Source organism: Engystomops pustulosus, chromosome 4, assembly GCF_040894005.1.
Source record: "Engystomops pustulosus chromosome 4, aEngPut4.maternal, whole genome shotgun sequence".
NCBI classification, from domain to species: domain Eukaryota; kingdom Metazoa; phylum Chordata; class Amphibia; order Anura; family Leptodactylidae; genus Engystomops; species Engystomops pustulosus.
In genome coordinates, this window is record NC_092414.1 from 219,930,561 (window position 1) to 220,074,739 (window position 144,179).

At 43.9% G+C, this 144,179-nt stretch overlaps 4 protein-coding genes and 1 pseudogene across 4 annotated transcripts; 4 read left to right on the forward strand and 1 right to left on the reverse strand.

Moving 5' to 3' along the window:
- Nucleotides 1-22,617: 22,617 nt before the first annotated feature.
- Nucleotides 22,618-24,908, reverse strand: LOC140128658 (olfactory receptor 6N1-like). Its single transcript, XM_072150356.1, has 2 exons — nt 24,879-24,908; nt 22,618-23,556 (listed from the first exon to the last, which is right to left on the reverse strand). The coding sequence occupies exons 1-2, from the start codon at nt 24,906-24,908 to the stop codon at nt 22,618-22,620; spliced, it is 969 nt and encodes a 322-aa protein (XP_072006457.1).
- A 39,353-nt stretch (nt 24,909-64,261) lies between these two features.
- On the forward strand, nt 64,262-65,188 carry LOC140128659 (olfactory receptor 10C1-like). Its single transcript, XM_072150358.1, has one exon. It carries the CDS (start codon nt 64,262-64,264, stop codon nt 65,186-65,188), a length of 927 nt encoding a protein of 308 aa, XP_072006459.1.
- A 1,895-nt stretch (nt 65,189-67,083) lies between these two features.
- On the forward strand, nt 67,084-69,205 carry LOC140128660 (olfactory receptor 1468-like). The gene is made up of 2 exons (XM_072150359.1): nt 67,084-67,390; nt 68,232-69,205. Exons 1-2 carry the CDS (start codon nt 67,084-67,086, stop codon nt 69,203-69,205), a joined length of 1,281 nt encoding a protein of 426 aa, XP_072006460.1.
- Nucleotides 69,206-95,964: 26,759 nt separating this feature from the next.
- Nucleotides 95,965-96,897, forward strand: LOC140128661 (olfactory receptor 5V1-like). The gene has a single exon (XM_072150360.1). The coding sequence runs from the start codon at nt 95,965-95,967 to the stop codon at nt 96,895-96,897; it is 933 nt and encodes a 310-aa protein (XP_072006461.1).
- A 16,937-nt stretch (nt 96,898-113,834) lies between these two features.
- Nucleotides 113,835-138,103, forward strand: LOC140128662 (olfactory receptor 10A7-like; annotated as a pseudogene).
- Nucleotides 138,104-144,179: the final 6,076 nt, after the last annotated feature.

Sequence of the window (144,179 nt, forward strand, 5' to 3'; positions counted from 1 at the left end):
AGGTGGTTCTACCATTGCCATATATAGAGTAATATCCTCTATACCTAGAAGGAGGGTGGTCCTAGAATTACCATAGACAGGAGACATCCTCTGCAAACAGAGGCATGATTCTACCATGTAAATAGACAGGGGGAATCCTCTATACCAGTGATGGCAAACCTTTTAGATGCCGAGTGCCTAAACTATATCCAAAACCCACATATTTTTCGCAAAGTGCCGATGTGACAATTTAAGCAGAAACTTATTACTCCCTGCTCTGTCACAGGTTAAAATTGTAGAAGCACCTTGTGAGGGGAATGAGTGTTAAAACGATCCACTCTCGATCTGTGAGAGTGACCTTTAGAATTGTAATGTATTCCTATTGTTTGTTGGAAAAACAATAAAAAGATTAAAACAAAAAAATTGTAGAGGCACCTGAGGACACCAATACAGTAGAAAGAAGGAGAATAAGTTTTGATTATGAATGTAGCTGGGCTGCCTGGGAATGCAAGAGGCCTTGAGTCCTGTCTGGTGAACTCTGCAGTGGCGTGATGGTGCAGGTGCCTGTAGAGAGGGCTCTGAGTGCCACTTCTGGCACTTGTGCCATAGGTTTGCCACCACTGCTCTATACCTAGAAGAGAGGCAGTTCTATCATCACCATAGACAGATTGTATCCTCTACACCTAGAGGAGAGAAGGCTCTACCATCACCATAGACAGGGGACATCCTCTACACCTAGAGAAGAGGAGGTTCTACCATCACCATAGACAGGGGGCATCCTCTACACCTAGAGGAGAGGAGGTTCTACCATCACCATAGACAGGGGGCATCCTCTACACCTAGAGGACAGGAGATTCTACCATCTCCATAGACAGGGGCATCCTCTACACCTAGAGGAGAGGCGGTTTTACCATCACCATAGACAGGGGACATCCTCTACAACTAGAGGATAAGGCGGTTCAACCATTACAATAGACATTACCATAGGAGCATTCTCTACACCTAGAGAAGAGGTGGTTCTACCAATGCCATAAATAGGGTAATATCCTCTATACCTAGAAGAAAGGTGGTCCTAGAATTACCATAGACAGGAGACATCCTCTACAAACAGAGGCATGATTCTACCATGTAAATAGACAGGGGGAATCCTCTATACCAGTGATGGCAAACCTTTTAGATGCCGAGTGCCTAAACTACATCCAAAACCCACATATTTTTGGCAAAGTGCCGATGTGACAATGTAAGCAGAAACTTATTACTCCCTGCTCTGTCACAGGTTTAAATTGTAGAGGCACCTGAGGACACCAATACAGTAGAAAGAAGGAGAATAAGTTTTGATTATAAATGTAGCTTCCTAGGGTCCTGGGCTGCCGGGGACTGCAAGAGGCCTTGAGTCCTGTCTGGTGAACTCTGCAGTGGCGTGATGGTACAGGTGCCTGTAGAGAGGGCTCTGAGTGCCACTTCTGGCACCTGTGCCATAGGTTTGCCACCACTGCTCTATACCTAGAAGAGGGGCAGTTCTACCATCACCATAGACAGATTGTATCATCTACACCTAGAGGAGAGAAGGTTCTACCATCACCATAGACAGGGGACATCCTCTGCACCTAGAGGAGAGGTGGTTCTACTATCACCATAGACAGCGGGCATCTGCTACACCTAGAGGAGAAGTGGTTCTACCATCACCATAGACAGTGGACATCCTCTACACCTAGAGGAGAGGAGGTTCTACCATCACCATAGACAGGGGGTATCCTCTACACCTAGTGGAGAGGAGATTCTACCATCACCATAGACAGGGGGCATCCTTTACACCTAGAGGAGAGGAGGTTCTACCATCACCATAGACAGGGGGCATCCTCTACACCTAGAGGAGAGGAGGTTCTACCATCACCATAGACAGGGGGCATCCTCTACACCTAGAGGAGAGGAGGTTCTACCATCACCATAGACAGGGGGCATCCTCTACACCTAGAGGAGAGGAGGTTCTACCATCACCATAGACAGGGGGCATCCTCTACACCTAGAGGAGAGGAGGTTTTACCATCAACATAGGTGGGTGCATTCTCTGCACCTAGAGGAGAGGAGGTTTTATCGTGACCAGGGATTCTGGGCATCCTCTACACCTAGAGGAGAGGCGGTTCTACCATCACCATAGATGGGGGCATTCTCTACACCTAGAGGAGAGGTGATTCTACCATCACCATAGACAGGGGCATCCTCTACACCTAGAGGAGAGGCGGTTCTACCATCACCATAGATGGGGGCATTCTCTACACCTGGAAGAGAGGAGGATCTACCATCACCATGGACTCTGGGCATCTTCTACAACTAGAGGAGATGCAGCTCTACCATCACCCTAGATGGGGGCATCCTCTACACCTAGAGGAGAGGTGGTTCAACCATCACCATAGAAGGAGGGCATCCTATAGACCTGGGGTCAGGACCTTTTTGGCTGAGAGAGCATTAAGCCCCACATATTTTAAAATGTAATTCTGCAAGAGCCGTACGATGTGTTTCAAGGAACACTGACGGAAAAAATGTTACAGCAGTCGTTAGTACAGCATATACGTATACAGCAGGCAAGACGGGCAAGCAGGACACAGGCAGGACCGGTGGGCGGGACACAGGCGAGAAGGGTGTGTGGGACACAGGCAAGATAGGCGGAACATAGGTGAGATAGACAGGCAAGTGAGACTGATGGGCAGGCGGGACACAGGCGAAATGGGCAGATAAATGGCCCACCACATACAAGGTGTGCAGGCAGGTGGGCCGAGATAATGTTTGTGGACGGGCAGGGCCCCTACTATTGACATGCTGGGCACAGCCCCCATTAATGCTGTGTTGAGTGCCACTGTCAACAAGGAGGGAAAGACAATAATAAAAATTTGGTTTGACAGGAGCCCTGTCTGCGAGCCAGATGCGGCCATCAAAAGAGCCACATCTGTCTCTCGAGCCATAGTATCCCGACCCCTGCTCTAGACCAAGACAAGTGGCAGTTCTACCATCAGTATAGAAAGTGCACCTCTTGCCCCAATCTCTGAGAGAGGCGATCATTATTCTTATTTTAAAGGAGGGGAAGTGTCCATTAGAACCGGATTCATACCGACCGATCTCCCTGCTAAACACCAATTACAAACTATTAGCCAAAGTTCTTGCAACTAGATTGCAAAAAGTAATATGATTGGTGGTCCATGAGGACCAGTCGGGGTTTATGCCGGGGAGATCGGTCAGAGATAATATTGTACGTATGTGGTGGTACCTGCAGTCTCCTTGTGAGGCAGTGGGGATGAGAGCTGTGGTCTCCCTCGACGCGGTTAAGGCTTTTGACCGCGTCGAGTGGAACTACATCTGGAGTCTCCTGGAAAGTATGGGATTCGGACCACTGTACATAAAATGGGTGAAGTTGCTATACAATAGGGCCTCAGCCAGGATTAATGTAAATGGCAGAGCCTCAGCAGCATGGCAGTTATACAGGGGTACCAGGCAGGGTTGTTAAGAGGGGTTAAGAGGGTTTGTGTGGGGACAAAGAGGGTAAGACTTTTACTATATGCCGATGATATGCTGCTGTTTCTATATAACTCAGAGCCAGAGATAAAGGTGGTAGTCAAGCTGATAAAAGACTTTGGTAAATCCTCGGGCATTAAGATAAATTGGGGGAAATTGCGGCATATCCTTCAGGTAAATTGATGGTGGTGGAGAAGATGCGCTATCTAGGAATAACTGTGAGTAAGGAACCCCGAGATTATGTTGAACTTAATGTGAAGCCTCTTTTACATAAAATCAGGGGAAAAAAATGTACTTACCAATAGCAGCAAGAATAGTATTTTTCAAAATGATGCTGTTACCTCAGATCCTATTTGTCTTCCAAAATAGCCCAGTGATCTTCCCTAAGAAATTTATTTTCGGTCTTGGAGTCTATGTTAAGGGATTTTATATGGAATGGGAAAATGGCACGTATAAAACTAGAGAGTTTGTATCCACCGATAGAGAAGGGAGGATTAGCCATCCCTGATCTTTTTTGTTATTTTCTAGCTACACAATGGCAGAACATTAGGGACTGTGATAGAGATATGTTGCACTTTATAATAGGTAGAAAGCATGAGTTCTTGACAAAATATGATATATGGAGCCTGTTGGAAACAGGAGTATTCACAAAAACGAATTTAAAGCACAATTATATATATGTAAAATTATATAACTATATGTACATTAATGCAGTGGGTTTGGGACATGACCAGCAATAAATTAGGGTGTAAAGGATATTTTGGGATATTGGCACTATGGGGATTTAAAAAATGGACGATGGCCCCGACGGGTTACACGAGGGATTGTCAGGATAAAGGGATCTTATTTATCAACCAGGTAGTGGAAGATAGAAAATTGAGATCGTACAAAGAACTGGCTGGCAATTTTCAGCTGAAGACGAGAGACTGGTTATTTTATGCTCAGCTTAGGAGTGCCTTTAGTGCCCACCAATTAGAGGAGGATTTCAGGGAAATGGTGCACCCATTGGAGGTTTTTTTTTCGATGCAAAAGCATGTAAGAAAAGAACTATGTCTAGGGTTTATAAGATTGCTAAAGACCCTTTTAACAAATGGCTGTGGAAGGCTGTGAAGGCTGTGGAAAATTTAACCGAGGAAGAGATTATGTTGAACTTAATTTGAAGCCTCTTATACATAAAATTAGGGGAAAATAATGTACTTACCAATAGCAGCAAGAATAGTAATTTTCAAAATGATGCTGTTACCTCAGATCCTATTTGTCTTTCAAAATAGCCTCGCTATGGACTCGCTTAACATGATAAAGAAAACTACCATATCTTATCTTATATGTCATATATTGTAACCCAAATATTCATAGTGCACAGGGTGGACTTTACACCCAAACGTTTAAATATTTTTTGGAAAAAGGAAGAGGAAAAATGCCCAAGGTGCAACCTAATAGACGCTGATGTGATACATATGTTGTGGAGATGCGCGAAATTACATCGCTATTGGGCGGAGGTAGTGGATAGATCACAATTAGTATTTGAATCCAACATACAAACGAGTGCACAAGTGTGTGTTTTGGGAACAAAATTAGGCATAGAGGGAACTATAAACAATATTATATGCATATTGAAAGGACTTTTGGCAGCCAGGAAACTAATTCTATACCTTTGATAGGGAGCCACAAAAGTTACAGGAATGGGAGAAGAGGCTGGATCTTATATGTCACACAGACAGGCAGGAGGCTTTAGAAAGAGGGGATAAATCAGAGACGATCTGGAAGTCTTGGTTAAATAGATCATATCGGTAATATGATACATTGGACTTGAAATTATTGGTGGGAATTTTAGGCAGCCGTCAACCGCAGGTGGGAGGTTGGGGAGGGTTAAGGGGGAAAATGGAAAATAAAGGACTAATATATATATTTTAATAGCAGGTGGTAAATTGTGAAAATATGTGACACATTGTAAAACATGTTAATGGACTGAAAACAAAAAAAGTACACCTCTTCTACACCTAGAGGAGAATCAATACCATAGACAGGGGGCATCCTCTACAACTAGAGGAGTGGTGGTTCTATCATCACCATAGACAGGGGGCATCCTCTACAACTAGAGGTGTGGTGGTTCTATCATCACCATAGACAGGGGACATCCTCTACACCCAGAGCAAAGGCGGTTTTAATATCACCAGAGACAGGGGGTCTATTCTACACAGCGAGATGAGGTTGTTCTAAAATCCCTATAGAGGAGAGGTGGTTCTAGCATTGTCACAGACAGGGGACATCATCTATACCTAGAGGAGAGGCTGTTCTACCATTATCACAGACAGGGTGCATTCTATACACCTAGAGGGGAGGAGGTTATACCCTCACCATAGACAGGGGGCATCCTCTGCATCTAGAGGGGAGGAGGTTCTACCATCACCATAGACAGGGGGAATCCTCTACAACTAGAGGAGAGGAGGTTCTACCATCACCATAGACAGGGGGCATCCTCTACACCTAGAGGAGATGAGGTTCTACCATCACCATAGTCAGGGGGCATCTCTACATCTAGAGGAGAGGAGGTTCTACCATCACCATAGACAGGGGGCTTCCTATACACCTAGAGGAGAAGAGGTTCTACCATCACCATAGACAGGGGACATCCTCTACACCTAGAGGAGAGGAGGTTCTACCATCACCATAGACAGCGGGCATCATCTGCATCTAGAGGGGAGGAGGTTCTACATGGGTCATAGACAGGGGCATATCCTCTTTACCTAGAGGAGAGATGGTCCGAGAATTTCCATAGACAGGAGAAATGCTATACAACCAGAGGAATGGAGCTTTGACCATAAACATAGACAGGGCAATACTATACACCTATGAGAGAGGAGGATCCACCATCAGCATAGACAGGGGGCATCTACACCTAGAAGAGTGGCAGTTCTACCATCACCATAGACAGGGGCATCCTATACACCAAGAGGAGAGGCGGTTCTACCATCACCATAGAAAGGGTTTGTTTACTTAAACATAGGACTCTCTGCCACAACATGTTGTAATGGCCGATGAAGGACAGATCTATTTTTCTGACCTTATTTACTGTGATTACAATACAAAACAAAGAGATTTTCTATATTGTATCTTAAAAATATCATATTGTGTAAATCTATTTTCAGTTTTACTTGTTTATTCAGTGAATTCTCGTGAGATTCATTATATGCAGACACTGGAGGACTCTACTGGGACCTTTATAATCCCCCAACATTTCCATCTTCCATGCTGGTGCTGTACTTGTGCATCGTAACAGTGTATAAATGTGCGGTCTAATAATTCACTGTGATTTATATGCAAGTCGCTGCCGCATTTATTAGTCACAACCGCCTTGTAATCCTACAGGGCTGATGGGTGTCAAAGGATTGAGGAAAGAGGAAAGAGAAACCAACAGCAGGAACCATCAGTGAAGGGGAGGTTGTGTAAATGATTCCAGAGGTGAGGGTTTTATTAAGAATGATTGTCACAAAGATGTCCTCTATTTCTTGGTTAGCTCATATATACATTTTTAGAAAAAAAACTAACAAAAATCTCTTGGTACATTTTTTTCCTTTCATCCTTATTATTTTAAATGTCCCAGTTCTCTATGCTGAAAAACAGCCCCACACCATGTTTCCAGTTCCAATCTTTACCATTGCTATGGTGTTCTAGGCTGATAGTCAGTGCCATTTGGCTACCAAATGTGTATATTGCATGTTTCACCAAGCATTTTGACCAAACTATATTTGTTACATCTATGCCTGTATCCATACAGTATGACTGATGTTGTGCTGATAGTTTCAGTTTGTCATTTGAGAGTTAACAACAAGATAGACCTTCTATTTCATTGTCCGTTTACAAAAATAACGTTAAAAAAAATGACCCGATTGTCCAAAAGTCAGGACTGTCCTTCTAAGGTTCTGTAAAAACATTGATCACAATTCTGAGCTTCCTAACCAGGTCCATATTCTCTCACAATGTCCAGATAAAGCTGCTTTAACAGTTCTTGGGGTTCAACATGAGTTATGCTCAATGATGCTCTCAGATCATTTCTCAATTAACCACGAGAAATGTGAAACATTTAGGGAGTCATGTTTACTGTATTTGAAGGTGAACCCACCAAAGCCCAGATGATAGGGGTAGTTCTCTCCCTTTTGCAAGGAGATTCCAGGTCTTTGGGCCTTATAGGGGTTTACTCATGAAAGAAAGTTCCCAAATTTTAACCACCTAGTTATGTTTACATGATAAACATCATTTTACCCCCTTACTTTACAATTTTACTCAGTGATGGTCAGTGTAAAATTCCAGAGTGTAAGCGGGGTCTCTCTGAGCAGACACTTCATAATTAGAGATGAGCGAGCACTAAAATGCTCGAGTGCTCGTTATTCGAGACGAACTTTTCCAGATGCTCGAGTGCTCGTCTCGAATAACGAGCCCCATTGAAGTCAATGGGAGACTCGAGCATTTTTCAAAGGGACCATGGTTCGGGAATAAAATGTGTTAATTAATTGAAAAAGAATGTCTTCTGATAAGTTAGCAGATGTATGCAAACATCTGCAATCTATTCTTCACTGTTCCGCGCGTATATTATCTCCCGACAAGTTAACAGATGTGAAGAACAGTGAAGAATAGAATAAAAACAGTGAACACAGGATCATTTAAGTGAAAAACACAGTGAAGAATAGATTGCAGATGTTCTGCACATCTGCTTACTTGTCGGGAGATACGCTGTCCCGGGATCCGCTGCTCTTCTTCCACTGAAGTCTCCCCGATGTCTCCGTGCCCCTCGATGTCTCCGTGCCCCTCGATGTCTCCGTGCCCCTCGATGTCTCCGTGCCCCTCGATGTCTCCGTGCCCCTCGATGTCTCCCCGTGCCCCTCGATGTCTCCGTGCCCCTCGATGTCTCCGTGCCCCTCGATGTCTCCGTGCCCCTCGATGTCTCCGTGCCCCTCGATGTCTCCGTGCCCCTCGATGTCTCCGTGCCCCTCGATGTCTCCGTGCCCCTCGATGTCTCCCCGTGCCCCTCGATGTCTCCGTGCCCCTCGATGTCTCCGTGCCCCTCGATGTCTCCGTGCCCCTCGATGTCTCCGTGCCCCTCGATGTCTCCGTGCCCCTCGATGTCTCCGTGCCCCTCGATGTCTCCCCGTGCCCCTCGATGTCTCCCCGTGCCCCTCGATGTCTCCGTGCCCCTCGATGTCTCCGTGCCCCTCGATGTCTCCGTGCCCCTCGATGTCTCCGTGCCCCTCGATGTCTCCGTGCCCCTCGATGTCTCCGTGCCCCTCGATGTCTCCCCGTGCCCCTCGATGTCTCCGTGCTGCCGCTGCCCCATGTCTCTGTGCTGCTCACCGTGTTCTTCACACATATATATTGTTCTTCACATACTATTTTGTTCGCACCGTTCCGCGCGTATCTTCCGACAAGTAAACAGATGTGCCGAACATCTGTAATCTATTCTTCACTGTGTTCTTCACTGTGTTTTTCACTTAAATGATCCTGTGTTCACTGTGTTCACTGTTTTTATTCTATTCTTCATTGTTCTTCACTGTGTTTTTTTAATTAAATGCTCGATCTCGAGCAGGGGAAATACTCGTCCGAGCAACGAGCCGTCTCGAGTACCTTAATACTCGAACGAGCATCAAGCTCGGACGAGTATACTCGCTCATCTCTATTCATAATCCCTCCGTGCTGCGAGATGCTGTGTGCTGACAATGTGCTTAGATTATCAAGGTACAGGGTTTATCTACACTTCAATTTAGCTTCTGAACATTCACTAGTATCTGACACAGACAAAAAGAGAGATGAGAAAGATCAGAGATGACACATGATGAGATTCATGAGATGCATATAACACACAATGACACTCTCCAGCACTGCTAATTTAGCTAAATCACACACACACACATTCAGCTATGCAACATGCTTCCTTCCCTTGATATAAAGTTCTTATCTTGCCTGTAGCTTGAAGATTTACTTTCCTAACGCTACTGTCTGCCGGAAGTGTGATAATCTCAGTAGAATTATATTAAATTTATTTCCCCCAGGCTATGCAAGAATGCAATAGAGACAGCCTTTAGAAGGGGGCATCTACTAATCTGACTTTACCTTGTGGGCAGGATGGTGGTCTTAGATCATGTATAAATTACTGTGAACTTAATAACATTATAGTCAAAAAACTGCATCCTCTTCCATTGATTCTGGATTTTTTCAGGTAATAGGTGCCCTTTGTTCTCTAAAATTGACCACCACAGGGCATACAATCTTATCTGGATCACATAATGGTGTAACTGGAAATCTGGATTTAGTACTCTTTGGAGGACACTTTGAATGTATATATAACATTATTTTTGAACTCCAAAGTAAAACTGAGAAAGCCCTATTAGTCTTACAGTCCTTAAATATTTGGGGGGGCTTTTCTAAATACTACTGCAAATGTTTCTGTTGTGGCTGAGCCTTTGAGGGATATTATTTAAAAAGCTGCTGAGGTAACAAATTGGACATCGGAAGATGAACAAGTGTTTGCACGGCTTAAGAAATGCTTTGTGAAATTGGAAGACCTATTTCAACCTGATGTGAATTGTGTGTTTGTAGTGAAGGTTGATTCTCCTGAAGTAGAGGTAGGAACTATTTTGTCTCAGGGTCAACCTGAGGCCTTCTTCTCAAGAAAATTCTTCCCCTCTGAATGCAACTATGACATGGACAGTCATCAACCTAGTGGGCGTTCTAGGAATGGAGACACTACTTTGGTGGAGCTAAACACGTGATCACTGATCACAAGAACTTAGATAATCCTAAGTGATTTACGCCAAGACAAGTTTGCTTGGCATTGTTCTTTACTAGTTTCAATTTCACACTTACTGACCTTTTACTAAAAATGTCATGGACTACCCTCTCGTAGTTCTTCTACCAATACCCCAGAGGTTGCTCCTGAAAAAATCTTGTCTTGGTTTAGTGACTGCTGTCTTTGATCAAAATCTTACAACTTTGATTGCTATTTCTCAAGAACTAGCACCTAGAAACAATCCTGTGGATAAATTGTTATAACCCCCAATCTCTGCCTCCGAGCACTAGAAAAGATGCATTGCTCTACATTAGCATGATATCCTTGTATTGCTGGAATCAAATATCTCTTGGCTGTCCAACATCTTTTACAGCATCTTGTGAATTATGTGTAGGACAAAAGTGTCATGAAAATTACCAGAAAGGCTCATCCACCCTATCCCTCTCTTGGAAAAAGTCATGTACTCTGGATATTATGAATGATCTGCCTTATTCCCAGGGAAAAGCTTTTGTCTAAGTGGTTTGTGATTATCTAATAATTGTCATTTGGTTCTCCTCAAGAAACTTCCTAGTTAGAGATGAGCGAGCACTAAAATGTTCGAGTGCTCGTTATTCGAGACAAACTTTTCCCGATGCTCGAGTGCTCGTCTTGAATAACGAGCCCCATTGAAGTCAATGGGAGACTCGAGCATTTTTCACTGAAAGAACAGATTGAAATACTCGTCCGAGCAACGAGCCGTTCCAAGTACTCTAATACTCGAACGAGCATCAAGCTCGGACGAGTATACTCGCTCATCTCTATTCTTAGTGCTAAACTCTTAGCATCCGTGTTCATTAATCACAAACATTACTCATTGTTTTCTTTGAAACAATTGCACCTTCTTATTCCAGGTCTTTCTTTAGCTCTTTACAGATGTTTTTTGGCTCTCGGGCAACTCCTGTGGTCAGTGCCTTGTGGAATTATTAACTTTCTACTCCCAGATTATAGCCCTAAAATTGCTTACAGGAAACTTTGTGTCGATTTCTTCAGAAACCAATGACACAAAGATAAAATTGACTGTATCTAAAAGGAAATCATTTCCCAACCCAATAACTTCATTAATCCCCTTCCCTCCGGTACCGCACCTTGTTCACTCTCTTCCTTTGAGCCAGTCATAGAGGAAGAAGTGTCCAGGATCCTTTACTCTGCTCACCCCACTACCTGCATCAGTGACCCCATCCCCTCAAATCTCATACAGTCCCTTCCTCAGATGTCACTTCTCACCTCACTAAAATCTTCAACCTCTCTCTCTCTTCTGGTGTTGTTCCTTTTTCTTTCAATCATTCTGTTATTACCCCATTAGTAAAGAAACCTTCCCTGGACCCATCTAGTGCTGTTAACTACTGACCAGTCTCTAAACCTTTTATCTCAAAATTTCTGGAACACCTGATCCATTCTTGACTAACCCGCTATCTCACAGCTTACTTTTTCCTTGACCCCCTGCAATCTGGTTTCCCCATTTTTCACTCTACTAAAACTGCTCTTTCTCAGTCTCCAATGATCTCCTCACTGCTGAATCCAAAGGTGACTATTCTCTTCGCATTCTCCTGGATCTCTCAGCAGTGTATGATACTGTGGACCACCAGCTCCTTGTCAGAATGCTTTGCTCCATTGGCCTAAAGGACACTGCACTCTCTTGGTTTTCTTCCAATCCCTCTGACCGCACTTTCAGTGTCTCCTTTTCAGAATCACTCTCTCCCCTTCTTTCTCTCTCTGTTGGGGTTCCTTGGGGCTCCGTCTTAGGTCCTCTTCTCTTTTCCACCTATAATGCCCCCATTGGAAAAACCATCAGCAGATTTGGTTTCCAGTATCACCTCTTTGTGGATGATACCCAGCTGTATACTTCTGGATGTAGCATTACTGCCCTACTACAGAACACTAGTGATTGTCTGTCTGCTTCTTCTTGCCATCACATCATCTAGTAACCAAATCACTGATCAACCTGGTCTGTGGGGTTACCATAAACCCGAGGCAACAGACACGCTGTCTTAAGGTTGTGCTATATACAAAGTCCGAAGAGAGTAGCAGGACGGATGATGCCTGCTGAATGCTCCTGTTTAGGGCAGAAGATTTTACTTCTGATTTTCTGCCAGTCATTGCACTGCTTGCCCGTCTCTTTACGAAAATATTTTAAATAATAACCCTCATAATGCTACACCCGCTACTTCTCCTCTCTTATGTCAGTCTATCGTCCAAACCTCTTTAATGTGCCAATAAACTTAGATAATTCTTAACCATAGTTTGAACCTCTCATTTACGTCTCCAGGACTTCTCATGGGCTGCTCCAATTGTCTGGAATGCCCTTTCCCGGACTCTCAGACTAATACACAACCTCCAAAGTTTCAAACATGCTCTTAAAACCCATCTCTTTAGGCAGATCTATCACTCGCTAACTGCATGAACTTTCAATTCTCTCTTTACTAACAAAATCTGTGTCCTCTGTTATCCTGCAAACACCAGGTACTGTACCAAGCTCTAGGATTCTCTGCAGTCCCATTGAGCAGGGCCCTCACTCCAATAGTTCTATATGACTGTTTGTACTCTCTAATGTCTTCTTTTATTTGTGTATGCCCCCTATGACTTGTAAAGCTATGTAAATATGATGGTGCTATATAAATAAAGATTACTATTATTATTAAGGTTTGAGGCTCAGTAGGTTTAACCTTCATGAGATGTTTCATGTAAGGCAATTGGTAATGAGTAGAGATGAGCGAGTATACTGCTTGGTGGAGTATTAGCATACTCGGACCGGCTCGTTACTCGGACGAGTATTTCCCCTGCTCGCGATCGAGCATTAAATTAAGTGAAGAACAGTGTTTTTATTGTTTAATAAAATATTCCAGATGTTTCCTGATGTTTTGCTTGTAAGAACACATTGAAATAACACTATTCTTCACTTTGCAGGTGTGCGCGCGTGTCTCCCGCTAGGTTCGGAGATAATCGGAACATCTGGAATGTGAAGAATATTGTTCTTTCAATGTGTTCTGCACTTAAATGCTCCTGTATTCACTGTTTTAATGTTTTAATTCTATTCTTCACATTGCAGGTGTTCGTGCTTGTCTTCCGATAGGTTCGGAGATACGTGCACACATCTGCAAAGTGAAGAATAGAATTAAAACATTAAAAACAGTGAACACAGGACCATTTACGTGCAGAACACATTGAAAGAACAGTATTCTTCACATTCCAGATGTTCCGAACATCTCCGAACCTAGCGGTAGACACGCGCGCACACCTGCAAAGTGAAGAATAGTGTGTTCTAATAAGCAAAACATCAGGAAACATCTGGAATATGTAATTAAGCACTGTGTTCTTTTACTGTTCTGTTTTAGCAAAAAAATGCTTGGGTCTCCCATTGACTTCAATGGGGCTCGTTATTCGAGACGAGCACTCGAGCATCTGGAAAAGTTTGTCTCGAATAACAAGCACCTGAGCATTTTAGTGCTCGCTCATCTCTAGTAATGAGATACCTTCATATTTGCCAACAGTCGAACCAGCTGACATAATTTGAGTGACAGGATTGCATTCTAATTGCTGATAGATTTCAGCATGTGTCATGACTTTCTGCTCTTCTCTTTCATGTTTTCGATCCTTGTGTCATTTCTCATTATTGTTTATACTTAATTTATTGTCTTCTATGGGTTTATTTATTTCACATTGTGGATTAACTGGGTTGTTAAAAAACTTCTGATGATCATTTCCTGTCATTAGCTCCTTTGGAAATATATATTCTTAGAGAGTTGGTTTTGGGTCTTATACTTTATTTACCATCTGTATCTATAATTTATTCATGGGCACATGGATCTTGTGTGATAATGTTTCCTTGATGAAGTTGTATATTTAGTAGTCATTGCATTGTCTTCACTGAATTGAACTGTCTTGCTGACTTGTTCTCCACTATCTTTGGAACTGACAATGATCCCCCCAAAAATCTCATGATGTTGTAATTCTGATTTTCATTTCTTTACCTGTATCCATGGATCAGCAGATCAGGGACACATTTCTTTTGTGTTTGAGGTTTATATCTATAATTTCTTACCGTAACTCAATCTCATAATATTTTTTCACTTTCATTAGGTTCAATTTCAAAGTAACACAAGTGAGATTTCCTCAGTGATTCTCCTGGGATTTTCTAACATTGGAAGCTTTAGATGGATTCTTTTCACTCTGCTCTTATTGATCAACTGTGGGGCAATATGTGGGAACCTCCTGATCATCGCCCTGGTGTCCACCAGCCAGAACCTCCACACTCCCATGTACTTCTTCCTCACCCATCTTTCTATCTCTGACATCATGTTGATCACAGACATTGCCCCTTATGCCCTTTATGGCTTACTGGTTGAGGTAGGGATCATGTGTTTCAGATGCTGTTTTGCTTAATATTTCTTTTTTGGTGTTCCATTATGTTTTGAATGTCTTCTTCTTGCCGTCATGTCTTTTGATCGATATTTGGCCATTTGTAGTCCACTTCGTTATACGCCTATCATGACCATGGTATTTTGTCGGAGTGTGGCCTGTGTGTCATGGATTCTGAGCTTGATTGAAGTTTGGCTGGAAATAATGACTTTGAGCAAGCTGGACTTCTGTGGACCCAATGTTATTGATCATTTTCTATGTGATATGTCTCCCCTTCTCCAACTGTCCTGTTCCGATACCTCGATGGTGGAACTAGAGATCACCTTACTTTGCATTCCTGTGCTGTTTCTGCCTTTCATTTTCATAATTTCCACATATATTTGTATTATCTCTTCCATCTTAAGGATCAAGTCAGTTACACGGAGGCAGAAAGCTTTCTCCACCTGCAGCTCCCACCTGACTGTGGTCTCCATATTTTATGGAACATTATCCAGCACGTATGTTCTTCCTGCCAGAGGAGAAACCATGCAATTAAGTGAAGCTCTGTCTCTTCTATACACTGTGGGGACCCCATTGTTGAACCCTATTATATATAGTCTAAGGAATAAAGATATCAAGCAGGCGTTTACCAAATTTATTAAGAAATTATCTGTCAGTACAGCGGACTAATTCCTGGAAATATAAACCGACCATAATTTAAGGGGGATCTATATATTTTAAGGCCACATCTAGCAATTTCTTCATTATTTGGAGTTATCGCTGCCTTTGTCTGTTCTTTGTATACTTTTAATTTTCATTATAAATAATAAAATATTGTATATTGTAATTTTTCACAGCATCATAGGGCACATATTTCCCAAAAAAATCTCATGGGCTATGACACTGCCAATATGCAAAGTTACACATACAAAGGAAACAGGTGTGACACAGGGGTTGATTGTGTTTGTATAGTGGTTTAGCAATCTGAGCAAGGGCTAAACCACAAAGCTATGGTCAGTCCATCATTCATGGATGATGTGGCTGGCTGGATATCCCTGTATTTACAGAGTGTTGAGGACATCACTCTATACCTCTTAGTGATGAATGATGCAAGAAGTCTCTTTATGCAAAGAAACAGAAAAATAAACGTCTAGCACACAATCATAAATACAAGATTGGGTGCATGAGGCCTTGTGGTGATACCCCTGATGGAAATTTAATATGTCAGGGTTTGGCTGGTAAGTAGATGGTCGAAAAATAAGAATTTCAGTCTTAAAAAGATAAAGCTGCCGCTAGAGAAAGGACATGATAACACAATTCTCTAGTAAGGCAGGGATTATATTAAATGTTGCAGCATGTATAGTTTTGTATCATCAGCATAAAGATGATACTCAAAAAAACAAATCTGCTCATCGTTTGTCAACGGAGAAGCATAAAGGAAAAGAAAGAAGAACCTAGGACTGAATGCTGAGGAACCCACGACACTGAGGGGAAGATGAGAAGAGAAGGATCCAGAGAAAAAGACACAGTGGGGCAAATTTACTTACCTGATCCTGTTGTGATCCCCGATTCGGATGGTCCGACGAAGATGAAGTCCGGCGCTATTCACGTAGCTTGTGTACCCAAGTTCCTGCATCCGTTGCTTCCATTGGGTTGTCCGACGGCCCGCCCCCCGATTTGTGTCGTGTGCAAGCCGGCGCCGATGTGCCAAAATCCGATTGCGTGTGCCAAAATGCGGCGCAAGATAGAACCTCCGCTCCTGTAAGTGTAGAGGATGCCCCCTGTCTATGGCGATGGTAGAACCTCCTCTCCTCTAGGTGTAGAGGATGCCCCCTGTCTATGGTGATGGTAGAACCTCCTCTCCTCTAGGTGTAGAGGATGCCCCCTGTCTATGGTGATGGTAGAAGCTCCTCTCCTCTAGGTGTAGAGGATGCACCCTGTCTATGGAGATGGTAGAGCTGCCTCTCCTCTAGCTGTAGATGACAACCCCTGTGTGAGGTAATGGTAGAACCTCTGCTCCGGTAAGTGTAGAGGATGCCCCCTGTCTATGGCGATGGTAGAACCTCCTCTCCTCTAGGTGTAAAGGATGCCCTCTGTCTACGGTGATGGTAGAACCTCCTCTCCTCTAGGTGTAGAGGATGCCCCCTGTCTATCGTGATGGTAGAACCTCCTGTCATCTAGGTGTAGAGGATGTCCCCTGTCTATGGTGATGGTAGAACCACCTCTCCTCTAGGTGTAGAGGATGTCCCCTGTCTATGGTGATAGTAGAATCCACTCTCCTCTAGGTGTAAAGGATGCCCTCTGACTATGTTGATGGTAGAACCTCCTCTCCTCTAGGTGTAGAGGAAGCCCCTGTCTATGGTGATGGTAGAGCCTTCTCTCCTCTAGGTGTAGAGGATGCCCCCTGTCTATGGTGATGGTAGGACCTCATCTCCTCTAGGTGTAGAGGATGCCCCCTGTCTATGGTGATGGTAGAACTGTCTCATCTCTAGGTGTAGAGGATGCCCCCTCTATGTGGCAATGGTAGAACCTCCTCTCCTCTAAGTGTAGAGGATGCCCCCTATCTATGGTGATGGTAAAACCTCCTCTCCTCTAAGTGTAGAGGATGCCCCCTGTCTATGCTAATGATAGAGCTGCCTCTCCTCTAGCTGTAGATGATACCCCCTTTGTAAGGTGATGGTAGAACCTCCTTTCCTGTAAGTGTAGAGGATGCCTCCTGTCTATGGTGATGATAGAACCTCCTCTCCTCTAGGTGTAGAGGATGCCCCTGTCTATGGTGATGGCAGAATCGCCTCTCCTCTAGGTGTAGAGGATGCCCCTGTCTATGGTGATGGTAGAACCTCCTCTCCTCTAGTTGTAGAGGATTCCCCCTGTCTATGGTGATGGTAGAACCTCCTCTCCTCTAGGTGTAAAGGATGCCCTCTGTCTACGGTGATGGTAGAACCTCCTTTCCTCTAGGTGTAGAGGATGCCCCCTGTCTATCGTGATGGTAGAACCTCCTGTTCTCTAGGTGTAGAGGATGTCCCCTGTCTATGGTGATGGTAGAACCACCTCTCCTCTAGGTGTAGAGGATGTCCCCTTTCTATGGTGATAGTAGAATCCCCTCTCCTCTAGGTGTAAAGGATGCCCTCTGACTATGGTGATGGTAGAACCTCCTCTCCTCTAGGTGTAAAGGATGCCCTCTGACTATAGTGATGGTAGAACCTCCTCTCCTCTAGGTGTAGAGGAAGCCCCTGTCTATTGTGGTGGTAGAGCCTTCTCTCCTCTAGGTGTAGAGGATGCCCCCTGTCTATGGTGATGGTAGGACCTCCTCTCCTCTAGGTGTAGAGGATGCCCCCTGTCTATGGTGATGGTAGAACTGTCTCATCTCTAGGTGTAGAGGATGCTCCCTCTATGTGGCAATGGTAGAACCTCCTCTCCTCTAAGTGTAGAGGATGCCCCCTATCTATGGTGATGGTAAAACCTCCTCTCCTCTAGGTGTAGAGGATTCCCCCTGTCTATGGTGATGGTAGAACCGCCGCTTCTCCAGGTGTAAAGGATGCCCCCTGTCTATGTGGAAGGGTATAACTGACTCTCTTTTAAGCGTAGAAGATGCCCCCTGTCTATGGTGATGGTAGAACCTCCTCTCCTCTAGGTATAGATGCCACACTGTCTATGGTGATGGTAGAACCTGCTCTCTTGTAAGTGTAGAGGATGTCTACTGTCTATTGTGATTGTAGAACCTCCTCTCCTCTAGGTGTACAGGATTCCCCCTGTCTCTGATGATAGAAGAACTGCCTCTTCTCCAGGTGTAAAGGATGCCACCTGTCTATGGTGATGGTAGAACTGACTCTCTTTTAAGCATTGAAGATGCCCCCTGTCCATGGTGATGATAGAACCTCCTCTTCTCTAGGTGTAGATGATGCCCGGTGTCTATGGTGATGATAGAACCTCCTCTCTTCTAGGTGTAGAGGATGCCCCCCGTCTATGGTGATGGTAGAACCTCCTCTCCCCTAGGTGTAGAGGATGCCCCTGGTCTATGGTGATGGTAGAACCGACTCTTCTCTAGGTGTATAGGATGCCCCTGTCTCTGTGGAAGGTAGAACTGACTATCTTTTAAGCGTAGAAGATGCCCCCTGTCTATGGTGATGGTAGAACCTCTTCTCCTGTAGGCAGATAGCCTGTTGCTTATAAAAGTAACAAAATCAATGTATCATGAATGGTTGTGTTAGTCAAGAATGGCCTTCACCTTAAGGAAAATGATTCCGTTTATAAAATTATCAAATTACACACAGTGGGGCACATTTACTAAGGGTCCATCGCACGCATTTTCGTATGGGTTTCAGGTTTTTTTTCCGTTTTGCTCTGAATTGCCCCAGGTTTTAGGCGCACGTGATTGGATTGTGGCACATCGGCACCGGCTTGCATGCAACACAAATCGGGGGGCGTGGACGTTGGACAACCCGACTGATTTGGACAAACCGGATTTAAAAAGCAAATTGTGTTGCAAGATCAACACTTACATGCACTGGGAAGAAGAAGGTGAAATCCGGCAGACTTCAGCGGGGAAGCAATAGATACAATGGCATATATGTAAATAGTCATGATAAAGGGTAAATCACTGAAGAATGGGGCACCCTGCATGGATGATTCGGATATTCCTACTGCATCTCTATCTAATATTCAAAGCATATTCTCTGTCTGGTGTCAGCCTAAAGATGTAGTGAGATACATGGGCCAAATATTTAGAGTAAATTGGGTGGGGGGATGAGGGATGAATGATATAACTGTAGAAGTTGAGCATGGAATAAAAAGTATGAGATTGGTAACTGCACTGCCATGGCTTTCAATGATATTGGCATCCTGAGGAGGGGAAATTTTGATTACCATTGCAGCCTCCTTTAAGGGTCCACCTAAACTGGAAGAATCACAGGACCTGGATCAGGGGCTCCAATAGCTCCATTGATATTCCAAACCAACCCCCATCATCTTGTGATGTCCGCAGCAAATCCTGGGCCGCCTATATGCCATGATCATCTCTCTACCTAACACATACTTATTCTATATTATTTGTTTTCCTATCTGGGTATAGGTTGTCAATGGTCAGAGAGTGACCAAAACGGTATACAGGCTGCTTTATGATGTTATTCTTCAATATATACAATTTATTATGAACAATGACTAATAGTAATAATTAATAGTAATTCCTTTATTTATAAATAGCAGACATATTTCATAGCGCTGCACAGAGGTTTCCAAATCAGTACCTGTCCCCAATGGGGCTCACAATCGAATCAACCTACCAGTATATTTTGGAGTGTGGGAGGAAACAAGAGGACCCAGAGTGATCCCATGTAAACACAGAGAGAACATACAAACTCATTGCAGATGGTGACCTGGATGGGACTTGAATCCATGACCCAAGTGCTGCATCACTGAGCCACTGTGCTGCCTTAAAAAAACTCAGACGTAGCTTTCACACAGCTCATTTCTTACACAATGGGGCACATTTACTTACCTATCCCGTCGTGATCACCGCTGTCCGTTGTCCAACGAGGCTTCGGGTCTGCCCCGATGCACTAAGGTCATGCGTCCAATTTCCTGCATGTGCCGCTTCTCCCGCTGAGGTCCGCCGGAGTTCACCTTCTTCTTCCCGGTGCATGTGAGTGCTGATCTTGCGACACTATTTCGTTTTTAAATTCCGCGGTTTGTCCAAATCAGTCAGGTTGTCCGACGTCAACGTCCCCAGATTTGTCACATGCAAGCCGGAGCCGATGCTCCAGAATCTGATCGTGTGCGCCAAAAACCCGGGGCAATTCCGGGCAAAACGATAAAAAGTCGGGAAACCTGATGAAAATGGGCTATTTGGACCCTTAGTAAATGTGCCCCATAGAGTTTGCTACACAGTTTTTTTCAATTGACATACAAATTATTACTAGTGATGAGCGAGTATACTCGTCCGAGCTTGATGCTCGGTCGAGTATTAGCATACTTGGACCGGCTCGTTGCTCGGACGAGTATTTGCCCTGCTCGATAATGAGCATTTAATTTAAAAAAAAAAGTGAAGAACAGTAAAAAGATACAATTAAAACATTTAATTTAATTGTTTAATTGAAGAAAACAGTGAAAGAACACAGTGCAGAACAGATTGCAGATGTTCGGGAACATCTGCAATCTGTTCCGGAGACACGCGTGCAGAACGGTGTTCTCCGCAATAGTATTTGAAGAACAATATGTGTGAAGAACAACTTGCAGATGTTGCCAAACATCTGTAATGTGTTCTTCACACATATTGTTCTTCAAATACTATTGCGGAGAACACCGTTCTGCACGCGTGTCTCCGGAACAGATCGCAGATGTTCCCGAACATCTGCAATCTGTTCTGCACTGTGTTCTTTCACTGTGCTCGTTAAGTTTATCATTTTACTGAAAAATGCTCGGGAAATGTTCGGCTCGAGTAACGAGCACCCGAGCATTTTAGTGCTCGCTCATCTCTAATTATTACTTCTCCCACGCAAGAAAGCTGCACCACGAAGTCCTTTCAGCTGACAACCTGGGAGTCAGCCGTTCTCTATATGGATTAAGACGGACTGAGAATCCCACATCGAGCAAACCCCCCCCCCCCCAACGGTGTGCAGTCATTATTGTTCTATGTGTCAACCATCCTGGGAATCCATGGAGGAACCTAAAGTAGGGAGAGGAATCTTCTGTTTTCTAGTCACTCAAGAGTCCCCTCTTTTCAAAATAGTCCTTTACATACACTCACCGGCCACTTTATTAGGTACACCATGCGAGTAACGGGTTGGACCCCCTTTTGCCTTCAGAACTGCCTCAATTCTTCGTGGCATAGATTCAACAAGGTGCTGGAAGCATTCCTCAGAGATTTTGGTCCATATTGACATGATGGCATCACACAGTTGCCGCAGATTTGCCGGCTGCACATCCATGATGCGAATCTCCCATTCCACCACATCCCAAAGATGCTCTATTGGATTGAGATCTGGTGACTGTGGAGGCCATTTGAGTACAGTGAACTCATTGTCATGTTCAAGAAACCAGTCTGAGATGATTCCAGCTTTATGACATGGCGCATTATCCTGCTGAAAGTAGCCATCAGATGTTACAGGGTACATTGTGGTCATAAAGGGATGGACATGGTCAGCAACAATACTCAGGTAGGCTGTGGCGTTGCAACAATGCTCAATTGGTACCAAGGGGCCAAAAAGAGTGCCAAAAAAATATTCCCCACACCATGACACCACCACCACCAGCCTGAACCGTTGATACAAGGCAGGATGGATCCATGCTTTCATGTTGTTGACGCCAAATTCTGACCCTACCATCCGAATGTCGCAGCAGAAATCGAGACTCATCAGACCAGGCAATCTTCTACTGTCCAATTTCGATGAGCTTGTGCAAATTGAAGCCTCAGTTTCCTGTTCTTAGCTGAAAGGAGTGGCACCCGGTGTGGTCTTCTGCTGCTGTAGCCCATCTGCCTCAAAGTTCGATGTACTGTGCATTCAGAGATGCTCTTCTGCCTACCTTGGTTGTAACGGGTGGTGATTTGAGTCACTGTTGCCTTTCTATCAGCTCGAACCAGTCTGCCCATTCTCCTCTGACCTCTGGCATCAACAAAGCATTTCCGCCCACAGAACTGCCGCTCACTGGATGTTTTTTCTTTTTCGGACCATTCTCTGTAAACCCTAGAGATGGTTGTGCGTGAAAATCCCAGTAGATCAGCAGTTTCTGAAATACTCAGACCAGCCCTTCTGGCACCAACAACCATGCCACGTTCAAAGGCCTCAAATCACCTTTCTTCCCCATACTGATGCTCGGTTTGGACTGCAGGAGATTATCTTGACCATGTCTACATGCCTAAATGCACTGAGTTGCCGCCATGTGATTGGCTGATTAGAAATTAAGTGTTAACGAGCAGTTGGACAGGTGTACCTAATAAAGTGGCCGGTGAGTGTATATTTTTAATACTTTTCAGTATTTTATAGGTTGTGACAAAGTATATGTATAAGCAATGTCTCCTGTACAGCTTTCCAGATGTCTTTATTTCTCAGACTGTATATAATGGGGTTGATGAAGGGAGTAAACACAGTATAGAGCAGGGACAGGATCTTACTCATAGTTAGAGTTTGGCCTTTTGTTGGAAACACATAAACACTGAATAAAGTCCAGTAGAAAATGGAGACCACAGTGAGGTGGGAGCTACAGGTGGAGAAGGCTTTCTGTCTACTGATGTTAGTTGGGATCTTTAATATAGTGAATACAATTTTGGCATACGATGGAATAATTATCATCATAGGCATGATAACTGAGGGAATACTTAGTAACATGACTTCTAATTTAGCAATAAAATTATTGGAACAGGAAAGTTCCAGTAAAGGAAGAAGATCACAGAACAAATGGTCCATTACATGTGGTCCGCAAAAATTTAACTTGGACACTGTAAAAACGTTGATCAATATTATGGAAAAACCAACCAACCAGCAGGTGATGGACAACTTCACACAATAGTCACTAGTCATGATAGAAGAATACCTGAGAGGGTTACAGATGGCCACATATCTGTCGTAAGACATCACCGTGAGGAGGAAACATTCAGATGCCACTGAGGTGCTAAAGAAATAAAATTGAGTCATACAACCAATAAAAGTGATGGTACCCCCGTTATTGAGTAGGATCCACAGCAGGTTAGGGACGATATTGGTGGTCAACAAGATGTCACTGAAGGACAGTTGCGAGATGAATAAGTACATGGGGGTGTGCAGGTTCCTGCTGGAGGACACCAGGGCGATGATCAGGAGGTTCCCACATATTGTCCCACAATAAATGATCAATAGCAAACAGAACAGGAAAAATCGTATGTGATGATTACATTGAAATGCCAGGAGGAAAAAGGTTGTGCGCACAGTCAGGTTGTTCTCCTGTATAAAAAGTAATCAAAAGAGGAATGTTGTTTATTTTTATTCTATAATTCATAAATGTAACATTTCCTGCAATGTTTTTGCCCTTTAACCTTCTATAGGATCCAAGACTTTCCTGTAGGTCACCTCTCGTCTGATACCAACCAAGCCATGGGTTTGGTTGGTATTGGTCACAGCTTGTTGTCTCCGAATAGCCAAGTGGGTTCAGAGATAAACAGGCACAGGTAAGGACAGGGAACAAGACAAGAGCTTTTGCCCACAAGGTTTTTGGCCAACCAGACAGCTTTGGAAGAAAAGAGTCAAGATTTAAGAAATGGGCAAAAGGTAAAATGGTCCAAGATCAAAAGTCAAAGTTGGCCTCAGAAAAAGAGCCTTGGGACTTCCACAATATCCTTAACTACAAGAACTTTCCTAAGACCTTGATGAGCAAAGGCAGAGGTGGTGGATTTGAAGCATTGGTGTCCACTTGGCCAATCGCAGTTCTGCCTAATTGCTCGGGGTGTAAAGCTACCTGATTGGCTGCTCTGTAGCAATGTGTCCTGGCTAGGCAGAGCTGATGAACAGAGGATGATGAACCTAAAGTGAACCACTCATCTCTAATTAGGCTTTATTAGGCTTGTTACCAACCCATGACCCAAACGTATCAGATATAAAAATGCTACCTACTAAACTTTACTCTTCTGACCCCTAAAATGATGTCTCATAGCATATTTCAGAAGGATTTTGTGGGGCATTGATGGGTGGGGTTTAGATCATTGTTTTAATATTTGACTTTGGAAACAATAAAGAATCGGAACTGAAGATTTTCTCGGTGCTGGAGTGAATTACATTTTCCAGAAAATATTTTATAGCTGGATTGCTGCCTTTATCAAGGCATGTGAAGAGTAATTGTAAGTGTAAATACTGTATATACTCAAGTATAAGACGACCCAAGTACAATTTTACCACAAAAACATGGGAAAACCTATTGACTCGAATATAAACCGAGGGTGGGAAATGCATTGGTCACAGCCTCCCCATTATATAGCCATTATATAGCCTGCCGGACCCTGGCCCATAGGATATAGCCAGCTCTTGCCCACCAATATATAGCCTGCCAGCCCATATCCCCCAGTGTATAGCCAGCCAATTTCTCCCATCAGTTAACTAAATAAAGCCTTAAGTAGTATAAACACCACACAGACTCAACTGTATGATAAAATAACACTGAAACAACATATAAAAACATGACTCTTTGCCGTAGATTAGAACGAAGCTATGGGCAGGGATTGGTGGAAGCTTAACGATTTAACGCCGTGCCCTGTCCAGATCCTTGCACTTACATTGGACACTTCTTTAGCCTCATCAATCATTTTCATGATTTATTTTCCTGGTGTTTCCCTCAGTTCTGTTCTCGGAGTCCCAGAGGCGATTGATGATAATATAAGACAGGGGCATCCTCAGCGCCACCGCCTCTAGACACAAGAACATGAGCTCCACCGGTGGATATTTATGTACAACATGAAAACCAGACGGCAGGTGGGATATCTCCCGGGAGACGTCTCCATGTTACTAATTGAGTCTTTGTTGTTCTTCTAAAAGAGGAAACATTAAAATTAAACCAATTAGTTCTGAATAACAATTCATGGCATCATTGAAGGGGTCAAAAAATCACATCAAGAAGAAAAAAAACACATATATTTTATAAATTCTCAGAAGTTATTTATCTTTTAGCAGTTCCAACCTTGCAACATCATGGGGACCCTTAACTCTGAGATGTACCCAACTATTTGTACATGGCAACAAAGTAAAATTTTTAGCAAATTCTAGGAGGGAAAAAAATAATTTCCATTTCTCTCGAAAAATCCAAGACAAAACAACTTAACCCCCTCCCGCCGCAGCCCTTTTTCGTTATCATTTTTCACTCCCCACCTTCAAAAATCCATAACTTTTTTATTTTCCCATGTACTGCGCTGTGTGAGGGCTAGTTTTCTGTGTAACAAATTACACTTCATAGTAATGGTATTTAATATTCCATGCTGTGTACTGGGAAGCGGGAAAAAAATTCCAAATGCAGTGAAATTGGTGAAAAACCGCATTTGTGACGTATTCTAGTGGGCTCAGATTTTACAAATTTTACTCTATGCCCCAAATGACATGTCTAGTTTATCCATTGGGTCGGTACAATCATGAGGATACCAAACTTGTACAAGTTTTATAATGTTTTCTTAAATTTAAAAAAATGTAAACCTCCTGTACACAATTTTTTTTATTTTTATTTTGCTATATTCCTTTTCATACTTCGGTGTACGAAGCTGTGGGTGGTGTCATTTTTTGCATCTTATGATGACGTTTCCAAGGCTACTATTTGTAGGACTGCGTGACCTGCACTTTTTATTGAATTATATATGTTTTTCAAAATGGCAAAAAAGTGCCATTTTCGACTTTGGGCGCTATTTTCCAATGCAGGGTTGAACACAGTGAAAAAATGTTAGCATATTTTGATAGATTGGGCATTTTCGGACGTGGCCATACCTAATGGGTGTATGATTTCTACAGTTTATTTTTATATCAGTTCTAGGGAAAGGGGGGTGATATGAATTATTATGTTTTTTTATTATAATTTTTTTTTTTACTTTTTTTATCTTTACTATTTTCCACACATTCCCTAGGGTATTTTAACCCTAGGTTGTCTGATTGATCCTACCATATACTGCCATACTGCAGTATGGCATTATATGGGGATTTTCCTCCTCATTCATTAGAAAGTTCTGATAGCACATTGTAATGAAAGGGTTAAAACGAGACAGCCTCGGGTCTTCGGAAGGTGCCGGCAGTTTTGCCAGCAACGATCAGCACCTTCCACCGGTGTTATGGTAAGCCTTTTCTGCATTATGCAGCAAAGACTTACCGGCTATGGAGAGGGCTCAGCCCATGAGCCCATTCTATGCACCCGCACCTGGCATTTGACGTTCTATTACGACAATTGTTGGTAAGGGGTTAAAAGGAACCTATCATCAGCAAGGTTATTTTCACATGGAGACAGCCTCCAAGAGCTGGAAAGAGTCAGATAATGTTAAAGAAACTATTCAAAAGCAGTGGAATTATTTGGATGCTTGACAAAGCTATGTTTATATAAACATGCCAGAGGCTATTGGACCTAGTCATGATGTAAATATGACCTTCCTGATGACAGTTTCACTTTAATAAATGGTCCAGTGCTTGACTGATACTCTCTTTCTGCCCATTAGTCTCTGGATGGGATGCAGATGAGAAGGACAAAAAGATCCCTAATTGCCCCCAAAAATCTCACCAAAACCTAGAGATAAAATGCACCCACCAGTAAGAGACAATATTTTCAGGGACGCCATGAAGGTAGGGGATGTGGGTAGAGATGGGTGAAGTTTTCAAAAATTAAATTTGTAGAGTTTGTCAAATTTTCCGACAAAATTTGATTCGACCAGAATGGAATCATGACGAAACACATTAAAAAACAGGCATTTCCTGGCTGCAGAGAGCCTGTAGGATGTTGTAGAATGTTGCGCCATGCTTAAATATGCACAGGGAGCATGGTTTTGTCTTCAAACAATGCTGTGTTTTAGTATGACATGCACATGACAGCCGACACTTTTAGAATCGCTTCACTCTTCAATTCCATGGGCACTTACAGAGGCCAACTACACCAAATAAGCAAAGCAGGAACGCAGCCTGACAAGGTAACGTCTGTGCCAGCTCGAAAGGACCAAGCTGAGGGCCAAGATCCCACTATAACATCACAGAGTGCACTCTTTTTACACTGACATCAGATGATTCCATAGATTACGACAGAACCTGTTCTGTTACATGCGGATACATGCATAAACCCCCCAAAAGAGTGCAGAGAGTGTAGGCAGTAATTTTGCATTGACGTCACTAATCATTTTGCCCTTATTTTTATCCGTCAGTGTCAGCTTTCAATCGTTCAATAATCCATCAGTATCGCTAAAGCCAAAAACAAACAGGAGTTGATCCAAAACAGAGATGACCAATAAATGGGATATTTTCATGTCCTCTATGTTCTGTATCAACTCCTGCTTTTGTTTATAAATCCTGAAGCTTTTCATTCCTTCTGACAGATGAACTGAAAAAGAAAACCAAACATAGTGGCAACGTCATAGAGTGGTGGAGGGTGAAAAACAGCATGGAAATCACATGGTATTTCAAGGAAACAGCGGTCAGTTGGAACCAGCATGAGTAGGCCACAGAGTGGCACAATGAAAAATTATGGAGGTGTCAGCAACATGGTAGGCCACAGTGTGGCACAATGACATAGTTGGAGGTGGTTGCAGCAGCAGGAGGTCAGATTTTGGCACAATGAAAAATTCTGGAGGAGGCAGCAACATGGTAGGCCGCAGAGTGGCACAACGACAGAGTGTGGAGGTGGCAGCAGCAGAAGGAGGTCAATTACAAATTCTGGAGATGGCGGCAGCATGGTAGTCCATAGAGTGGGACAATTACAGAGTATGGAGGTGGCAGCAACATGGTAGGGCAAAGAGTGGCAAAATGACGTAGTATGGAGGTGGCAGCAGCAGCAGGAAGTCAAAGAGTGGCACAATGACAAATTCTGGAGGTGGTGCCAACATGGTAGGCCACAGAGTGGATACAATGACAAATTATGGAGGTGGCAGAAACATGGAAGGCCACAGAGTGGCACAATGACAGCGTGGAGGTGGCGGCAGCAGCAGTAGGAGGTCAGTGTGTGGCACAGTGATAGAGTTTGGAGATGGTAGCAACATTGTAGGCCACACAGTGGCACAATGACAGAGTATGGAGGTGGAAGAAATATGGTAGACCACAGAGTGGCACAATGAAAGATTGTGGATGTGGCTGTAGCAGCAGCTGCAGGTGGTCAGAGATTGGCACATTCACAAATTCGGAGATGGCAGCAATAAGGAAGGCCACAGTGTGGCACAATGATAGAGTGTGGAGATGCCGGCAGCAACAGCAGGGGGTCAGAAAGTGGCACAATGACAGAGTGTGGAGGTGGGTGACAATTCCAGTCCCTGGTAAAGATGATAGGAGGCAGATGGAGCAACTGGCAGTAGATGTGTGCCATCAGGCGGGTGGCAAAATCAGAATAGAGGCTGAGGCAGGAAGTTCGAATCAAGAGTCATTTCTCAACTTATGGGTAGGCTTCTTGGCTGATCTAATCTGATGCAATAGGCATTAATGTGTCCAAATCCTGGCCGATCCAAGCCTGATTTATCTTGACAAAGGTCAGTCTCTCCACATTACGGGTGGACAAGGGGGTTCTCCTTGGGGTAACGATGCCCCCCCCCCCCTGTATTCAACACCCACTCTGATGCCACCCTACTGGCCAGGCATGACAGCTTCTCTGCGGCAAACTCCGCAAGTTGCAGCCATACATCAAGTTTGGCTGCCCAGTAGTCCAGGGGATCCTCTACCTGGGGTGATAGAGTTCTGTCCAATCGAGAACCTTTGGGTTGTTCATCAACACACTGCCGCTAAATGACACCGGCAGTTCTGGCCTCACAGAATAACCCCTGCTGTGACATTCCCTTACTGGGCTGCGACCCGTGCCTGCTCCACCTGTTATCTTTCTGTCTGACATATTGGTTAATCAACAATGTTGATTTGACACAGTTTTCTTAAAATCTACTTTATCAACAAAAAACACTTGAAATTTGGGCTATACATAACCCTAAAAACTGACACACTGGACTTTGAGAAAAAATCACTACAGCAACTATGTGGATTTGATATGGATATTTTGATATCTACTTTATCAACAAAACATCACGCAATGGAAATCGGGGGGCGTGGCCATCGGAAAACCCGTCGGATTCAGAGAAACCGCCGTATTTAAAAGAAAAAAGTGTCACTTGACACGAGCTTACCTGCATCCAGCTTGGCTGAACTTCAGTGGGAACTACCTTAGTGAATCGCCAGAAGACTTGAATCCTCCACACAGAACGCGCCACTGGGTCACGAATGGACCGGGTAAGTAAATCTGCCCCATTGTGCTCACGGCCATTTTGCTAATAAAGGGGGGAAACTAAAACTTTGTTACCACGAATCACCGTAAAATTCAGAATCGTGACAAATCAAAGTTTTCCTAAAATTCATCTTAAAGCAAGGTGGGTAAAATCTAACTTTTATTCAATTTACTCTAAAAACTTATTTTAATAACATATTCGAGATTTACATAAGTTGCCAGAAACAACAATGTGTTGCTAAACATCGACCTAGCATTCACGCATATAATAATTAACAGTACAACGTGATTCCTACCGAATGTGAGGTGTCCGTTTGTACTTATCAGGAGGATAGCAATGTGTAATATAGTCCAAAGACACTATCCTATATCACATGGAGACCCATCTGGACCTTGTGTGGTATCCAAACATATATACCGGAAGAGCTGGAGCTATAAAGTTTTGTTTGTGTCAAGCTTACCATTCAGTCATCAAACTTATTATGTGATAGACACCCGTCATATGAGCGCAATATGAATACAGTATTGATATATATACAAATATTAAACACTATATCAATATGGTATGTTCTTACCAACTGCCACTCCAAGCAAGGAAGATTAGAGAAAGAGTAAAGGGTAGTCTTACCAGTCCTGCAGATCTCAGGTCATCCGGTACTTCCCTTCATATGGAGACCCTAAGTCACCCTTAGCTCACCAATCTCCTATAAGCGCCCAGACTCCCGTCCTCACAAGGACGGTCCACAGCTGTCCCTGTTGGATACCTTGCCCTCTCTCATATGGTCTCCAGATAATAAAAAAATCTTTCAATCCCAACGCGTTTCCTCTGTAATAATGCAGATTCATCAGGGGACAAACAATCCAGTTGGACTAATCCTCTACTGAAGAGAAGAAAAAAGTGTGAAGCTCATTCTAAAAACAACAGAGCAGTGGCCCCATTGAATGTGCACCCCGGCATAATGAGTACCGGATGCGTGGCTGGCGTGTGCAGGACTTCTCTGCGCGTGTCCGGCTGTATATACAGCTCGTGGCGCGCTCAGTCTGCTTGTTTCCGCCTATCCACACGTGACCTGGTCATGTGATCGGTCACCTGATTGAGTGAGGCGGATCCCTGGGATCGTGACGTGAGGCCCGGAGTCGTAAGTACACGCCCCGCTTCTACCCCGCTGTCATCAGCCCCAGCGATAAAACCAAAACTATACAGAAACGTATAAGTTCTTACAAGTTACGCTCATTCAGTTAATGATAGTTCTGGTAGCAATTGTAAGTACATAGTATGATATTTCCGGCAGTAATATCGCCTCGGATAATTAAGCCACTATTGGAGGCGTATATATTAATAACTTATACGGGCAAAACAATACAGCAGCTAGACTAAGGCCATAAGGAAAAGGTTCGGTCAGGAATAAGGTGTTACTGAAATAAAAGATACCAATTCAAGCAAAGAGTATCATTAGTAATTAGTTACAAGGTCAAATATCAAATGCATAATAGCCGTATCAGAACATTTTATGCAAGGTCAGTGGGGGACATCCTATGTATCTATAAATGCAGCAAAGCTCAATGTTTCGTTAAGCCCTGCTGGAGCTACAGTTCCCAGTCTGAAAATCCACCTCGTTTCCATCTGAAGGATCTTTTTGTCCCAAAGGAAGAGGCACACAAAGAGGGAGAGGAACAAGGACTGATTTTTTAGACCAACCTTACCAGACCAGAGCAAGGAGCAAACCACCTGCAAATCAGACAGTGACTCCCAAGTCCTAAATTTGTCAGATAGGACTCTCTCCACAACAGAAATACAACTTTTGGTGAAGGGTTTGAATTTTGTCCCCTCCAGTAAAGCAGATATTTTTGAGACAGTGAAAGACTTACACCTCTTTACGAGGAAACTCAAGTGGAGGAAACAGTTTACAAGGAGAGATAAGAAAATGTGTAGGGAATTAGATATCCCCAGCGATCTCCTACAAGATGTCAGACTGCTATATGGCCTGGAGGAGTCTAGCCCCCAAATAGAGGGGAAGGGACCATTCACTGATTTACATAGAAAAAGTGCTAGATTCCCTCCCTTTACAGAGGTCTCCCCCATTGATGTTTTTCTAAGGGATGTGACAAATGACTTAAAAAATATGGAAATGCCCTTTGTACCCTTTAATTGTACCAAATTGGAAATACAAGCCCTTGAACAATTGGAAAGAGATAAAAGTATAATAATAAAATCATCGGACAAGGGCGGGAATATTGTGATTATGGACTCCGAAAAATACAAGATGATGTGTCTCAATCTGTTGTCTGACAAGTCAGCGTATGAGGTGTTGAGAACCAACCCGACAGTTAAATATAAAGAGGAATTGATGTGTATTCTCAATGATGCATTGAGTCACTGCCTTATTGACCAAAAAGAATTTCACTTTATGGAACCTGTCACCCCAATGGTGGCAACGTTTTATAGTTTACCAAAAGTGCATAAAGGGCTTGATCCCCTGAAAGGGAGGCCAATTGTCTCCGGGATCAATAATATCACCCAAAATATAGGGATCTATTTAGACAGAATATTGAGACCCTATGTGGAGTCTCTTCATTCTTACACTCGAGATTCACTAGATCTGTTGAGAAGACTTGATGGGGTTTCGGTAGAGGAGGATTGGCTTCTTGCGTCAATTGACGTGGAAGCCCTCTATTCCTCAATTCCCCACGATAAAGGGCTGTCTGCAGTCTCCTACTTTCTTAGGTCAAGAGGGACGCAATTCAGACAGCATGATGACTTCGTGCTAAGATCTTTGTTGTTCTGTCTTACGCATAATTATTTTCTATTTGATGGCAAATTCTACCACCAGCTCAGGGGCACGGCTATGGGTTGGCCTTGTGCGCCAACCTATGCCAACTTGCTCCTGGGCTGGTGGGAGGATACCATCATCTTTGCACAAGAGAACCAGTTTTTTCAATATGTTGAAATTTGGTTAAGATATATCGACGACGTCCTGGTGATCTGGAAGGGACCCAAATCTCTCTTCATAGAGTTTGTAGAAAGTCTCAATGCCAATGACATTGGTCTGAAATTTACATTTGACTTGAGTCATGACAAATTGCCATTTCTGGACGTACTACTTACCAAAGGTCATGACGGCACTGTACATACTGAGGTATTCAGAAAAGCGACGGCTACTAATTCTCTCTTGAGGTGGGAAAGTAGCCATCCTGTACCCCTCAAGAGAGGAATACCACGAGGACAATACCTCAGATTACGTAGAAACTGCTCAGATATGAACACGTTTCTAAAACAAGCAGATGACCTGAGAATAAGGTTTCTTCAAAAAGGGTACCCTGATAGGATCCTGAGGAATGCCTTCCAAAACGCTCTGAAGAGCGACCGGGAAGCTCTGTTAGTTCCAACCACTAAAGATGACTCCGATGGTATTACCAGATTTATTACCACATTCAGCAACGGATCTGAGAAGATAAGGGAGATAATCTCCAAACATTGGGATACCCTTCGGATGGACCCAGATATCTCAGATGCCATTGGTGAATCACCGTCTATCACCTATAGAAAAGGACGTTCCCTTAAAGACAGGCTAGTTCATAGCCATTTTTCTAGCACAAATAGAGTGACGTGGCTTGATGAGGCAAGACCGAGGGGTTCCCACAGATGTAGTGGATGTGCAGTATGTCCCTTTATTTTAGTGACCAAAGATTTCAAGGCAAACGTGACTGGAGAACGGATCTTTATCAAAACCTTCATTAACTGTAAAACGAAAGGTGTGATATATAGAGTGATATGTAAATGTGGGTTGGAATATATTGGGAAAACTTTCCGTGAGTTGAGGAGGAGAATCGGGGAACATCTTGCCGATATTAGACATTCAAGAGATACCTCCATTGCTAAACATGTCCGTGACTGTCATCAGGGTGACATGAATGTACTAAGATTTCATGGGTTTATCCATATACCACGCAACGTAAGAGGAGGAAATTGGGACAAAAAGATCCTTCAGATGGAAACGAGGTGGATTTTCAGACTGGGAACTGTAGCTCCAGCAGGGCTTAACGAAACATTGAGCTTTGCTGCATTTATAGATACATAGGATGTCCCCCACTGACCTTGCATAAAATGTTCTGATACGGCTATTATGCATTTGATATTTGACCTTGTAACTAATTACTAATGACACTCTTTGCTTGAATTGGTATCTTTTATTTCAGTAACACCTTATTCCTGACCGAACCTTTTCCTTATGGCCTTAGTCTAGCTGCTGTATTGTTTTGCCCGTATAAGTTATTAATATATACGCCTCCAATAGTGGCTTAATTATCCGAGGCGATATTACTGCCGGAAATATCATACTATGTACTTACAATTGCTACCAGAACTATCATTAACTGAATGAGCGTAACTTGTAAGAACTTATACGTTTCTGTATAGTTTTGGTTTTATCGCTGGGGCTGATGACAGCGGGGTAGAAGCGGGGCGTGTACTTACGACTCCGGGCCTCGCGTCACGATCCCAGGGATCCGCCTCACTCAATCAGGTGACCGATCACATGACCAGGTCACGTGTGGATAGGCGGAAACAAGCAGACTGAGCGCGCCACGAGCTGTATATACAGCCGGACACGCGCAGAGAAGTCCTGCACACGCCAGCCACGCATCCGGTACTCATTATGCCGGGGTGCACATTCAATGGGGCCACTGCTCTGTTGTTTTTAGAATGAGCTTCACACTTTTTTCTTCTCTTCAGTAGAGGATTAGTCCAACTGGATTGTTTGTCCCCTGATGAATCTGCATTATTACAGAGGAAACGCGTTGGGATTGAAAGATTTTTTTATTATCTGGAGACCATATGAGAGAGGGCAAGGTATCCAACAGGGACAGCTGTGGACCGTCCTTGTGAGGACGGGAGTCTGGGCGCTTATAGGAGATTGGTGAGCTAAGGGTGACTTAGGGTCTCCATATGAAGGGAAGTACCGGATGACCTGAGATCTGCAGGACTGGTAAGACTACCCTTTACTCTTTCTCTAATCTTCCTTGCTTGGAGTGGCAGTTGGTAAGAACATACCATATTGATATAGTGTTTAATATTTGTATATATATCAATACTGTATTCATATTGCGCTCATATGACGGGTGTCTATCACATAATAAGTTTGATGACTGAATGGTAAGCTTGACACAAACAAAACTTTATAGCTCCAGCTCTTCCGGTATATATGTTTGGATACCACACAAGGTCCAGATGGGTCTCCATGTGATATAGGATAGTGTCTTTGGACTATATTACACATTGCTATCCTCCTGATAAGTACAAACGGACACCTCACATTCGGTAGGAATCACGTTGTACTGTTAATTATTATATGCGTGAATGCTAGGTCGATGTTTAGCAACACATTGTTGTTTCTGGCAACTTATGTAAATCTCGAATATGTTATTAAAATAAGTTTTTAGAGTAAATTGAATAAAAGTTAGATTTTACCCACCTTGCTTTAAGATATATTCCTCCTTAGGTGGTAGGTACAGCCGATTACTCGGACTCACTCACACGGTGACTGTGATAAATTGGTTAATTTGGTATAATTTCCTGAAATTCAGAATGAATGCCGATTCGTTAGAATCGATTTGCCCATCTCTAATCATGTCCTCTCTCTACCTGCAGCTTTATATTTTTAAGACTGAAATTCTTGTCTTTCGACCATCTACTTACCAGCCAAAAGAAATTGTTCTCACAAATCACAAAAACTTTGGATTTGTGCAGAACCGAAGTTTACCTGAAATTCAAAAGAAATTCCGATTCATTAGAATCAATTCGCCCATCTCTAACTATACCCTCCAAAAAATAAAAGTGTAAAGAACACGTAAAGTTCTAATAAAAAGGACAAAAAATAAAAACAATTCAAGAGTTGTCTGTAGGATTCGGGGTGTCCTTCTTCAAGTGAGGCTTAGTGCTCAGTGGAGACAATTGAGGTCCAGTAGAAACACATCTCCTGGAACCAATGTGTGCGATCTGGACCTGTGTGCAGAAGTTCTTCCATCAGGTCAATTTCATTAATCCTATTCAACCAATGAAATAGGGTAATAGTCAGTTCATTGCCATTGCCCAGGTATGTAAGCCTTTGTGGTGTTCAACAGATGGTGAATAAGTGACTGCTAACAGTTGCTAAAAATTTTCATGATGGTATTGTGGATCATCTTCCAACTATCTGTCAGTCAAGATCATTGAAAGATGACTTTCTCCTGAACCACCTTCCAAAAGCGCCAAAGAATCATATAGTCCCAGAATATGTGGAGTAGCATCCTGACCTCAGTCCCACATCTCCAACACATGGAGGATACAACAAGATAAGTTTTATGAAAGACATGGGGGGAACCTTAACCACCTGCATCAATTTGCAGTTAGTCTCCTTATAGGAGGTGTCACGAGATAATTTATGTGCCAGGATCAGACATTTTTTCTGTTTGTGTTGAAGTTAAAGTGATATTCAAGGTTGATATTATGTTGCTGTATCTATACAGTGGGCTTGTGCCATAACTGTATCTATATACAAAGCTGGGTTCTGTATGGATACTATCAAGCGTTTGGCCAACAGTTTTCTAAAGTGTGTGGGTGGAGGCAATTATGGCATGAATAGGGGCCATAAGAATCTTAAGGGGTTTGGGCAGCATCAACATTTGCCACTAGCCCCCCTCCCCCCCCCCCCCCCCAGCGGGCTACCCAAGGCACTGGACCCTCGGTGTTTAGTGGCAAAGACAAAGGCCATAGCTTGAGCTTTCTATACTGTTTCCCTATGCAGAAGTTACATTTCTTTAATAAAGTTTTACTTTTTTATTAAAGAAATAATCTTGGCAATGATTGTTAGAACACAAGAGACACACGAGGTAATTGCAGAATCTTTCGCAATTAATAAAGTTTTACCGTTTACTGTAGAGATTTCCTTCCATCTCCGGGCAATTATTTGGCTCCTCTGTAGGTCAGACCACAGGAGACACACGAGGTAATGGCACAATCTCTATGTGTCCTTATATTATCCCCCTCTGCCCGACCTCTTCACACAAGATTCTTCCATTGACAGCACCTGTATAGGAGTAGTTTTATTAGTTTTTTTTTTATTTTGATTTACATTGAATGAAGGGGAAAGGAAGAATCATTACAGAAGAATCAGAAGAGAAATTTTGTGGGAGAGAAATGGAAACATCTGATGTAAGTCATTGTGGATTATTAGCATTATAAAAATGTTAGTTACACTTTTTGTAGCTTTTATTTTTATAGTTTTTATTTATACAAACGTCATTCATTAACATTTATAAATTCCTTTTTGAGATAATGTGGAAAATATCAATTCCATCAAATTAGATTATTTTCTTTTTTTCATGATTTCTAACATGCATCTTAGAGAACGTCAGGTGGCACAATGAAAGACAATAAAATACTAAAAAAGGGCTGACAGCTTATGTCTCCTGTACTGTAGCATTTAATTGTATATGTGTCCTGTGGATGAAATAAATAACCCCTAAAAATCTGAGGAACCTTCCCATCACTGAAGGCTCCTCTCCCTGTTGAGCAGCATAATCATATTCTAAGGGTCTGTATTGCTTAAACAATGTTGTTTTCATTTTGATGTTTCAAAATATGCTCATAGCATACTACAGCCAGGGAGAGCAAAAACACTCACTGCTCAGAGCTGTGTAAAGAAACAGAGAGGAGAGAGAGGTCTTCCGCCTAGTAAACAGAATTGCCTTCTTGGCAGAAGTAAAGTCTTACTGAGGGGCACTTGGCAGCCTGTTTTTATACAAACTAAGCAGAATTTCTTTTTGAAGCAGATAAGAAAAATATTGACAACACATTCCCGCCGCCTATCAAAAATTATTGTACCTACATATAAATTTGAATAATGAGAGCTCGGGAATACAAATTCATGAGTGATAGAACCATACAATTATACTTTCAGCAGTTAGGGTCTAAAGAAGTTATCAAAAAGTTAACAATTTAAGTAAATGAGGAACTACTAAAATGTACTAAAATGTATTTTTCATTGCTGTCGGTAATGGGTACAGCTATCTTATAGCAACTTGTACAGTCATCGTCATCTTCATTCCAAAGGCATATATATATAATTTTATTTTTATATATGTGCATCATTTTATTTGTTCTTTTGTATTTTATTGCATTTTGTTTTGTAAAAATAGAATCTCTATGTGTCCTTTTTGCATTGTGCTTTCATTTCGGGTGATATTGGGATTTAGCATCTAAGAATCCACAACAGATGCACAACTTTTGTTCAAACTTGTCAATTTGCCATTTGTTTACTGATTTGTTGATTGATTTGGGGAAAAGTTTTTTTTTACTTGTTAGATGTAAATGTTTTACATTGTCATGCCTGATTGACCTAATAATTTATTAATATATTTATTACATCCTCCCGATCTAACTCCGGACAAACTCTTTTGGTAAAGGAGTTGAGAATAGACATGGCCACATCTGTTCTAGAGAGATTACAGAATGTGAACTGGCCCTCAAAGGGTAAATCAGCTGACATGTTACAGACATGGGCTAACCTGGGAATGGCTATAGTCATGGCAAGAGTTACAGTATTTACATATATCATCTCTTCGAATATCCATCAATCCACGATGACATAAACCTTCTGTAAATGGAGATAACTGACCTTTGCGCCTCGTCCTGGATTGGTGGCAATACCAAAGAGATGGTTCCCAAAGGTCACAGCGAAAAACTCACAGAAGAATCTAAAAACTACTGACTCTCCTGTCCATGTATAAAAGAAACACCTGATCACAAACATGTGATCCCATGTCCTGGGCTTGTTGATGTCTTATAAGCGCAATTGTAACCTGGTCTTGAAATTAGTAGAGTGATGGGCTACACAAATCACACATCTCCATAGAGGAACATCTTTACCTTATTGGACCTTCAGTTTTATATCTAGATGAGTTTGTTTTACTTTCCTGTTCTACTTACAGAAAAATCTGACCGTCGTCACAGAGTTCTTCCTCTTAGGATTTCAAGGAAGTCGCACTTTCAGAAATGTTCTTTTCCTTCTATTTCTTGTCGTTTTTAGTGCAACGATATGTGGGAACCTCCTGATAATTTTATTAGTGACCACCAGCAAGATCCTCCACACTCCCATGTACTTCTTCATCTCACAACTGTCCATCAGTGACATCTTATTAACCACAGATATTGTCCCCAAGATGCTCCAAATCCTGGTGAATAATGGGGGAGTCATTACTTTTGCTGATTGTTTCGCTCAGTTTTATTTCTTCTGCGCCTCAGAGGAATTTGAATGTTTTCTCCTGGCTGTGATGTCCTATGACAGATATGTGGCCATCTGTAATCCTCTTCGTTACTCCTCCATTGTAACAAATCAATTGTGTGTGAAATTGGCTGCTATGTGCTGGATATTGGGTTTTCTTACTTCGTTTGTTTTGACCTTCTCACCATCACTGTTACATTTTAAAGTCAGTATCATAGACCATTTCTTCTGTGACCTTGTCCCCTTATTAGAACTTGCCTCCTCAGACACGTTCATAGTCCACATGGAGATGTACATTATTGGTTCTCCAACTATAATCATCCCAACCACAATCATTGTTGTGTCTTACACTTACATTGTCATAACAGTATTACGGATTCCATCCAGGATCGGGAGACAGAAAGCCTTCTCCACCTGTAGCTCTCATCTTGTTGTGGTCTCCATATTCTACTGGACTATATTCAGTGTTTATGTTTTTCCAACAAAAGGACAAACTTCCGCCATGAGTAAAATGATCTCTCTGCTTTATACTGTGTTTACTCCTCTGATCAACCCCATTATATACAGCTTAAGGAATAAGGACATTAAGAAGGCAATACAAGATATATTTCATAGACACTGAGTGTTTTATACATTTTGAAATGAGATGCTTAATACATATCGGACATAGATATTGTGAGGGACCCCTCATTTTCAGGTCACATCACAGGCTGCACCTAAACTAAGGAGCTGCTCATTGATTCACATAAAACCCAAACCACCAATCCCAGGTATAACCACTGCCACCACTAATACTGTACTAAGGCAATAGTGGCCTGTATTACACTAATTCCTAAGACTATATGGTAACCCAGAATGAAAATAAACCAATTAGCTGTAAGATTCCCTTAACTACTACTAATAACATTATCTTCATGGAAACTTAAATTCTTTAAGAATACAAGTAGAGACTTGTTATGATTTTAAAAATGTGAACACAAATGTGCAGTGCAAACATAAAATCAATTGTCAGATATAAAAATAATTACAAAGAAATTTACATATACATTACAAATACAGTTAAATGTTATGAAATTAAAAGGATAAAAAACAGATATGCCTGGAATTGTGGAATTATGAATGCTGGAGGGACAGCAGTAATTAATCAGGCAGCCCTTCAGATGTAAATAGAATCCTCCATAGATGACTGTGCATCCAAAACTCCATCTATTTAAGCTCAGTGGGCTTTCCCTCCTACCCCCTAGCTTATGAAGTCACCCAATGGGGGTTGGTGTTATGATAATGCAGGTTGCCCCTCCTTTCAGTCAGGTATAGTTTTGTGTATCTATTAAACTCCATAACTCTTGACGATGTTAGAATTATGAAATTACCTCCACCCAACTGCATCTGCTGTTACCTACTACAACATACTCAACACGATAATGATAGGTCCACCATTGGGGGTGCTATGCAGGGTACTTATCAGCTTATCCCCCTCATCCTAGCATGCAACTTCTGCTCATGCTGAAGCTCAAAGTGTGCACCACGTTTTAGTACTTAGTACTTTTAGGCTGCAAAAATCACAATCTTGGGGGATAGTACAAAATCATTGGTTATTCTAATGTCTCAGCAATAAAAATTGGGAGGGCTATTGCACAGTATGCTACAGTACCGGGGAGAAGTTGTGATTCTTCTGTGTAACTGGGAGGAGAGCCTTGTGTCTGTGCAGAATTCTTTTTTTTTTCCAAAGAATGGAGATGGTAGGATTCCATATCAGTCCCTCCGTCCCAATGTCTGTCAAGGTTTGGGGTCAGTGAACCCCCTGAACTCCCGGGAGATGGAACTAGCCGACACCTGGGACAGGAGTCTAAGTGGCACCTGTTCTTCACCAAAGCCTACCACAAAGTGGGATGGTCTTGCTGCAGCAGGGTGCCACCAGGTCTTTCCACAGATGGGACTAGCCCACGGTGGCAGCCAAGGTCGAGGTACAGAATCAGCTTTCAGGCTCTCGGTCAGGTACATGCACGTAGTCAGGGCTGGCGGCAGAGATGCAGGCTCACAGATCAGGTCCAAGGTCCCAACAGGAATTCAGGGAGGGCAGGAAATGGGAACAAGGACTTGGAACACAGGAACACACAGGGGAGCTTTCTCTAGGGCTAATGGGTGCAATAATGGGCGGGGAATAATGGGAGTAGCCAGTCTTTATGGAAACCTGGAAGTGGCCAGCACCAATCAGTGGTGTGTTGGCCCTTTAAATCTCTGATTGCCGGCGCACACGGCATAGGGAGCGAGGATGCACACACGGCCTAGCCAGGATGGGAGCCATATTGTGGAGAGTTAAGTGAGGGTCGGTGGTGCCTCGCCACCATGGAGAGGCATGGATCACAGGGACACCCATGACAATGATGAAATGTAAAAATGTATTCAAAATTATTACACCAAAGGCATCAAAACTATGAATTAACGTGGAATTATATACTTAACAAAAAAGTGTGAAACAACTGAAAATATGTCTAGGTTTTTGTTGCTTTGATTACTGCTTTGCACACTCTTGGCTTCTCTTGATGAGTTCCAAGAATTGAACGTGTTCCCAGAGATGCTTAGCACTTGTTGGCCCTTTTGCCTTCACTCTGCAGTCCAGCTAAACCCAAACCATCTTGATTGGGTAAGGTCTGGTGACTGTGGAGGCTGGGTCATCTGGCGTAGCCCCCATCACTATCCTTCTTGGTTATATAGCCTTTACACAGCCTGAAGGTGTTTGGGGTCATTGTCCTGTTATAAAATAAATGATGGTCCAACTAAACACTAACTGGATGGAATAGCAGCGGCTGCAAGATGCTGTGGTAACCCTGCTGGTTCAGTATAAATCCTCAACAGTGTCACAAGCAAAGCCCCCCACACCATCACACCCAACAGTGTCACCAGCACAGCCCCCCCACACCATCACACTCAACAGTGTCACCAGCAAAGCCCTTCCACACCATCACACTCAACAGTGTCACCAGCAAAGCCACCACACCATCACAACCAAGAGTGTCACCAGCAAAGCCCCCCACACCATCACACCCTACAGTGTCACCAGCAAAGCCCCCGACACCATCACACCCAACAGTGTCACCAGCAAAGCCCGTCCACACCATTACACCCAACAGTGTCACCAGCAAAGCCCCCCACACCATCACACCCAAAAGTGTCACCAGCAAATCCCCCCAGACCATCACATCCTACAGTGTCACCAGCAGAGCCCCCCACACCATCACACCCAACAATCTCACCAGCAGAGACCCCCACACCATCACACCCAACAGTGTCACCAGCAAAGCCCCCCACACCATCACACCCAACAGTGTCACCAGCAAAGCCCCCCACACCATCACACCCTACAGTGTCACCAGATAAGCCCCCATACCATCACATCCAACAGTGTCACCAGCAAAGTCCCCCGACACCAGTGATGGCAAACCTATGGCACTGGTGCCAGAGGTGGCACTCGGAGCCCTTTCTGTGGGCACTCAGGCCATCACCAGAGATGACTCCAGGTATCTTCCTGCAGTCCCAGGCAGCCCAGGACTTGCTGTGCACAGAGCTATTTTAAAGTGACAGCGCTACCTGGGATTATTTTCTGCTTTATTAGTGTCCTCAGGGGCTGGTATCAATGAAAACTGTGACAGAGAAGGGAGTATAAATCACAAATTACATTTCTGTGTTGGCACTTTGCGATAAATAAGCGGGTCTTTGTTGTAGTTTCTGCACTCTGCCTCTAAAAGGTTCGCCATCACTGCCCTACACCATCACACCTCCTCCTCCAGGCTTCACGGTGGTAACGAGGCATGTAGAGTCCCTTCCTTCACTTTTTTTGTATCACACGCTGACTAGAGATGAGCGAACATACTCGTCCGAGCTTGATGCTCGATCGAGCATTAGCGTACTCGTAACTGCTCGTTGCTCGGACGAGTATTTCGCCCGCTCGAGAAAATGGCAGCTCCCGCCGTTTTGCTTTTTGGCGGCCAGAAACAGAGCCAATCACAAGCCAGGAGACTCTGCACTCCACCCAGCATGACGTGGTACCCTTACACGTAGATAGCAGTGGTTGGCTGGCCAGATCAGGTGACCCTGGGATAGACTAGCCGCTGCCCGCGCTGCTCGGATCATTCTCTGTCTGGATGCCGCTAGGGAGAGAGCTGCTGCTGCTCAGGGAAAGCGTTAGGGTGTTCTATTAGCTTACTGTTAGGCAGGAGTGATTCTTAAAGAACCCAACGGCCCTTCTTAGGGCTACAATAACGTTATACTTTTTTTTTTTTTTATTTGCAGCTAGTACCATATTGTGAGGAATTAGCAGGGGGACTTGCTACCGTTGTGTTTAGCTCTTAGTGACACACATATCCACCTCAAACACCAAAGTGGGAAAATTTATTAGGGGTTTGAGTAGAATTAGGCAGAGTCTGCCAGTTTCTTTTAATTTTACGTTTATTTTTTTCATAACTCAGCGTCATCTCATCTGGCATAGTAGTGTGCTGTAATACTTGGCTAGAAAATAGCCATAGGAGAATACAAACGTCTTAATTACGCCTACAGTATCGTTATATATATTTGATTTCTGGTTGATCTGCTGGTGGCTGTACTTGCTGCAGTGCATCTACTATCAAATTGGGAGCAATTTGGAGTCAGACTTGCGACCACTGTGTTTTAGTGACGCACATATCCATCGCAAAGACCGAAGTGGGAAAATTTATTAGGGCCCGGGGTTGTATTTCAATTAGGCAGAGTCTGCCAGTTTCTTTTTATTTTACGTTTATTTTTTTCATAACTCAGCGTCATCTCATCTGGCATAGTAGTGTGCTGTAATACTTGGCTAGAAAATAGCCATAGGAGAATACAAACGTCTTAATTACGCCTACAGTAGCGTTAGATATATTTGATTTCTGGTTGATCTGCTGGTGGCTGTACTTGCTGCAGTGCATCTACTATCAAATTGGGAGCAATTTGGAGTCAGACTTGCGACCACTGTGTTTTAGTGACGCACATATCCATCGCAAAGACCGAAGTGGGAAAATTTATTAGGGCCCGGGGTTGTATTTCAATTAGGCAGAGTCTGCCAGTTTCTTTTTATTTTACGTTTATTTTTTTCATAACTCAGCGTCATCTCATCTGGCATAGTAGTGTGCTGTAATACTCGGCTAGAAAATAGCCATAGGAGAATACAAACGTCTTAATTACGCCTACAGTAGCGTTAGATATATTTGATTTCTGGTTGATCTGCTGGTGGCTGTACTTGCTGCAGTGCATCTACTATCAAATTGGGAGCAATTTGGAGTCAGACTTGCGACCACTGTGTTTTAGTGACGCACATATCCATCGCAAAGACCGAAGTGGGAAAATTTATTAGGGCCCGGGGTTGTATTTCAATTAGGCAGAGTCTGCCAGTTTCTTTTTATTTTACGTTTATTTTTTTCATAACTCAGCGTCATCTCATCTGGCATAGTAGTGTGCTGTAATACTTGGCTAGAAAATAGCCATAGGAGAATACAAACGTCTTAATTACGCCTACAGTAGCGTTAGATATATTTGATTTCTGGTTGATCTGCTGGTGGCTGTACTTGCTGCAGTGCATCTACTATCAAATTGGGAGCAATTTGGAGTCAGACTTGCGACCACTGTGTTTTAGTGACGCACATATCCATCGCAAAGACCGAAGTGGGAAAATTTATTAGGGCCCGGGGTTGTATTTCAATTAGGCAGAGTCTGCCAGTTTCTTTTAATTTTACGTTTATTTTTTTCATAACTCAGCGTCATCTCATCTGGCATAGTAGTGTGCTGTAATACTTGGCTAGAAAATAGCCATAGGAGAATACAAACGTCTTAATTACGCCTACAGTAGCGTTATATATATTTGATTTCTGGTTGATCTGCTGGTGGCTGTACTTGCTGCAGTGCATCTACTATCAAATTGGGAGCAATTTGGAGTCAGACTTGCGACCACTGTGTTTTAGTGACGCACATATCCATCGCAAAGACCGAAGTGGGAAAATTTATTAGGGCCCGGGGTTGTATTTCAATTAGGCACAGTCTGCCAGTTTCTTTTTATTTTACGTTTATTTTTTTCATAACTCAGCGTCATCTCATCTGGCATAGTAGTGTGCTGTAATACTTGGCTAGAAAATAGCCATAGGAGAATACAAACGTCTTAATTACGCCTACAGTAGTGTTAGATATATTTGATTTCTGGTTGATCTGCTGGTGGCTGTACTTGCTGCAGTGCATCTACTATCAAATTGGGAGCAATTTGGAGTCAGACTTGCGACCACTGTGTTTTAGTGACGCACATATCCATCGCAAAGACCGAAGTGGGAAAATTTATTAGGGCCCGGGGTTGTATTTCAATTAGGCACAGTCTGCCAGTTTCTTTTTATTTTACGTTTATTTTTTTCATAACTCAGCGTCATCTCATCTGGCATAGTAGTGTGCTGTAATACTTGGCTAGAAAATAGCCATAGGAGAATACAAACGTCTTAATTACGCCTACAGTAGCGTTAGATATATTTGATTTCTGGTTGATCTGCTGGTGGCTGTACTTGCTGCAGTGCATCTACTATCAAATTGGGAGCAATTTGGAGTCAGACTTGCGACCACTGTGTTTTAGTGACGCACATATCCATCGCAAAGACCGAAGTGGGAAAATTTATTAGGGCCCGGGGTTGTATTTCAATTAGGCAGAGTCTGCCAGTTTCTTTTTATTTTACGTTTATTTTTTTCATAACTCAGCGTCATCTCATCTGGCATAGTAGTGTGCTGTAATACTTGGCTAGAAAATAGCCATAGGAGAATACAAACGTCTTAATTACGCCTACAGTAGCGTTAGATATATTTGATTTCTGGTTGATCTGCTGGTGGCTGTACTTGCTGCAGTGCATCTACTATCAAATTGGGAGCAATTTGGAGTCAGACTTGCGACCACTGTGTTTTAGTGACGCACATATCCATCGCAAAGACCGAAGTGGGAAAATTTATTAGGGCCCGGGGTTGTATTTCAATTAGGCACAGTCTGCCAGTTTCTTTTTATTTTACGTTTATTTTTTTCATAACTCAGCGTCATCTCATCTGGCATAGTAGTGTGCTGTAATACTTGGCTAGAAAATAGCCATAGGAGAATACAAACGTCTTAATTACGCCTACAGTAGTGTTAGATATATTTGATTTCTGGTTGATCTGCTGGTGGCTGTACTTGCTGCAGTGCATCTACTATCAAATTGGGAGCAATTTGGAGTCAGACTTGCGACCACTGTGTTTTAGTGACGCACATATCCATCGCAAAGACCGAAGTGGGAAAATTTATTAGGGCCCGGGGTTGTATTTCAATTAGGCAGAGTCTGCCAGTTTCTTTTTATTTTACGTTTATTTTTTTCATAACTCAGCGTCATCTCATCTGGCATAGTAGTGTGCTGTAATACTTGGCTAGAAAATAGCCATAGGAGAATACAAACGTCTTAATTACGCCTACAGTAGCGTTAGATATATTTGATTTCTGGTTGATCTGCTGGTGGCTGTACTTGCTGCAGTGCATCTACTATCAAATTGGGAGCAATTTGGAGTCAGACTTGCGACCACTGTGTTTTAGTGACGCACATATCCATCGCAAAGACCGAAGTGGGAAAATTTATTAGGGCCCGGGGTTGTATTTCAATTAGGCACAGTCTGCCAGTTTCTTTTTATTTTACGTTTATTTTTTTCATAACTCAGCGTCATCTCATCTGGCATAGTAGTGTGCTGTAATACTTGGCTAGAAAATAGCCATAGGAGAATACAAACGTCTTAATTACGCCTACAGTAGCGTTAGATATATTTGATTTCTGGTTGATCTGCTGGTGGCTGTACTTGCTGCAGTGCATCTACTATCAAATTGGGAGCAATTTGGAGTCAGACTTGCGACCACTGTGTTTTAGTGACGCACATATCCATCGCAAAGACCGAAGTGGGAAAATTTATTAGGGCCCGGGGTTGTATTTCAATTAGGCACAGTCTGCCAGTTTCTTTTTATTTTACATTTATTTTTTTCATAACTCAGCGTCATCTCATCTGGCATAGTAGTGTGCTGTAATACTTGGCTAGAAAATAGCCATAGGAGAATACAAACGTCTTAATTACGCCTACAGTAGCGTTAGATATATTTGATTTCTGGTTGATCTGCTGGTGGCTGTACTTGCTGCAGTGCATCTACTATCAAATTGGGAGCAATTTGGAGTCAGACTTGCGACCACTGTGTTTTAGTGACGCACATATCCATCGCAAAGACCGAAGTGGGAAAATTTATTAGGGCCCGGGGTTGTATTTCAATTAGGCACAGTCTGCCAGTTTCTTTTTATTTTACGTTTATTTTTTTCATAACTCAGCGTCATCTCATCTGGCATAGTAGTGTGCTGTAATACTTGGCTAGAAAATAGCCATAGGAGAATACAAACGTCTTAATTACGCCTACAGTAGCGTTAGATATATTTGATTTCTGGTTGATCTGCTGGTGGCTGTACTTGCTGCAGTGCATCTACTATCAAATTGGGAGCAATTTGGAGTCAGACTTGCGACCACTGTGTTTTAGTGACGCACATATCCATCGCAAAGACCGAAGTGGGAAAATTTATTAGGGCCCGGGGTTGTATTTCAACTAGGCACAGTCTGCCATTTCCTTTTTTATTTTACGTTTATTTTTTTCATAACTCAGCGTCATCTCATCTGGCATAGTAGTGTGCTGTAATACTTGCCTAGAAAATAGCCATAGCAATAGGATAGCATCGTTTGGTTTTAAAAACTAAAAAACACAAAAAAACAAAAAAACAAAAAAAAAAAAAAGTTAAAAAAAAAATACAAGTTATAACTCTCATTTTCAAAATGTTTAACCCGAGGGCTAGGGGTAGAGGACGAGGGCGGGGACGTGGGCGTCCAACTACTGCAGGGGTCAGAGGCCGTGGTCCTGGGCGGGGTGAGACACCACCTGCTTATGAGGGAGCAGGGGAACGCCGCAGAGCTACACTCCCTAGGTTCATGTCTGAAGTTACTGGGACTCGTGGTAGAGCACTGTTGAGGCCAGAACAGTGTGAACAGGTGATGTCGTGGATTGCCGACAATGCTTCGAGCAATTTGTCCACCAGTCAGTCTTCCACGCAGTCCACCCATGTCACCGAAATCGGCACTCCTCCAGCTCCTGCACCTCAGCCTCCTCCCCCCCAGTCTGCCCCCTCCCAGCAAAATTTGCCATTTGAACCGGCATACTCTGAGGAACTGTTTTCTGGACCCTTCCCACAGTCACAAACCACTTGTCCGGTTGCTGATGAGCAATTTTCCGATGCCCAGGTTTTCCACCAGTCGCAGTCTGTGGGTGATGATGACCTTGTTGACGTAGTGGAAGAAGTGTGTAAAGAGGTGTCCGACGATGAGGAGACACGGTTGTCAGACAGTGGGGAAGTTGTTGTCAGGGCAGGAAGTCCGAGGGGGGAGCAGACTGAGGGATCGGAGGATGATGAGGTGACAGACCCAAGCTGGGTTGAGAGGCCGGGTGAACACAGTGCTTCTGAGACGGAGGAGAGTCCTCGACCAGAACAGGTTGGAAGAGGCAGTGGTGGGGCCAGACGGAGAGGCAGGGCCAGAGCTGGTGCATCAGCGCCAAATGTGTCAACTAGTGAAGCTCCCGTGGCGAGGGCTCCTGCGGCGAGGGCTAGATTTTCAGAAGTCTGGAGGTTCTTTAAGGAAACACCGGATGACCGACGGACTGTGGTGTGCCACATTTGCCAAACCAGGATCAGCAGGGGTTCCACCACTACTAGCTTAACTACCACCAGTATGCGCAGGCATATGAATGCTAAACACCCCACTCAGTGGCAACAAGCGCGTTCACCTCCGGCCGTGCACACCACTGCTCCTTCCCCTGTGTCAGCTGATAGTCAGCCCCCTGCCCAGGACCCTGCCACAAAAACCCCATCGTCACCTCCACGATCCTCCACAGCATCCACCAGCGTTCAGCTCTCCATACCCCAGACGCTGGAGCGGAAACGCAAATATAGTGCAACCCACCCGCATGCCCAAGCCCTTAATGTGCACATTTCCAGATTGCTAAGCCTGGAGATGCTGCCCTATAGGCTAGTAGAGACCGAGGCCTTTCGCAGCCTCATGGCGGCGGCCGCCCCTCGGTATTCGGTCCCCAGCCGCCACTACTTTTCCCGATGTGCCGTCCCAGCCCTGCACCAGCACGTGTCAGACAACATAATCCGTGCCCTGACCAACGCCGTTTCTGACAAGGTCCACCTGACCACGGACACGTGGACGAGTGCTGCCGGGCAGGGCCACTATATATCTCTGACGGCACATTGGGTTAACTTGGTGGAGGCTGGGACCGAGTGTGACCCTGCGGCTGGTCATATACTGCCGACGCCGAGGATTGCGGGGCCTACCTCGGTCCAGGTGTTTGAGGCCTACTATGCCTCCTCCTCCTCCCACCCCTCCTCCACCTCCTCCTCCGAACGACTATCCGTGGGCATGGCGCCATCAGTCGGTAGCTCTAGGCACAGCAGCAGTGCCGTCGCTAAGCGACAGCAGGCGGTGCTCAAACTGCTGAGCCTAGGCGATAAAAGGCACACCGCCCAAGAACTATTACAGGGCATCACGGCGCAGACTGATCTGTGGCTGGCACCGCTGAACCTGAAGCCAGGCATGGTTGTGTGTGACAACGGCCGTAACCTGGTGGCGGCTCTGCAACTCGGCAGACTGACACATGGGCCATGCCTGGCCCATGTGTTAAATCTGATAGTTCAGCGTTTCCTCAAGACATACCCCAATCTGTCTGATTTGCTCACGAAGGTGCGCCGCATCTGTGCGCATTTCAGGAAGTCCAGCACAGATGCTGCCACTCTCAGGGCAGCGCAGCGCCGCCTCCAACTGCCCGCTCACCGACTGTTGTGCGACGTGCCCACGAGGTGGAATTCAACACTGACCATGTTATCCAGAGTTTACCAGCAGCGCCGAGCGATTGTAGACTGCCAGATGTCAACTTCCACCAGAACTGGTAGTCAGGTCAGTCAGCTTCCTCAAGTCTACAATGAGGAGTGGACGTGGATGTCTGATATCTGTCAGGTGCTGAGTAACTTTGAGGAGTCAACACAGATGGTCAGTGGCGATGCCGCCATCATCAGCCTCACCATCCCGCTGCTTGGCCTGTTGAAAAACTCTCTGGTCAGCATGAAGTCGGAAGCTTTGCGCTCCTCACAAGAGACAGGGGAAGAAGATTCCCTTGTTGATAGCCAAAGCACCCTTAGGTCTGTTTCTCAGCGCATATCAGAGGAGGTGGAGGTGGAGGAGGATGAGGAGGAAGAGGAGGAGAATGTTGGCGAGACACAAGAGGGGACCATTGTTGAGTCCTACACTGTTGAGCGTGTATGGGCAGAAGAAGAGGAGTTGGAGGAGTTGGAGGAGGAGGAAATGGACAGTCAGGCCAGTGAGGGGAGTGAATTCTTACGCGTTGGTACTCTGGCGCATATGGCAGATTTCATGCTAGGCTGCCTATCCCGTGACCCTCGCGTTCAAAGAATTTATTCCAGCACCGATTACTGGGTGTTCACTCTCCTGGACCCACGGTACAAGCAAAATCTTTCCACTCTCATCCCTGGAGAGGAAAGGAGTGTGAGAATGCATGAATACCAGCAGGCCCTGGTGCACAAGCTGAAACAGTATTTCCCTTCTGACAGCGCTAGCGGCAGAGTGCGTAGTTCTGCGAGACAAGTAGCGAGGGAGAGTAGGCGAGCAGGCAGCTTGTCCAGCACTGGCAAGGGTACGCTTTACAAGGCTTTTGCCAGCTTTATGTCACCCCAGCAAGACACTGTCACCTGTCCCCAGTCTCGGCAGAGTAGGGCTGATCTTTACAGAAAGATGGTGAGGGAGTACGTAGCTGACCATACCATCGTCCTAAATGATCACACAGCTCCCTACAACTACTGGGTTTCAAAGCTGGACATGTGGCACGAACTGGCGCTCTACGCCTTGGAGGTTCTTGCCTGCCCTGCCGCTAGCGTCTTGTCAGAGCGGGTTTTCGGTGCAGCTGGTGGCATCATCACCGATAAGCGTACACGCCTGTCGACTGACAGCGCTGACAGGCTGACGCTTATCAAGATGAATAAAGCATGGATTTCTCCTAATTTCAAATCTCCAGCAGGTGAAGGAAGCTCAACCTGAAAAATTTATCCACTCCTCCTCCTCCTCATTTTCCTCCTTCTCCTCCTCTTTCTACAGTAAAGCAGAGGAAACTGGCTGTTTTTTGACAGGGCCCACTGGCTCTAGGTATAGTACTTTATGCATTTAATTTTTCTGGAGGGCCACCGACACGGTCCTCTGTTTTAAACAATTTTTTGGACTGCCACATACAGGCACTCAATCTATTCCATTTTTCTGGAGGGCCACCTACCTGCTCCTCTGGTTTGAAAAATTTTTTGGACTGCCACATACAGGCACTATCCAAATTGAATTGTCTCCATAGCAGCCTCCACACGTTGTCTCCATTGCTACCTCCAAAAGTCGTCCATATAGCTGCCTCCATACATCGTCCCTTTATCAAACGAGGTTTGTCAGGCCGAAATTTGGGTTGTTTTCATGGATTCCACATCAAAGTTGTTAACTTTGTCGCCACCCTGCTGTGTTATCCACAAAATACACTGGCAAACTTTTACCATTTACGGATATTATTTCAGCGCTTCTTGCGCATCTGTTTACATTCCCCTCACCCGCCATATCCTAAACTTATAAGAACGCTACTACACTTGATCTTATACAAAAGGTTCTTAGAAGTGCTGTTTGGGGAGTAGCCTAGAGACAGGGGCTTGGATTGGCGAAAGCTCGCCTAGCAGCGGAGCGCCAGCTCCATGCGCATCATGCGCTTCTTGCGCATCTGTTTACATTCCCCTCACCCGCCATATCCTAAACTTATAAGAACGCTACTACACTTGATCTTATACAAAAGGTTCTTAGAAGTGCTGTTTGGGGAGTAGCCTAGAGACAGGGGCTTGGATTGGCGAAAGCTCGCCTAGCAGCGGAGCGCCAGCTCCATGCGCATCATGCGCTTCTTGCGCATCTGTTTACATTCCCCTCACCCGCCATATCCTAAACTTATAAGAACGCTACTACACTTGATCTTATACAAAAGGTTCTTAGAAGTGCTGTTTGGGGAGTAGCCTAGAGACAGGGGCTTGGATTGGCGAAAGCTCGCCTAGCAGCGGAGCGCCAGCTCCATGCGCATCATGCGCTTCTTGCGCATCTGTTTACATTCCCCTCACCCACCATATCCTAAACTTATAAGAACGCTACTACACTTAACTTGGTGCAGGCTGGGACCGAGTCTGACCCTGGGGCTGGTCATATACTGCCGACGCAGAGGATTGCGGGGCCTACCTCGGTCCAGGTCTCAAAGGCCTACTATACCTCCAAATCCTCCCACCCCTCCTCCACCTCCTCCTCCTCCGAATTACCATCCGTGGGCATGGCGCCATCAGTCGGTAGCTCTAGGCACAGCAGCAGTGCCGTCGCTAAGCGACAGCAGGCGGTGCTCAAACTGCTGAGCCTAGGCGATAAAAGGCACACCGCCCAAGAGCTATTACAGGGCATTCCACATCAAACTTGTTAACTTTGTCGCCACCCTGCTGTGTAAGCCACAAAATATACTGGCAAACTTTTTTCATTTACGGATATTATTTCAGCGCTTCTTGCGCAGATGTTTACATTCCCCTCACCCGCCATATCCCAAACTTATAAGAACGCTACTACACTTGATCTTATCCGAAAGGTTCTTAGAAGTGCTGTTTGGGGAGTAGCCTAGAGACAGGGGCTTGGATAGGCGAAAGCTCGCCTGGCAGCGGAGCGCCAGCTCCATGCCAAGAACCAACTAACATAGTTTTAACTGCAGCACCTTTAATCTACTACTAGTTCACTGCCTCCATACATCGTCCCCTTATCAAACGAGCTGTGTCAGGCAGAATTTTGGATTGTTTTCATGGCTTCCATGTTAACTTTGTCGCCACCCTGCTGTGTAATCCACAAAATATACTGGCAAACTTTTATCATGTACCAATATTATTTGAGCGCTTCTTGCTCACCTCCTTTGGTTCCTCTCTGCTACCCATTGGTTTGAAGCCTGAGTCCATTTAGGGTATGTCGCCATGCCACTCTCTAGCCTTCCGCTGCTGCCGCTGCCTCTGCATGCCGTCCCCTATAGTGTCAGGGTCAATTATTGGATGTTTTAGATGCTATCTAGCTTCATTCTGTCACTCTGTCATGGCCATGCTGTTGCCCATAATTTTGGCATAATGGTGCATTTAAGCAGCCTCAGAGGCATCCGTGCATGCTGCCCCTGCTGTTTCCTGTCCATTTCCGTGGTGTTTCCATCCTTTTCTGAGGTTCCCAGGTGTTTGGCCAAGCTTCCCTGTGCAGAGCCTTGGTCCCCTTGAAAAATGCTCGAGTCTCCCATTGACTTCAATGGGGCTCGTTACTCGAAACGAGCACTCGAGCATCTGGAAAAGTTCGTCTCGAATAACGAGTACCCGAGCATTTTAGTGCTCGCTCATCTCTAACGCTGACACCATGGTTGGAAGCAAAGATCTCAAATTTGGACTCATGAGACCAAAGCCCAGGTATCCCCTTATCCATTCCTTGTGTCTCTTGTGCTTGGTGCTGGTCCTTAGCAGAGGTTTCCTAGCAGCGATGTTACCATGAATCTGCTGCACACAGTCTCCTCTTACCAGTTGTTGTAGAGATGTGTCTGCTGCTAGACCTCTGTGCGGCAGTGATCTGCTCTCTAATCTGAGCTGCTGTTACCTGCGATTCCTGAGGCTGGTAACTAGGATGAACTTATCCTCCGCAACAAAGGTGACTCTTGGTCTTTCTCTCGCGGGGCGCTCCTCATGTGAATCAGTTTCTTTGTATTGCTTGATGGTTTTTGTTACTGCACTTGGGGACACTTTCAAAGTTTTCCCAATTTTTCGGACTGACTGACCTTCACTTTTTAAAGCAATGATGGCCACTCATTTTTTCTTTACTTAGCTTCTTTTATCTAGCCATAATATACATTCTACCAGTCTATTCAGGTGGACGATCAGCCGTGTATCCACATGACTTCTGAACAACACAACTGATGGTCCCAACCCATTTTTAAGGCAAGAGTTCCCACTTATTACCCCTGACAAGGCACCTGTGATGTGAGAACCTTTTCTGGTGACTACCTCTTGTATATCATCAAGTTTGAATCTACAATTTTTGTAGGCATGAAAATACAGAAAACTCTTTGAGAAGGTCTGTCCAAACTTTTGGTCTGTACTATATTTTGGTCTGACCGATGTGTATACTTAACAATCAATTAGGAACATATTAGGAATATATTCCACTTGATTCTTTTGTCAGGCTGCCAATTGGACTCCAGCTGCACTCTGTTCTAGATTACTATGATATGCTTTAACAATTTTAATTTTTACTTGAAATCTTGTGCATCTCTCATTTCTTTCCTAAGGATTGTCCATGATTGTCGAAATATACCGAGGGATGATGTCAGCATAAGCCCAAACTAACTCTCAAACTACCTCAGTCTGGTGGCACTGTCCCTAAAAATCAACTTGCAGGTGACTGACAGTAGCTTCTATCCTAAATCAGGATACAGTGGACCTCAATCCCACTGCCCAAAATCTGCTCATCCTCTATAAAAGGCAGAAGAAAGTCAGTTCCAGCAGCCAGTAACCACGAAAAGTGGTTTGCATTGGTTCGTCACAAAACCACTCCAGTCCCCTCTAGACGTAGGAAATTATTCACAATCAATGGCACAGAAATCAGATCAAGCGGTCGGAGCCACTGTGATAAATCGGACATGCAGGGGAGCTCATAGTTCTGACTCCTGCCTATTAATAAATCTCTCCCATTGACCCAGAAGACTGTGAAAGATATGTCCGATAATTGCTGCTGTTGATTGACATAATTAACATTATTGTAACATAATTGATGTTGTTCTCTACATCTACTCCAAGGAGTGGTCCACTTTTGCCACCGTTTGGAAAAATAGTGGTGGCTATCCGGAGGCTGAGCACATGCCGCTGTATGAGTTGCCTTAAGGAAGTGATACCATGTGTCTGGTCCAGTAGCACTTGTACTGCTCATTAGATGCATATTGTTATTAATGGACAACACATTCTGCAATTGATATTTGACATTGATAAAGAGCTGGACTACTAGAAGCAGGCGATGTTGATAAACACAATGGGCGTTATTTATCGTACGCAAGCGCTCGTGCCTGTGCAGCACTTATCTCTATGCCAGGCCCTGCGTGGCCTAGAAATAAACGCAACCGGCGACTTTTCACATGTGAAAATTCTCCGCCTGCAGGGAGTGCGCTGAAGGTATCAGAGGAGTCTGGAGAAGACTCGCATTGTATCATTATGTGTATGGACAGTTGTATTTCACGTCCCCCACATTCTTTCCAGAAGATATTTCTAGCAGCTTTGATAACTTTCTTTGATGTTGTTTCATCAAGTTTTACTATTTACTCATGAAACTTGTTGCTCTCCAGAGATTATCTAACCAAAAGTTTCCTTCTCAGTGAGATGGACACAGGAGACACATGAGCTCATGCCAGGAACTTTCTATAAAGATTGTTTTTTTCTGTAGAAGTCAAACTTAATTAACAAAGTTCTTCTTTTTTACACAGGAGACACATGAAGTAATGGCAGGAACTTTCTATAGAGTTGTCACCTGCTCCCCCCCCCATCACTGTGTATCTACATCTATATATACAGCTGTGTATGTGCTCTATGTCATGGTCTACAGCCATCACCCCAGGCCTCCGCGCTGTGTCCCTGCTCTGCTCTATTTCTTTATACATTGATTAATAAAAGGAAAGGGTTACATTTTTTTCCCAAGGAAACAGAAGACAAGTTATTTTGTCCTGAAAAATGGAAAAATTTGATGTAAGTACAGAGTTATTATTTTGGAATGTGATATTAAAAAAAAATAAATTAAAAAATATATTTTATAAAATAAATTTTGTAGTATTGTGTAAAAATATTAGGCGGATGTGGAGTAACTGCTTAACAACTTCTAAATAAAGTTTAATTATTTAAACTACATTGAAAACAACAAGAATAAACAATGAGAAACCTAAATCTGATCAATGCTTGATGGGGCCTATCGTGGTTCTTCTAGCTACATGCCTACACAGTTATCTTAAGAAATTCAGCTTGGATGTTGTTATTTTTTCTGTCATAAGATATTTTTTTCCGAAGTGAGTTGTTTTTTGCAGATTGAGTTATTCGTATTATTTGTTCCATTTTTTTCTGAATACAATTTTTAATTTTTTGGAGGTAGATGCCGTTACCTATTCTGCAATGATTGATTTGGGCAGGTTGTCGCAGTGGCACTTGATACATGTAGTGTTTTTATTTGTTTATAAAATGTGTTTTATATAGAAAAAACATTTAATTTCTGTTTTTTTTTACTTTTTGTAACATTTTACACACCCTAGAGCAGTGGTGGCGAACCTATTGCACGGGTGCCAGAGGTGGCACTCAGAGCCCTTTCTGTGGGCACCCGGGCCATCACCCAAGCACATCAGACAGGACATCAGACAAGAATCTTCCTGCAGTTCCAAGCAAGTTAAAAGATGCGGCTTTCAGTCATATATTTAATTATACTTACTTTGCGACTTAGGTTTGTAGGAAGAGGGAGAATGAGTAGACAGGGCCGGATTATCTTTGGAGGACCTCCTGCCGGCCCCATGATTCTCTGTGTACAGAGGGACACTGGAAAGAAGCTTAAATGATGCAAATTTCCCATTTGTCCTCAGGAGGCCAATGTGGTTGAACGTTGTTGAAGAACCGGAAGCAATAACTTACTGCTTTAATTTTTGGTTGGCACCTCGCCATAAATAAGGGGGGTTTTGGGTTGCAGTTTGGTCACTTGGGCGCTAAAAGGTTCACCATCACTGCCCTAGAGGCATGAAAGGTGCATTTTCAGATGCAGGACCCTGGGCTCAGGGGACACAGGAAGTGATAGAGAGTGACCCACAGAACTTCCTGCCTGACACAACACCCACTTACAACCCTAAAAGGCAGATAACCCATAGGACTGCCACCAGCTTCTTGTTGGCTCTAATCCCGGGATTATACCACAATCCAGCCCTGACACAATATGATGTTATACAGAGAACATGAATGTGTGGATTTGTGTATAACAGAAACTCCTACATCTTCAGTTCAGACTTTTCTTTTCCCTCTCGTTGATCTTTTTTCTTCTTGTTGCCTGGAAAACAAAATAATCATCTGTTTATAAATCTTAGAGTGATGTCATTGCCCATTATCCATTTTTATTTTTTTTCATATTTGGTTTGGTTTTATTCTGTTTATAACCATCCTAAACATTCTTTTTTTAAAGGTCCTCATGCTATAAAATACAAAGCAGAAATTTTATGTAGATTGTGGGGAAAATGTAGCATCATAAGGAAAATGTGTTGTGTTCAGAATCAATAAAGATCTCAATAAAGACTGACTGCATACAAATGGGAACACATGCCTTTAAGGTGGCCTTAATTGGCAATCTCTCCATAAGGAGAACACCTACTGTCTGACCCTGGTCAATAGCCTCTCACACAGCCAAACCAGTTCCCTAGGCTGTACTAAGGAGACCCAATCAGGTCAAAACATTGTTGTCTACAGCTAGGAGTCTGTTCCTTATGGAATAGATATACTGGTTTGGCTTAATCCATGTTTTTAGACTTCTTGTAGGTCATGCTTGGTGTTAAGGGGGCTGCCTTTTAAGGTAGCAAAAGGAGGCATTGTTTTCCATTTAACACCTTGGAAAACATTTTTGCAAACTTCCCAGAATTCCCTAGTGGAGCATCTATGGCTTTAAGTCTCCACATCCCTTTAAGGTGGCCTTAATTGGCAATCTCTCCATAAGGAGAACACCTATTGTTTGACCCTACAAATGGGAATGACACTGTTACAGTTGTTGCTGTTCTGCCTCGTGTAGTGTGTCTTTGCATCATATGTCTCTATGATGCAGGGACTCCTATCCATTGAACCGTGCTTGGTCTATGGGATCGGACCAGCACACGGCCTGTTCCTAAGAACCAAGTACATTTGTTTGCATGTGGCCTAAGATTCAATGCACTCGGCGAACGCCTTTGTTGTATTCTATGGAACCTGCTTGTATTGAATTGGTCTTAGATCTATTGCATCGAATCATTGGTGGCTGTTACTTCTGAATATAAACATTTACTCTACGTCTTTATTCTCTTTTACTTACAGAGAAATCAGACTGTGGTCACAGAGATTTTCCTTGTAGGATTTCAAGGCAGCCAACTTTTCAGAAATGTTCTGTTCCTTCTGTTCCTTGTAATTTTTTGTGTAACAATATGTGGGAACCTCCTGATCATCACCCTGGTGTCCACCAGCCGGAGCCTCCACACTCCCATGTACTTCTTCATCTCACAACTGACCATCAGTGACATCTTACTAACCTTAGATATTGTCCCAAACCTGCTCTACCTCCTACTGAATAATGGGGCGACCATCAGGTTTGCTGATTGCCTAACTCAGTTTTTTTTCTTCTGTGCCTCAGATACATTTGAGTGTTTCCTCCTCACGGTGATGTCTTATGACAGGTATGTGGCCATCTGTAACCCCCTCCGGTACTCCACTATCATGACCAGTACAAATTGTTTGAAACTACTCTCGATTTGTTTAATTGTTGTTGTTAGTATATCCTTCATTATGACCATAACACCGACAACGCTACATTTTTGTGGAACCAATATTGACCATTTTTTCTGTGAACTTGTCCCCTTGCTGGAACTTGCCTGTTCTGTTACCTTGATTTTTTATTTCGAGATTTATGGTTTGGGAATTCCAATTGTATTAACCACAACTACAATCATTGTTGTGTCTTATACTTTTATAGTATTAGCAGTCCTACGGATCCCATCTAGTACCGGGAGGCAGAAAGCCTTCTCCACCTGTAGCTCCCACCTCATTGTGGTCTTCATATTCTACTGGACCATATTTGCTGTTTATGCCGTTCCAGCAAAAGTACAGTTTTCATTCACCAGTAAAGTTGGTCCTCTGCTCTACACTGTGTTCACCCCTTTCATTAATCCCATTATCTACAGTTTCAGAAATATGGATATTAAAAAAGCCGCAAGGAAGAGGTTCCACTTAGATGACTGACTTTTATCTTAATCCCTTAACTCCTTAACCCCTTTAGGATGCAAATAGTTTGTATTTTAAGGCTCAGCCTTTTTTTGCGGAAATCTGACACGTTTCTCTTTTTGGGGTAATAACTTTTAAACACTGTAATTTATCTGTTCATAAGTGATTTTTTAAATTTTTTTCTCGTGGTACATTTTAGTTTATGGTAAAAGAATCATTTCAGGGATCAGGTGATACTTTTGGGGGTAAAAATTTAGCAATTTAGTAAAAAAAAATACCACTTTTTAGACAAAAACCCTAGTACAATTTTTTGGGGGGTAGAAAACTTTTGCCATTTGTCTCCTTTTCCTTTCTGTCATTTTTTTATTTGGTTATTTTTTTTTATAGATGTTCGAATGTTTATAGCTTTAGCAGCAAAGTTAGTTGTAAAAAGCTATATTTTTGGTGGCCAGTTTAATTTGAAACAGGCGTTTTGACTATACACAGCCTCAAGCAACACCGTTTTGGGAATTTAAAGGAAACCTACCATGTCGGATCTACCTATTAAGGGGATGAAGATATGTTGATGTTTATAGAAGGTTATTAATGTTAAATATTTAAAGTTTCATTTAAAACAGTAATTATCCCCAAAATAGTCAAAAGTGCTATTCGATTTGTAAGCCGTGTGACATCAAAATTAATTATCCAGACATTTAAAAAAAATGATGAAAATATAAAGCAGACATATGGGAAATGTTATTCAGCAGGTGGTAAATTTATCCTGAAAATGCAAAGATTTGGAATTTTTAAAATGGCAAATTTTTGGAAAAATTCATTATTTTTTCTTTTTTTTTAAATAAATAAACGCAAAACTTATCAGCCAAAATTTACCACTAAAATGAAGTACAACATGTGGGGAAAAAACATTTTGATTATCACTTTGATAAGTAACAGTGTTACAACCATGTAAAGTGACGCAATTTAGAATACAAAAATTTGGGCTGAGCCTTAAGCTACAAACGGGCTGCGTCCTTAGGGGGTTAAGGACCAGTGCAATAGAAAACCTCCAAAGATGACACCATATTGGAAACCCCCCAAAAGGTAGTAGTATGCATTTAATATGCTGGCCTTAATTGAATACAAATTGAAAAGTCCAGAGTAAAAATTGCACTTTTTTTCAAAGTATTCCATTTTAATGACAATTATATTTTGCCCAACTCCTGGCATTGGAGACAAAAACCCCAAAAATAATTATGCGATTTGCTTGTCTATAGTAATACCCCACAAGTGGCAATAATTCAGACTAAATCTGAGTGGTCAGGCGCTTCAATAGCTCATGTATGGCAACCGATGGAGGAGTGCTGGGGTGGTCGGATCCAAGGATCACTACATTTCTGGAATATTATCTTCTCACAGATTAATTATTTTTAAGAACATGCTATTGAAGAAATGTCTAAGTATGTCAGATGAATTAAATAAAAATTCCCAGATGAGAATTCTCATTTAAGACTAAAGACTTTTTTATGCTGTATTTTAAAAGTGAAATGTATTTTAGTCTAACTCTTAGTATTGGTTCTTTATCCAAAACATATTGGGCTTTAGAATTGTTTTTATGTGAATAAATTTTCTGTTATTTTTCAAAATATCTCATACATAAATTTGGGCAAAAAGAGGAAATGAGAACAATGAATACTTTGTTATGTTTTGTTTAAAAGTAGTTTTCATAATTTTGTTTGCCCCAAAAAATAAGAGCTATAATTGTGCAATGAATTCTGTAGGATTGGGAAATATACGGACATTGTATTATGTCTGAGTTTAAATTCTGAAAACATAAAATTTTGTTCTTTTTTTCTATTTGCATTTCCATTATTTGCATTTCCATTTTTACTCACGACTTTCAATATATATCTTTTTTATATTTACATGTGCAGGGCTGTGCAAGGGATGGTTTCTGAGTAACAAATTTCTTCTATTTAGGGACAGTACTTAATATTCCATGCCATGTACTGGGAAGTTGGAAAAAAATACTAAATGGTACTAAATGGTAGAAATGAAAAACGAAAAAATACATTTGCACCATTTTCTTTTGAGCCCTATTTTTACGGCTTTTGCTGTGCATTCTCATTTGGGATTACTTTGCATTATGGGGTTCCCCACGGGGTTCATTGGGGGGTTTCCCATTTTATATTTTTATAGTGCATTTTGGAAAGATATAATGCCTTATATATTTATGATAAAATTTTGTTATTTCTATGTCAGTTCTAAGGAAAGGTACATTATAACAAATTGTGCTGAATGACAAGCCTGGGAGTCTCTGATAGACTCTGGTAGTCAAAGCAACCTCCCCATGATGTCACATGGAGCTACAATTCAGTTCAACATGGTGTTGCCCATGCACCTTCAGCATTTAAATGCCACTGGTGGCTTTGCTAGGGGCATTGAAATGGTTAACACCTGTGATTGGGTGTTAGCCAGGGACGTAACTTGGCCCATTGGAAAGGAGGGGGCCTTAGCTGCCAGGTTGCTTTCGCCCCCTTTGCCAGTGTCTGTGGCAGAACGGGGAGTAACACACTCCCTGTTACGCCACTATGCAGGAGCACCAGCATCTCAGCCCCGGCGCCACAATGACATCATTGCATTGCCAGCACTGAGGACCTAACTGCATGGCTGCCATCAGAAGAGGAGAGCCACTCACCAGGAACGCATCAAGGGAAAGGAGGTGAGTATATATATATATATATATATATATTTTTTTTTTTAATTTTTAAACTTGCACAAACTTGCAATGAGCGGGGGCATAATGAGGGAAGGATAAATGACCAGGGGGCATAATGAAAAGGAGCATAATGGGTAGAAGGCATAATGACCGGGAGGCATAATGAAAAGGGACATAATGATCAGGGGCAGAATGAAAAGGGGCAGAATTACTGGAGGGCAGAATGAAAAGAGGTAGAATGAATGGGGGAAGGATGAGAAGGGTCCGGATGACCAGGGGTATAATGAGAGGGGGTGGGGGGCAGAATAAGATGGGGATATAATGAGAGGGTGCAAAATGAGTCAGGACGTAAGGAGGAAAAAGAGAGGGCATAAATAAAGGACGGGGGTAAATAGGTAGCATTAATTAAGAATAATCAAAGAAGGAAATTTTAAACCCCTTAACAGCTTGTGATGTATTAGTACCCCACAAGTGGATTAAGGGAGTATGGAAAGGGTTCATGGGCTGATCCCTCTTCACAGAAGTCGAGGTTTGCGGCAGATTGCAGAAAACACCCAGTGGCAACATCCGTGTTTTCTCAACTGTTTCACCGCATTTGAAATTTCTCCCACCAGCAAATGCTCACCATGTATGTAGAGGGCTCAGCCCTTGAGCCCTCTCCATACCACCCCACGCAGCCAGCATGTAACATTGTAGTACGTCACATGTTGATAAGGGGTTAAACAAGTTTCTAAGAAGGAGACTACAACTTTTATCTCTTATCCAAGGATGGAAGAACATTTGATTAATGAAACCTTTATTTGACCCTGGTGGTGAGACTGGAGGACTTCAAAGCAAAGATGTTGGAGAAAACTTCTCAGCTGGAAGCATCTTACTTTGGCCCCTTGTAGAGACCGGAGCATATGGAGTATATGGTTTGGCGGTGTCTGGTTTCTGTGACATCTCAATTGAAAACCCACAACGCCCCAGGACGCAGATTTATAAACTTATTCTTGTTATTTTATTGCACCTAAGCTCAGAATTTTGCAGCAAATATCAATCTCGCTCTATGTATCTATAGGGTCAAGCTAAAAATAATATAGTCATAACATTTCTACATTACACTAATTAGAATTTATTTTTTATATTTTAATTTCCCTACAGATGATATCTCAGGTTACATTACATGTGTACACAGGGGAGGCTGGTGGAGTCCATATACAGATCTCTCCTGTATATAATGTTACTATTTATCTCTCTATGATGGTCCCTGCACAGATATTATGTTGGATTTATTGCTCTGATCTCATTATTAGCTCATACATTCTAGACCATTCACTAACTTTATTCAATGTTTGTCTTCAGCAGTTTATTTCACCAAGTGTTGTGTTAGATAGTGAGAATGACTATCAGTGCTTACACAGCATCTTCTACAGGCTGAATCGTACCAGTAATCACCATTCTCAAACTCACTTGAATTTTGTTAACCTTTATGGTTGAGATCACTTCTTCATTCACATTTTTATAAAAATAGTTCTAAAAGAAAACACTACTCGTTACAGCTCACCCCTTCCTTCCTGAAAACAATTCATTCAAGTAAGTTGATTTTTCGCTATTCAGCAGAGGAGTCCGTCCGGGGGCAGGAGGTTATTCAGCAAAGGAAGATCAATCCCGGTCTGTGTGGTTTTAAGTTTATATTCTTCATTTCTAAATGTTAAAAACTTTTCTGAAAAGGGAGTCACTGACGCATTTCGGGCACAGAATGTCCTTAGTCTTAGCTGAATAGAGTGTGGTGCAAGATGGTCCTAAATATTTTAAGGTGTCCAATCACTGTGGTCTAAATCGGGATGTGAAGGAGATACCTGTGCATTCTGTACAAATGTGGACCTGACGGAAAGCTGATAGCACAGTGGGTTTACTTAGGGGTTATCTTTCAGGTCTGATTTTAAACTCATCGTGATATCAGTTTTCCTATAGATTCACATTTGTACCAAATGGTTTTCTTACCAATTTACTTGATAATATGATGTGACCTGACAGAATTTCTCCCCTGAAACGCGTTGTCAAATAAAGAATCTGTTATACAAGAAAAGCACGACCTATGACTCGTACCAGAGCGCCATCCAATAAGAAAACATTTTACTTTTACTATGACACATTACGTATCATCAGCTCCTTGAGATGTCTGTAAAGGGTGTTGGTCTTTAGTACAGTATATACAGTAGAAAGTTTTTGAGAAGTTCCGATTCTCAGTTACATCCTGTATACAGCCAGCCAGTATGAAGCCAGCCATGGCTTGGCCGGCACACTCTGTGATGTCAGCAGCAGCTGACATCAAAGTTATCCGCCAGCCGGGCCCTGCTAAAGGAGATGTCGCAGTCCTGGCGCCGGCCTGAGCTGTCGCGGACCTGCCGGGAACATGAAGATGGAAGATGAGCTGTCTGGGCCTTCGGAATGGTGAGTACTGAGTTTATTTTTTTATATACCCAATTATAAGCCGAGTGGGGAATTTTCAGCACAAAAATTGTGCTGAAAAACACGGCTTATACTTGAGTAAATATAAGAAAAATAAAATAGTATATCATTAACATTTATTAAATATATTCTGCAGATGACAAGTAATATCACCTCCATCTTCCTCCTGGGATTTCCTAATCTTCAGAACTTCACATTCCTCTTCTTCTCCCTTCTGGTTCTTATCTTCTGTGGGACAATATCAGGAAACCTTCTTATCATGGTCTTGTATCTAGTGAGTAAGACCCTTCAGTCCCCCATGTACTTCTTCATTACGCAGCTGTCATTGTGTGACCTCCTGCTGACCACAGACATTGTCCCCGTCCTTCTTCACACTGTCCTGTATGGAGGAAGTTCTATCACTCTCATCGGATGCATCATCCAGTTTTCTTTCTTTGGTACCTCCGAGTGCTCGGAATGTCTTCTCCTGTCGGTGATGTCCTATGACCGGTATGTGGCCATCTGTAACCCCCTCCGTTATCACACCATCATGAATCATATGTTTTGTGTGACTTTAGTAGACATCATTTGGCTTGTGGGTTTTATGGTGACCTTGGCTGACGTATTTTCTATGAATAGATTATATTTCTGTGGACCACACATCATTGACCATTTCTACTGTGACTTAGAACCAATCCTGAAGCTATCTTGCTCAGATACCTCCATGATTCATATCCAGAGTATTTCACTGGGGTTTTTGGTTACAGTTGTTCCTTTTGCTATAATCTTGATGTCCTATGTGAACATTGTCATGACTATCCTGAAGATCCCATGCGATACCGGAAGACACAAAGCCTTCTCCACCTGTAGCTCCCACCTCATTGTCGTCTCCATATTTTATGGGACATTAATAACTATTTATCTTTTTCCGACAAGAGGACAATCCTTGGCCATGAGTAAGGTCTTGTCTCTGATGTATACTGTGGTGACCCCACTGCTTAACCCCATCATATACACCCTGAGGAACAAAGACTTTAAAGATGCCTTTCTTAAATTGCAGCATATTCTAAAAGGGGTGAAGTAATCACTCAGAATTATTGGGCAAAACCCCTGGAACTAGACTTGTCCAATAGTACAAATCGCTATAGGTCATACCTATAGCTGAGGATCGAAATTCTCTTCTTGATAGTATATTTAGCTGATCAATCAATTCAATATAATTAGATAAAGAATTATGTTAGTATTATGCAAATGATCGTCAGAGGCTACTAGGGTGTGCAGTAGCCATGTCATGCACTCATACACAAAGTAGTAGTTCTGCGGATTCAAGACCGTGCAGCTGTCTATACCGATTGCACATGCACAGCTGTGTAGCCTCAGGTATGAAGCTGGAGCTACTGCGCATGCACAAAACACACAAAGTATATGCTGCCACGTACACAGTGTAGGCGGCATTACAATTGGTTCGGATTGCATATTATTTATTTGTCATGCATGAGGTGAACATACTGCTCCTCTAAATTAATTTACATGCTTTACAAAATTTAGGACTACATTTGTGGCAACCTGGGAGACTTAACTATGTTTGTCCTGTATTATTTCCTACTAAACACGCCAGGGGCAACAGAGGTTTCCGATTGTGGTAGATCTCTTGGCTACGAATCTCAGCCCATTTAAAAGAATGTCCAGTAGGTCATCATCTTGGAACAGATTTGGTAGATATTTACTTATTAAATGCTTAATAGCCCCAAACTGTGCACTGAAGGTAACGGCAAATGTAATAGTGTTGGATACATTATTAGTCTGGTTTTGTTATTAACTGTTTGTATTGCCTTAGAGATACATTCACTACTTTTCTCACGCTCCATGGCATGGCATCTCATCACCCCCGTGGCCTCTGACAATTCTTTCCATAATACTCAGATAAGGTTTCTATCTAATTATATTGAATTGATCGGTTTTTAACTACTATTGGGTACAACTGGCATCTGAAAAATGATAAAGATTTAGCACCAATGGCGGATGGAGGCCCACCTATTAGTTTCTGGAGAGGAAAAACCATAAGATCTGAGCTGGTTAAAAGCTCCTTTGGCACTAGAAAAAAGAATTGGCCGCCTAAGGGGAATTTTAGATGTGGGCAATGTAAATGTCGCCCACACAATTTAGACGTAAGTCGGTTACATTCGGGGGCTTGAAGGTAGAATAACTTTATTAATTGCAAAACTAGTTTTGTAGTATACTTGCCAATGTGTGACTGTCGCACAGTAAAACTATTAGAAGTCTATATCTGAGAATAAAGGAACACCAATAAAGTCCATCGAAACCGAGGTAGGGGCTCCTCGGTTAGACACACGCAGGAAACATAGGAGTTTGAAATTTGTATAAATTGTACAAATTGAGGGGATAGACAGCGCCTGTTGTTACAGTGGATTCTCCGTTCAAATGCTATGTGGCCAGTTGGCCTAAATGCCAAAATAGACTTTGGTATTTTCTTATAGTATCCAACAAAGTGTATCCAAGTAAGTGCCTGAGAATTGTAAATATAATAAGCAATCACGTAAGCATTGTAAAAAATTAGTGATTTTCATAAGGTCTATACATTCTTTACCTTTTGTTGTTTTTATACTGATGAGGACTTATATACACAAATCGAAAAATTGCTAACCTATATATCACTCACGCATAGTGCCTGATACCCATCTTCCATGTAGAATAGGCTTCGTATCGCCCTTATAGTTCGAATAATCTGACCCCTGCCTAATAGTTTCCTTGCTATCCGCTGCCTCTGTGATGCAATGATGCTCAGTCCGTTGCCACAGCAATGCATCACATGGTCGAGGAGAACTAACATCATTGCCATTTGTAAGCATAGTCAGGATTGGTGAGTTGTTGCGCAATTAATAATGTTAAATAAGATGCAAACATCTGAAAGCTGGAGACATACAAAGACAAATTAGATGCAAATTAGGAAATTGCTATATGGCGAAATCTGGAGAAACTGTTGCACGTCGTAGACTGGAGAACTGCTGCATGGCGTATTCTGGAGAACTGCCGCATGGCGTACTCTGGAGAACTGCCGCATGGCGTACTCTGGAGAACTGCCGCATTGCGTACTCTGGAGAACTGCCGCATGGCGTACTCTGGAGAACTGCCGCATGGCATACTCTGGAGAACTGCCGCATGGCGTACTCTGGAGAACTGCCGCATGGCGTACTCTGGAGAACTGCTGCACGGCGTACTCTGGAGAACTGCTGCACGGCGTACTCTGGAGAACTGCTGAAAAAAGGTACAAAAAATTGCACAATACCCCAACGTGCTAAAAAAGGCACTAAAATACAACCAGAAAAGGTGCATCAGACTCAGATATTTCTGCCTCTATGTCTTGTAATAAAACAATTAATTTACAGACCTGACCCAGATCCTGCAGGTGCCCAAAATTAAATTAATAATTAATACAATAAGAAAGAGTAACAGTGAATTTATTACTAAGCATTGCATGTGTTAATAGTAGTGTTAAAGGACCTCCTATTTTCCTGCACACTGTCGGTGGGTTGTAGATACAGCATTTGATAAGCCGATATGACTAAGATGTAATGTCAGCCGTATCCTATTGGCACAATATTTAGGTTAGAAATATTTTTTTTTAAATTGTGTACATTTTTGTTGCATTATTTAATTTCTTAAATAATTGCCCTGGAAGATCTTGGGAACACTCGACTAATTGTCAATAATTTGCCTCCAGTTGAGATCACAGGAGACACGAGGCACAGATTATTCTCCATAGAGTTTCTCCATGGCCTCTGGTGCTGTTACTGTGTATATATGGAGGTGTGAGGAGTCAGACCAGGACACACACTGCAGGACATGTCCAGGGGTCTGGTCATTACACATCATCACATCATTCCTTCTACATGGTAACTATAGAGAGATAAGATCCATGTCCAGGTGTTACTGCACATCATCACACAGACACTACACACAGAGGATTCCTCCTTTATGGTAATTATATAGAGATAAGATCCATGTCCAGGAGTCGCTACACACTCTGACACAGATTTAAAAAAAATTAACAATTGAGTGTTAGGCAGTTTCTCCCTACAAATGGGTTTGTATTCATCAATATTCAGACTCCTGTGAATCCTTCGTTATCTTCTTAATGCAGGAGAATCAGACTGCGGTCACAAAGTTCTTTCTGTTGGGATTTCACGGAAGCAAATATTTAAGATTGTTTCTGTTTTGTGTTTTCCTGGTGGTTTACTGTGGGACAATATGTGGGAACCTTCTGATCATCACCCTGGTGTCCACCAGCAGGAACCTCCACACTCCCATGTACTTCTTCATCTCACAACTGTCCACCTGTGATATTTTGTTAACTACTACTGTTGTCCCCAACATGTTACTTATCTTACTGAATAATGGGGGGACCATTACTCTTGTAGGTTGTTTGACTCAGTTTTATTTCTTCTGTGCTTCAGAAGGATCTGAGTGTTTCCTCCTCACGGTGATGTCCTATGACAGATATGTGGCCATCTGTAACCCCCTCCGTTATAATTCTGTTATGACAAGTACATGTTGTGTGATTCTGATCATCTCCTGTTGGGTGTTGGGGTTTTTTGCTTCATTTATAGACACTCTAATGGCAACGATGTTAGATTTTTGTGGTCCAAACATCATTGACCATTATTTCTGTGACCTTGACCCATTGCTAAAAATTGCCTGTTCTGACACTTATCCAATTCAACTTGAGGTCTCCTTACAAGGTGTAGTAGCTCTCATCATACCAACCATAATAATCATTACTTCTTATGCTAGAATTGCTTCTATTATACTAAAGATCCCATCCAGTACCGGAAGACAGAAAGCCTTCTCCACCTGCAGCTCCCACCTCATTGTGGTCTCCATATTCTACTGGACTCTCTTCTCTGTTTATGTTGTTCCATCAAAAGGAAAAACATCGACCATCAGTAAGATCCTCTCCCTGCTCTATACTGTGTTTACTCCACTCATCAACCCCATTATATACAGTCTGAGGAATACAGACATTGGGAAAGCCGTACACGAAATATCAAACAAATATCTTGTATGTGCTAATTGTCCATAAATCAAAGTGTTTCTGTTGGATCAACAGAATCAATGGTCTCAGGCTAAATAAATATGACATAAAATATTATAGCTATAAAACACTTCTAAGTGCTAATTGAAAAAGGAGCTAATCGATGCAAACAATTAAAATGTTTCCTTTTATTTGTTATCTTGAAAGTCCTTTACAGGTAATAGAACATAGCAGTTAGGCCATTGTGTTTCATCCAACTGGAATTAATTGTGATCATGTACAACGTCAGAAGAGCAATCATGTAACACCACCCACTAATTGATTATGTGGGCAGGTCTTCATCACATGCAATCCCTTATATCATATGAAACATGTAACATGGTCAAGCTCTCGATCACGTGATACTTCACCATATCTCATGCCAAAAACATAAAAACATGTTCAAATCTCCCAGTTTTCTTTCTTTGGGACCTCAGAGTGTGTGGAATGTCTTCTCCTGTCGGTGATGTCCTGTGACCGGTATGTGGCCATCTGTAACCCCCTCCGTTATCACTCCATCATGAGTCATACATTTTGTGTAACATAAGTAGATATCATTTGGCTTGTGGGTTTCATGGGGACATTGATTCATGTGTTTTCCATGAATAGATTATATTTCTGTGGACCACACGTCATTGACCATTTCTTCTGTGATGTAGAACCAATCCTGCAGCTCTCCTGCTCTGATACATCCATGATTGATATGTAGAGTGTTATAATGAGATATTTGGTTACAGTTGTCCCTTTTGTTGTAAACTTGACGTCCTATGTGTACATTGTCATCACCATCCTGAAGATCCCATCCAGTATCAGAAAATATAAAGCCTTCTCCACCTGAAGCTCCCACCTCATCGCTGTCCCCATATATTATAACCCTGAGTAAGGTCTTGTCCCTGATGTACACTGTACTGACCCAACTGCGGTACCCCATCATATACACCCTGAGGAACAAACACTTTAAAGACACCTTTCTTGAATTACAGAATATTCTAAAAGGGGTGAACTAATCACTCCAAATTATTGGAATCCCTGGAAGAGAACTTGTCTTTCCCTATCAGAAAACCATTAAAACATTTCAAGAATCTCAAGAAGGTGACAATTATTTGACCAATCAAAAGCAACCTGTTTGCCTTGTACGTTTATATGTGAATTTAAAACTAACAGTCAAAAACCACATTACCAAAAGAGGACGTTTTTTAAGCCCCTCGGTTATTATGTGCTTTATTTAAACTTTCGGTGCCATGTCGATTAACCTATTTGATTGTACTTCAACATTCTGTTATTGGTGATTTAAATTCAAGCTAAAATATGTCTAAAATGTGTTTCCTTCTCATATATCCTATGAAAGGTTTCCCAGTACATACAGCAATGGACACAGATAGCTATACATCCTTTGCTTTTTGGCATTTTTAGTGCTGTAAATCTGACATCATCCCTTCACTTTGCTCTCGTTGGGCACAAGTACAGACCTTCAGTTGTTGCAGTCCACCTGTCATATGTATCTGTGCTGAATTTCCACATGTATGTTCATTGATGGAGGCTGAGGATGGTGCCTGGCTTCCGCCATTGAAGTCTGGAGAGATATGGCAACCTCACAGACAAGTTTGGCTTTCATTGATCCCACTGGAACATTATCTGGCTAACTATAGGGCTTGATAAATTAAGTCTAATAATATCTTATCTTAATCCTTTCAAAGTCTGGTGAATTAAACACTTTATGGATAAAGATGGGGTAGGCCTTTTTGTCCACCAGCACAACTGTTACCTACAGCACAGTGCAAGGTCAATAACCTTAATGTAGCTTAAATACTTAGGACTCAAGTTGCAATAAAGATATTTATCAGGACAGAGGAAAAACTTTCCTATGAACTATGTTCCCGCCTAATTGCCTGGACCTGCGCTAACCCACCGGCAGCAAGTGATCCTTGACTTTAATATGAGTATATGCTTAGAACAGATTAAAACAAACTGAGACACAGACAGACATACAAGCAAAGCCAGGATAACTGGGTCTAAACCAAGATGGTGCCAGGTACAAAATCATTAGGGCAAATAATCATTAAGAATGTAGCAGGAGTCGGAATACACAGCAGTATCAATAGCAGAAAATAACACAAATAATAAGATACCAGTATGTCCAGTAACTGAGTGAAGTGAGGAATATGTATATGAGGAGATCATAGACATCACCCAAGAGCTGATTGGTTCAGCCATCCATCGCTCAAACCACACCTCACACCAAACACAGCTTTCCACTGGGCATATACCCAGGTCAGCCATAGGAACTAGACACATAGAGAAAAAAGAGAACAACAAGAGGATGGCGTCTCGTGTAATACCGTCACAGTAGTGCTGTGGAACGTAAGCAATACTGCTCACCTGTTTACCACTTGGTGGTATGCAATGTATAATTGTGAGGCATAGGCTTTTCAATGCACAACCAGACTTTGCTTGATGAAAATAATCCAAAGGAGTTTATTTTGAAAAGTCCATATATAACATAACAGGTTCAATAAACACCAGGCTCTTGTAGCTACACAGACCAGCAAGAGGCAAAACACAAATCTCCACAATCATAATCCCCCAGATTGCTGGTCAGTGACACCTTTTATACAATTGACATACCCACAATTCTCTGCAGCTTCCCCTATAAAACACCAGAGCTGCTGCTGGCCTGCCTCTTATAAGGTCATGCTGCAGGTAAGTAGAACATAACATTTATTACATAATTTTACATTGTAACAGCACATTCCCTGGTTTTGGTACACAGCTCCCAGGTGGTGATACTAGACAGAAGAGAATAGAGCATTAGGTGGCCCGCCTAATGAGAGAAGTAGAATAAGAAATCATTCACACAGAAGTTACCAACCAGGAAACTAATGTACCACAACCAGAGTTACAGAAAACCAGTTTTTAATACTATAAAAAAAACCATGCGTCTTCTTCACATACCTCCCACCTCAAGAGGAAGCTTGTCCTTCCTGAGACATCTTCACTTCAGCACCAAACCTTGATAAATGATCTGCATTTTGGTGCCTCTTCCCTGATCGATGTTCTATCTTAAACTTAAAACGGCTGCAATGCTAAATACCACCTTGTTATTCTAGCATTTTTGTCTTTCATTGTGTGGATCCAGGTTAGCGGATGATGATCAGTTACTAAAGTAAATTCTCTCCCTAGTAAATAATAGCGTAATGCTTCCAAAGCCCATTTAATCGCTAGCCCTTCTTTCTCAATAGTTGAGTACCTTTGTTCTCGTGGAAAGAGTTTTCTACTTAAATAGAGAATTGGGTGCTCCTCGCCAATTAATCTCTTGGCTTAGGACTGCACCAAGTCCAACCTCTGATGCATCTGTCTGTACAGTGAATGGTTTGGCAAAGTCTGGGCTCTGCAAGACTGGCTCTTTACACAAAATGTCCTTTATTTGCGTAAAAGCCCGGTCACACTCTTCTGTCCACACTACTGCCTCTCTCTTGTTCTTTTTGGTCAAATCTGTTAAAGGAGCAACTATGGAAGCAAATTCGGGAATAAACCGTCTATAATAACCGGCAAGACCTATAAAGGATCTGACTTCTTTTTTAGTGGTTGGTACACTAGCTGATTGAATGGCTTGGACTTTTGAGATTTCAGCCTGTACCTTCCCATTACCCACAATAAACCCAAGGTAATTTGTTTCCTGAAAACCCAAAGAACATTTACGTGGATTAATTGTGAAGCCTGCATTCTTAATTTCAGCTATGACCTTTCCTAAGTGACACAAATGGTCTTTCCATGATCTACTGAATATGACAACATCGTCCAGATATGCTGCACTGTATTCCACATGATCCCTCAAAAGAATGTCCATAGCTCTCTGAAATGTGGCAGGAGCACCATGGAGACCAAATGGCATGGTTTTGAATTGGTACAAACCACTAGGCATCGCAAAAGCGGAATTTGTCATCAAGTGGAATTTGCCAATAACCCTTGCATAAATCTAAGGTGGAAATATATTTAGCATTTCCCAGTTTTTGAAGCAGATCATCAACGTGAGGCATTGGGTAGCTGTCAAAAGTAGATATAGTATTAATTTTGCGAAAATCTATGCAAAACCTTATTGTTCCATCTTTTTTCCCAACCATCACTACAGGTGAAGACCAAGGACTTTTGGATGGTTCAATAACTCCTTGTTTTAGCATTTCCTGCACTTCATTTTCTGCTTTGCACTTTAATTTTTCTGGTAGCCGGTAAGGCTTCTGTCTGACTGGAGCATGGTCCCCAGTGTTTATTTCATGATGAACAAAGGACACACAGCCTGGCTTACTTCCAAACGCATGTGAACTTGACCTAATAAGGTTTCTCAAGCCACATTGTTGCTCCTTAGATAACTCTGGATTCAAAGTTACCTCTGACCAATCTGCACAATTTTTAAACCAATCATATACCTCTTCAGACATATTCTGTGAGGACTCGGTGACAATGTTACAAGCAGTGTTAGCTTCTGGTCCATTCTCTGGTTCTAGCCACTGTTTCAGTAAGTTGATATGGTAAACCTTGCTGCTATGTTTTTTATCTGGGGTTTCAATTTCAAAGTCAACTGGACCTGTCTGTCTGATGACTCTGTAAGGCCCTTGCCATCGTGCCAACAACTTATTTTCACTGCTAGGAAGCAAAAGAAGAACCTTATCACCAACCCTAATCGACTTATTTCTGGAATGTTGATCATACCATTTCTTTTGATAGCTTTTGGCTTTGTGTACATTATCATGGGCTACCTTCATCAATTGTTGCAGTCTCTCTCTCATTTGTAAAACATATTCAATAAATTTTTTCTGATAACCATGGTTACCTTCCCAAACCTCTTTGATAACATCCAAGAGTCCCCTTGGTCGTCTCCCATATAACAATTCAAATGGGCTAAACCCAGTGGACTCTTGTGGTACTTCACGATAGGCAAATAACAGAAAAGGTAACCATCTATCCCATTGTTTTGGGTCATTGTGTACAAATTTCCTAAGCATTTTCTTCAAGGTTTGGTTATACCGCTCAGTCAGCCCATCTGTCTGTGGGTGGTAAGGAGTAGTTCTGAGAGGCTGAATACCAAGAAGTTGATATACTTCAGACAGCAAAGAAGAGGTAAAATTACTACCCTGATCAGTCAAAATACACTTAGGTAAACCAACCCTGCTAAAGACATTCAGAATTTCTTCAGCAACCCTCTTAGCAGTTACTGTACGCATAGGAATGGCTTCAGGGTACTTGGTACTGTAATCTACAATGGTAAGAATAAAGCGGTTACCTTTGGAACTCTTCTCTAATGGACCAATAATATCCATGCCAACTGTATGAAATGGTTCATCAACTACTGGCAAGGGTATAAGCTGTGCTTTGGGAGGTACAGAAGCAGTGTATTGGCATACAGGGCACTTACAACAGTAATCGGTTATTGCATCATAAACACCAGGCCAATAAAATCGATACAGTACCCTGGCCAATGTCTTCTTATAACCCAAGTGACCAGCAGTAGGAACGTTATGTGCCAGGTTCAAAATATGTGATCTGAATCTTTCTGGCACAACCAACTGTTTGACTTGTTCTCCTGTCTTTGGGTGATTACACACTCTATACAGAATATTATTTTCAACTAGAAAAAAGGGTGTAGCAGGCTGTTTACCACTTTTTTCAACCTCTTTACAGTTTTTTAAACCTAGCTCATATAGCGGCTTAATGCCAGTGTCCTGTTTCTGCCGCAATGCAATATCAGTGTCCCAGAGTTCAACATTTTTATACTTGCCATCCTGGGAAAGTCTCTTCCTGAAGACCTGTTCTGGAACACGCTGACGTTTTAATGATGGTGGCTCCATGATGTCCTCATGAAACGGGAAGATGTCCTCCAAAGTCTCTGCTCTGTCTTGCACCTTTGCTTGAGCTCTAGTAGTCACAGCAGACAAATGATGTTCTCCTAATAGCAAGTCATCAAATCCAGGTGTAATTCTATCAAGGATCACCGGAACTTGTAGTTTAGGAACAACAACTGCTGGCATAGAGAAACATTTTCCATCCACCTGTAGTTCAACATTCGATGTTGAGTAATTTTTTGTATCTCCATGAACACAGGTAATCGGTACTTTGGGAAAGTCCATCTTACTGGTTATCAAATTCTCTTTTACCAGGCTTAACTTACTTCCAGAATCCAGCAAGGCATCCACAGCCTGTCCGTTAATTTGAACTGGCCGGATAAAGTCACTGAAGGCGGAAAAAGATGTAGATGCTTGGCTTTTAATGCTCTTCCTTGGGCAAAATTTGGCTACATGACCCTTACCCTGACAGATATAGCACATTCTGTCACTGGAAGCAGTTTTCATTGGTGTGCTAGCTTCTTGTCCTCCACCTCCAGAGATCATATGGGACTTTCTGGATTGCCCAATTGCAGATTTCTGTATGTCTCTTTTTGCAAGTAGAAAGTCATCTGCCAATGAAATAGCTTTTTTTGCATCTTTGGGTCTATGTTTTTGAACCCAGGCATGAACATCAGCTGGAAGAATGTGTAGAAACTGTTCAAGTACAATAACTTCACTGATCTGTTGAACAGTTCTGGTTTCTGGCTTCATCCATTTTGAGTATAGGTCTTGCAGGCGGGTGAAGACTTCTCTTGGACTATCAGTGAGACAATACTTGAGCTCTCTGAACCTCTGTCTGTAGGTTTCCTCACTGACGTCATATCGCCTCAAAATAGTCTCTTTAACCAGGTCATAGTTATTAGCATCACGTATGTCCATGTGGCTATACGCCAGCTGGGCTTGTCCAGTAAGATATGGGGCTAATCTTACCACCCACTGTTCCTTAGGCCACTGACATGTGCTTGCAATCCTTTCGAATGTCGTCAAATATGCCTCAATATCATCTTGTGGAGTAAGTTTTGTCATATGAGGGTCTTTCCAAGGAGACACGGTCACATGTGCAGGATGAGGAGGTGAAACAGCTTGCCGTTCCAATGTTAATGCCTGCAACAGTTCCCTCCAGCGTTCATCCTGACGTTGCAATTCTTCACGGTTTCTCCTGATCTCCTCCATTTGCCTTTTTTCTGCTTCAATCTGCTGCACAGTTAACCATTTCATCAGGTCAGCAATGTTCTCAGGTAAAGACTTTTCAGGAGGTTTGGTCACACCTGGAGTTAATGAAGCAGCAGCAGCTCCCTGGACCTCTGATTCCTCCTCTTTCTCTGCAGACGGCCTGATTTTAGATCTAGCACCTGGATTTTCCATCTTGCTGGACTTACTTGCAGAAACTCGCTTTACAGGCACAGTTTCTTTTGGTTTAATGCGCCAGGAACGAGTCTTGTACATAACACCTCTGTTTCTTTAAATAGGAGTACTTGGAGCAATACTCAAATGGGATCCCACTTCTGACACCATATGTGAGGCATAGGCTTTTCAATGCACAACCAGGCTTTGCTTGATGAAAATAATCCAAAGGAGTTTATTTTGAAAAGTCCATATATAACATAACAGGTTCAATAAACACCAGGCTCTTGTAGCTCCACAGACCAGCAGGAGGCAAAACACAAATCTCCACAATCATAATCCCCCAGATTGCTGGTCAGTGACACCTTTTATACAATTGACATACCCACAATTCTCTGCAGCTTCCCCTATAAAACACCAGAGCTGCTGCTGGCCTGCCTCTTATAAGGTCAGAGCAGACCCACCATGCTGCAGGTAAGTAGAACATAACATTTATTACATAATTTTACATTGTAACAGCACATTCCCTGGTTTTGGTACACAGCTCCCAGGTGGTGATACTAGACAGAAGAGAATAGAGCATTAGGTGGCCGGCCTAATGAGAGAAGTAGAATAAGAAATCATTCACACAGAAGTTACCAACCAGGAAACTAATGTACCACAACCAGAGTTACAGAAAACCAGTTTTTAATACTATAAAAAAAACCATGCGTCTTCTTCACAATAATCCAAAGAGAAGGTCCTCAATGTCCAAAACGTTCCTGCAGCTCCGAAGCTCCCAAAGTAGCCGGTATCATCAGAGATGGACCAGTAATGGATGAGTATTCAAAAAATGTAGAAAAAAAGGAGGGAGGCTAACCTTAATGGGCGCTGGAAGGCCTTAAACGGTGGAGTGTCTACACCAGTGGAAGAGTAACTGATTCTGCTCACACCAGTTTATCAGGCAATGGACATTTATTGAGGATAAAACTAAATAAAAATTGTTAAAACAGTAAAACATAAATGTAATAATATAGATACTTATTGTCCAAAAAAGTGACGTGTTTCGGGAGAGTTCCCTTCTTCTGGCTAGTTCATGCTCTAGTCAGAAGAAGGGAACTCTCCCGAAACGTCATTGCCACCATCTTAAGGATTCAATCTAATAGTGGAAGACAGAAAGCCTTCTCTACCTGTAGCTTCCACCGTATTTTTGTCTTCATAATTTACTACACTCTGGTGTTTATGTTTTCCCGATAAAAGACTATAAAAAAGATCCTATCCCTCTGATATATTGTCCTTTTATTAACCCGTTATACACAGTCTAAGGAATAACAAAATGCCAAAATAAAAATCAGACTAACTTGTATCACCTTTAACAAAGTAACTGATGCGAAGACCTACCTCCAGACCCCTTTCGCTATACAGCTCAGTAGGTGTCCCAACCTAGTCATGGCTTCCTCCTTGGGACATAGTAAACCTTGCCACTACATTCTCAACATTTTTTTCCATGACTTACGAAAATGTTCTCCATACGCTACTAATTCAATTTAATGATAGTAATAAAAAATAAATAAATAAACTTCACATCATTTTTGTTAAATATTTTTGATTTTGAAAACTAGCAAACAGAGTAAAATTTTACAATAATTCACATAAACAATGATATTATTCCTGCAACTTCTTTACATATCACATATGAGACATAACTTGCTTCTCTCTAATAAAAGAATAAAGTTTGCGATATATTTATTTATTGATTTATTTAACCCCCCCTTCCCTCCCTCAGCGACAGGTAATCCAACCACTTTCAGGACAATATAAACTATACCTATATATGAATATCCTTGGGCTATAGAAGCATGCCTCTCTTAGCACCTCCCCCCACCATCACCACCCCTTCCTACATCATAGTATTCACCTAGTGCCATACTGTCCATCTTGTTTCCTTATTCCCGAATCCTTGGTGCATTCCTGTTCTTCCAGTTATGTAGAATTACCTTTCTCACCATCAGAAAACCTTTCAGAGAGAATAAAACTTCATCTCCTCACTCCATTTTTGTACCCAAAATGCAGATCTTTTGATCACATGGAATAATCCATTCACACGACAGCTACAAACTCGCCAATACAACCGCCCAAAAATGAAATAACTTTGGGCTCCACCATATCAGATGCATAAAGATCCACAGCCAGATGAAATCTTCAACATTTCTCCTCTTTCTCTCTCTTGAATACTTAAAGAGTCTATGCAGCAGAAATACATACGATAGATTTCTCGTAGTGCATTTGATCATTCTTAGAGAGTCCACCCAATCTTCCATTTTTAATAACAGTACAAAGCCGGACTAGATGACTTCCCAATAACTGATATAATCTTAACATCAGGCCTTTTCATGTGGGGCAGTGTCACGGGTGGTCCCGCGACCCACATCTTGGGTCGCAAGCCCACGCATGCGCCTCTGTGTGCCCCCACTCCATGTAGCCGCTACTCACCCAACCTCACTCCTGCTTCCCGGTCCTCGGCCATTCATGTGCATCCGCATCTACTATTGCTTCAGAAGATTTAAACGCCCAGCGCGCCGTTAATTGCCGCTGGCCCTACCCAGAATTATATTTAATCCTGCCTCTCGCTGCACACCCTGCCGGATCTTCATGCCTTGTGTTTAGAGAGCAAAGAGTTTGTATGTTCTCTCCGTGTCTGCGTTGGTTTCCTCCGTGTCCTCTGGTTTCCTCCGTGTCCTCTGGTTTCCTCCGGGTCCTCTGGTTTCCAAAAAATACTGGTAGGTTGTTTAGATAGTGAGCCCCATGGGGACAGGGACCAATTTGGTATGCTTTGTGCAGTGCTGTGTAATCTGTAGGCGCTATATAAAAAATAAAGAATTATTATTATTAATTAGAGAAAGCTTTGTATGATGCCTTGCGCTGTTATTGTGATTTCCTGTTGTGACACCGGTTCCATTCCTGACTACGCTCCTCAGCTGCCTGCCCGGACCTCTTGCTTCGTCTCTGACTTTGAACCTCAGCTGCCTGCATCGACCTTTTGCCTGTCCTCGACCAAGAGATTGCCTGCCGACTTTGTACATCGACCTTGGCTGTCACAGCGGACAAGTCACGCCTGTGGAACGACCTTGTTGGAGTTTCTGGTAGGAAGCCTTTCCTGTGGATGCCACATCGGGTAGTTCTCTCAATTAAAACATAAATTTTTTTCCAAAAATTTAAAATATGCTCCACAAAAAATTCAAATGCTGAGTCGGGTAGTATACCTTATAAAACATCCAAAGTGAATATCATATCAAAATTGAACCTTAATGACCGATCTCCTAGTCATCAGTTCTGGTGAGACAAACTATGTGCAGACAATGTAAGTAAATTTACAGATCAAAAAGCAGTGATAAAGGAGCCAAAGACGGAGACGGAGCACTAGAAGAAAGAAGAGGACCTGCGGGGGCCGTCAGAAAGGTTAGTACACAGTTTTTATAGACTCAAGAATAAGTGAGTTAGTTTTTTAAGCACTTTTTAAAATTATACATGGTAAATGTAATGCCACCCTTACAATCTTGACAGATATGAGGTTATTTAGGTTGGATATATTTTTCAACTTTCTATTATTTTATTGACTTGTAATTTTTTTGGTATTTTCAGTATTTATAAAAGAATTGCCCTGTGAGATCGTAGGAACATGAGACTAATTGTCGAATATTTAGTATTGAGATGAGATCACAGGAGACACGAGGCACAGATTATTCTCCATAAAGTTTCCCCATAGCCTCTGGTGCTGTTACTGTGTATATATGGAGGTGTGAGGAGTCAGACCAGGACACAGACTGCAGGACATGACCAGGGGTCTGGTCACTACACATCATCTCTCAGAGGATTCTTCCTTCATGGTGATTACATAGAAGTAAGGTACATGTCCAGGAGTCACTACACATAATGACAATGATTCTATATTCTAAATGCAAGAGAATCAGACTGCGGTCCCAGAGTTCTTTCTGTTGGGATTTCATGGAAGCAAATTTTTAAGATTGCTTCTGCTCTGTGTTTTCCTGGTGGTTTACTGTGGGACAATATGCGGGAACCTTCTGATCATTGTCCTGGTGTCCGCCAGCAGGAACCTCCACACTCCCATGTACTTCTTCATCTCACAACTGTCCACTTGTGATGTTTTGTTAACTACTACTGTTGTCCCCAACATGTTACTTATCTTACTGAATAATGGGGGGACCATTACTCTTGTAGGTTGTTTCACTCAGTTTTATTTCTTCTGTGCCTCAGAAGGATCTGAATGTTTCCTCCTCACGGTGATGTCCTATGACAGATATGTGGCCATCTGTAACCCTCTCCGTTATCACTCTCTTATGACAAGTACATGTTGTGTGATTCTGATCATCTCCTGTTGGGTGTTGGGGTTTTTTGCTTCATTTATAGACACTCTAATGGCGCAGATGTTAGATTTTTGTGGTCCAAACATCATTGACCATTATTACTAGGAATACCAGCACTCATTATACCGACCATAATAATTATTACTTCTTATGCTAGAATTGCTTCTATTATACTAAAGATCCCATCCAGTACCGGGAGACAGAAAGCCTTCTCCACCTGTAGCTCCCACCTCATTGTGGTCTCCATATTCTACTGGACTCTCTTCAGTGTTTATTTTGTTCCAACAAGAGGAAAATCTTCAACCATCAGTAAGATCCTCTCCCTGCTTTATACTGTGTTTACTCCATTAATCAACCTCATTATCTACAGTCTGAGGAATACGGACATTAGGAAAGCCGTACAGGAAATATTAAGCAAATATTTCCCATATGCTAATTGTCCATAAATAAAAAAAATACAGCAATAACAGCCATGTGCTGCACACCGCTCTCGTGGAGCTACAAACATTCAAGGGTTGATCACGTAAACCCAAATTGTAAAATATAGAAAATAAGTTCTGACCGGAGCTCCCGATTCTCTGGCTTCCGTGTGTCCTTCTTCTTCCAATAAGTCAATCACAAAATAGAGCAGTTCACACTCCTCCAGCACAAATTCCTGAATCCCCCGATAAGAATATACCGCTATACAGACCAACACTCCTGCGTTTTTCCTGTGACTTCCTAAGGTTATCAGTGTATTGTATATTTCTGTATTCTTCACATAGGTTGGAAATTTTAACAGTGCAGTGGAGCCGTGTTCTCTGCCCTTGTGTATAAGGGAGAGATGAAGGCCCAATAGAATTAAACTATGGCAGTGCGGTGGAGTTGTATTCTCTACCCCTGTACATTAGGGAGAGAGGAAAGCCCAACAGGATTAGATGTACTATCGTATGGGTACAATAACATTTGGATACATGAATCCTTTTAATACATCTTTGTAATGATAAAATATGATGCAAACAAAATCGGACACACTGTCGGATTGATACACAGGCATCAAGTCCCAAATTATAACATGGAAATTTAGGCGCGGTAAGTGTCACAGACAAGTGAGTTGATAGGTGTGTCGCCTGCGGGGCTGGGGATTGGATGGTGTAATATCACCGCCTGGGAATAGGATTGGCTAGTATGGAAAATGGTGCATTGTGGTCTATGAATGAAATGAATAGAGTGGATAAACAACATACGGTTGAGGAATTGGTTTTATAAAGATTAATGTACAAAAAATTACAGTGAGATTAAATATGTATAGGAACGAATACGTTGTAAATAGATATTTATAAATGTTTCTCAATCTAAGTTAAACCATTAGAGTATATGTTGGGTTTAAAGAGTAATTGGGACTGGACACTAGCAACGCCCCAGAAGAAGCCATACAGGGCGAAACCCAGGGTCGGGCGAGAACGTGCAGCTGGCGTCCCAATTGGAGTTTTATATGCACATTTTTATCGCTCTTTTGTGAGTAAATAAATTCTGAGTGTTAGATTGTACTACGCTATCTGCGGGTGAATTTCTTCCAGCGATCTACCTCAACATATGTTGCATACGGAGGAAGTCACAGGAAAAACGCAGCAGTGTTGGTCTGAACAGCGGTATATTCTTATCGGAGGATTCAGGAATTTGTGCTGGAGGAATGTGAACTGCTCTATTTTGTGAGTGACATATTGGAAGATGAAGGACACATGGAAGCCAGAGAATTGGAAGCTCCGGTCAGAACTTATTTTCTAAATTGTCCATAAATCAATGTGTTTCTGTTGGATCAACAGAATCAATGGTTCATATGTTATGAATTATTATAGATATAAAAGAATGTAAGTCCATTCACAGGAAGCAATTAAAATGTATCCTTTATTTGTTATCTTTGTGGGCCATCGAGTCCATCGCGGGCAATTGAAAATAGCATTTAGACTGACAGGTTTTGTCCCAAATGATAAATTAGAAATACAAACATTTTAAAACGCCCCCTTATTAATTGTGTGGTCATGTCTCAATCCCATGATTCATTACATGATATCATGGCATGTCTCTGGAATCACCTACCCCGGTCTAATACCTATCAGACTAATACCCAACCCCAAAGGTTCAAACTGGCTTTTAAAACCCATTTATTTAGGCAAATGCTCACTAACTGCAAGCATCATTAACTCTATCTCTATTAAACAATTTTGGGTACACCCCCCCGTCTATTATCCAGAAAATGCCAGGTACCCAGCTCCAGGCTTCTCTGCCATCCCACTGACCTTGGACTTTGCATATAACATGGCAGCTGATCACGGGTTCAACAGCAGAATTTTTATTTTTGAAATAATTTTTATTCTGTTCACTTATAAAATGGCTGGACAATTACACAAGCTATTATACAGCTCATGTCACCTTCTCATCCTCATAGACTGTAAGCTCTTGTGTCACCTTCTCATCCTCATAGACTGTAAGCTCTTGTGTCACCCCCTCATCCTCATAGACTGAAAGCTCTTGTGTCACCCCCTCATCCTCATAGACTGTAAGCTCTTGTGTCACCTTCTCATCCTCATAGACTGTAAGCTCTTGTGTCACCCCCTCATCATCATAGACTGTAAGCTCTTGTGTCACCCCCTCACCATCATAGACTGTAAGCTCTTGTGTCACCCCCTCATCATCATAGACTGTAAGCTCCTGTGTCACCCCCTCATCCTTATAGTCTGTAAGCTCTTGTGTCATCCCCTCATCCTCATAGACTGTAAGCCCTTGTGCCCCCTCCTCCTCATAGACTGTAAGCTCTTGTGTCCTCCCTCATCTTCATAGACTGTAAGCTCTTGTGTCACCCCTCATCCTCATAGACTGCAAGCTCTTGTGTCCTCCCTCATCCTCATAGACTGTAAGCTCTTGTGTCACCCCCTCATCCTCATAGACTGTAAGATCTTGTGTCACCCCTCATCCTCATAGACTATAAGCTCTTGCAAGCATGGCCCTAACTTCTATTGTTCTGTATCACTGTTATTACTTTGTACTCCTCCTCCTCATTCTCCTCCTTCTCCTTCTCTTTGTACTCTAAAGCAGAGGCAACTTTCTATTTTTTGCCAGGGCCAAATGGCTCTAGCTATATTACTCTATGTATTTAATTTTTCTGGAGGGCCACCTACCCACTCCTACGTTTTGAAAACACCTACCCGCTCCATAGTAGCCTCCACACGTCGTCTTTAAAGCTGCCTCCTCACGTTGTCCCCATTGCTACCTCCACACGTTGTCTCCATAGCTGCCTCCAACAGTCGTCCACATAGCTGCCTCCACACATCGTCCCCTTATCAAACGAGCTGTGTCAGGCAGAATTTTGGGTTGTTTTCATGGCTTCCATATCAAACTTGTTAACTTTGTCGCCACCCTGCTGTGTTATCCACAAAATATACCGCCAATCTTTTATCACTTAGCAATATTATTTCAGCGCTTCTTGCGCATCTCTTTACGTTCCCCTCCCCCGCCATAACCAGGCCAAAATACTTATAAGAACAGTACTACACTTGATCTCATACAAAAGGTTCTTAGAAGTGCTGTTTGTAGCCCCCGCCTGCTTTGAAAATTATAATTTTTTCAAAGTAAACGCTTCTGGCCCCCAGGCCCATTTTGGGTGGGGAGGAGACGAGAGGCAGGGGCTTGGACAAGTGAAAGCTCGCCTGACAGTGGGCCGCTAGCTCCATCACAAGATTAGGCAGCCTCAGAGGCATCCATGCATGCTGCCCCTGCTGTTTCCTGTCCATTTTGCCTCCATGATCCTCCACAGCGTCCACCAATGTCTCCCTGCGCAGCATTGAACAGTCTATACCCCAGACACTGGAGCGCGAGAGGAAATACAGCACATCATCCCCTTATCAAACGAGCTGTGTCAGGCAGAATTTTCAGGTGTTTCACCAGATACATAATGGAACTCGGCGCATCTGTCGCCGCCATGCTGGAGACCTGAAGTTGCAATCATAGCAGCGCAATATGGATGCCCCATACTGTCACTCTTGATCATGGAACCATTTCTGAAAAAAAAAAAATATATAACCGCTATGCTGTTCCCGACTGCTTTGAAAATTTATAATTTTTTTCAAAATAAACGCTTCTGGCACCCAGGCCCATTTTGGGTGGGGAGGAGCCGAGAGACAGGGGCTTGGACAGGTGAAAGCTCGCCTGGCAGCGGACTGCCAGCTCCATTCCAAGATCCAACTAACATTGTACTGCAGCAACCTTCAACCTACAATCTCCGCATGCCATCCCATATAGTGTCAGGGTCAATTATTGGGTGTTTTAGATGCTATCTAGCCTCACTTGGTCAATCTGTCATCGCCATGCTGTTACCCATAATTTTGGCATAATGGTGTAATTAGACAGCCTCAGAGGCATCCATGCATGCTGCCACTGCTGTTTCCTGTTCATTTCGTCTCCGCGATCCTCCACAGCGTCCACCAATGTCTCCATGCGCAGCATTCAACTGTCTATACCTCAGACGCTGTAGAGCAAGAGGAAATACAGCACATCGTCCCCTTAGCAACGAGCTGTGTCAGGCTACATTTTCGGGTGTTTTACCGGCTATGATTTTCTAGTATTTTATATTGGTCACTAATTTTGATAATGGATGCAAAGCTGTATGACTGAGTGTGTCCCCCCCCCACACATGCCTCCACATGACGCCTCCATAGCTGCCTCCACACATTGTCTCCATAGCTGCCACCATACATTGTCTCCATTGCTGCCTCCAAAATTTGTCTCTATAGCTGCCTTCACATGTCTTCCCCTTAGCAAATGAGCTGTGTAAGGCTAATTTTTCGGGTGTTTCACCAGATACGTTAAGGAACTTGGTCACTATGTCGCCACCATGCTGTGTTATCGACTAAATATACCATAAACTTTTTGTTCACATAGGAAATCATTTCAGCGCTTCTTGCTCACCTCCTTTGGTGAAGCCTGAGTCCATTTGGGGTATGTCGCCATGCCACTCTCTAGCCTGCCGCTGCTGCCGCTGCCCCTGCATGCCATTTTCTGTAGTGTCAGGGTCAATTATTGCATGTTTTAGATGCTATCTAGCTTCATTCTGTCACTCTGTCATGGCCATGCTGTTGCCCATAATTTTGGCATAATGGTGCGATTAAGCAGCCTCAGAGGCATCCATGCATGATGCCCCTGCTGTTTCCTGTCCATTTCCGTGGTGTTTCCATCCTTTTCTGAGGTTTCCAGGTGTTTGTCCAAGCTTCCCTGTGCAGAGCCTTGGTCCCCTTGAAAAATGCTTGAGTCTCCCATTGACTTCAATGGGGCTCGTTACTCGAAACGAGCACTCGAGCATCGGGAAAAGTTTGTCGCGAGTAACGAGCACTCGAGCATTTTAGTGCTCGCTCATCTCTGTTGTTAACCATTTAAATAGTTTACAGAAATTAAAATTGAAAGTTTTATTTGGATTTAGCCCTAAAATTTGCCCACTTACCATATATACTCGAGTATAACCTAATCCAAGTTTAAGCCGAGGCACCTAATTTTAACACAAAAAACTTGGAAAACCTATTGGGTGGGAAAAGCATTGGTCACATGCTGTCCAGTATATAGCTAGCAGCCCCCTAGTTTAACGTCAGTGTCACTTATTTATAGGCAGTGCCTGCCCCTTTGCATATAGCCAGCAGCCCCTTTAACAAATTGTAATTCCTAGTGACAAAACTTTACATTCCATGCCATGTACTGGATAGTGGGAGAAAGTTCCAAATGCTGCAAAATAACATTTGTGTAATATTCTTATGGATACAAAAGCAACCAATGGGTAATACAAACTACTCACAACAGTCAAAGTCAACAAAGCATTGGAGAAAAGTGAGTGTAATACATAATACATAATAATATAACATAGTAATACATAATATAACTTTTAATCTTACATTAATAAAAATACAAGGTATATCGCAGTTACGACATTGTGTCACAAGAATACCTGCTTGCAGAAATGCTACACATTAGGTGTCAACAGGTAAAGTATTGTACAAGAATACTGTTACCGTGGTTCAGACGTATGCCCTGTCTGAGGGTGGAGAATCAGGGGTACCAGGGGGGATGGCTTGTCTAGATAACCCCTTTAAGACTCCCGCCCTTACAAGGGCAGTCCACAGCTGTCCCTGTTGGACTTCAGCATGCCCCTCTAGCAAAACGCCATTATCCCTGACGCGTTTCGTGGATACTCTTCAGAGGGAATTTAAATGCATTATATGCTTCTGTCTGCTCTATTTCTAGCAAACCAAGCACACAACGCCATGCACAAACAAGGGGGTAATGGGATTGCTGTTAGCAAGTAGACCCACAAAAAAGAAGGAAAAAAGGCTGCAAGTCTCCGATCCTGGTGGTGGAACAGGAGACCATCATGTTGCAGGCTGGCTCTGTGATCGCGCCGGCCTGAAAGCATTTCCGGCCATTTAAATCTAGAGCCCTGCCCAGCTGCCTTGTGATTGGGCGTGCTGCGACTCATATTGGCGCACGTTCCTGGGCCGCGACACACTAGGTGAGGCGGACCGCAGGGAGAACGCCCGACAGATGCTGTCATTTGACTGTCCGGAGTGCGACATAAATTTGGCGCGCATGCGCCGAAAAGTGCGGGGAGGTTTAGGTGAACAATACGTTGCCTTAGCAACGTTCTGCCTCCCGTCTCCAAGAGGGCGGGTAAACCACTTATGACATAGCGATTCTCTATAGCAGAAGAAGAAAGACAAACAGACTGGGAACACCAGAAACATAGAAGCTTAAGAAAAATACGCTAGTTTCACTTCTTACCTCAAAAGCAGGGAACAAAAAGAACCTGCTGCCGATCTCTATTTAATGTATAGTGTCAGTGCATTGGTACACAGGTATATGTGAACTGGTTAGGTTAGGTGGTATAGTGGGATTTTTATTATTAATTGTTATTTAATAGGGAGGTGGCAAATATACTTATAGAAAGGGTGTGAAGATCAGTTTTTCATTCAAGCCCCCCGGGTGGACATTATCGAGTGTGAAAATCCACCTCGCCTCTCTCTGCAAGATAGTCTTATCCCAATTACCTCCTCGTACTGCTAAGGCAACGTATTGTTCACCTAAACCTCCCCGCACTTTTCGGCGCACGCGCGCCAAATTTATGTCTGTCGAGCGTTCTCCCTGCGGTCCACCTCACCTAGTGTGTCGCGGCCCAGGAACGTGCGCCAATATGAGTCGCAGCACGCCCAATCACAAGGCAGCTGGGCGGGGCTCTAGGTTTAAATGGCCGGAAATGCTTTCAGGCCGGCGCTATCACAGAGCCAGCCTGCAACATGACGGTCTCCTGTTCCACTACCAGGATCGGAGACTTGCAGCCTTTTTTCCTTCTTTTTTGTGGGTCTACTTGCTAACAGCAATCCCATTACCCCCTTGTTTGTGCATGGCGTTGTGTGCTTTCTTTGCTAGAAGTACAGCAGACAGAAGCATATAATGCATTTAAATTCCCTCTGAAGAGTATCCACGAAACGCGTCAGGGATAATGGCATTTTGCTAGAGGGACATGCTGAAGTCCAACAGGGACAGCTGTGGACTGCCCTTGTAAGGGCGGGAGTCTTAAAGGGGTTATCTAGACAAGCCACCCCCCCTGGCACCCCTGATTCTCCACCCTCAGACAGGGCATACGTCTGAACCACAGTAACAGTATTCTTGTACAATACTTTACCTGTTGACACCTAATGTGTAGCATTTCTGCAAGCAGGTATTCTTGTGACACAACGTCGTAACTGCGATATACCTTGTATTTTTATTAATGTCAGATTAAAGTTATATTTTATTATGTATTACACTCACTTTTCTCCAATGCTTTGTTAATATTCTTATGGACTTACAATGAGGAAGGGTTGGTGCATTTCCTATTGCTTCTTTAATCCGCTATAAGAATGACTGGGCCTGAACCCCCAGAATGCCTATAACAGGACATTAACCTCATTTTATTTTGTTTCAAGCCCTCTGATTGTTCAGTTGTATTTCATTGTTACCCTTCAAATGTTGTTTATGCAGAGATAACTTCCTGCCAAATAGGTTAATATGCTTTTCCCCCATAAAGAAACTGTTGAACTCTGGAGTGGTGGTGCCACGTGTGCTCCCGCGATCCCTGTCTTGGATCACGGTAGCACCCGTGCCGCCTCAGGGTGCGGTCCCCGGCTCCTCTCACCTCCCCCGGCTCCAGCGACGTCCTCCACAGCTTCCGCGGCTGGGCGCAGGCGTCCCCATCTCCTCGGGCGCGCGCAAGCCGGCTTGCTAATATTTAAAGGGCCAGCGCGCCAATAATTGGCGCTGGTCTGATTTAAATTCCAGCCCCTTCCTATTGTTTTTGCCGGATCTTCAAACTTCCTTGAAGAGAAAGCTCCTGTGTTTCCTGTGAGTTCTGCAATTCCTGTGATTCCTGCAATTCCTGTGATTCCTGCAATTCCTGTGATTCATGCGTTCCTGTGATTCCTGTGTTCCTGTGATTCCTGTGTGCCAGTCCATTCCTGTGGTCCTGCGTTCCTGTGTGCCACTCAGTTCCTGTGGTCCTGCGTTCCTGTGTGCCAGACCGTTCCTGTGGTCCTGCGTATCTGTGTGCCAGTCCGTTCCTGTGGTCCTGTGTACCTGTGTGCCAGTCCTTTCCTGTGGTCCTGCGTTCCTGTGTGCCAGTCCGTTCCTGTGGTCCTCCATATATCCGTGCCAGCTCCTGCGATTCCTGACGTGAGTCCTTAGTTCCTTCCTGTGCTATTCTCCTGCCGTCACTCCGGGTACAGACTGTCTCCTGTGTTACTACCTTGGCAGCCACCTCGGGCTAGTCGCATTTGTGGAATGACCTGGTGGTTACTCGCCGCAGCAAGTCCTTCCTGCTTTGCGGCGGGCTCTAATGAACACCGGGTCCCACTTATCTCCGGGCCTAGGTCGGCTAGTACCACCTCCTGCGGTGGTCCAGAGGGTCCACAGACTCCCAGTCGTGACAGTAAGATCCGGCCATGGACCCCGCCAAGGAGCCTCGTCAGATACTGGATGAACATTCCAGTGTTGTCGCCCGGCAGTCGCAGCAGATTGCTGCCCAAGGAGAACTTTTAGGCCAAGTCACTTCCACTCTACAACAGCTGCTTGACCCCTAGGCCTCAGCATCAAGTTCCGGTGACTACTCTTGCAGCAGTTTCTTCAACTACTCCTGCAACTTCACCTGTCATCCCGGCTTGTTCCCCAGCACCAGAGCCTAGGATGAGTCTCTCTATGCCTAACAAATATGATGGCGACCCCAAACAGTGCAGAGGATTCATCACCTTGTGCTCACTGCATATTGAACTAATGTCATCTCAGTTGGTCAGCGAACGTTTCAAGGTGACCTTCATCATCAGCCTCCTCACTGGGAAGGCTCTGGCCTGGGCTGCTCCTCTGTGGAACAGGAACAATCCAGTTACGGCCACCCTTGCCAACTTCCTGGCAGAGTTCCGGTCCGTGTTTGAGGAGCCAGCACGAGCCTCATCTTCGGAAACAGCATTACTGAACCTACGCCAAGGAGACTCCACCGTGAATACGCTGTCCAGTTCCGCACCTTGGCATCTGAACTCAGTTGGAACGAGGCAGCCTTATGTGCAACCTTTAAGAAAGGCCTGTCCTCACAGGTTAAGGATGCTTTGGCTGCTTGGGATCTTCCGACTACTCTGAGTGGTCTTATCACCTTGGCCACCCGGATTGATGTGCGGTTCCTGGAAAGAGCTGAACAATTGCGGCACGAGCAACCTCTAGTCCGGCTCCAACGTCTGCCACGGTTGGCTTTGGTTTTCCAGAAGCCATTCCAGCCTCCCGCTACTCAGTCTGCTGGTGAACCTATGCAGGTTGATAGAGCTAGAATTACACCTGGGGAAGGATCCAGACGTTTCCAAGAACGCCTTTGTCTATACTGTGCCAGTCCCAAGCACATTATCGGGACTTGTCCAGTGCATCCCCAACTTCCGGGAAACGGCAACACTTAGGGCTTTTGGGAGAGGCGTCCCTAAGTGTGAATTCAGCTTCTCCACATCTGATTATTCCAGTTCTTCTAAGTATTGGCACCGGTGCTCCCGTGCAGGTTGCAGCATTCCTGGATTCCAGTTCGGCGGGGAACTTTGTGGATGCTGCTCTCGTTTCCCGGCATCACATTCCGGTGGTTCCTCTAAAGTCTCCTCTCGTAATTTCTTGTGAAAGTGGACAGCTTCTTTGCGATCCGGTCCGGTACCGCACGGAACCTATCCGACTTCATTTTGGAGCCTTTAATCAATTTGGTATTCTATGTTTTGCCTCGCTCCACATCAGCTCTTCTTCTGGGTCCTCCCTGGCTCCAGCTACATGCCCTGATTCTCAATTCGAAGACTAGTGAGATCCTGTGTTGGAGTCCTGAATGCCAATCCCGATGTATGGTGGCTTCACTCCCAGTCTTAACCTCTTCTGTGTTTTCCAACTCTCTGGAGGGTCTGCCAGCTTGTTACCGGGACTTTTCTGACGTTTTTTCTAAGAAGCAAGCGGAGACCTTGCCACCACATCGTCCCTATGATTGCCCAGTGGATCTCCTGCCTGACACTACCCCTCCCAGAGGTCGAGTCTATCCACTTTTGGTTCCAGAGATGGCTGCCATGTCTGAATACATCAAGGAGAACCTGCAGAGGGGATTCATATGCAAGTCCTCCTCTCCGGCTGGTGCAGGTTTTTTCTTTGTCACCAAGAAAGACGGCTCATTACGTCCCTGTATAGACTATCGAGGGCTGAACAAGATCACAGTTAAAAATCGCCATCCCCTGCCGTTGATTACAGAACTTTTTGATTGCCTACGCGGTTCCAGGGTGTTCTCCAAGCTGGATCTTAGGGGTGCATACAATCTCATCCGGATCCGCAAAGGTGACGAGTGGAAGACGGCGTTTTATAACCGTGACAGGCATTTTGAATACTTAGTAATGCCCTTCGGACTGCGTAACGCCCCTGCCATTTTTCAAGAGTTTGTGAACAACATTTTCCGGGATCTTCTCTTTACGTTTGTCGTGGTCTACCTGGATGACATTTTGGTATACTCTCCAGACCTTGAATTCCATCAGAGACACGAACGTCAAGTTCTTGGTCGACTTCGTGCCAACCATCTGTACGCTAAACTGGAGAAATGCCAGTTTCACCAGCAAAGACTTCCATTCCTGGGTTACATAATTTCCCATAGAGGCCTTCAGATGGATCCCGCAAAACTGTCTGCTGTTCTTCAATGGCCACGCCCAGGAGGTCTCCGAGCCATACAGAGATTCCTGGGGTTTGCAAATTATTATCAACAGTTCATTCCCCACTTCTCCACTGTCATGGCTCCCATTATGGCACTCACTAAGAAGGGTGCCAATCCACGTGCCTGGTCTCCTACTGCTGAAGAGCCATTTTCCAAGTTGAAGTCCGCATTTGCCTCGGCACCAGTTTTCTCTAGGCCTGATACCAACAAGCCTTTTTATCTTGTGGTGGATGCATCCTCCGTAGGAGCTGGAGCAGTGCTCTCCCAGAAAGGGCCTAAGGGCCGAACTTCTACATGCGGCTTCTTTTCCAAGACCTTTTCCCCAGTGGAAAGAAATTATTTGATTGGAGACAGGGAGCTGTTAGCCATCAAGCTTGCGCTAGAAGAATGGCGCTATCTTCTGGAAGGTGCTCTCCATCCTATGAGTGTGTACACTGATCACAAAAACTTGTTATACCTCCAGACAACCCAGCCCCTGAATCCCAGGCAAGAACGGTGGTCTTTGTTCCTTTCCCATTTTGACCTACTGATCCATTTTCGTCCGGCGGACAAGACTGTCAAGGCCGATGCCCTGTCCCGGGCTTCAAATTTTGTCGGAGAAGAACCGGCTCCTCGACACATAATTTCTCCGGACGAGCTTGTTGTTGCAGCTCCAGTGGATCTTCGGCAGCTACCTCCCGGCAAGACGCATGTTAGACCTTTTCTCCGGAAGAGGATTTTATCTTGGGGACATTCTTCCCATGTGGCTGGGCATCCAGGGGTGCAACACACCATGGCCCTCATCTCCCGCTACTAATGGTGGCCAGACCTGTTCCAAGATGTTAGCGAGTTTGTGGGATCCTGCTCCTCCTGTGTCCGTAACAAAGCCTCCCGTATTAAACCGGCTGGACTGTTACTGCCGCTGCCGATACCAAGTCGCCCATGGTCCCATGTGGCAATGGACTTTGTCACCGATCTGCCTGTCTCCTCAGGCAGTACTGTCATCTGAGTGGTAGCGGACCGGTTTTCAAAGATATCCCATTTTATTTCCCTTCCAGGTCTTCCGTCTTCTCCACAGCTTGCCAGTCTATTCATCAAACACATCTTCCGACTGCATGGTCTTCAACTACACATCGTGTCCAATCGAGGAGTCCAGTTTGTATCAAAATTCTGGTGTTCCTTATGTAATCAACGACAGGTCAACCTTGATTTTTCCTCTGCCTACCATCCGCAGTCTAATGATCAAGTGCAAATGGTGAACCATACTTTGGGCTGTTACCTCCGTCAGTTCGTTTCAGCCCGTCAGGACAACTGGGCTGACCTTCTACCTTGGGCGGAGTTCTCCTACAATTCCCTGGACTCTGGGTCCACTGGCTCAGCTCCGTTCTTTGTGGTGTATGGTCGTATTCCTCACCCGCCTCTCCCGTTGTCTACTCCCTCTGATGTCCCTGCAGTAGAAGATTTGGTGCAGGACCTCAGACCCGCCAGTCTGGGATCAGACCGCCAGTCTCTTCTAAGAGCTATGGACCGTACCAAGATCCAGGCTGATAAGAAACGTCGACTTCCTCCTGTCTTCTCTCCTGGTGATAAAGTATGGTTGTCCTCCAAATACGTCCGGATTAAGATACCCAGCTACCAACTTGGTCCTCGGTTCCTTGGTCCCTTTGAGGTAATCAAGCGCATCAATCAAGTAGCCTACAAGCTCCGCCTTCCTCCATCTATGCGCATCCCGAACTCCTTCCATGTCTCCATCCTGAAGCCAGTCATCCTGAACCGCTTCTCCCAACAATCCCCTCCTCCTGCTCTTGAAGCTGATTCCCCAGATGTCTATGGAGTCAAGTAGGTTCTGGACATGAAGACCATAAGGTGTAAGCGGTTCTTTCTTGTAGACTGGAAGGGGTTCGGGCCTGAGGAGAGCTCTTGGGAGCCCGAAGAGAACATTTTGGATAGGACTCTCCTCCAGAGATTTCTTGGGACCAAGAAGAAGAGGGGGAGGCCGAAGGGGGGGTACTGTCCCTGTCTCGGATCGCGGTAGCACCCGAGCCGCCTCAGGGTCCGGTCCCCGGCTCCTCTCACCTCCCCCGGCTCCAGCGGCGTCCTCTGCAGCTTCCGTGGCTCGGCACGCGCTCCTGTGATTCCTGTGATTCCTGTGATTCCTGCATTCCTGTGATTCCTGCGTTCCTCTAATCCTGTGTGCCAGTCCGTTCCTGCGTTCCTGTGTGCCAGTCCGTTTCTGTGGTCCTGCATTCCTGTGTACCAGTCCGTTCCTGTGGTCCTGCATTCCTGTGTGCCAGTCCGTTCCTGCGTTCCTGTGTTCCAGTCCGTTCCTGTGGTCCTGCGTTCCTGTGTGACAGTTCGTTCCTGTGGTCCTGCGTTCCTGTGTGCCAGTCCGTTCCTGTGTACCTGACCTCCGTGCCAGCTCCTGCGATTCCTGACGTGTGTCCTAGTGTGCCTTCCACTGCTTTTCTCCTGCCGTCACTCCGGGTACAGACTGTCTCCTGTGTTACTACCTTGGCAGCCACCGTGGGCTAGTCGCATCTGTGGAACGACCTGGTGGTTACTCGCCGCAGCAAGTCCATTATGCTTTGCGGCGGGCTCTGGTGAACACCGGGTTCCACTTAGGCTCCGGTCCCAGGTCGGCTAGTACCACCTCCTGCGGTGGTCCAGATGGTCCACAGACTCCCAGTCGTGACAGGGGATAAATGACAATCCTTTCCTTAAAAGTTTTATTTCTTTGTCGTTTTAGATATATGATGAGAGATTAATCATCAAGTTATCTCTCTCATTTTGAGATCTTATATCTGTAGGGGTTCTAGATATGGTCATTTGCCGTTGAAGCACCATTTCTTGCGGTCTCGTAGCTGCATGTTTGGGGCTGTGGGGGCTAGAAATTAAATCTTGGGAAAAAGATTGGTGTTTTATATAATTTGAGTCATTGGGTTTGACAAAATTGTTGGACGACCTGACGATCCTTTTAAAGTAATTATATTTGAAAGGCATTGGATTTGTGGGGTGGGGCACCCGTCATTGGTGATTCTATGGGTGTTTGTTGAATCACAGCTCCCATATTTGATATTTCTACTGTCAATGTCTGTCGTACAGAATTCTGCATTTGTGGAATCTGTGTGATGATAGTGTGATGGCACTGATGATAATAGAGGATTGTATGGTATAAAAATAGGGGGCCGTTCCTGAAGAAAGTGACTGTGTAACCCATTTCTCTGTCCTCTTATTATTCTGCAATCTTTTTAGGTTTTGTCCCGCTTTCGTATTGTAATTCTTACATTACTTACTTCTGTAATAGGCTGCATGGTTTTCAAGTTATTTCACAAAACAGTGTTTCTACTCAACCAATGAAATAATTTTTACCATACAAAAATTAGAAGGGATGTTTTATGTATTAATGATGAATGGGAACCAGTGAGGTCATATGGATCCTTTTTGTATATATGTGAAAGCCCTTATACTTTGGGCAGTATTTAGATAAGATATTTTTTTCCCTTCCATTATTTTTTAAGCTTGGAAATTCTAGTTTTTCTCATTTATTTCTGAAAAAAATTGTCCCATGCAATTTGGGAGGACCAACTAATTGCCAATAATTTAGTCTTCAGATGAGATGAGATCACAGGAGACACGAGGCACAGATTATTCTCCATAGAGTTTCCCCATAGCCTCTGGTGCTGTTACTGTGTATATATAGAGGTGTGAGGAGTCAGACCAGGACACACACTGCAGGACATGTCCAAGGGTCTGGTGACTACACATAATCACACAGACACTACACATAGAGGATTCCATCTTCATGGTGGTTACACGGAGATAAAATCTATTTCCAGAGTTTTCTAGACATAATGACACAGATTTAAAAACATTTGAGAATTTTTGAGCATTGGACCATTTCATCAAAGTAAATGTTCAGACTTCTGTGAATCCTTGGTTATCTTCTAGATGCAGGAGAATCAGACTGGGGTCACAGAGTTTTTTCTTTTGGGATTTCATGGCAGCAAATTTTTAAGATTTTTTCTGTTTTGTGTTATCCTCATGGTTTACTGTGGGACAATATGTGGGAACCTTCTGATCATCGTCCTGGTGTCCACCAGCAGGAACCTCCACACTCCCATGTACTTCTTCATCTCACAACTGTCCACCTGTGATATCTTGTTAACTACTACTGTTGTCCCCAACATGTTACTTATCTTACTGAATAATGGGGGGACCATTACTCTTGTAGGTTGTTTGACTCAGTTGTATTTTTTCTGTGTGTCAGAAGGATCTGAATGTTTTCTCCTCATGGTGATGTCTTATGACAGATATGTGGCCATCTGTAACCCCCTCCGTTATAATTCTGTTATGACAAATACATGTTGTGTGATACTGATCATCTCCTGTTGGATGTTTGGATTTTCTGCTTCAATTATTGATGTTCAAATGACAAAAACATTGGATTTTTGTGGTCCATACATCATTGACCATTATTTCTGTGACCTTAACCCATTGCTAAAAATTGCCTGTTCTGACACTTATCCAATTCAACTTGAGGTCTCCTTACTAGGGATACCAGTACTCATGATTCCAACCATTATAATCATAACTTCTTATGCTAAAATAGTTTCTATCATACTCAAAATCCCATCCAGTACCGGGAGACAGAAAGCCTTCTCCACCTGTAGCTCCCACCTCATTGTGGTCTCCATTTTCTACTGGACTCTCTTCAGTGTTTATCTTCCAACAAGAGGAAAATCCTCGACCATCAGTAAGATCCTCTCCCTGCTGTTTACTGTGTTTACTCCTTTAATCAACCCCATTATATACAGTCTGAGGAATAAGGACATTAGGAAAGCCATACAGGAAATACAAAACAAATCTCCTACGAACTATTAGTCTATAAATGAATGTCTTTCTGTTAGATTGACAGACTCAATGTAACATTTGTGGCAAAAACTGTTTTTATTGAGTACAAACTCAATATGGGCATCTGTGTTAGAAAATACAAAGCTGTGCATTGCACAATTTTACATTTTTTTAACAGTTGCCATTGATGCATAAGATAATTATAAAATAACATAAGATCGTAAGAACTTAAGAACTTAGGCAATATATGTAATTGGGCGTAAAGGCTGAAGTACCAATCTTCCTCTCAGCTAGTACAAATAGGGTGTGTGTAATGGAGTTGCAAAATATGTGGGTTGTTAGGTGGGGGGAGAGGAAGGGGTTGGGGTATGTAGACCTGTAGCATTACTTGTTTGGTGTTGAAACCAAGGTGTCCAGATTTTCAGAAATTTGTGTCGTAACCCCCTCTTCAAATTTTTGAAACTTTATCTTTCCACTGAGAGAGGGGGGGACCAAGTTTGTCTTGTGATTGGGTGGAATTAATAGTTTGGCAGCTGATATAAGAATGGTGGTTAAGTCATTTTTCTGTAATGTAAAGTTAGGGTCGGGTTTTCCCAATAATATAACACTAGGAAGCCGAGGTATCCAAATTTTACATAATAGTTCTATTGTTTTAGGTCTGAGTTTAACTTCTTTCCAGAATGTTTGTAACAAGAGGCAGGAACACCATATGTGGGCCATGGTGCTTACTGAAGTGTTGCACCTTCAGTACTTGCCTTCTATTTGTGGGAATTGCTGGTGAAGCCAGTGGGGCATCTTGTACCACCTTGATACTATTTTATACACATTTTCTCTAATTCTAATACACCTAGAAAAATCGTTCGATTCTCTCAATATGGCTACTCTATCTGCCTCTGTAAAGACCTCTTGCAGTTCTTTTCCCACTGTGTTAAAAAAATAGGGGGCAGAGGGGTTCTGTAATGGGACAATTGCAGAGTATGACATTGACAATAGTTTCTTATAAAGGGAGACTACGGAGGCTAATTTCTCTAACCAAGTGGGATTCAAATAGCTGTTTGGTTGCGACAGGAATTTTAAGCATACTTCTTTGAAGTCCCTACAATGTAGGAAATTTCTTAGCTTGAGACCCTTCTGTCTATGTGCTTCGTCTATTGTGTCTTGTTTCTGAAAAAATGTGGCCAATGAGGTGTAACGTAGTCTATTTCAGAAAGTGTGTACAGTCTCTTTAATGGGATGTATTTTAATAGGTATCTTGTGGTATTAAAGGGCTGAGATCTGAGTAGGCCGGTGAGATCTTTGTAATATGTTAGAGGACGTGTCCCAGACCTCTTCATAGGACGCTACATTTATTGGAGTTGTTGGGTAGGGGTCTGAGGCCCCAAATGATGGCTCTGCCTTCGGCAGTTAAAAGGGAGTTTTCTACTTTTTGTATAAGATATGATCCGGCGATTGGCAAATTGGCAGCCATCTTGAAATTAGGCACGTCTAGTAATAGGCTTTAGGGTCTGGGAGGCCTGTACCCCTGTGTATCGATCTCAAACTGAGGATATTAGCTCAGATTCAGGGTTTTTTGCTCTTCGATAGGAATAGTGAGAATACTTTTTGAATCTTACTATAGAAAGAAATAGGCAGCTATATCGGAACCATTTGGTAAAGGTATATAAATTTGGGGATGATGTCTGACTAAAGGAGATTCTATTTTCCCAGCAGGACATAAAAGGGATTTGTAATTAAGTAAGTTGTCGTTGGATCCCTTGGAGTATGATAATATAGTTGAGTTGGTATAGGTTGAGTTTAGGATCTGCTGGTATTTGCATTTCTAAGTATATAATGCTTTCTCGGGTCAACAGAATGGTAAATTCAGATATAGTTCCTTGGACAAGGCTGATGAGAGAGTGGTGTAATGTATCTCAGACTTTGAGATATTAACTTTAAAGTTATAAAGTTCCCAAAAGTCCTCAAAGAGCTGACCGATGATTGGCAAGGAGACGGTCGGATTCGAGGTAAGTATAAGTAGTTCTTCCGCAAAGGATGCTGTTTTATGTTCATAATCAAATGCCTTGTACTTATGGTGTTAACCTAATCTTTCAGAGTCTCCATAACTAGTATAAATATGGAGAGGGGCAGTGGGCATCCCTGTCTGGTTATGTTCTGTATCATGAACAGAGCAGACAGGGGCCCGTTAACTCTAACCTTGGCATTTGGGAAACTGTAAAGTGTGGAGATTGCAGTTATAAATAAAGGCAGAATTCCGAACTATGCCAGGGTGGCATACAGGAAGTTCCAGCAAACCTTGTCAAAGACCTTCTCGGCATATGTGCCAAGAAGGACCAATGGCAGGTGCTTGCTTTTAGAATGCTCAATAAGGCGGATGAGCCTACAGGTGTTGTCCTTACCTTGTCTACTTTGTATGATCACGGTCTGCTCCCCGCCAACTAAACTCGGGAAAAGAGGTTTTAAGCGGGAGGCTATTGCTTTTGCCCACCATTTGAGGTCACAGTTTAGAAGGAAGATAGGATGGTAACTGCTACACAGCTTCTTGGGCCTGCTTAGAAAGGTATCGGCTCTGTATAAGGAAGTTACAAAGGGAGCTAAATTGCGGTATAAAAATGTACTTAAACATTTTATAGTAGGAGATGGGTAACCCATGGGGTCCTGAGCTTTTGCCAGAGATAATTGAGAAGGGCACTTTATGTAGTTTTTCCTCGGTAAAGGGGGTTGTCAGGGCTTCGGCCACTGATTGGGGTATGGTTTGTAATTGACATAAAGATAGAAACTCATCAACAGTCTTCAGGGGAGGGGGTTTTGGGATATTGTATAGGGATTCATAAAATTTCTGGACAGCTTACCCAATTGATTCAGTGGATTTAAACTTTCCCTTAGATTCTTCTTTAATGGTCTGGATATGTGCTTTATCACTTTGTATGTGAATGAGGGCTGTCATAATCATGTTTTCTGTCATGGGTGTCCCTGCGATCCATGCCTCGGAACGCAGGCACACCCATGCCCCTCTCCGTGGCAGCGCTGCCCTGTACCCCGGACCACACTCACCTCCTCCCATCCAGGATAGGCCGCGCCGCTCCCTAGGACGTATGTGCTCCGACACTCAAAGATTTAAAGGGCACCGCACCGCTGATTGGTGCTGCCCATTTCCGGGTTTCCATGAAGACCGGCGGCTCCCATCATTCCCCGCCGGATGTTTGCACTCATTGCCTTAGAGAAAGCTTCCCTGCATAGTTCCTTTGACCTTCCTGCTCACATTCTATGTTTATCTCCTGTTGTGACCTCAGACCTGATCTTTTATTTCTGCAACTCTGCTGCCTGCCCTCACTATCTGCCTGTGCCTGATCACGAGTCCGGACTCTGTCTCTGTACCTTGGCTGCCACCGCGGGTTAGTCTCACATGTGTAATGGCCTGGTGGCACCACGCCGCAGCGTGACCATCCCGCTTAGATTCTGGTCCCAGGTAGTCGGCTGGTACCACCTCCCGCGGTGGTCCAGGGGTTCACTGACCCCGAACAATGACATTTCCTTTGTCCCAGTGGGCATATTGCTTGAACCTGTCTTTAGTCAGTGCTTTATATTTTTGTATATTCAGTAAATATTTTACCTTGTTACTAAGGACATGGAGTTCCAACAGGACAGCCACTTCTGCTCTCTTTTTGGTGGATTCTAAGGATGATAACTGTACAAAAACTGTATCTAGTTTTACCGAGCGTTTATGTAAGTGCCTATTGAAATCATTTCACCTGCAACAATGAGTTTGTGGTATTCCCATAACGCTAATGGTGACACATCTCCTGGAACGGTATTACTGAAGTGTTCTTTCAGTTTTGCCTCAATCATAGACCTATGATAGGGGTCTGCAATTACTGTATCGTTGAATCTCCATCACCATTGACCCTTGTGGATGTTATGGAAGTTTAATGAGGCCACCACCAGGGCAAGGTCAGATATATGAATGCTAGCTATATATACTGATCACACCATGGGGCTGAATTTTCTACAAATAGATAGGTAGTCCAGCCTATGGTAGGTTCCATGTCAAGTAGAAAAATATGCGTATTCTTTAGAATGGGGGTAGTGTGTACGCCAAATATCAATAAGTTCCAGCTCTGATAGAGCTCTAATTGGCTGGAGGTGATCATTGGATTTGTTGAATCTAATGCAGGATTAGCAATAATAATTATTTCAGATCCAATTTGCCCTATAACTCCTTCCCGACATTTGACGTAATAGTACTGCATTCACACAAAATGCAGTAGTATTACATCAAACTTCTGGCCCTGGCTCCTGAACGGAGCCAGTGCCAGAAGCTGACCGCGGCGTGTTAAGGGCATTTCACAAGAATCGGACCCTCCCCACACGGGCGCTTACCGGGGGGTCCATGGCTCCGATCGCAGCCCCGAGACTGCCAGTGCCCAGGGCTGCACAATCTGCTTCCTGGTGCCGGGTCCCTTCCTTCTGGCAGAACCTGGCTACATTACACATTGTAATACATCTATATTACACTGTGTAAGGGGAAGAATAGAGATGATTGAGCACTAAAATGCTCGAGTTCCTGTTATACGTGTTGAATAGAGATGAGCGAACATACTCGTCCGAACTTGATGCTCGTTCGAGCATTAGCGTACTCGAAACTGGTTGCTCGGATGAATACTTCGCCCGCTCGAGAAAATGGCATCTCCCGCAGTTGTGATTTTTGGCGGCCAGAAACAGAGCCAATCACAAGCCAGGAGACTCTGCACTCCACCCAGCATGACGTGGTACCCTTACACGTCGATAGCAGTGGTTGGCTGGCCAGATCAGGTGACCCTGGATTAGACTAGCCCCTGTCCGCGCTGCTCGGATCATTCTCTGTCTGGATGCCGCTAGGGAGAGAGCTGCTGCTGGTCAGGGAAAGCGTTAGAGTGTTCTTTTAGAATAGTGTTAGGCAGGAGTGATTCTACAAGAACCCAACAGCCCTTCTTAGGCCTACAATAACGTTTTATTTTACTTTTTTTTTGGTTTGCCTGTGGCTGGGCTTGCTGCCATTAGTAGTGCAGCTAGTACCATATTGTGAGGAATTTGCTGGGAGACTTGCGACCAATGTGTTTAGCTCTTAGTGACACACATATCCACCTTAAACACCGAAGTGGGACAATTTATTAGGGGTTTGATTTGAATTAGGCAGAGTCTGCTGATTTATTTTTTTTACCTTTATTTCTTTTTATAGCTCAAAGTAATCTTGCAAAGCAGTGTGCTTTCAGTGTAGGCTAGAAAATAGCCATAGGAGAACCCCAAACGGCTTATTTAGGCCTACAATAGCGTTATATTTTCCTTTTTTTTGTTTGCTTGTGGCTGGGCTTGCTGGCATTAGTAGTGCAGCTAGTACCATATTGTGAGGAATTTGCTGGGAGACTTGCGACCGTTGTGTTTAGAGCTTAGTGACACGCATATCCACCTCAAACACCGAAGTGGGATAATTTATTAGGGGTTTGATTTGAATTAGGCACAGTCTGCTGATTTTTTTTTTTTTTACCTTTATTTCTTTTTATAACTCAAAATCATCAGGCACAGCACAAAATCCAGTTGTGTGCTGTCAGTGTAGGTTAGAAACTAGCCATAGCAATAGGATAGCATCGTTTTGTTTAAAAAAAAAAAATAAATAAATAAAAATAAACACAAAAAAAATAAATAAATAAAGTTTACACTTCTATTTTGAAAATGTTTAACCCGAGGGCAAGGGGTAGAGGACAAGGGCGTGGACGTGGGCGTCCAACTACTGAAGGGGTCAGAGGCCGTGGTCCTGGGCGGGGTGAGACACCACCTGCTGATGAGGGAGCAGGGGAACGCCGCAGAGCTACACTCCCTAGGTTCATCATGTCTCAAGTTACTGGGACTCGTGGTAGAGCACTGTTGAGGCCAGAACAGTGCGAAGAGGTGATGTCATGCACTGCGGACAATGCTTCTAGCCATTTGTCCACCAGTCAGTCTTCCACGCAGTCCACCCATGTCACCGAAATCAGCACTCCTCCAGCTCCTCCACCTCAGCCTCCTTCCCCCCAGTCTGCCCCCTCCCAGCAAAATTTGGCATTTGAACCGGCCTACTCTGAGGAACTGTTTTCTGCACCCTTCCCACAGTCACAAACCACTTGTTCGGTTGCTGCTGAGCTATTTTCCGATGCCCAGGTTTTCCACCAGTCGCAGTCTGTGGGTGATGATGACATTATTGACGTAGTGGAAGAAGTGTGTAAAGAGGTGTCGGACGATGAGGAGATACGGTTGTCAGACAGTGGTGAAGTTGTTGTCAGGTCAGGAAGTCCGAGGGGGGAGCAGACTGAGGGATCGGAGGATGATGAGGTGACAGACCCAAGCTGGGTTGATAGGCCGGGTGAACACAGTGCTTCTGAGACGGAGGCAAGTCCTATAGCAGAACAGGTTGGAAGAGGCAGTGGTGGGGCCAGATGGAGAGGCAGGGCGACAGCTGGTGCATCAGCACCAAATGTTTCCCGTAGTCAAGCTCCAGTGGCGAGGGCTAGATTTTCAGAAGTCTTGAGGTTCTTTAAAGAATCACCGAATGACCGACGGACTGTGGTGTGCAACCTGTGCCAAACCAGGATCAGCAGGGGTTCCACAACTACTAGCTTAACTACCACCAGTATGCGCAGGCATATGAATGCTAAACACCCCACTCAATGGCACCAAGCCCGTTCACCTCCGGCCGGGCACACCACTGCTCCTTCCCCTGTGTCATCTGCTAGTCAGCCCCCTGCCCAGGACCACGGCCCAAACGCCTCCCGTACGAAAACTCCATCTTCGCCTCCACGATCCTCCACAGCATCCACCAACGTTCAGCTCTCCATACCCCAGACGCTGGAGCGCAAAAGGAAGTATAGCGCAACCCACCCACACGCCCAAGCCCTCAACGTCCACATCTCCAAGTTGCTTAGCCTGGAGATACTGCCTTATAGGCTGGTAGAGACCGAGGCCTTTCGAAACCTCATGGCGGCGGCCGCCCCTCGGTATTCGGTCCCCAGCCGCCACTACTTTTCCCGATGTGTCGTTACAGCCCTGCACAAGCACGTGTCAGAGAACATCATCCGTGCCCTGACCAACGCCGTTTCTGACAAGGTCCACCTGACCACGGACACGTGGACGAGTGCTGCCGGGCAGGGCCACTATATATCGCTGACGGCACATTGGGTTAACTTGGTGGAGGCTGGGACCGAGTCTGACCCTGGGGCTGGTCATATACTGCCGACGCCGAGGATTGCGGGGCCTTTCTCGGACCAGGTCTCAAAGGCCTACTATGCCTCCTCCTCCTCCCACCCCTCCTCCACCTCCTCCTCCGAATTACCATCCGTGGGCATGGTGCCATCAGTCGGTAGCTCTGGGCACAGCAGCAGTGCTCAAACTGTGCTCAAACTGCTGAGCCTAGGCGATAAAAGGCACACCGCCCAAGAGCTATTACAGGGCATCACGGCGCAGACTGATCTGTGGCTGGCACCGCTGAACCTGAAGCCAGGCATGGTTGTGTGTGACAACGGCCGTAACCTGGTGGCGGCTCTGCAACTCGGCAGACTGACACATGTGCCATGCCTGGCCCATGTGTTAAATCTCATAGCTCAGCGTTTCCTCAAGACATACCCCAATCTGTCTGATTTGCTCACAAAGGTGCGCCGCATCTGTGCGCATTTCAGGAAGTCCAGCACAGATGCTGCCACTCTCAGGGCAGCGCATTGCCGCCTCCAACTGCCCGCTCACCGACTGTTGTGCGACGTGCCCACCAGGTGGAATTCAACATTAACCATGTTATCCAGAGTTTACCAGCAGCGCAGAGTGATTGTAGATTGCCAGATGTCAACTTCCACCAGAACTGGTAGTCAGGTCAGTCAGCTTCCTCAAGTCTACAATGAAGAGTGGACGTCTGATATCTGTCAGGTGCTGAGTAACTTTGAGGAGTCAACACAGATGGTCAGTGGCAATGCCGCCATCATCAGCCTCACCATCCCGCTGCTTGGCCTGTTGAAAAACTTTCTGGTCAGCATGAAGTCGGAAGCTTTGCGCTCGTCACAAGAGACGGGGGAAGAAGATTCCCTTGTTGATAGCCAAAGCACCCTCAGGTCTGTTTCTCAGCGCATATCGGAGGAGGTGGAGGAGGATGAGGAGGAAGAGGAGGAGAATGTTGGCGAGACAGAAGAGGGGACCATTGTTCAGTCCTTCACTGTTCAGCGTGTATGGGCAGAAGAAGAGGAGTTGGAGGAGTTGGAGGAGGAGGAAATGGAGAGTCAGGCCAGTGAGGGGAGTGAATTCTTGCGCGTTGGTACTCTGGCGCATATGGCAGATTTCATGCTAGGCTGCCTATCCCGTGACCCTCGCGTTCAAAGAATTTATTCCAGCACTGATTACTGGGTATTCACTCTCCTGGACCCACGGTACAAGCAAAATCTTTCCACTCTCATCCCTGGAGAGGAAAGGAGTGTGAGAATGCATGAATACCAGCAGGCCCTGGTGCACAAGCTGAAACAGTATTTCCCTTCTGACAGCGCTAGCGGCAGAGGGCGTACTTCTGCGGGACAAGTAGCGAGGGAGAGTAGGCGAGCAGGCAGCTTGTCCAGCACTGGCAGGGGTACGCTTTACAAGGCCTTTGCCAGTTTTATGTCACCCCAGCAAGACACTGTCACCTGTCCCCAGTCTCGGCAGAGTAGGGCTGATCTTTACAGAAAGATGGTGAGGGAGTACGTAGCTGACCATACCATCGTCCTAAATGATCACACAGCTCCCTACAACTACTGGGTTTCAAAGCTGGACATGTGGCACGAACTGGCGCTGTACGCCTTGGAGGTTCTTGCCTGCCCTGCCGCTAGCCTGTTGTCCGAGCGGGTTTTCAGTGCAGCTGGGGGCATCATCACCGATAAGCGTACACGCCTGTCGACTGACAGCGCTGACAGGCTAAAGCCTGGATTTCTCCGGATTTTCATTCTCCACCAGGTGAAAGAAGCTCAACCTGAATAATGTATGCACTCCTCCTCCTCATTGTCCTCCTTCTCCTCCTCTTTGTACACTAAAGCAGAGGAAACTGGCTATTTTTTGCCAGGGCCAACTGGCTCTAGCTATAAACCTCTATGTATTTAATTTTTCTGGAGGGCCACCTACCCGGTCCTCTGTTTTAAGCAATTTTTGGGAGTGCCACGTACAGGCACTCAATCTTTTTAATTTTTCTGGAGGACCACCTACCTGCTCCTCTGGTTTGAAAACTTTTTTGGACTGCCACATACAGGCACTCAATTTATTTAATTTTTCTGGAGGACCACCTACCTGCTCCTCTGGTTTGAAAACTTTTTTGGACTGCCACATACAGGCACTATCCAAATTAAATTGTCTCCATAGCAGCCTCCACATGTCGTCTTTTTAGCTGGCTCCACACATTGTCTCCATTGCTACCTCCACAAGTCATCGACATAGCTGCCTCCAAAAGTCGTCCATATAGCTGCCTCCATACATGGTCTCCTTATCAAACGAACTGTGTCGGGCAGAATTTTGGGTTGTTTTCATGGATTCCACATCAAACTTGTTAACTTTGTCGCCACCCTGCTGTGTAATCCACAAAATATACTGGCAAACTTTTATCATTTATTGATATTATTTCAGCGCTTCTTGCACATCTGTTTACATTCCCCTCACCTGCCATAACCCAAACTTATAAGAACGCTACTACACTTGATCTTATACAAAAGGTTCATAGAAGTGCTGCTTGGGGAGTAGCCTAGAGACAGGGGCTTGGATTGGCGAAAGCTCGCCTGGCAGCGGAGCGCCAGCTCCATCTCAAGATCCAACTAACATCGTTTTAACTGCAGTACCTTTAATCTACTACTAGTTCACTGCCTCCATACATGGTCACCTTATCAAACGAGCTGTGTCAGGCAGAATTTTGGGTTGTTTTCATGGCTTCCACATCAAACTTGTTAACTTTGTCGCCACCCTGCTGTGTAATCCACAAAATATACTGGCAAACTTTTATCATTTACCGATATTATTTCAGCGCTTCTTGCGCATCTGTTTACAATCCCCTCACCCGCCATATCCCAAACTTATAAGAACGCTACTACACTTGATCTTATACAAAAGGTTCGTGGAAGTGCTGTTTGGGGAGTAGCCGAGAGACAGGGGCTTGGATAGGCGAAAGCTCGCCTGGCAGCGGAGCGCCAGCTCCATCCCAAGATCCAACTAACATAGTTTTAACTGCAGCACCTTTAATCTACTACTAGTTCACTGCCTCCATACATCGTCCCCTTATCAAACGAGCTGTGTCAGGCAGAATTTTCAGGTATTTCACCAGATACATAGTGGAACTCGGCCCATCTGTCGCCGCCATGCTGGAGACCTGAAGTTGCAATCATAGCAGCGCAATATGGATGCCTCATACTGTCCCTCTTAATTATGGAACCATTTCCTTAAAAACAATTAAAAATAGAACCACTTTGCTATTTCATTATTCCTAGGTGAAATATTCAAACGACCCGGCCTGCTTTGAAAATTATAATTTTTTCAAAGTAAACGCTTCTGGCCCCCAGGCCCAGTTTGGGTGGGGAGGAGCCGAGAGACAGGGGCTTGGACAGGTGAAAACTCGCCTGGCAGTGGACCGCCAGCTCCATCCCAAGATTAGGCAGCCTCAGAGGCATCCATGCATGCTGCCCCTGCTGTTTCCTGTCTCATTTCAACTCTCTATACCCCAGACGCTGGAGCACGAGAGGATATGCAGCACATCATCCCCTTATCAAACGAGCTGTGTCAGGCAGAATTTTCAGGTGTTTCACCAGATACATAGTGGAACTCGGTCTATCTGTCGCCGCCATGCTGGAGACCTGAAGTTGCAATCAAAGCAGCGCAATATGTCACTCTTAATCATGGAAGTCATCTCCATGGCTGCCTCCACATGTCGTCCCCTTATCAAAAGAGCTGTGTCAGGCTCATTTTTCGGGTGTTTCACCAGATACGTTATGGAACTTGGTCACTATGTTGCCACCATGCTGTGTTATCGACTAAATATACCGTCAACCTTTTGTTCACATAGGAAATCATTTCACCTCCTTTGGTGAAACCTGAGTCCATTTAGGGTATGTCGCCATGACACTCTCTAGCCTGCCACTGCTGCCGCTGCCTCTGCATGCCGTCCCCTATAGTGTCAGGGTCAATTATTGCATGTTTTAGATGCTATCTAGCCTCATTCAGTCACTCTGTCATGGCCATGCTGTTGCCCATAATTTTTGCATAATGGTGCGATTAAGCAGCCTCAGAGGCATCCATGCATGCTGCCCCTGCTGTTTCCTGTCCATTTCCGTGGTGTTTCCATCCTTTTCTGAGGTTCCCAGGTGTTTGGCCAAGCTTCCCTGTGCAGAGCCTTGGTCCCCTTGAAAAATGCTCGAGTCTCTCATTGACTTCAATGGGGCTCGTTATTCGAGACGAGCACTCGAGCATCGGGAAAAGTTTGTCTTGAATAACGAGTACCGAGCATTTTAGTGCTCGCTCATCTCTAGTGTTGAACTTTTTCCGATGCTCGAGTGCTTGATTCGAATAACGAACCCCATTGAAGTCAATAGGAGACTCGAGCATTTTTCAAGGGGACCAAGGCTCTGCACAGGGAAGCTTGGCCAAAAACCTGGAAACCTCAGAAAATGATGGAAACACCAAGGAAAGGGACAGGAAACAGCAGGGGCAGCATGCATGGATGCCTCTGAGGCTGCCTAATCGCACCATTATGCCAAAATTATGGACAACAGCATGGCGATGACAGAGTGACCGAGTGAGGCGAGATAGCATCTAAAACTTCCAATAATTGTAGTATACAGCCAGCCCAGCCTGCCCTCAGTAGTATACAGCCTGCCCCAGTAGTATACAGCCTGCCCTGCTTGCCCCCAGTAGTATACAGCCAGCCCAGCTTGCCCCCAGTAGTATCCAGCCAGCCCAGCCTGCCCCCAGTAGTATACAGCCTTCCCCAGTAGTATACAGCCTACTCCCAGTAGTATTCTGCCACCCCAGCCTGCCCCCCATAATATACAGCCCCCCCCCAGTAGTATACAGCACCCCAGCCTGCCCCCAGTTGTATACAGCCTTCCCCCCACTAGTATACAGCCTGACCCCAGTAGTATACAGCCTGCCCCTACTAGTATACAGCCTTCCCCCAGTAGTATACAGCACCCCAGCCTGCCCCCAGTAGTATACAGCCTGCCCCCACTAGTATACAGCCACCCCAGCCTGCTCCCAGTATTATACAGCCACCCCAGCCTGCCCCCAGTAGTATACAGCCTGCCTCCACTAGTATACAGCCACCGCAGCCTGCCCCCAGTAGTATACAGCCAGCCCAGAATTTTAAAAAAACAAACAAACTTATATTCTCACCCTCCGGTGGCCCCGATGTGCAGCGCTGCTCCCTTGATGTTCATGCAGGTCCTCTTCTGGCTTCTGTGCCTGTCTTCTCTCTTCTCTGCGCCTCCATTGTTCTCTCCTGGGCGGCAGGCGCATAGTATGACGGGCCGCTGCTGACGTCATACTAGGCGCTGCCTGGGGGAAAAACATGGGGGCGCCCAGCACGATCTTACAGAAGAAAGAAGACAGGCGCGGAAGCCAGAAGAGGACTTGCGCTGACATTGGGGGAGCAGCGCTGCGCATCGGGGCCACCGGAGGGTGAGTATATAAGTTTATTATTTTTTAAGTCCATTGACATGTGTATTGACTCGTGTGTAAGCCAAGGGGACGTTTTTCAGCACATTTTTTGTGCTGAAAAACTCTGCTTGCACACGTGTATATACGATAATACCCAGAAGAGGATAGATATTTTCTCGTTCAAGATCTATTAGTATTTGTAAAGCTCTATCAGCCCTCTGATTGTTCAGTTTTATTTCATTGTTATCCTTCAAATGTTGTTAATGTGGTGCTAACTTCCTGCCAAATAGGTTGATATCCCTTACCCTTAAAAAGCTGTCAAACTCCGGAGAAGGGGTAAATGACAATCCTTTCCTTAAAAGTTTTATTTCTTTGTCGTCTAAGACATATGATGAGAGATTAATCACTAACGTATCTCTCATTTTGAAATCTTATATCTACAGGGGATCTAGACATGGTCATCTGCCGTTGAAGCCCCATTTCTCACGGTCTTGTAGCTGCATGTTTGGGGCTGTGGCAGATAAAAAAGAAATCTTGGACAAAAGATTGGTTTTTGGTATAATCGGAGTCATTGGGTTTGACAAAATTGTTAGACGACCTGACGATCCTTTTATAGTAATTATATTTGAAAGGCATTGGATTTGTGGGGTGGGGCACCCGTCATTGGTGATTCTATGGGCGTTTGTTGGATCACAGCTCCCATATTTGATAATTCTACTGTCAATGTCTGTCGTATAGAATTCTGCATTTGTGGAATCTGTGTGATGGATGGTACTGATGATAATAGAGGGTTGGTATAAAAATGATGTTAAACATGGTGTATGGTATAAAAATAGGGGGCCGTTCCCGAAGAAAGTGACTGTGTAACCCATTTCTCAGGCCTCTTATTATTCTGCGATATTTTTAGGTTTTGTCCCCCTTTTCGTATGTAATTCTTACATTACTTACTTCGGAAATAGGCTACATGGTTTTCAATTTATTTCGTAAAACAGAGTTTCTACTCAACCAATGAAATAATTTTTACTATACAAAAATTAGAAGTGTTGTTTTATGTATTAATGATGAATGGGCACCAGTGAGGTCATATGGAACTTTTTTGTAAATATACTTAGTATTTAGATCAGATATTTTTTTTCCCTTCCATTATTTTTTAATCTTGGAAATTCTAGTTTTTTTCATTTATTTCTTAAAAAATTGCCCCATGCAATTTGGGAGGACCAACTAATTGCCAATAATTTAGTCTTCAAATGAGATGAGATCACAGGAGACACGAGGCACAGATTATTCTCCATAGAGTTTCCCCATAGCCTCTGGTGCTGTTACTGTGTATATATGGAGGTGTGAGGAGTCAGACCAGGACACACACTGCAGGACATGTCCAAGGGTCTGGTGACTACACATCATCACACAGACACTACACATAGAGGATTCCATCTTCATGGTGGTTACACAGAGATAAGATCTATTTCCAGAGTTTTCTAGACATAATGACACAGATTTAAAAACATTTGAGAATTTTTGAGCATTGTATCATTTCATCAATGTAAATGTTCAGACTTCTGTGAATCCTTCGTTATCTTCTAGATGCAGGAGAATCAGACTGGGGTCACAGAGTTCTTTCTTTTGGGATTTCATGGAAGCCAATTTTTAAGATTTTTTCTGTTTTGTGTTATCTTCATGGTTTACTGTGGGACAATATGTGGGAACCTTCTGATCATCGTCCTGGTGTCCACCAGCAGGAACCTCCACACTCCCATGTACTTCTTCATCTCACAACTGTCCACCTGTGATATCTTGTTGACTACTACTGTTGTCCCCAACATGTTACTTATCTTACTGAATAATGGGGGGACCATTACTCTTGTAGGTTGTTTGACTCAGTTGTATTTTTTCTGTGTGTCAGAAGGATCTGAATGTTTTCTCCTCATGGTGATGTCTTATGACAGATATGTGGCCATCTGTAACCCCCTCCGTTATAATTCTGTTATGACAAATACATGTTGTGTGATACTGATCATCTCCTGTTGGATGTTTGGATTTTCTGCTTCAATTATTGATGTTCAAATGACAAAAACATTGGATTTTTGTGGTCCATACATCATTGACCATTATTTCTGTGACCTTAACCCATTGCTAAAAATTGCCTGTTCTGACACTTATCCAGTTCAACTTGAGGTCTCCTTACTAGGGATACCAGTACTCATGATTCCAACCATTATAATCATAACTTCTTATGCTAAAATAGTTTCTATCATACTCAAAATCCCATCCAGTACCGGGAGACAGAAAGCCTTCTCCACCTGTAGCTCCCACCTCATTGTGGTCTCCATTTTCTACTGGACTCTCTTCAGTGTTTATCTTCCAACAAGAGGAAAATCCTCGACCATCAGTAAGATCCTCTCCCTGCTGTTTACTGTGTTTACTCCTTTAATCAACCCCATTATATACAGTCTGAGGAATAAGGACATTAGGAAAGCCATACAGGAAATACAAAACAAATCTCCTACGAACTATTAGTCTATAAATGAATGTCTTTCTGTTAGATTGACAGACTCAATGTAACATTTGTGGCAAAAACTGTTTTTATTGAGTACAAACTCAATATGGGCATCTGTGTTAGAAAATACAAAGCTGTGCATTGTACAATTTTACATATTTGTAACAGTTGACATTGATGCATAAGATAATTATAAAATAACATAAGATCGTAAGAACTTAAGAACTTAGGCAATATATGTAATTGGGCGTAAAGGCTGAAGTACCAATCTTCCTCTCAGCTAGTACAAATAGGGTGTGTGTAATGGAGTTGCAAAATATGTGGGTTGTTAGGTGGGGGGAGAGGAAGGGGTTGGGGTATGTAGACCTGTAGCATTACTTGTTTGGTGTTGAAACCAAGGTGTCCAGATTTTCAGAAATTTGTGTCGTAACCCCCCCTTCAAATTTTTGAAACTTTATCTTTCCACTGAGAGAGGCGGGGATCAAGTTTGTCTTGTGATTGGGTGGAATTAATAGTTTGGCAGCTGATATAAGAATGGTGGTTAAGTCATTTTTCTGTAATGTAAAGTTAGGGTCGGGTTTTCCCAATAATATAATACTAGGAAGCCGAAGTATCCAAATTTTACATAATAGTTCTATTGTTTTAGGTCTGAGTTTAACTTCTTTCCAGAATGTTTGTAACAAGAGGCAGGAACACCATATGTGGGCCATGGTGCTTACTGAAGTGTTGCACCTTCAGTACTTGCCTTCTATTTGTGGGAGTTGCTGGTGAAGCCAGTGGGGCATCTTGTACCACCTTGATACTATTTTATACACATTTTCTCTAATTCTAATACACCTAGAAAAATCGTTCGATTCTCTCAATACGGCTACTCTATCTGCCTCTGTAAAGACCTCTTGCAGTTCTTTTCCCACTGTGTTAAAAAAATAGGGGGCAGAGGGGTTCTGTAATTGGACAATTGCAGAGTATGACATTGACAATAGTTTCTTATAAAGGGAGACTACGGATGCTAATTTGTCTAACCAAGTGGGATTCAAATAGCTGTTTGGTTGCGACAGGAATTTTAAGCATACTTCTTTGAAGTCCCTACAATGTAGGAAATTTATTAGCTTGAGACCCTTCTCTCTAAGTAAATGTGCTTCGTCTATTGTGTCTTGTTTCTGAAAAAATGTGGCCAATGAGGTGTAACGTAGTCTATTCCAGAAAGTGTGTACAGTCTCTTTAATGTGATGTATTTTAATAGGTATCTTGTGGTATTAAAGGGCTGAGATCTGAGAAGGCCAGTGAGATCTTTGTAATTTGTTAGAGGACGTGTCCCAGACCTCTATGTAGGACACTACATTTCTTGGAGTCGTTGGGTAGGGGTCTGAAGCCCCAAATGATGGCTTTGCCTTTGGGAGTTAAAAGGGAGTTTTCTACTTTGTTGTATAAGATATGATCCGGCGATTGGCGGATTGACAGCCACCTTGAAATTTGGCACGTCTGGTAATAGGCTTTAGGGTCTGGGAGGCCTGTACCCCTGTGTGTCAATCTCAGACTGAGGATATTAGCTCAGATTCGGGGTTTTTTGCTCTTCCAAAGGAATAGTGAGAATACTTTTTGAATCTTAATAAAGAAATAAATAGGCAGTCATATTGGAACCATTTGTTAAAGGTATATAAGTTTGGGGATGATGTATGACTGAAGGATATTCTTCCTACCCCAGCAGGACATAAAAGGGATTTGTAATTCAGTAAGTTGCCTTTGGATCCCTTGGAGGATGGAAATATAGTTGCGTTGGTATAGGAGTTTAGGATCTGCTGGTAGTCGCATTTCTAAGTATATAATGCTTTCTCGGGGCCAATGGAATGGGGAATTCAGATATAGTTCCTTGGACAAGGTGGATGGGAGAGTGATAATAAGTATCTCAAACTTAGCTATATTAACCTTAAAGTTACAAAGTTCCCCAAAGTCCTCAAAGAGCTTACTGATGATTGGCAAGAAGATGGCCGGATTCGAGGTAAGTATAGGTAGTTCTTCCGCAAAGGATGCTGTTTTATGTTCATAATCAAATGCCTTGCATTTCTGGTGTTAACTTAATCTTTCAGAGTCTCCATAACTAGTATAAATATGGAGAGGGACAGTGGGCATCCCTGTCTGGTTCTGTTCTGTAACATGAACAGAGCAGACAGGGACCCATTAACCCTCACCTGGGAAACTGTAAAGTGTGGAGATTGAATGTATGAATAAATGCAGAATTCCGAACTGTGTCAGGGTGGCATACAGGAAGTTCCAACAAACTTTTTCAAAGACCTTCTCGGCAGATGTGCCGAGAAGGACCAATGGCAGGTACTTGCTTTTAGCTTGCTCAATAAGGCGGATGAGACAAGGGGTGTTGTCCTTGGTCTGCTCCTCGCCCACCAAACTCGGGAGAAGAGGTTTTAAGCGGGAGGCTATTGCTTTTGCCCACCATTTGAAGTCACAGTTTAGAAGGGAGATATGATGGTAACTGCTACACAGTGTCTTGGGCCTGCTTAAAAAAGGTATCTGCCTTGTATAAGAAAGTTACAAAGGGAGCTAAATTGCGGTATAAAAATGTACTTAAACATTTTATAGTAGGAGATGGGTAACCCGTTGGGTCCTGGGCTGGGGTTGTCAGGGTTTCGGCCACTAATTGGGATATGGTTTGTAATTGACATAAAGATATAAACTCATCAAGTTTACATTTCCAGTCTTCAGGGGTGGGGTATTTTGGGATATTGTATAGGGATTCATAACATTTCTGGAAAGCTTACTCAATTGATTCAGTGGATATTACCTTTCCCTTAGATTCTTCCATAATGGTCTGGATATGTTCTCTATCACTTTGTTTGTGAATGAGGGCTGTCATAATCATGTTTCCTGTCATGGCTGTCCCTGCGATCCATGCCTCGGAACGCAGGCACACCCATGCCCCTCTCCATGGCAGCGCTGCCCTATCCCTCGGCCCGCACTTATTTCTCCATTATCCTGCTCCCATCCAGGCTATGCCGCACATGCGTCCCCGATCCCTAGGATGTGTGCGCTGCGGCACTCAAGGATTTAAAGGGCAGCGCACCGCTGATTGGCGCTGGCCACTTCCAGTTTCCATAAAGACTGGCAGATCCCATCATTCCCCGTCGGATCTTTGCACTCATTGCCTTAGAGAAAGCCTCCCTGCGTTGTTCCTGTGACCTTCCTGCTCCTGTTGTGACCTCAGACCTGATCTTTTACCTCTGCATCTCTGCCGCCTGCCCTGACTGTCTCCCTGTGCATGATCACGAGTCTGGACTCTGTCTCTGTACTGCGACCTTGGCTGCCACCGCAGGCTACTCGCACCTGTGTAATGACCTGGTGGCACCCTGCCACAGCAAGACCATCCTGCTTTGCGGCGGGCTCTGGTAAAGACCAGTTGCCACTTAGATTCTGGTTCCAGGTGGTCGGCTAGTACCACCTCCCGCGGTGGTCAAGGGATTCACTGACCCCGAACCCTTACATTTCCTTTGTCCTTGTGGGCGTATTGCTTGAACCTGGCTTCAGTCAGTGCTTTATATTTTTGTGTATTCAGTGAATCTTTTCCCTGGTTTCTGAGGACATGGAGTTCCAACAGGACAGCCACATTTGCTCTCTTTTTATGAGTGGATTCTAAGGATGATATCCGTATGAAAACTGTATCTAGTTTTACCAGGCATTTATGTAAGTGCCTATTGAAATCATTTCACCAGCAACAATGAGTTTGTGGGATTCCCATAACCCTGATGGTGACACATCTCCTGGAACGGTATTACTGAAGTGTTCTTTCAGTTTTACTTCAATCATAGCCCTATGAGTGGGGTCTGCAATTACTGTATCATTAAATCTCCATCACCAATAACCCTTGTGGATGTTATGGAAATTTAATGAGGCCACCACCGGGGCATGGTCAGATATATGAATGCTAGCTATATATACTGATCACACCATGGGGCTAAATTTTCTACAAATAAATAGGTAGTCCAGTGTGGGGAATTGCTCTGGTAGATGCCTTGTAGCAGTGCAGGAAGCAGGGACACACGCAGAGTTAAAGTCCAAAAATCAAGTGTTTATATACACTTCCTTGTCAAAACACAAATTCAGCCTTGGCTTAGGCACATAACAAAGTACAAAATAAACCCTGTCCGGCTGGGCACTGCCTAATACAATAACAGCCCCTAACTGTACATGTACCAGGCTGCCTGGCACACGCTCTTGGCCAGCAGAAAATCAGGAGGCACTCAGTTACCTTTGCTGTATGAACACGGTTCAGCCTTCAGCTCTCCAGGTAGTGCCTCACCTACTGCTTCTGGCCTGCAGACTAAATCAGGCTCTAACGAGTCCTGTGACCCTGCACCTGTGGGCTATACAGAAGCCCAGGACCAAAGCCCGGATGGAGTAGGAGTCCCACTACCAGCCTACCCCTACTCCATAATAAGCAGCCCAGTACGGACATTACAAAGGTGTCTATGCTAACTAGGCCAACTAGGCCAACATAGACCAAACAGACTACTCCTGCTTACCACATGTCTACATTAACCCTTGGGTTACTACACACAAATCCAGGGCTTTTACCACACACCCTTCATCTGCCTGTATGACAGATAGCGGTTTTCCCAAATGACACCTCTCACTTTCTCACATCCAGCCTATGGTAGGTTCCATGTTGAGTAGAAAAATTTGCGTATTATTTAGAATGAGGGTAGTGTGTACACCAAATATCAATAAGTTCCAGCTCTGATAGAGCTCTAGTTTGCTGGAGGTGATCATTGGGTTGAGTCTAGTGCAGGGTGTTGTGTTGTGCTATATTCAGTATAAGTCTCCTCTGAGGAATAATATTGCATCCATAAACATTTCAAGTTTACCCAAGGTCTGGGAAACCCACAAAGATTGACCTAAATTGGGTGCATAAGCATTAGCAATAGTAATTATTTTTGATCCAATTTGCCCTTTAACAAAGAGATATCTCCCCTTTTGGTCTGATGGTTCTGATGATACAATAAAAGGGAATTTTTCGTGAATACACACACCCTTAGAAGCTTTAGAGTGGGAGCTATGAAACCATAAATTATAATCTTTAGTAGGTAAAGTGGGGATTTTATATGCCTTAAAATGGGTTTCTTGATTCATAGCTATTCCAACTTTATGTTTTTTTAAATATTCTCAATATCTGGCTTTTTTTGTGGGGTACCCAATCCTTCGAAATTATGGGGCTTATTTACTAAGGGTCCCACAGATCAAACTTTCGTCGGCTTTTCAAAATTTTCGGGATTTGCGCCACTGTGACAGGTATTTAGAAGAGGATTGTGTCGCACGTGATCGAATTTTGTGCCAAATTTTATGCAACTAAAAACGGGGGACAGGCCTTCGGACGATCCGATGGATTCGGACTGATCAAGGGATTTAACTTTAAAATTGTGCCGCAAGACATGCACTTACATACACCAGGAACTCCGGCGGACCTGAGCAGGGAAGCGGTGCACTTGAGCAGGGAAGCGGCGGACCTGAGCAGGGAAGCGGCGGACCTGAGCAGGGAAGCGGCAGATGCAGGAATTTGCGTGCACAATCTTAGTGAATTGAGCCGGAGTGCATGATCATCAGACACCACACAGCAGGGATCGCAACAGGACCGGGTAAGTAAATGTGCCCCTATATGTCATAAACACAATATCAGCCATATTAATTATTCATATACCCGGGAAGATATTTTGGACCAATATATGAAGGAAGCAGTCTACAGCCAAAGGGGAGGTAGAGGGGAAGGGGTCGGGATCTTGCAGAGATAGATTTCAAGTCTCCAATGGGAGGAGAATAATATACAGGCAGTCCCCGGGTTACATACAAGATAGGGTCCATAGGTTTGTTTTTAAGGTGAATTTGTACGTAAGTCGAAACTATATATTTTATAAAAGTAGATACAGAGAAAAAAAAACTGCCCCAGTGACAATCGGAGTTTCTGAATTTTTTGCTGTAATGGGACCAAGGATTATCAATAAAGCTTCATTCCAGACACTTTTCAGCTGATCATTGCAGCCTGGGACTAGTAAAACATCCGGAGAGCTTCACCAGCGGTCACAGTGGGCAAAGGGGTCCCTCTTTAACTAGGGGTCGTCTGTAAGTCGGGTGTCCTTAAGTAGGGGACCACCTGTATTGCCATAATGGGGGGAACAATGGAAACAAGATAAAATCAAAATAGTTGGGCTATTCTGTGGCATGATGGAATGTCACAGTTAGGTCTAACGTGGTCGGCCTCCTATATGCCTCCTCTGGATGGGAAGAGGAGGGAGAAGGGGGTGGAGACCCACCAAACTAGAATGATCTACTCAATCAACTTATCCTCGGGACCTCAAGGCCATTGGGCAATAATAATATCTCATAAAAGCATTTTTTAACAGGGTGGGGGAGAGCAAGACCAGAGGAACTGTTCTCAGTGGTGACAAAACAAAAATTAAAATAATCAAGAATCAATCCTCTTTTGTGATCAGTTCAGGTGTTTTGTAATGTCCACAGACATTTTCAGGCTACTCAAGGTGTTTGAAGCCTATCCCTAGGGGCTTTCTTGGCCTTAGGGGATTTGTGCTTCATTACTGGAATACACAGCGGTGATATGGCTAGTGGAGGCAGTTGAAGATCTTGATCAAATGGCAGCCAAGATTGGATCTCTATCAGAGCCATTTCAAGTAGGGACCATGCTGTGGTCAGGCCTGCCGGTTTGTGGATTACTATGTGTTTCCCATTTTTCATTATTGCCATTCCAAATGGATACAGTTAGCGAAAAGGTGTGCTGGCAGCTCTTAATGCATCTAGAAGTGGTTTAAGGAGATGTCTCTTTGCTAAAGTTGCAGGAGCTATGTCCTTGTACAGGGTGATAGTGGGCGCCTCATACTTGATATCTCCGTTCTCCCTATTCTCTCTTAAAATGGGTGCGGCATCTGCTTTACTGTGTAGCCCACAAACTACAACTCTTGGTGGTTCATTGCCTCTGGGTTTCTGAGTCTGCTCCTGGGCCAGTAAATTAGCAAACATTTCTTTGGCCACTGTAGGGAGAGCTTCATGGGCATATGTTTTAATAAGCCCTCTGATGTGGACATTATGTCTGTGGCTGCAGTTCTCAAGATCCTCTGCCCACAGTAATGCTTCATTTATGAGGTTATAATGGATCTATAGTGAGTCCTGTACTTTGGCACTGTGTTGTAATATGTCTGCCTGAGTAGTTTCCATTTGCTCCACTCTGTTGCCTAAGTGCCTTATGTCGGTCCTGATTTCTGCTAGGTCCCTAGAAATAGGATTTAGAGCTTAGAAGAGGACCCTCTTAATAAAGCCTCTCGATGCAGGAGAGTCTGTGTCAACACGCTGTCGACTTCTGAGTTGTCCTCAGGGACCTACTCCTCCGCTGATCCGAGCGCCATCTTGGGAGCGTGTGCAGGTGAAGATGCAAGCTTCTTTCTCAGGTATTTTTCCAGGCCCCTTTCAGAGGCTAGTGAGGAGCACAGATTCTATGCTGCCATCTCTGGAAGCGGCCAAGCTCCTCCCCCCTTTGTGACTTTCTGGAACTACTATAGTCAACATGTTTTTATCTGGTTATGCTGTTTGGATTGAGTAGCACCACACCAGTCACTTTCCTTACAACATTAGCTCCTCTGGTTCATCTTTACTTAGTTTGGTTAACTCATTAACACTTATTTCACCTGCTTTCAACGTTGTCCGGAGTTCTGCCAAAACACTATTGAGGCCTGAACCTAGAGACCACATAAGGGCCCCTCCACGCTTGCTTGGGTGCTGTATATACAGTAGGGTCTTCTTAGTGGGCTTTAAAACTTCTATTAAAACTTTTCTGTTTTAATAGAAAATAGAAAATGCACATCTGACACAATTCACTAAGATCCTGCGCCCGATATCCTGCATGTGTCGCTTCCCTGATCAGGTCCCCGGAGTTCACCTTCTTCTTCCTGGTGCATGTAAATGCATTGTCCGTGTATAATGCGCTGTGCGGGGAGTCACTAAGATCCTGCCCCCGATATCCTGCATGTGTCACTTCCCCGCTCAGGTCCCCGGAGTTCACCTTCTTCTACCTGGTGCATGTAAGTGCATTGTCAGTGTATAATACGCTGTGCGGGGAGTCACTAAGATTGTGTACCCGATATCCTGCATGTGTCGCTTCCCTGCTCAGGTCCCTGGAGTTCACCTTCTTCTACCTGGTGCATGTAAGTGCATTGTCCGTGTATAATGTGCTGTGCGGGGAGTCACTAAGATCCTGCGCCTGATATCCTGCATGTGTCGCTTCCCGCTCAGGTCCCCAGAGTTCACCTTCTTCTTCCTGGTGCATGTAAGTGCATTGTCCGTGTATAATGCGCTGTGTGGGGAGTCACTAAGATCCTGCACCCAATATCCTGTATGTGTCACTTCCCCGCTCAGGTCCCTGGAGTTCACCTTCTTCTACCTGGTGCATGTAAGTGCATTGTCCGTGTATAATATGCTGTGCGGGGAGTCACTAAGATTGTGTACCCGATATCCTGCATGTGTCGCTTCCCTGCTCAGGTCCCTGGAGTTCACCTTCTTCTACCTGGTGCATGTAAGTGCTTTGTCCGTGTATAATACGCTGTGCGGGGAGTCACTAAGATTGTGTACCCGATATCCTGCATGTGTCGCTTCCCTGCTCAGGTCCCTGGAGTTCACCTTCTTCTACCTGGTGCATGTAAGTGCATTGTCTGTGTATAATGCGCTGTGCGGGGAGTCACTAAGATCCTGCGCCTGATATCCTGCATGTGTCGCTTCCCCGTTCAGGTCCCCAGAGTTCACCTTCTTCTTCCTGGTGCATGTAAGTGCATTGTCCGTGTATAATGTGCTGTGCGGGGAGTCACTAAGATCCTGCGCCTGATATCCTGCATGTGTCACTTCCCCGCTCAGGTCCCTGGAGTTCACTTTCTTCTACCTGGTGCATGTAAGTGCATTGTCCGTGTATAATACGCTGTGCGGGGAGTCACTAAGATCCTGCACCCGATATCCTGGATGTGTCGCTTCCCTGCTCAGGTCCCCGGAGTTCACCTTCTTCTACCTGGTGCATGTAAGTGCATTGTCCGGGTATAATGCGCAGAGCTGGGAGTCACTAAGATTGTGCACCCGATATCCTGCATGTGTCGCTTCCCCGCTCAGGTCCCCAGAGTTCACCTTCTCCTTCCTGGTGCATGTAAGTGCATTGTCCTTGTATAATGCGCTGTGCGGGGAGTCACTAAGATCGTGCGCCCGATATCCTGCATGTGTCGCTTCCCCGCTCAGGTCCCCGGAGTTCACCTTCTTCCTGGTGCATGTAAGTGCATTGTCCGTGTATAATGCGCTGTGCGGGGAGTCACTAAGATCGTGCGCCTGATATCCTGCATGTGTCACTTCCCCGCTCAGGTCCCCGGAGTTCACCTTCTTCTTCCTGGTGCATGTAAGTGCATTGTCCGTGTATAATGCGCTGTGCGGGGAGTCACTAAGATCCTGCACCTGATATCCTGCATGTGTCGCTCCCCGCTCAGGTCCCCGGAGTTCACCTTCTTCTTCCTGGTGCATGTAAGTGCATTGTCCGTGTATAATGCACTGTGCGGGGAGTCACTAAGATCGTGCACCGATAACCTGCATGTGTCGCTTCCCCGCTCAGGTCCCCAGAGTTCACCTTCTTCTACCTGGTGCATGTAAGTGCATTGTCCGTGTATAATGCGCTGTGCAGGGAGTCTCTAAGATTGTGCACCCGATATCCTGCATGTGTCGCTTCCCCGCTCAGGTCCCCGGAGTTCACCTTCTTCATCCTGGTGCATGTGCGACACATATGCGACACAATTTGAAAGTTAAATCCCGCATCAGTTCGAAACAGTTGGATCATTCCAAAATTTGTGTTGTATGGAAACCAGTGCAGCTACGCCAAAAAATGATTGTGTGCGCCAGAATCCCAGAACAGATACCTGTTAAATACCTGTCCAATCCCCGAAAAGTTGCAAAGTCCAATGAAAGTGAGCAGCTCGGCCCTTAGTAAATGAACCCCATTGAGTGATCCTTCTTGTTGTCTATATTTTGTCTCTGGCCAGAATTGTTACATACAGAATCACTAGGGTTCATTACATGAGCACTGAACGGATCATCATGTGGTGAACATTTTCTTCATTGGTGCATGTGCACCAAAAGGTTGTGAATAAAACCAGGTGTGTGCTGCACAATACCATTAGCCCCTTGGCTGCACCTCTCAACTGACATGGACAAGTAAACTAGGGCAGACATGTTACATCTCCTTAACTGCCCACTGGGTTTATGTAGTGGCTGGTTGGATTCAAGACATGAACTGCTTTAGCTGACGATCTGACACCACACAGTTTTTGCTTCCCTTTGCCTCCTCCTTATTCTCTGATCCCTTTCCTGCTTCCTTTTAAAAACTTCCTTTTGAGGAACCAAAGCATACCATATCGAAAATTAATGGTGGAGGAAAAGTTGTCAGGTTAGTCCACACATGGCTCACGGGGTAGGTTGTTGGACAAGCTAGGTACTGCACTGTCCAGCCAGGGGACAGTTTGGGAAGTGGAAATGGAAGAGGTGGAGTTTTCCTTCCAGAATGGTTCTCTGGCAACATTGTAGAATGGCTTGGGGGGGATGCAAATTAGGAGCATACACCTTGAACTGAAAACATCTTGTACCTGTCTCTGGGCATACTTTCCCAAATAAGCCAATGCTTACTGCAATTCCCAAACAACAACACATTTTGCCGGGAAAGTGTCAAATACTGAGAGGCTATCCTGCTGGATCCACACTGGTGGAGGCAATACTGGCGGAATCCAACATTGAGAGATCAGTGGCTGCATGAGGATGCCGAAGGAACACAGCACCACTTCAAGAAAGAGAGTGAGCATTGCCAAAGTGTGGAAGTCATGCTTAATTCAATTTACCACCAATCGATATGTAGTACCACACACGTCTCTTGCTACTGAATTATCTCCCCATTTATTTTTTCTCCATGGGAAAATTGGACTTGTGACTTAAGATGGGCTGACTAGAGATGAGCGAGTATATTCGTCCGAGCTTGATGCTCGTTCGAGTATTAAGGTATTCGAAACGGCTCGTTGCTCGGACGAGTATTTCCCCTGCTCGAGATCGAGCATTTAATTAAAAAAACACAGTGAAGAACAATGAAGAATAGAATAAAAACAGTGAACACAGGATCATTTAAGTGAAAAACACAGTGAAAAACACAGTGAAGAATAGATTACAGATGTTCGGCACATCTGCTTACTTGTCGGAAGATACGCACGGAACGGTGCGAACAAAATAGCATGTGAAGAACAATATATATGTGTGAAGAACACATTGAAGAACACGGTGAGCAGGACAGAGACAACGGGGAGCAGCACAGAGACACCGGGGAGCAGCACAGAGACACCGGGGAGCAGCACAGAGACACCGGGAAGCAGCACGGAGACATGGGGCAGCGGCAGCACGGAGACATCGGGCAGCGGCACGGAGACATCGGGGAGCGGCATGGAGACATCGGGGCACGGAGACATCGGGGAGCGGCACGGAGACATCAGGGAGCGGCACGGAGACATCGGGGCACGGAGACATCGGGGAGCGGCACGGAGACATCGGGCAGCGGCACGGAGACATCGGGGCACGGAGACATCGGGGAGCGGCACGGAGACATCGGGCAGCGGCACGGAGACATCGGGGCACGGAGACATCGGGCAGCAGCACGGAGACATCGGGGAGCAGCACGGAGACATCGGGGAGACTTCAGTGGAAGAAGAGCAGCGGATCCCGGGACAGCATATCTCCCGAAGAGTAAGGAGATGTGCCGAACATCTGCAATCTATTCTTCACTGCGTTTTTCACTTAAATGAGCCTGTGTTCACTGTGTTCACTGTTTTTATTCTATTCTTCACTGATCTTCACATCTGCTAACTTGTCGGAAGATAATATACGCGCAGAACAGTGAAGAATAGATTGCAGATGTTTGCATACATCTGCTAACTTATCAGAAGACATTCTATTTCAATTAATTAACACATTTTATTCCCGAACCATGGTCCCTTTGAAAAATGCTCGAGTCTCCCATTGACTTCAATGGGGCTCGTTATTCGAGACGAGCACTCGAGCATCTGGAAAAGTTTGTCTCGAATAACGAGCACTCGAGCATTTTAGTGCTCGCTCATCTCTAGTGCTGACCTGCCATGCAGCAAATGTGATGTTAAAGTGTGTGTTCAGCACAACCAGGGGGGTGAAATCACAGATAAGAGGATCCAACTGTACAGACACAACATGGACATCCTCACGTTCTTTAAGATGAACCAGGGATGAATTCCTCGCAACTTGGCAGTACCAGCTCCTGAGTGAGCAGTTAAGGAGTCACAGTAAAATTCCGCAGTAGCCTGATTTTAACCTCAGTGAGAGGAAGGGTTTGTGGTTTCCCCATTGCTTCTTTAATCCACTACAAGAATAACTGGGTCTGAACTCCCAGAGAGCCTTTAACCTCAATAACATTAATAGAATTTCATTTTATTTTTTATTAGCTTTTCTTTATTTATTTTTTTAAGTTATATTATTGTTTGAAGTACCATTCCTAGCTCATTTTTGTCAGAGCAACCTCCCTGTTATGAATACTATTTTTTAGTCCTATGTCCCTTTCTACCTCTATTTACAGCCATTTTTGGTTGCTCATTCAGGTCCTCATTGACTTAAATGGGGTTGATGTTTAGTTAGTTTTTTGCAAGTTAGCTACTAGGAATGAATATTTGGCCGAACCCATAGAACCTGAGTTTCTACGTACCCAATCATTACTAATTGTGGATATTTTATTTGATTTTAAAGTCAATATGACTTAAGTGAATGTAAAGACAGGTTTACCCTTTGGCCAGATGTGGCAGTTTTTACATGAGACATTTTTTTACTCGTTATTTTATTTAATTGTAATTTTTTTTTTTTTTAATCAAAAAAATTGCTCTGTGAAATTTGGGGACACTTGGGTAATTATTAGAGATGAGCGAGCACTAAAATGCTCGGGTACTCGTTATTCGAGACGAACTTTTCCCGATGCTCGAGTGCTCGTCTCGAATAACGAACCCCATTGAAGTCAATGGGAGACTCGAGCATTTTTCAAGGGGACCAAGGCTCTGCACAGGGAAGCTTGGCCAAACACCTGGGAACCTCAGAAAAGGATGGAAACACCACGGAAATGGACAGGAAACAGCAGGGGCAGCATGCATGGATGCCTCTGAGGCTGCATAATCGCACCATTATGCCAAAATTATGGGCAACAGCATGGCCATGACAGAGTGACAGAATGAAGCTAGATAGCATGTAAAACATCCAATAATTGACCCTGACACTATAGGGGACGGCATGCAGAGGCAGCGGCAGCAGCGGCAGGCATGGCAACATACCCTAAATGGACTCAGGCTTCAAACCAATGGGTAGCAGAGAGGAACCAAAGGAGGTGAGCAAGAAGCGCTCAAATAATATCGGTACATGATAAAAGTTTGCCAGTATATTTTGTGGATTACACAGCAGGGTGGCGACAAAGTTAACATGGAAGCCATGAAAACAATCCAAAATTCAGCCTGACACAGCTCGTTTGATAAGGGGACGATGTATGGAGGCAGTGAACTAGTAGTAGATTAAAGGTGCTGCAGTTAAAACTATGTTAGTTGTTTCTTGGCATGGAGCTGGCGCTCCGCTGCCAGGCGAGCTTTCGCCAATCCAAGCCCCTGTCTCTAGGCTACTCCCCAAACAGCACTTCTAAGAACCTTTCGGATAAGATCAAGTGTAGTAGCGTTCTTATAAGTTTGGGATATGGCGGGTGAGGGGAATGTAAACATCTGCGCAAGAAGCGCTGAAATAATATCCGTAAATGAAAAAAGTTTTCCAGTATATTTTGTGGCTTACACAGCAGGGTGGCGACAAAGTTAACAAGTTTGATGTGGAATGCCCTGCAATAGCTCTTGGGTGGTGTGCCTTTTATCACCTAGGCTCAGCAGTTTGAGCACCGCCTGCTGTCGCTTAGCGACGGCACTGCTGCTGTGGCTAGAGCTACCGACTGATGGCGCCATGCCCACGGATGGTAATTCGGAGGAGGAGGAGGTGGAGGAGGGGTGGGAGGATTTGGAGGTATAGTAGGCCTTTGAGACCTGGACCGAGGTAGGCCCCGCAATCCTCTGCGTCGGCAGTATATGACCAGCCCCAGGGTCAGACTCGGTCCCAGCCTGCACCAAGTTAAGTGTAGTAGCGTTCTTATAAGTTTGGGATATGGCGGGTGAGGGGGATGTAAACAGATGCGCAAGAAGCGCTGAAATAATATCCGTAAATGGTAAAAGTTTGCCAGTATATTTTGTGGATTACACAGCAGGGTGGCGACAAAGTTAACAAGTTTGTTGTGGAAGCCATGAAAACAACCCAAAATTCTGCCTGACACAGCACGTTTGATAAGGCGGGCATGTATGGAGGCAGTGAACTAGTAGTAGATTAAAGGTGCTGCAGTTAAAACTATGTTAGTTGGTTCTTGGCATGGAGCTGCCGCTCCGCTGCCAGGCGAGCTTTCGCCAATCCAAGCCCCTGTCTCTAGGCTACTCCCCAAACAGCACTTCTAAGAACCTTTTGTATAAGATCAAGTGTAGTAGCGTTCTTATAAGTTTGGGATATGGCGGGTGAGGGGAATGTAAACAGATGCGCAAGAAGCGCTGAAATAATATCCGTAAATGGTAAAAGTTTGCCAGTGTATTTTGTGGATAACACAGCAGGGTGGCGACAAAGTTAACAACTTTGATGTGGAATCCATGAAAACAACCCAAATTTCGGCCTGACAAACCTCGTTTGATAAAGGGACGATGTATGGAGGCAGCTATATGGACGACTTTTGGAGGTAGCAATGGAGACAACGTGTGGAGGCTGCTATGGAGACAATTCAATTGGGATAGTGCCTGTATGTGGCAGTCCAAAAAATTTTTCAAACCAGAGGAGCAGGTAGGTGGCCCTCCAGAAAAATGGAATAGATTGAGTGCCTGTATGTGGCAGTCCAAAAAAGTTTTCAAACCAGAGGAGCAGGTAGGTGGCCCTCCAGAAAAATGGAATAGATTGAGTGCCTGTATGTGGCAGTCCAAAAAATTTTTCAAACCAGAGGAGCAGGTAGGTGGCCCTCCAGAAAAATGGAATAGATTGAGTGCCTGTATGTGGCAGTCCAAAAAAGTTTTTAAACCAGAGGAGCAGGTAGGTGGCCCTCCAGAAAAATTGAATAGATTGAGTGCCTGTATGTGGCAGTCCAAAAAAGTTTTTAAACCAGAGGAGCAGGTAGGTGGCCCTCCAGAAAAATGGAATAGATTGAGTGCCTGTATGTGGCAGTCCAAAAAAGTTTTTAAACCAGAGGAGCAGGTAGGTGGCCCTCCAGAAAAATTGAATAGATTGAGTGCCTGTATGTGGCAGTCCCAAAAATTTTTCAAACCAGAGGAGCAGGTAGGTGGAGCTCCAGAAAAATTGAATAGATTGAGTGCCTGTATGTGGCACTCCCAAAAATTGTTTAAAACAGAGGACCGGGTCGGTGGCCCTCCAGAAAAATTAAATGCATAAAGTACTATAGGTAGAGCCAGTGGGCCCTGTCAAAAAATAGCCAGTTTCCTCTGCTTTACTGTACAAAGAGCAGGAGAAGGAGGAAAATGAGGAGGAGGAGGAGGAGTGGATAAATTATTCAGGTTGAGCTTCCTTCACCTGCTGGAGATTGGAAATTAGGAGAAATCCATGCTTTATTCATCTTGATAAGCGTCAGCCTGTCAGCGCTGACAGTCGACAGGCGTGTACGCTTATCGGTGATGATGCCACCAGCTGCACTGAAAACCCGCTCGGACAAGACGCTAGCGGCAGGGCAGGCAAGAACCTCCAAGGCGTACAGCGCCAGTTCGTGCCACATGTCAGCTTTGAAACCCAGTAGTTGTAGGGAGCTGTGTGATCATTTAGGACGATGGTATGGTCAGCTACGTACTCCCTCACCATCTTTCTGTAAAGATCAGCCCTACTCTGCCGAGACTGGGGACAGGTGACAGTGTCTTGCTGGGGTGACATAAAGCTGGCAAAAGCCTTGTAAAGCGTACCCTTGCCAGTGCTGGACAAGCTGCCTGCTCGCCTACTCTCCCTCGCTACTTGTCCCGCAGAACTACGCACTCTGCCGCTAGCGCTGTCAGAAGGGAAATACTGTTTCAGCTTGTGCACCAGGGCCTGCTGGTATTCATGCATTCTCACACTCCTTTCCTCTCCAGGGATGAGAGTGGAAAGATTTTGCTTGTACCGTGGGTCCAGGAGAGTGAACACCCAGTAATCGGTGCTGGAATAAATTCTTTGAACGCGAGGGTCACGGGATAGGCAGCCTAGCATGAAATCTGCCATATGCGCCAGAGTACCAACGCGTAAGAATTTGCTCCCCTCACTGGCCTGACTGTCCATTTCCTCCTCCTCCAACTCCTCCAATTCCTCTTCTTCTGCCCATACACGCTCAACAGTGAAGGACTCAACAATGGTCCCCTCTTGTGTCTCGCCAACATTCTCCTCCTCTTCCTCCTCATCCTCCTCCACCTCCACCTCCTCCGATATGCGCTGAGAAACAGATCTAAGGGTGCTTTGGCTATCAACAAGGGAATCTTCTTCCCCCGTCTCTTGTGAGGAGCGCAAAGCTTCCGACTCCATGCTGACCAGAGAGTTTTTCAACAGGCCAAGCAGCGGGATGGTGAGGCTGATGATGGCGGCATCGCCACTGACCATCTGTGTTGACTCCTCAAAGTTACTCAGCACCTGACAGATATCAGACATCCACGTCCACTCCTCATTGTAGACTTGAGGAAGCTGACTGACCTGACTACCAGTTCTGGTGGAAGTTGACATCTGGCAGTCTACAATCGCTCGGCGCTGCTGGTAAACTCTGGATAACATGGTCAGTGTTGAATTCCACCTCGTGGGCACGTCGCACAACAGTCGGTGAGCGGGCAGTTGGAGGCGGCGCTGCGCTGCCCTGAGAGTGGCAGCACCTGTGCTGGACTTCCTGAAATGCGCACAGATGCGGCGCACCTTCGTGAGCAAATCAGACAGATTGGGGTATGTCTTGAGGAAACGCTGAACTATCAGATTTAACACATGGGCCAGGCATGGCACATGTGTCAGTCTGCCGAGTTGCAGAGCCGCCACCAGGTTACGGCCATTGTCACACACAACCATGCCTGGCTTCAGGTTCAGCGGTGCCAGCCACAGATCAGTCTGCGCCTTGATGCCCTGTAATAGTTCTTGGGCGGTGTGCCTTTTATCGCCTAGGCTCAGCAGTTTGAGCACCGCCTGCTGTCGCTTAGCGACGGCACTGCTGCTGTGCCTAGAGCTACCGACTGATGGCGCCATGCCCACGGATGGTCGTTCGGAGGAGGAGGTGGAGGAGGGGTGGGAGGAGGAGGAGGCATAGTAGGCCTGAAACACCTGGACCGAGGTAGGCCCCGCAATCCTCGGCGTCGGCAGTATATGACCAGCCGCAGGGTCAGACTCGGTCCCAGCCTCCACCCAGTTAACCCAATGTGCCGTCAGCGATATATAGTGGCCCTGCCCGGCAGCACTCGTCCACGTGTCCGTGGTCAGGTGGACCTTGTCAGAAACGGCGTTGGTCAGGGCACGGATTATGTTGTCTGACACGTGCTGGTGCAGGGCTGGGACGGCACATCGGGAAAAGTAGTGGCGGCTGGGGACCGAATACCGAGGGGCGGCCGCCGCCATGAGGCTGCGAAAAGCCTCGGTCTCTACTAGCCTATAGGGCAGCATCTCCAGGCTTAGCAATCTGGAGATGTGCACATTAAGGGCTTGGGCGTGCGGGTGGGTTGCACTATATTTGCGTTTCCGCTCCAGCGTCTGGGGTATGGAGAGCTGAACGCTGGTGGATGCTGTGGAGGATCGTGGAGGCGAAGATGGGGTTTTTGTGGCAGGGTCCTGGGCAGGGGGCTTACTATCAGCTGACACAGGGGAAGGAGCAGTGGTGTGCACGGCCGGAGGTGAACGCGCTTTTTGCCACTGAGTGGGGTGTTTAGCATTCATATGCCTGCGCATACTGGTGGTAGTTAAGCTAGTAGTGGTGGAACCCCTGCTGATCCTGATTTGGCAAATGTGGCACACCACAGTCCGTCGGTCATCCGGTGTTTCCTTAAAGAACCTCCAGACTTCTGAAAATCTAGCCCTCGCCGCAGGAGCCCTCGCCACGGGAGCTTCACTAGTTGACACATTTGGCGCTGATGCACCAGCTCTGGCCCTGCCTCTCCGTCTAGCCCCACCACTGCCTCTTCCAACCTGTTCTGGTCGAGGACTCTCCTCCGTCTCAGAAGCACTGTGTTCACCCGGCCTCTCAACCCAGCTTGGGTCTGTCACCTCATCATCCTCCGATCCCTCAGTCTGCTCCCCCCTCGGACTTCCTGCCCTGACAACAACTTCCCCACTGTCTGACAACCGTGTCTCCTCATCGTCGGACACCTCTTTACACACTTCTTCCAGTACGTCAACAAGGTCATCATCACCCACAGACTGCGACTGGTGGAAAACATGGGCATCGGAAAATTGCTCATCAGCAACCGGACAATTGGTTTGTGACTGTGGGAATGGTCCAGAAAACAGTTCCTCAGAGTATGCCGGTTCAAATGGCAAATTTTGCTGGGAGGGGGCAGACTGGGGGGGAGGAGGCTGAGGTGCAGGAGCTGGAGGAGTGCCGATTTCGGTGACATGGGTGGACTGCGTGGAAGACTGACTGGTGGACAAATTGCTCGAAGCATTGTCGGCAATCCACGACATCACCTGTTCGCACTGTTCTGGCCTCAACAGTGCTCTACCACGAGTCCCAGTAACTTCAGACATGAACCTAGGGAGTGTAGCTCTGCGGCGTTCCCCTGCTCCTTCATCATCAGCAGGTGGTGTCTCACCCCGCCCAGGACCACGGCCTCTGACCCCTGCAGTAGTTGGACGCCCACGTCCCCGCCCTCGTCCTCTACCCCTAGCCCTCGGGTTAAACATTTTGAAAATGAGAGTTATAACTTAAATTTTTTTTTTAACGTTTTTTTGTGTTTTTTTTTTTTGTGTGTGTTCTTTAGTTTTTAAAACCAAACGATGCTATCCTATTGCTATGGCTATTTTCTAGCCAAGTATGAAAGCACACTGCTATGCCAGATGAGATGACGCTGAGTTATGAAAAAAATAAACGTAAAATAAAAAAGGAAATGGCAGACTGTGCTTAATTGAAATACAACCCCGGGCCCTAATAAATTTTCCCACTTCGGTCTTTGCGATGGATATGTGCGTCACTAAGCGCAAAACACAGTGGTCGCAAGTCTAACTCCAAATTGCTCACAATTTGCTAGTAGATGCACTGCAACAACTACAGCCACCAGCAGATCAACCAGAAATCAAATATATGTAACGCTATTGTAGACGTAAGTAAGCCTTTTGGATTCTCCTATGGCTATTTTCTAGCCAAGTATGAAAGCACACTACTATGCCAGATGAGATGACGCTGAGTTATGAAAAAAATAAACGTAAAATAAAAAAGGAAATGGCAGACTGTGCCTAATTGAAATACAACCCCGGGCCCTAATAAATTTTCCCACTTCGGTCTTTGCGATGGATATGTGCGTCACTAAGCGCAAAACACAGTGGTCGCAAGTCTGACTCCAAATTGCTCACAATTTGCTAGTAGATGCACTGCAACAACTACAGCCACCAGCAGATCAACCAGAAATCAAATATATATAACGCTACTGTAGGCGTAATTAAGCCGTTTGTATTCTCCTATGGCTATTTTCTAGCCAAGTATTACAGCACACTACTGTGCCAGATGAGATGACGCTGAGTTATGAAAAAAATAAACGTAAAATAAAAAAGGAAATGGCAGACTGTGCCTAATTGAAATACAACCCCGGGCCCTAATAAATTTTCCCACTTCGGTCTTTGCGATGGATATGTGCGTCACTAAAACACAGTGGTCGCAAGTCTGACTCCAAATTGCTCACAATTTACTAGTAGATGCACTGCAACAACTACAGCCACCAGCAGATCAACCAGAAATGAAATATATATAACGCTACTGTAGGCGTAATTAAGCCGTTTGTATTCTCCTATGGCTATTTTCTAGCCAAGTATTACAGCACACTACTATGCCAGATGAGATGACGCTGAGTTATGAAAAAAATAAACGTAAAATAAAAAAGGAATTGGCAGACTGTGCCTAATTGAAATACAACCCCGGGCCCTAATAAATTTTCCCACTTCGGTCTTTGCGATGGATATGTGCGTCACTAAAACACAGTGGTCGCAAGTCTGACTCCAAATTGCTCACAATTTACTAGTAGATGCACTGCAACAACTACAGCCACCAGCAGATCAACCAGAAATCAAATATATATAACGCTACTGTAGGCGTAATTAAGCCGTTTGTATTCTCCTATGGCTATTTTCTAGCCAAGTATTACAGCACACTACTATGCCAGATGAGATGACGCTGAGTTATTAAAACAATAAACGTAAAATAAAAAGAAACTGGCAGACTGTGCCTAATTCTACTCAAACCCCTAATAAATTTTCCCACTTTGGTGTTTGAGGTGGATATGTGTGTCACTAAGAGCTAAACACAACGGTAGCAAGTCCCCCTGCTAATTCCTCACAATATGGTACTAGCTGCAAATAAAAAAAAAAAAAAAATTATAACGTTATTGTAGCCCTAAGAAGGGCTGTTGGGTTCTTTTAGAATCACTCCTGCCTAACAGTAAGCTAATAGAACACCCTAACGCTTTCCCTGACCAGCAGCAGCTCTCTCCCTAGCGGCATCCAGACAGAGAATGATCCGAGCAGCGCGGGCAGCGGCTAGTCTATCCCAGGGTCACCTGATCTGGCCAGCCAACCACTGCTATCTACGTGTAAGGGTACCACGTCATGCTGGGTGGAGTGCAGAGTCTCCTGGCTTGTGATTGGCTCTGTTTCTGGCCGCCAAAAAGCAAAACGGCGGGAGCTGCCATTTTCTCGAGCGGGCGAAATACTCGTCCGAGCAACGAGCAGTTACGAGTACGCTAATGCTCGATCGAGCATCAAGCTCGGACGAGTATGTTCGCTCATCTCTAGTAATTATCCATAATTTGCCTCCACATGAGATCACAGGAGACACGAGGCACAGATTATTCTCCATAGAGTTTCCCCATAGCCTCTGGTGCTGTTACTGTGTATATATGGAGGTGTGAGGAGTCAGACCAGGACACACACTGCAGGACACGTCCAGGGGTCTGGTCACTACACATCATTACAAAGACACTACACACAGGGATTCCACCTTCTTGGTAATTATATAAAAGATCCATGTCCAAGTGTCACTACACATTACACATTATGAGACAGATTTTTTAAAAATTTAGACTATTTAAGAGTTGGACTAGTTATCCCTACAATTGAGTTGTCAGGTTTATGTGACTTCTGGATTATCTTCTTTATGCAGGAGAATCAGACTGCGGTCCCAGAGTTCTTTCTGTTGGGATTTCGCGGAAGCAGATTTTTAAGATTAATTCTGTTTTTGTGTTTTCCTGGTTTACTGTGGGACAATATGTGGGAACCTTCTGATCATCGTCCTGGTGTCCACCAGCAGGAACCTCCACACTCCCATGTACTTCTTCATCTCACAACTGTCCACCTGTGATATCTTGTTAACTACTACTGTTGTCCCCAACATGTTACTTATCTTACTGAATAATGGGGGGACCATTACTCTTGTAGGTTGTTTGACTCAGTTTTATTTCTCTTGTGCCTCAGAAGGATTTGAATGTTTCCTTCTTATGGTGATGTCCTATGACAGATATGTGGCCATCTGTAACCCCCTCCGTTATAATTCTGTTATGACAAGTACATGTTGTGTGATTCTGATCATCTCCTGTTGGGTGTTTGGGTTTTTGGCTTCATTGATTGACACTCTAATGGCGCAGATGTTAGATTTTTGTGGTCCAAACATCATTGACCATTATTTCTGTGACCTAAACCCATTGATAAAAATTGCCTGTTCTGACACTTATCCAATTCAACTTCAGGGTCTCCTTGGTGGGCATACCAGTACTCATCATACCAACTGTGATAATCAATACTTCTTATGCTAAAATTGCTTCTATTATACTCAAGATCCTATCTCGTACCGGGAGACAGAAAGCCTTCTCCACCTGCAGCTCCCACCTCATTGTGGTCTCCATATTCTACTGGACTCTCTTCACTGTCTATGTTGTCCCAACAGGAGAACAAACCCTCACTGTGAGTAAGATCCTTTCCCTGCTTTACACTGTGTTTACTCCATTAATCAACCCCATTATATACAGTCTGAGGAATACGGACATTAGGAAAGCTGTATTAAACAAATATCTACTATGTGCTAATTGTCCATAAATCAAGGTTTTTCTGTTGGATCAACAGAATCAATATAACCTCTCTGTCTTTTTTATACATCTGAGGTTCTGCCATTCTGGAACAAATGTGGTATGAACAAGAGTTTAGCGGATTATGTTGTTTGGATTGATTAGCACCACACTTATCTCTTTCATTATTCTATTAGCTCTGGTTCATCTTTAGTTAACTTGCTGCCAGTGACAGCTCCCCACACTACTACTGATGATTGTTTTTCTAGTTTTATGACTTTTGGCTTGAGTTCAGACTATTCTTCTAACATGCACACAAATAAATAATTACTATATGATCTTGTGAAGCAGTAATCAATGAGTAAATATAGATATATACCAGATAGGCCAGAGAGGAGAAATAATAATAATTCCTTTATTAATATAGCACATACAGATTTTGAAGCGCTACACAGAGCTTACCAAATCACTCCCTGTCCCCAATGGCGCTTACAATCTAATCAACCGACCAGTATGTTTTGTAGTGTGGGAGGAAACCGGAGGAACCAGTGGAAAGCCATGCAAACATGGAGAGAACAAGCAAACTCTTTGCAGATGTTGACCTGGGTCCCCAGCTCTGCAAGGGTGCAGTGCTTACCACTAAGCTACCATACTAAAAGTTAATTCATGTAAAAATAATCTTTATTACATACAGAAAAAACTGTAATAAAATTGATGAAGATCAGAAGAAAACAAAAAAGAACGAGCCTGGAAATATGTCCATAAGTAAACACTTACTATGTACAATAGAATGTTGCCATACACTATATTTTGTCACAAAGCATCCTACCCACAAAAAGTTTTACTCCCAAACCATGTAAGGGCACATTTACTTACCAGGTCCCTGCACAATCCCCGATCGAGGCTCTCCAACGAGGATGAACTCTGCTGCGATTCATGAAGATCGTGCGCCCAATATCCTGCATGTGTGGCTTCCCCGATCAGGTCCACCATAGTTCACCTTCTTCTTCCTGGTGTATGTAAGTGATTGATTTGTGACACAATTTTCAAGTTAAATCCTGCGGTTTGTCCGAATCCAGACCGATTTTCGTTGCATGAAACCCATCGCGATTGCGCCAAAATCCTATTGCATGCACCAAAAACCCCTTTTAAATCCCTTTCCCAGTGGCACAAAACAGAAATTGTTGGGATGTCCGTCGAAAGTGCGTTCCGAGGGGCCCTTAGTAAATGAGCCCCATAGACTCTAGGTATTAAGGCAATGCAGTGTGAAATAAGGGGGGGGGGGGGAGAATGAGAACTATGGGGCACATTTACTTACCCGGTCCTGTCGCGATCCCTGATTCAGATGGTCCGACGAAGATGAAGTCCGAAGAGATTCACCAACATCGTGTGCCCGAGGTCCTGCATGTGTCGCTTCCCCGCTGAGGTCCTCCAGAGTTTACCAATCGCAAACATATAATGAACGATGTTTAGCCCACCTGTATATCCGGTGCATGATCGGCTGCATATATCTCCGCCGGACTTCAAGACCAGAGAATTATCATGGAGGTCTAAACTAGACCAAGCATTTCAGGATGAGACTGGTGAGGTGGGCATTGGCACCAAGAACAACGTTAGTTCGCTCAATGGCTAACTCAAAACACTTCTGCGTCGCAGATTGGCTAGAATACAGTATTTCTTAAACAATTATTGTCTAAAGGTCTATTCCCAAGAGGCTTGCGTGTTCAAGTCTACCCCTCTTTTGGGATAGAGGATGAAAACAAATGCAAACAATGGGAATCCACTTGCAATAAAACCTCAAAAACATTCTTACAATTTTTGATTATGTTGGAAACACAAGGCATTGGATGTGGAGATGAACTCACCACAAGATAACCTAAAGTCCCTGATTAACACCAATGATTTCAAAACATTTTGAAAGTTGGATTCCGCATTTGAAAAATGGGAAAAAATATTTATGATCTGAAAATTAAGAAGCTCCAGAAAGACCAGAAAGATGGCTCCAAGAAACAAATGTATACATGTCAGAGAACCAATATTATAAATTTTATGAACCACTCCTCGTCAATCTACTCAATTTCTTCAATGTGAGTGATATTTTGGCAATAACACAAATGAGTAATTCTACACAAAAACGAAAAAGAGATTTTGGGCCACCTCGATAATCCAGGAGGAGGATGGATAGACACCAGGATCTGCAAAATCGATAGAAGGTAATCAATCTTTAATCACATAACTTAACACCTGTCCATATACAAATCCTATCAAAAGGTCTATCCTTTGACCCATCTTCATCTATTAATCCATTCATGCCCACAACTTGATGTTTAAATGCATTTTTTTAATAATGGTGATGGGAACTCCACTCAACTTCTAACCACTGATTGACAAGATGGGGATGTATTACAGATATTGGAAGAGCGGTTGATGGAACAAGGTGTGTCCGACATTCTACCTGAAGGTAACTTTTCACCCAACACATATGATCACCCAGAAAAATTTAATTTAAATCACCTACTATCATGCATTAGACCTAAATCCACTTGATTTCCTGCATTTTCCAGTTGCCCAGTGATTGAGGTATTTGTGAACGCGTTTACAAAATGACAACTTATCCAGAGAAGAGAGAGCCAGCCTGAGAAAACTTAAGTCATTGGATGACATCCAAACAAAATGAGCAGACAAAGGCGGCAATGTAGCCATATGGCCTACATCAATGTACCTGAAAGAGCCCCTCAGACAATTACAGGATGCACAATGCTATAGGAAACTTACATTTAACCCTCTCTTCTCTTACAGTTTACAACATTTTTGGAAAAGCAGTGGATGAAAACATTATTTCAAAATCTATAGCAGATTCTCGTTTAAGAAGAACCCTACCATCTCAACATTATATCTACTCCCAAAAACTAATAAAAATGAGACCACACCACCTGGAAGACCAATCATCCCAGGAAGAGGTAATATGACCAAGAACATTTGTAAGTACATTGCCACTTTGTTACAACCAATAGTTCAAAGCCTTCTGTCGTATCTTCAGGACTTCACGGATCTTCTTTGAATATTAGATGGAGTACATCTTGCTTCAGATAACCTATGGGTGACGTGTGATGTCGATTCATTGTACACCTCTATTAGACATAAGGACGGTTTGGAAGGAATTCTTTATTTCTTACCGATGACCAACTACACCAACCAGAAACAGAATTTCATCTACACTCCTCTTGCATTTGTTCTCACATTCACATTTGTCCTTTACATATAATGTCTCCTTTACCTACAGCTCCTTGGAACAGCTTTGGGGGCTGCCTGTGTACCCTTACATGCCAACCTGTTCCTAGGGCTGTAGGGGAGGGAGCTATTTTTATCCGATGATATGTTTGTGTGCCAGATCTTATTGTGGGCCCGATACATCGACAACATCTTTATTTGGCGGGATGGACAGGGAGATTTCAGATTATTCATCGATAAGCTTAATTATAACAATTGCAACATCAAGTTGACATATGAAAGAAATGTGAACAAAGTCAACTTTTTAGATGTTTCCATTACATGGGCTCAGAATGGATATCTTTGCATGGATATTTGTAGGAAAAAGACATCTGTTAATGCCTATCTCGGTTACTCTTCATCCCAAGAACATGACCTCCACCTTGACAAAGTATTGGCCAATTCTGCTTTTGGACCCGAAAATTGACCCCTCATCCAGCAATTGCACCTAAAAGAGCCACCGATCTTCGTGAAATGCTGGTTAGGAGCTATTTTCCTCCCATTCAACCACAAACACTCATCTTTGGGGCATCGAAACCTAGTTGGGGGAGCAGACCCTGTCGGCATTGCATATCTTTCCCAAACATGGAACATGCAATTACATTTTCTTATTTAAAAGGTGGTCATGAATACAAAACTTGGAGCATTTTCCTGTGACACAAGGGCACTCATCTATTATGCTCACTGTCCTTGTCTGAAAATGTATATTGGTATGACCACTCAGGAGTTACATGTAAGGGCAAGGGAACACGCTAACTATATCTCTAATGCCATCTCAGTTGATCCTTCTCACATAGACAAGCCCATTCCCTGCTATTTCAGAAAATGTCATGCCTGTAATCCAAAGCTTCTGAATATGCTAATGATCGACCATGTGGATTTGAATATGAGAGGAGGTGCCCTTAAGAAAAAACTACTCCAAACTGAATCAAAATGGATCTGGACACTCAATATGGTTCATCCATTGGGACTAAATGAACATTTGTTAGGTTTGCCGACTGCCCATCTTATGACTCCCATTGCCCTCCTCACGAGGCATAATCCATATTTGTTGTACGTTTTAATTATTTTTTTCAATTGATGCTGATAAGGATTTCCATTGTTCATTTGCCAACTCTACTGACATTCCATCGCTAAACGATCTGATACGTACTCATGTCATGCGGACAATTGATATGCTTAGCTATGTGCCTATTTACAAAACAATTATATGTTATTGTATTAAATACATATCACAACACATTTTATGATAAACAAGATTATATATCAATTTTTTATGTGACATTTAACTATAATATGACAGATAGCTGTTATCTTTTACCACTTTCCGCACCCTGACGTAACTCTATGCCATAGGATGCGGGTAGAATTACATCATTGTGATTGCCCTGGCTTTGAAGCAGAGCCCGGACGATCACCATGGATCCCAGCAGTACGCAGTAGCCGGGATTGCGACTATTGCGATCCCGCCTGTTTAACCATATAGACGCCGCAGTCATAGTGACCACGTCGTCTATAGTGCATCGCTGCGAAGATCGTTGCCATTGCAACCATCAGATCTGATAAGGACCCCAGGGCTGTCTTCAGTAGCAGCCTGTTAGGATTGTTCTGAATCCACGATCTAGCAGTACAGCTGTCAGACTATGCAGAATGCATAGGTTGACTATGTAAAATGCTGCAATACATTAGTATTGTAGTATATTACAATGAACAAGTGATCAAATGATTACTTGTTCATGTCCCACCCTGAGACAAAATAAAATAAAAAATTTTTAAAAAAAGTCCAATTAAAAAAATGATTTAAAAGGAATAAAAGTCTTTATTCAAAGTCAAATACAAAATAAGAAAGTGAAAATCACAAAAAAAAATAACATATTGGGTATCACCACATCCGTAACAACCTGTGCAATAAAATGAAATTGTTACTGAACCTGTGCGGTGAACGCCGTTAAAAGAACTGCATGATACCAAGAAAAAATAAGCTCTAAAACAGCTCTGTAAACAAAAAGATATAAATGTTAGGCCCATTAATACATGGCGAAGAAAAAACAAGCAAATTTCTCACAAAATGAGCTCTATATTCTGCAAAACAAGTTAACCATAAAAAGCTACAAAAAATTGGGTATCTCATTAATTGTGATGACCAGGAATGGTAGAGAAAAGGTTACATTGGTCTGATGTAAAACAGTGCATGCTCATCGGGGTTGGCCATTTGACATCAAGTTTTCTATGTTGAGTGGGGGCAGCATATTATGTAATTAACCAATATTCTTCTATAAGAAGTTCTGTACAACTTTATTGAAATGTAAAGCTCTCTGATTCAGAAATGTTTTTGACCTCATCAGCCACCGTACCCATCCATCAAATGCACAAGGGTGGGATAAACTACAGGAAAATAGGTAAACAGCTTGATGAGAAGCCAACAACTTTTGGCACAATATTATGAAAAGGAATAAAAACAAGATGACTGGGAATCTCCCTCTGTCTGGGGCTCCATGTAAAATCTCTTCTCTAAAAACAATGATGATTCTGAGAAAGGTCAGGAATCAACCGAGGACAAGATGGAGGATCTGGTCAAAACTGGAACCAAGCTACGACCTAAATGATCAAAAAGCCATTTCGTCAATGATTGAGTTTGGCAACTTCGGGTGAACTTCGAGAGATAGTTTGGTTTGGGTATCGGAACTTGACCCTTGATCCTCTTGTTTGTGATGACAACATGCTAAACACACACTCTGACAGCACGCTACCCACAGGCCAGGCCAGCACTTCCAATGCATAGAGGGCTAGCACTGACCATGTGTCCAATTTACCAATTCAGATACGGAATGGGGAGGACCCATAGCTCAGTACCAGGAGACATGTCACAGTTACTGCCCTTTTAGACCATCTGAATATAAAAATTCACTGACTACGATATTAGACAGTTTCACATTAGAAATGCTGTCACTGTGTATGAGATTGGACAGTAACTGCAGGATTAGACCATTTGAGATTAGACATGCAGAGAATGCAGAATTAGATCAGTTGAGATTTGACACGCAGTGTTCGGGGGTATGAGACCATTTGACATTAGCCAGTTAGTGACCGCGTATGAGACTGCTTGAGATTAAACATGCAGTGATAGTGGGATTAGAAAGTATGACATTTTACTGGCACTGACATTGTTATGAGACTGTATGAGAAAAAGACATACAGAAGACTGGCAGAGTGGTGGGGTGAATTAAAGGGGTTGTCCGAGAGTTATGAAAAAAACAAAAGGTGGCCGGGAGGGGGCTTCTTAAAAAAATAAATATGTACTTACCTTCCGACACCCTCCGGGTGTCCTGATCTGCTATCACTCCGGTCTGCATGCCATGTAAACAAACATGGCCGCCGGAGCAGTGCTGGAAACCATCCGGCCGCCATACATAGTGCTGTGAATAGGGACAGGTGTGCGTGGCCAGAGTCCAGCACCGCACCGGCGGCCACGTTTGTTTACATGGCGCGCAGGTAAGTACATCTTTATTTTTTAAAGCAGCCCCTTCCCAGCCATGTTTTATTTCTTTCATAACTCTCGGACAACCCCTTTAAAGCTAACATGGGACCATGGGCCACGTTCACATGCTGTGTTGGAGTTATGTTTGGAAACTAATTTCAAAGGCCCAGTCGCATATTCAATGTTTGGTAAATCTGTATATTCCTAAATAGTCCATATTACTGCATAGTTTATTTCAGAATGGAAAAAAAAGGGAGAAAAAGTAGTGCGATCATCTCCTTTAAACTGGAATAAAAAAGTAGCTTTAGACATTAAGATCTTAGGCTATGAGGCTCAGCACTATTGTAGGCATAAAGGAAGCAAAGTAACTTGTACTGCCACAATCCACACCTGGTTTAGATCCATCAATGCATAAAGAAAATCCCTGGCAATCAATGGTTCCAAGGGAAAAACTTGCCTGTGCAGAGCCCCCCACCTGACCTCTTCTACCATGAAGGCTCGGCGGTCAGGTTTTATAAAGGGTCCTACACTAAATATAGTCCAAAATCAGTGATAGTTTGGATGAAAATGTGGTGGACTGGAAGCCCAGGCAGCCAACAGAATATGCAAAAGGGAATTTTCCAAGGTGTCTTTGCTGCCCAACATGCCCAGGGACCTAGAACACAAAAGCAGCTCACAGGGTGGACAACAACATCACATGTTTGATCCAGAATGCAGAAGAAAGAACACATGTGGTTTCTACTCTGTGACACCAGTCTTTAAAGCCTGGCCAAGGTCTCAAGAATCTGAACACCTTGTGTACATTCCTTTTAGTGCAAACATTTGTGTCACATCGGGAATAGTGCAGTTGCAGATGAGGGTGCGGACAGTGGACCATAACAAGAAATCTGAAGTGAACATGAAACCCAACTGTCAACTGCTGAAGCTTTATATGCTGTACAGACTGAGATGGAGAGTGAGGGCTTGGTGGTAGAATATGTCAGGGTTGATGAAGGGGATTCTAGACCCAACTTGGATTGCAAGCAGTAATATTTCAGATGAAGAGGTGGTTAGGAAGGAGTAAAAATGTACACTCTAAGTATTAGTAGGTTTACGTTTTGCAATAAACTGTAATTTGCATATCCTGTCTGACTGGAAAACGTTTAAAAGAGAAAATAAACTTTATAAATTTCTTAGAATTGTATGGAATCAGTCTCGTGAAATATAACAGTGTCTTTTTGCGTCTGTTTATTTCTCAGACATTGGCCATCAATTGGACTAGTATCAAGGTCCTTAGACGGGACAGTCGTGTTGCCGATATATTGCACTGTCCCGGCTAGCGAGCCAAAAAATGAGTCTAGTTTTACAGAGCTGTTGAGGGCTCCACTAGGCTCCAATGGAGGCGCTGATAGTGTCAATAGCCTTTTCAGTATATTATGTATTACACCCTATATTTACACCTGACGCGTTTCTGCATCTCTATTTTGTATTTACATGTGTCCTCAGCGGTGCTAAATAGTATTTACATAATGTAGCCTAATGCTTGTTTACACCGATAGCATTTCCTCCGCTCTCGGCATTGTTTCCGGCCGTGGTTAGGAAGAAGTAAAAGGTAGACCAAGGTCATTGGTCAGCTTGCAAGCCCATGGTGATGAGGCTTGGCATGGCATTTTTTTACCCGGAGTGAAGCATTCTCAACAATCTAAGCACCTTGTGTATGACCAGAGATGTTCAAAGTAAACATGAGCTGTAGTGGATGAAACTGCAAACCCTGGAAACACTGGAAACTCCCTCTGTTGCTTTATTTGGCTCTTTTTGTGCCAGCAGGCCCTTAATGATATCGCCACCATTAGCAGCACCACCATAACCATGCCTATCCACACCATCCATTCAACGTTCTAGCTTGGACTGTGTCACACACATGTTCCAGTTCTTAAATTCTTAAAAGCAGCATTTCCAAATTGCTGGCCCCTGAAATGCTACTATTCAGGCTGGTGGATACAGATAGCTTTAAATAACTTATGTTGGTGGCTGTTTCACGGAAAACATCTCCCAGCTGCCACTACATTTTGCAGAAGGCCACCCCCACCCTGCACCTACAAGTTGTAGACAAAATAAAAAAATCAGGTGTGTGCTGTACTATGCCATTTGTACCAAGGTTGCACCTTACAACTGACCTGTTATATCCCCCTAACTGCCCACTGGGTTAATGTAGTGCCCAGTTGGGACCATTGGTTTTAGAAAAGCCATAGGGAAACTGAAGCCTTGCATCCAAAAAATTAAGGGTGGAGGAAAAGTTGTCAGGTCAGTCCACACATGTTTCACAGGGTAGGTTGTTGGAACAGCTTGGTACTGCACTGTCCAGACAGGGGACAGTTTCCTCGCAGCATGGTGACACCCAGAAATGTTAATTGTTACCATTGGAGAATGGCTGGGGGATGAAAATACCTATACCTACCATACCTGAGGCAGTGCTTGCTATAATTCCTTCACAACGACACCCAATTTACTGTGATATACAAAAGTGCCAAATACTGAGTGGCTACCCTGCAGGAGAGTGAGCATGGCAATAGTGAGAAAGTCATATATACTTCAATTTACCACCAACGGATACAGCAAGTAGTACCACACATCGCATGGTACTGCAGTATGGGATCTCCCCATTTAATTTCTGCATGGTAAAATTGGACTTGTGACCTAAGAAGTGCTGTCCTGCCCGGCAGCAAATAAACTGTTAAAGTATGTGATGTCACTGAAGAGAATAGCGGTGTGTAATTATACAAGAAATAACTCCTATTATAGAATTGATTCACTGTTGGTGGAGATATTTTGGAGATAATTTTAAAATGTAACTTTTATTTTTATCCTTTTAAAAATTTTTGGAGAAACATTCAAGGACTGGACGTACAGACATATATACATATAGACGAAGCAACTCAGTGTTTTTTGTGTGGGTGTATTTTACACTTATGTGCTGTTGTGCACAGTTCAACCCTTGTTGGTGTCAGTGTTTAATCAAAACACCCATTCCCACTGAGTGGAATTT

Bases quoted from the DNA above. Each gene is read 5' to 3' on its own strand.
- LOC140128658 (XM_072150356.1), bottom strand. From the start codon at position 24,908: ATGATTGATGAGGCTAAAGAAGTGTCCAAT. The intron at 23,557-24,878 runs GTAAGTGCAAGG...CTTTTTATACAG, and splicing joins AGGCTAAAGAAGTGTCCAAT to GAGAACAACCTGACTGTGCG.
- LOC140128659 (XM_072150358.1), top strand. From the start codon at position 64,262: ATGACAAGTAATATCACCTCCATCTTCCTCCTGGGATTTCCTAATCTT.
- LOC140128660 (XM_072150359.1), top strand. From the start codon at position 67,084: ATGGCGAAATCTGGAGAAACTGTTGCACGTCGTAGACTGGAGAACTGC. The intron at 67,391-68,231 runs GTACAAAAAATT...ATCAATATTCAG, and splicing joins TGGAGAACTGCTGAAAAAAG to ACTCCTGTGAATCCTTCGTT.
- LOC140128661 (XM_072150360.1), top strand. From the start codon at position 95,965: ATGCAGGAGAATCAGACTGGGGTCACAGAGTTTTTTCTTTTGGGATTT.